We start from the raw sequence: 125,532 nt of genomic DNA on the forward strand, positions 1-125,532 counted from the left end.
CATTTTATTCCCGAGGCTTTATGACGCGGAATTTATTCAATTATAGTTGGATGTTAAGAGAATGTATTTTAACTTTTTTCAAGTAGAATTAATTATCTGGAAATACGATTAAAATAATTACAAAAAGCTAGTGGCTTTTTACAAAAAGTTTCATGAATGAATGATTTCTTAGTCATTAATTGACGTCTTTTTTCATTACTTTACATACTTATTATTTTTATTTAATATAATAATTCAAAATAACATAATACACAGTATATTCGAGTAATATGCATACACACGTATGCATATTACACAAAAATATAATCACAAATCAAGACCAATCTTATTAATAAACTCTCATTATTTTTACTTTCATGTTCAGAATTTTACATATCCATATCAACAACTACAGTCAATATAAAACTACATTCCAGTTTTCAACGGCGTGTATGTACATCTATAGCTACAGAATATCAGGCTGTATTGTACCAATTTGTAAGGTTTTCCGTTCAGCCTTGGTACGCCGCTTGAATTTCAAACCGTTCGGAAACGAAATAAAATAAAATAAATCAACGAACTTTACATCACTCGTAACGTGGAATTTACGTAGTTCTACGTGGTTATAAAAAAAGGTAAATTGAGTATTTGATAATTATTATGTTGCCATAGCAGCGGTAAAGATTTTTTTACTAACTAATACTACGTGATTTCCATCATTTGCGAAGATTGATAAAAAATAGCGTGTGTGTCGAAACCACTTGTCAGAAGTGAAACTTCTGTAGCAAGATTAAGAAAGATACGAAAATCGTCACCTTACTTCATGACGTGACGGTATTGCCATGCCGCGACCTTGAAGTTTTACACTCAACGCACTGAAAAAACTTTCACTTCAAAACAAACATTATTTTGCATCAAATAAATAATTACTCTTAATGATCTTACTTTTTTAAATTTAATTTGTTCATACCTACGAGTTTCATAGCTGTAAGTTGATATTTTCCAGATTAAGTTATTGCCCATGAAAGTATGGACCACAGTACACCAGTGTTCATTCTTTTATTGCGCTTTCACTTTTACCACAAAATAAAAACGTTGTATAACCAATTTATACATTGAAATTGTGGAAAACAGAGCAGTATCGAATGTAAACACGAGTATTGGCAGTTGGTTTAAGGGCTGAAGAATCACTTTACTATGGTGCCAGTACTATAGAGATGCAAACACGCTGTGTGGACGGGGCTTTATGCGGGATTTCTAGCCTTATTGTGTTTTACATAACAATTTGTAGAGATTTTGAATTTTATTATTTTTTGTTATGTTAGAAGAGGGGTTTTTGAAGTGTAAGGCTTGATAGATTTTCATTTGCGAGACAATGATACATAAGCTATCTCGCTAGTGATTAAATTGATTGTGTGAACAAAAATTAAATAAAAAAAATGCATGCGTGTACACACGTAAGAAGTGAAACTTCTTTATGACCTTAAAAATGTCACGAGTATGGCGTAACGCAAAAATGTCACGCGTACGGCGTAACGCAAAAATGTCACGCGTACGGCGTAACGCAAAAATGTCACGCGTACGGCGTAACGCAAAAATGTCACGCGTACGGCGTAACGCAAAAATGTTACACAAAATTTTTGTCCAACCCCGATAAAGAAGTTTCACTTCAATTATATGATAGTAAGCAAACGAGTTACTTTTCGTCACCGATTATGACAATAAAATAACCCTTTAATATGAATCACACATACTGCATATTTTATTATTTAAAACAGAACACACAGAAATTAGCTGCTAGTTCATATTATAACGTCATACAGTTCTTACTTGTTTAAGAACAAATAATTTTAGTAGGAGAGGATACCCATTATATAGATTTTCTATAAAATCCAGTTTAAGCAGTAACTCTTTTTATCTAACAAGTTATTAACAAGCCTCATTAAACAGGGAAGTTGATAAACGAAACTGAAAATTGATACTTAAATTCATTAAGTGTTCATCAAAGTTAAACTTAAATTTGACAAGTGATTGAGCGGTCGACACGGGCTAAGTAATTCCTTAACTTATTGTTGATATAAACTTATAACTTAAACATTGGCAAGGCTTTGACGGTCGTTGATTAGGTGCAGCTGTGTTATGTCAATAATTTATAATTTAAACCTTTATATACATATCAGTACTGTAGTACATATATCACGAAAATATAGTGCAAAAAAATTGGTTGTCTGTAAAATCGGTTTACTGACGATAGTTGAACGTGACAACGGCCGATTGTGCTTCTTTGTCGCTCGTTCCGCGCTCTCGCTTGCACTTCAAGCCTCATTGAATACATTGTTCATTTAATATAGATCTATATGGCCCTTTACACCGTATGATTTAAGTGAATATTTTAGATGATATTACAGATTTAAAAATTGCGGGACGTAGCGTTTGCGGCGGTACCGGCCGGCCGCCCGGCTATATATTAATTTATACCCGTGCGAAGCCGGAGCGGGCCGCTATGTTTTTATATACAACGTTCACAGATTTTCTGTAGTGTATTTAGTATCAGCATTGCACCCGTGCGAAGCCGGGGCGGGTCGCTAGTAGCATTATAAAAAATTTGGAAAATCCAAAAGTGCACGCCTCATAATTTTTTTTTAATAAATATTTATTAATTATTATTTTTGTTTATTTAATAACAATTAAACCACATCGAATCAGACCCTGAAAAATGAAAGGGTTCTATTCCTGAGCATACTCAAGCGTAAGAGAAAAAAAAAGACTCGATTAGTAAAGTATTTCGGTCGCTATCGTGTTAACAAGAAAAAGGATCCGCACATACAGACACACGGACGTCCAAGACAGAACTTTTTTAAACTGTTTTTTAACTAGTTTAAATAACAAAAATGACATCAAAAATATCATGAACGTTAAAAATAGTGTTTGTTCTTAATATGTGTGTGTATGTATTATCTTACAAGTGCAATGTATGATACATAAAGACATTCTAAGTTTGAAAAATCAGATGTTTTGCGCGAAGTGACAGTAGTACCCACTAGGGTGGAGTGAAAAAACTTTTTTCGTGTTATTGTTATGTAATAGCGTGAAAAGGGTGCCTTTAGGGTTTAACATAACACACACGAAATATAATTTGAATTAGTTTATAGCATCTGCCTCCGAAAGGTCAATGAACTTTTGAATAAATTGATTTTTAGACCCATGTTTGACGCTTCATAAATATGTCATCTATAAATATTCATTACCTTTTAATTCTGCTATTCGATAGTTACAATAGTCTATTTTGATTGTCAATCATAAAAATTATATTCTTGCGTTGATTTAGGTACTTAAAATAGGTAGAGCGCGGGGGGCATTTCGTTGCGCGGCGCGTACTTTTCGACACCTGCACAATATCAGTGGACAATTTATTTTATAAATTATTACTCGAATTGAAAGGTCGGTCGTTTGTTTTAAAGCATGGAAAAGACTCGCAGTGCATTTAAGTGTCCCCTTTTGGGTGGTGTCGTGGATATTAAAGATAATTCTCTACCTACTTATGAAGATGTAATGAAGTATTATGAATGGACGAGACATCAGTTCAAATTACAATTAGAAACTGCAAAGGAGCCAACATTTACACAAGTAGCAGATATAGTGGTACCTAGGATTGAAGGTATATGGCAAACAGCTTCTATTCCGACTGTAACACGAACGAGAATCATACAGATGTTAAAAGCATATCACTTAAAATACAAAAATTTACTTAAATCTATTAACACTCTTTCTCCAAAAAACTATGAAAGTTTTCGTGAAAATAGTAAGTTGTTCTTTGATATTGCATCTTGCAAATGTAAAAATCTTCCACATGCAGCTGCCCGACTGATAAAAAGGTCCCCAAACAGGAACAACCGTTTTTAATAGATCAACGAACTTCTCGAAATATGTTTATCGGTAAAATTGACATTACAACAACAAAAAAACTACAAAGGATCCTTAAACGGAAACTAGATCGCGAAAACTCCACAAGTAAAACTTTGAAGAACAGTTTAATATCAGCTGATACAGTTTCCATGACATCACCGACATCCCCGACTTCGGAGCCGAGTAGTAGTGAAGCTGATGAATTCCTAAACACTACGAGCGTTGGCGTTCCTGAAAAAAAGAGAAAAAAGAAAAAGAAGGACTTACAGATTAAATTACCTACGTTATCAAAGACGTGTGACAGATATGAAATCTCTGATAGGGTGGCAGCAGCGATCGCATCATCTGTTTTGCACGATATTGGATCTGATGTTGAAGTTATTGATAGACATAAATTACAAAGGGAGAGATCGAAAAACCGTGAGGTATTATAGTAAAAGAAACAATTCATTCAGAGCTTTCTGCTTTATACTTTGACGGAAAGAAAGATAAAACTTTAAAAATTGTTAAAAAAGGTGATAAATACTATAGAACTACGAGTTGTGAAGAGCATATCTCACTTATTCAGGAGCCGGGTTCTATTTATATGGGGTACGTTGTACCAAGTACAGGTTCAGCGAAGGCAATAAAAACCGCAATTTTGGGCTTTTTGGTCAAGTAAGATATTTCTGTACAGAATCTTATGGCGATTGGTTGCGACGGAACCAATGTTAATACTGGCAAATATGGCGGAATTACACGCCTCCTAGAAAAAAACTTGCAAAGACCTCTCCAGTGGGTAATTTGTTTACTCCACATGAATGAACTTCCTTTGCGACACTTGTACCTACATATCGACGGAGCCACTTCGGGACCCAAGTCTTAACTAATGGAGAAATTGAACTATTGTTTATACGTCTTCCCTGCCATACCCATGCAGTTGAAAGAGCTGTTAAGTTGACGACAGAAGCTGCCACTTCCATGTGTAAGGACTCATCACGATTGGGAGCCATAATAGCTAAATTGGAGTCACGTAAAGATATGCCGAAATTTGAGACAAAAAGGGATTTTAAGGCCGACTGAAAACTTGTTTTTTTATAAATTATATCAAAAAAATGTACTTGTTTTCCATTTAATTAGATTGTTTATATCGTTAATATATAATTTCATTTCATTTATACTCCCTATATACCTCTTATAAACTTAATATTGAACCCTAAAAATACTTCATGAATTCAGAAAATCTTAAAGTTTCAAGGCCCAAGCGGAGGCAGAAGATATTATTTTAACGAACTGAAAAAGAACAGTTATTTTAACTTTAACATAAGGCACTAATCCCCCCCTATTAGAATTCAAAACAAGTAAAAAAAAAATTTTCCATACAACCGCGCTCCACCCTAGTACCCACCTCAACGCTTCGCTTATGAGGCGTGCAATACTTTATTGCACGCCTCATGTATCATACATTGCACTTGTAAGATAATACATACACACACATATTAAGAAAAAACACTATTTTTAACGTTCATGATATTTTTGATGTCATTTTTGTTATTTAAACTAGTTAAAAACAGTTTAAAAAAGTTCTGTCTTGGACGTCCGTGTGTCTGTATGTGCGGATCCTTTTTCTTGTTAACACGATAGCGACCGAAATACTTTACTAATCGATTCTTTTTTTTTCTCTTACGCTTGAGTATGCTCAGGAATAGAACCCTTTCATTTTTCAGGGTCTGATTCAATGTGGTTTAATTGTTATTAAATAAACAAAAATAATAATTAATAAATATTTATTAAAAAAAAATTATGAGGCGTGCACTTTTGGATTTTCCAAATTATTTTTTTCTCTTACGCGTATGCTCAGGAATAGAACCCTTTCATTTTTCAGGGTCTGATTCGATGTGGTTTAATTGTTATTAAATAAACAAAAATAATAATTAATAAATAATTATTAAAAAAAAATTATGAGGCGTGCACTTTTGGACTTTCCAAATTATTCTGTTTATGCTAGCTTATTATATGAGTATTCTATATCGTGTCCTCGTATGGATTCCTAGAAAAGGCTGATAATAACGATGATCCACATTTTTTTTGAAATATGGAACTGAACGACGTCGTCGTCCAATATGTTTGTTTAATTACATATTTTCTACACTTTTATTTAATATATACGTTTAATATATAAAAAAACCGGCCAAGTGCGAGTCGGGCTCGCGCACAAAGGGTTCCGTAGCAGCAAATATAATAAATTACAGTTAAATCAACCTATCTCAAAAACTATAAGAGATACTTTGATCAAACCAAAAATCGTTGAAAGAGTTAATTAGCATGCATCACCTCTATTTTTTTTAGAATTTTATACCCCGTAGTTATAAAAATAGAGGGGGGGGACATACTTTTTACGACTTTGAGAGCTGATATCTCAAAAACCGTTCACTTTAAGAAAAATGTTTTTTAGAAAACTTTATATCATTTTAAAAGACCTTTCCATTGATACCCCACACGGGTATGTACATCGAAAAAAAAAATTTCATCCCTCAGTTACATGTATGGGGGGCCCCACCCCCAATTCTTTTTTTTACTATTTAGTGTCATATTTTTGTAGCGGTTCATACAACACATATTCCCATCAAATTTCATCACTGTAGTACTTATAGTTTCCGAGTAAATCGGCTGTGACAGACGGACAGACGGACAGACGGACAGACGGACATGACGAAACTATAAGGGTTCCGTTTTTGCCATTTTGGCTACGGAACCCTAAAAAGACAGGTTGCACTCCGGGAGTGCCGGCAGAAGTGAAAACTTGATTATTAACGTTGAGCATGTTTGATATCCATCCGTCTTACGCTTTTTCGATCGTCACGTGTCCTGACGCGAGTTTAAGATTTTATACCCAGCGCCGCTAAAGAAGTTTTCACTTCAAAAAATATTTTAATGTAAATAAATAAAATGATCCAACTACTTTACCTTGAATAAAATGTCAATCCTCTGGCATTTAAGAGCGAGCGCGCACGAGCAACTTTGTCTCCGCAACTATTTTGTCTCCGCAACTATTTTGTCTCCGCAACTATTTTGTCTCCGCAACTATTTTGTCTCTCCACCCATGGGCTAGTATGAAAGTGCGCGCAGGTAGCGATGCAACTCCCCATACAAATTGATGGGAGAGACAAAATAGTTGCGGAGACTAAGTTGCTCGTGCGCGCTAGCTCTAAACTTTCAAGGAAATCGGAACGCGAAGGACTTTATAAAAAATAACTAGATTTCCGCCCGCGGCTTCGCCCGCGTTTTCAAAGGAAAACCCGCATAGTTCCCGTTCCCGTGGGATTTCCGGGATAAAAACTATCCTATGTGTTAATCCAAGTTACCCTCTATATGTGTGCTAAATTTCATTGTAATCGGTTCAGTAGTTTTTACGTGAAAGAGTAACAAACATCCATACATCCATACATCCATACAAACTTTCGCCTTTATAATAGTATTAAGAAAGATAATATCGAAGACTAAGCTATGTGTAATTATTATTCGCATGTTACATAAGCATACTTGTACGAGAATCAAAGAACATGGGATTCTTTCCAAGTGGTAATAACAAGGTACGACGTAATTGGAATAAGCCGCTTAGAAAACTATTCAACAAATGGTTTGTATTTTTAACCGACTTTGCAAAATGCCAATGTCTTATGGTACAGGTATGAATGATGATATTTCATAGGCTGGTGACCAATTAAGAGATAAAGAATAATAGTAATGGTTTTTTTTCAAGAGTCTCTATAAATAATATCCGCGTGATTATAGAAAAACACGAGTATAAAAAGGATGATTTGTTTTAAGGAAGTTGCGCTAGAAACAATTCCTGATTATTTTGCATCTTCATTTCTTACTATTGAGACACTCTATGTAGAGTTTACCCTGTACATTTTCATTAAAATTTCATTCAGTAACTTACAAAACAAACTATATTATACTCTCACTATTTAAACGTATGTGTTCATAGTTCATACTATGCAGAGTCTCTAAGGTACTCACCTTTACTACCTTGTTTAACCCCCAAAACATCCAAATGATAATATGATTTGACAAAACGTCTTCATCCTTAGAGCGCTTACAATGCAGGAATGTTTATCGACGGTATTGTAGAAAGGTCGATGTCTCCACAAACACACGGTCTAGTTGGGCTCTATCTAATCCCCTCTAATGGATTCGAATCCGCGTAACCTTGCTTACCCACTGTGTTTGAACTCGATTAAACTATTGCTTCTTGAGAGCTCTTATAGACTAGAAGAACGTAACATTGTATATGTTCTAAATGTTCGCTCCAAAATAATGTGTATTATTTGTTATAAATATTTGTGTGTTAATCAGTAAATTAGATAAATTTAAAATTTCTCTATTATAGAGTACCTACCTAAATAATGCGCGAATCAGTTAATATGCGGTCTATACAATTACATTTAAATGGTAAATTGAAGCAAAAACGTAATAAAAAGTTTGAACAGCATCATTAGAGCACAGTGCGTAATGTACAATACTTGTACGCTATACAAGTGTTCAGGTTTGCATGAAAGGCGGGTTAAGTAGGTGATGATTATTCTTTGTCGAGTGGAAGCGATCTTAAATCTTGGATTTTCGCTTTTATCTTAAGATGGAATACTTAGTGCTTTCGAAGGCTATTAAGATGTGAATGCTCTGAATGTTTTGCTAGACTTAGTTTTTGACGATAAATCTAGGTATTCTTAGTGATAGTAAGGGTTGTTATTTGTATTTGGATAATGGTTTGTCCGTCTTTAGAAGTATAGCGCTTTCGAAGCGATTGCTTTAAACAGAAAATAGAGCTCATTTAAGGATTAGACTAACATGGTATGTTTTTATAGTTATGAATTTATAAAAATAAAAAAATATAATATTTCTTACTGCTAAATAATGTATTTCTATTATTTATTATGGGTCAAACATCTAGGTATCTGTTTAAAAAGTTTTTTTCTAAAACATTTTCTGGGACCTTTGACTTTTGACCCTTCCCGGTCTTAAGAGGCAGATCCTAGATTCCTTGAGAAAACTACTTTTGCTAAAATAAAAGTTTACACGACACTAGGTAGGTATAGGTACTTATTCTTCGATAAAACCTTTTTGACATAGGGCCGATTTTTCAATGCTTGGATAAAACTTATCCGTCCAATAAAGTATTACACGATAATATTAGAATGTCACGTAAACTGTCAAATACGGGCAATTAGAATACGTTTTTAAAATGATAGTTTTATACCACAGTTTAATACATTATTCGACGAATAAGTTTTAACCAAGGATTGAAGCATCAGCCCTTAAACAACTATTAACGAATATTGTACTGAAAAGTATACGTATAAATTTTCATTGTATAATCAGTTCTTTTTATTCACGAGTGAAAAAAAAGAACTGATTATACGAATTGAAGGTTAAAACTTGTTTAGAAACAACTAATAAATAATATCAATTTTCTGAAAAGTTTGAAAAATTAAATAAACGATATATTATTATATGTATAGAATAAATGTTTGAAATATTATAATTATTAAATACAATAGGATTTTCGGAAGTCAACTTGCAGCAAAGTTCGGTGCGGGAAGCGGGTTCGATATCGGATAACAATCGAACAATTCACAGAACTGCATCGCGCCTTTAATTCTGTTATACGAGCTTTTTTATACGCACGATATTTTTTTATTTAATTTTTTGTTAACGATTCGATATGTTAATTATTGAGACATAATTTTGGTAGTGAAGTCTCTATGTTAATTCATATTTTTTGATTAAAACAAAATCCAAGGCTTTAAAAGAACTTTTTTTATATTATTAAAACAATAAAAAATATGGAATGTAAGAATTTACTAGTAGTAAGATTGAGTAATAATAGGAGTAAGATAAATGTATATTCCATGTAGACTGGTCAAATAACTATGTATCTTTTTAATAAAAGAATAATGCACAGCTTTTTGCCGCCCAAAGGCACACAGCACCGCAGCCTGCAGCCCACCGGAGAAATAACACATACACTCCAGACAAAAGATATTATCTAGTGCGTAATTAATACTGAACTAAAGCGAATAAGATGAACTTAAAGGAGTAATACCACGTACACAAACATGTATGTACACAAGGGGAATAGCGATGAGACATACACATACGATACATGTTGCACCGCGCATGAAACTTCGGTAATTATGCAAAGTTCCCAAGTTTGTTAGCTGCATTCACTACTAGTTACTTGCTTTTACTTCGCTCTAATATTATATTTTAATTATATAATTTGGATGATTAGTGACGGCTTGTTAACTACACAATGTATTAATTAAACGTGGAGACGTTAACACAATTTGGATTGTTCTTAATGAGTATCATCGATTTAAGATTCTTAGTATCAGATTGCTTCATTGTGTTATGTATATTTTTGCACAATTTGTATTAAGCCCGCCAATGAAATTACTGAATATACCTACTAGGTATTCAAAAAATCAAACTCTTCTGTGATTTATTTTACTTTAAATTTATTGATTTTATTTCAAAAGTTCTTCAACACTCGATATGTATTATTGTATAAAATTTATTAGGCTATATGTATAGCAATTAATTGCACAGTATAGATTTCCAATCTCAAAAGAAATCCATCAAAAATATCACTCCAAATGAATTTGGTCGCAGCCTATTTAAGCACTACGATAAACCAACAAATGGGATTTTCCAATAGCTAAGAGTCGTGAGAGCTAAATGGCCGTGTCTGCGGATTAAGTTTTAATCGCCTCGCCGTTGCAACGCCAGCCGGAATTCCATTCTATATTTATTAATTTATGTTCATTCTAACTTATAAATTCAATAGTTTAGATTTTGAAATAAAGCACACGATTCACTTTTAATTTCAATTCACTAAAAACTACGTGCTTCGTAACATCATCGTCTGGTAAGGTAAGTGTGGTTTAAAAAAGGAACTAGTGAATCACTTGAATGCACTTGCATTATTTCAAAATCTATAGTACCTATAAAATGCAATTCAATAAGGAGGTAACAATACAAAGTATAAAAATCTTTTTACGTAAAATTTTCTTGGCAAAATGTTAATTACCATGCTCGTCTGAAACGGATAGACCGATTCTCATGAAATTTTGTGTGCCTATTGGGTAGATCTGAGAATTGGCCAACATCTATTTTTAAGAGTAAGGCAAAACATCGTTTGTCGGGACAGCGAGATAAATTATGTAATAAATTTTCCGTATGAATATAGAGCATTAAAAATATTTGATAAAATTTGTTTTGCTCAACAGTTATTGATTTGTGTGTGGGCTAATGGTGAAAATGGTACAATTGAGAAAGTATTTATGGTAATTGGAATGTAGGTGTATTCTACACGCCGTGTATACTAATTAGGAGAAAAACGTAAAGTCATCCATGTTCAATACATTACTAATGATCTAAGTGATTTTTGATGTCATTGTAAAATGATAATGGACTAAAATAGTTATTATTCCAAGCGTTATTGGTATAAGTAGAATGTTCAAAACAAAATAAACATATTTATGTAAAGAAAGCGGAATCTGAAAGTTCAAGACAGGAAAAAACTCATGATTTATTACAGGGCTAGTTGATGATCAGCCTTTACTATTAATATGAATAGAATCTATTAAGTCATCTACATCCATTATTTATAAGAACCGAACGCAGTTAATTCTGCATTTAATATGTACCCTCCTTATAATTTAAATAATGCACACTTATGTAAAAGAATTCCTTTATATGAAAAAACAGTTTCATCAAGAAATAACAATACAAAGTAAATTACTGGAGTTGGTTTCTAGAAGCTTAAAAATGAAGACGTAACAAGTAAAAACTGTAACAAAGTGTTTATTTGGAGTTAGTTTGAACGTAATTAAGGACTGCAGCGAAACTTTTACTGCAATTTCCATTTCATTTCATGTTTTGTGTAAAAATTATTTCAAAGACTTTTATTTATAGATGGAATCATGTTAAATGTAAAAAAACGCATAAACTTAATAATCATAACGATATAAAAACATTGTGTACAAACTTCCAATATAAATAAAAGTTATATTTTAAAAATTCATAACATGTTTCATGGACGTGTGCGTAGTAAAATATTGAATTATAAATCTTTTTTTTAACTAAGACAGCTGAAAATGCGACTTAAATACATTCTGTTATTAAGTTTTTATTTACATATTTTTATGTCAATCCATACTTAAAACAAAGTGATTGATTTGGAAATATCATTCTTTCCGAAAAATACACACAATTCAATGTAATTTTGTACCTTCTCAAGTGGGCTAAGTGAAGCGTAAAATTGACATTATAAATATCGGAGTTACTCAGAAAACAATACAAAACACGTAACACTCAACCCGCCGTCAGCTTTAAGTGTTAATGTTACTGAAGTAAGGCCTTGACTGTCATCTAAGGGTGAGGAGTGAGGACATGAACGTAGCGGATAGCGGAAAACGCTTGAACGTTGTCTACACTCATATTGATATAGAAAACAGATATAGTTTGTGGTGGTCACATTTTAAAACTAAATTACTGATGCTGAAAATTCGTTGAGTAGCACAAAGTAACATTCATCAAAACAAATAGCCAAACAGGTGCTTGCTTTATTTGAATTTAAACTTAAGCCAGAAAATTTTTGCTGGGCAGCGTCGGAGTATCGAATTTGTCAGATTATAGGGTGCTGCATAGCAAAAATCTTAGCGTGAGGATTAGATTGCAATATATAATAATATCTCATTACGCATAACTACGAAATGCAATGTGCAATGAGATAATCACCAAACGAAGCATTGTTTTAATTTATCGTATCAAAAAACTGAATACCAGACAAGTTTTTTTGGGAAATAACAAATCAGTTCTCCCTTATCAGAGATACATGAATGTAAAGATACGGTTGCGCATTAGCATGTAAAAAATCGAGTTTAACATATTTACACACTTCCGCTCCACTCGTGTATGACGTCACAACCTTCGGGATGGAGTCCGTTTTGTCAGATCGATATATTACGCCCCGTTGAGGTGCTCTTCACATTTTTAATGCTTACCAAGCGAAAATATCGAACTACTTCGAAATACTGTTTTCTCAGCGTTTTATTTTACAAATCATTTAAGGTTTCTTTGTAAATTGTTACTATGTACGTAAATGGTTGTGAGGAGCTTTGGTAAATGCTATTGTATTCCTTAGTTTAATCATCTTAAAAGCTTAGAGCATTGAGCTTAAAATTATGCGAACATTACAAAGCTCATTTAATTATTAAAAAATTAAAAAATTTAATTTTATGTTTTACTTATTCTACTTATCTGTTACATTATTTTGTTAAGAAAATGTCTGTATGCTTAGAACATTTTGTAGTATAGTGAATTATTTTAATTTAATCATACGTCATTAATAAAGCTATGGCTCATTTATTCTGTGTAGCTAGATATAAAATTAAATTACTACGTGTAACGTACAATGACCGTAAAGTAAGTTACAAAAATCAATAAACTACATTCATTTAAAAGCGAAAGTATGATTTCATTAAAACATTGATAGATGCGCCGGTAAAAATAAAGCCAGTTTACGAACAGCTGTGCTACGAGGCCACATCGCGTGGGCGGCGTAGACACGCTACGAGCTACGCGCTACGACCGTAGTAGTGAATGTTTTGACGCTATCGCATTATCAACAATAACGAAAACATTATTGTTTGTAGGGAAAATATATATAAAAATATTAATTAAATATAATTATAAAGGTTTTAATTTATTTAGTAAATAATGAACATAATATTTCTTTTGTGTTTGAAATATTCAAGGTCTTTCAAAATATCGAACGCTATTCATTAATATTTTCTATATTTTGAGGCTTTACTTCTAACCTAGACTTGAAATTAGTAAAACAATCAAAAGAGTCCGTACAATTTCAGTGCGGTGGAGAATAGAATTTATAAAATTTGAGCGTAATAGACATTGTTTAAAAGAGCTTATATTCCTTTGCTTCACAAAGAAAAGTAGGTTATAACACAATTAATTCTAATAAATTTTATTAAATTCATATATTTCAAGGTCTCAATGCAAAGAAAGTCAAGACGTTCTACGGTAAAGCCTTGTAAGAAGCTTATAAAACACACGTTTATTTCTCTACGGAGCTTGGAAATAATGCCCTTAACTCAGGGTTAAGTTTCTTTCAATGTTAAAGTATAACATTAATAGTTATTTTTCATTGAAACGTTATTAGTGATTCTTTGTAAGCGTAAACATTTTTTCTTGTGTATTATGATTGTTACTAGGTGGATTATGTGTAGGAAGATCTTTATTTTGACATAGATACTAATGACGGGGTTTTTACTAGAAATGAAATTTGATGTTTTAATACAGATCTACTTCAAAGTGCTTGAAACAAAAACACACTTTATTAATAACTGTTCTCCTTTAATTCACGAGGCTAAGAATGGTATAAAATACAGTATTTATAATTGAACTAAGGAGACTGTGTTACATTAAATTTACATTAAGAGTCATTTTCCCAGTTCAATTTATTGGCAAAGACTTGTAGATTAAAAATTAAATAGAGCTGTGTTTCTAGTAGTTTCTATCATTCGATTATGTTTCAAAAGCAAGATATGTTTCAAGGAAAAACAAACGATAGAGTTAGAAACATGCCAATATTGTATGTTTACGTAGATTTATATGGCTCATATCCTTTCGCTACGCGTCTTGAGTGCCGTAGCCACTCCAGCAGATAGCTTTGTAACTGTGGAATGCTTATAATAATATCGTAACTTCCGCCTTAGACTTATGAATATATCAAAGATGTTCTAAAGAAAAGTATTTTCTGTGTTTTTGTACGTGAGTGTTACATAATTAAAATCAAAATATTAAAGTATTAAAATATGTCTATTACTTGATATGAACGTACTAAAACCGATCAGTCGAGTACGAACCCTTTGACTTAGCAAAGAGCGTGCATTCGCAAGAAGTCTCACAATTAATTAAGCGATGCTGTCTACGCACAGCCGCGAGTCGTAGCACGTCGTAGCACATCGTAGCACATCTGTGTACGGCGGGGCGCGCGGCGGGGCGCGGCCTCAGACGACCGCCTACGCGTTCGGCAGCGGTCGTGTCCGCGCGAGTTGCCAGCCACAGCGGCCGGGCCCGGCGCCCGCCGCGCACGCTTCCCAAGAGAGCCGCGACGCGCGACACGGTACGTACTTTACGCATTACTTCGCTCTTATTCACGGTTATTTTTTCATTTATGTGTGATTTTTGTAAACCAGATATTTTGGTAGGTTTCTGAAGTTTGGAAATTAAATTGTAGAGCATAAAATAAATGTACAGCGTATTTATTTGGGGTATTATATATGTAAATTTAATTGTTATTTCAAAGTACATATTTACAATTATTAAAATCGGTTAATTATATCATGTACAAATACTGTTATAAGACGAGGTAAAAACTATAAACTTTGTTTGAGGTTATGAACAAAATTTACAATATTTTGACTAATATTTCTTAAACGCATTAAAATTACAATTGATTTTTTAATTATCACTGTTTTTTATCTGTACGGTACGATATGGAATTTTTTTATAATATTATAACAATCGTTTAAGTCTTAAACGATTGTTATAATATTATATGCGTGTTATGGCTGCGGTATTCGAAATTTATAAATTAAATATGGAACTAATCTGACTGGTGTTTACAAAAACAAATTATACAAACGTTTATTTATTATTTTTGATATTTAGTAAATTAAGTTTTATTATATAAAGCTCACTGCCGGCTTTTGTCCGAGCAATCAAATCTTAATGGTTTAGTTGGAACCATTTCGCTTCGAAACTAAGTCTTCGGGGTATAACAACACATGTTACATGGTAATTGGTAACACTTTACGAACTTAAGAAGTATAAACTTTAAATCTATTTCACATAAATACCTATGCGTATTAATTTCTTTCCGCCGGCGGCCATAAAAAATTCTTATGTGATTTAATTAAAAAATCGGGAGGTCCCTTAAATACCTTTGTAAATATTTTACGCTACGTCACAAAAGAAGTGTAATTATTCTGTAAATGTTTAGATATTTTTTAAATTAAATTCGTATGAAAGACGAAACATTATTATTTTCATAGAAAGTAATTAAGCGCATAATCAACGTATGAAAATTCTTAAAAATTTCACAATTATTCCCATCGCAGGGTTACAGGTATTTTTAATTATGGGCTTAGGTCGTACCTTTCTGAAAGTATCACTTAATTTATATTTGATAGTCGCATCCCTACTAATATTATAAATTCGAAAGTAACTCTGTCGGTCTGTCTGTTACGCTTTCCCGCCTAAACCTCTCAACCGATTTTGATGAAATTTGGCACAGACAATCTTTAGACCCTGAGAAAGAACATAGGCTACCTTTTATTGCGAAATATGTACCGCGGGTGAAGCCGGGGCGGACCGCTAGTGTAAAATAAAGTTAATTTAAAATCGCGGCTCTACAATGGATACAATAGAGATATTACAGTTGCGCAAGAAGTGACTTGTTTTGATACTAAGTATTCTACGGTTTGAGCAACATTTTACTATCCTTCATAGAAATGACATTTATCCAATAATCACTACTGTTACTGCTACTTTATAACAAACTAGCGACCCGCCCCGGCTTCGCACGGGTGCTAATCTGATACTAAATACACTACAGAAAAACTGTGAACGTTGTATATAAAAACATAGCGGCCCGCTCCGGCTTCGCATGGGTATAAAATATATAGCCGGGCGGCAGGCCGGTGCCGCGGCAAACGCAACGTCCCGCAATTTTTAAATCTGTTATATCTTCGATTTTCGAAGAATTTACTAAAATCATACGGTGTAAAGGGCCATATAGATCTATATTAAATGAACAATGTATTCAAGGTATTTAATTGGTTAAGGATTAATGCTGTATTGGTTAAAATCGCTTCGAAAATTATCCATTATTTGTCGTAAAAGTAAATGATAAAAAAAAAGTTATTATGGGTTATCCATAAAAGATAGACATATACCACCGCGGACTTTTCTGTAGGCGGAAAAAATGTAATTTTTTACGACATCACATTAGAAACCTCAAAAATAACAGTACTTCTCCACTATTTGATGGATGTTATTATACATATAAACCTTCCTCTTGAATCACTCTATCTATTAAAAAAAAAATTGGTTGTCTGTAAAGTCGGTTTACTGACGATAGTTGAACGTGACAACGTCCGATTGTGCTTCTTTGTCGCTCGTTCCGCGCTCTCGCTTGCACTTCAAGCCTTACATGGAACGCCTCAGAGCGAGGTAACGCCGCATGAGTCATGTTTTTTCGTGCGTGCAGCCGGCTATATCGAATTATAAGACGTTGCCACGTCAAAAAACCGCATCAAAATCCGTTGCGTAGTTTCAAAGATTTAAGCGTACAAAGGGACATAGGGACAGAGAAAGCGACTTTGTTTTATACTATGTAGTGATTAAATAATAGAATATTAAATTAACGTACTTGTTTCGGAATGTTCAAGAAAAAGTAGAGCCGTCTCATTTAATTAAAAGCAAAGAGAAAATTATAATAAATAAATATTGCATAGCATGCCTTCAAGCCACACCTCCGCGCCCGTCGGAGTGGGGAGCGTAAGGTTTTTTCGTAACGGAATTTCTCGATTCGGTCCCCGCGCTCAAGGCCCGCGATAGAAGCTATGCAATAGCTTAAATAAAATAAAGAATATAGAAAGAAACGATTGCGCAACATTTAATTTATTGAACTGAGCCTATGACTACTAATTTTGATTTCTGATTTGAATTACTTATTTAAAGGTTTACCTAATGATACATCGTATAAAAAAGTATTTTACCTCCACATAATTCTTTATTTTCAGTGATCGATACGCGAAGCTTTCCATTATTCATTTATATCGTAATTAGTTACCTTGATGAGCATAAATAAATATAAACCTAATTGCTTCTAGAAGTAATATTTTATTCTCGATTGTTTGAAGGTTATTTATACTACACGTGCAAGTCCCTGAGTGTAAATGAGATTATCATATCGTGTTTTAATTATGAAAAAAAATATCAAAGGGTAGGAGATTCTTAAAATAGCGTTGCGAACAAAGCAGCCACAAAAACGGACGTAAAATTCTGAAGTTATGACTCCTAAAAAGTTTTCACTACGTTTTTGATACGTCACTTTCGTGTTGTGGTCACGGTGGTCTGCTTATGACATGTTAAGCGTATTAGAGCGTATACGCACTATGCGGGTAGCCGCATTGCGGGTAGCCGTCCGGCTGACCGCAAGCAGCAATTATGTACGTAATATTCATTTCTATGCGCACTGTGCGGTCTGCGGTAGCCGCATCGCAGTGCGCATAGAAATGAATATTACGTACAAAATTGTGCTTGCGGTCAGCCGGACGGCTACCCGCAATGCGGCTACCCGCATAGTGCGTATACGCTCTTAGACTTTTTCCTTGTTGGAAATTGCACCTTTTCAGTACAATGGTGTTTTAGGTGTCGACGGTAATCTGCCAAATCATTAAACAACTGTATTAATATTTTAATATTTTGTCATTTATAAAAAGTCCTAGGTATAAAAATATTTTTTTTAATGAGTACAGTATAGTATATGCTCATATTTTTCAGTTTCTTGCTAAAAAAAATCCTTCATATACCTACTACCTAGATAAAGTTTCTAAGTTTCAAATTGTGTGTATTGAAATCCATTCCGTCGTTTGAGTGTGATGAAGCAAATATTTGTATTAAATTTTCGAATTGATGCTTTAATTATATTTTATTACGTAGTATCCAACCCGAAATTCAACACGAATAGATTAATTAAATACTAATAATATTTTTTACAAGGTTGTTCAAATAAATAGTAATGATTTAAGTATTTATGTACTTAAATTATTGTATTATTCCATCTTATGAATTTAAAGTAACAATTGAAAAGAATCAATAATAAATACTAAAATAAAAAAATTCCTGAACTTCTTAGACTTACTTAGAAGTTCAGGAATTTTTTTTATCAATTCTAGCCAAAATTTCACCGGTCCATGTGCCAAGATAATATCTCAGCATCTCTCTGTTGCACACACAAAAAATTCATACGTGCGAAAGAGACAGTTATAGACCTCAGCTCCCGCACTAAATAGGTCAAGTTCGAGACATCTGGGGTAGAAATTAATCTGAGTGTCTCAAGTTTGACAATAAATAGTACGTTCGAGTAACCCTCGTGATTTGTTGGTGATTTCGGTAAGAAATGTGATTTATGAGACGGTGCCAATTTGGACCTTTGTTGATTTAATGTAATTACATTTTCATTTTGATTCAGTTTGATTTGGATGAATTGTGTAAATTCGAAGATTGCACAGATAATATGATGTTTAATGGACCTGTTTGTATTTTCTGTTACCAAAATTAATTAACCTCTGAATTTTGATAGATGGTCAGAAAAATGTATGGCGGCTTTTTGTCGAGGTGGAGATTGAAATAAAATTAATTGTAATCACTTCTTCATTTTGGAAAACCATTAAAAAAAAGAAAATGAATACTGAATGAAAATGAATGAGAATACTTTTATCCAATAAATTATACAATAATATTGGATAAAAGTACCTATCTTGCTATTAGATCTACTTTCTAAGACGCAAAGAGTAAGACTTTATTAGGTTCCTGGTATATGCTAATTTACCAATAATACTTGAAGTGCTTTTCTCATTAACATGAAATTAGTTTTAGTGTAGTTGACGATGCTTATAATTTATAACCATTACATTACTTATAGGAGGAAATTATTTTATTAACACGTTTTTCAGGTCAATTTAAAGTATCATTTACTTAAGTTAATTAATAATTGCGATGCCGAGCAGTTCTCAGTCATAAATATTTAGGAGTTAAAAGTCAATGATTTGATAATTTGATGATCTGAACTAAGTAAAGGAAGTTAGTTTTTATTAAATAAAAGCTAATTGAATTTTATTATATCTTTACTTACCTCAGGTACCGCCAATAAACTTTAGTTTTTTTTGTGTTCAGAAATTTAAATAAAAACAGTCTTTTGAAACTATTGAGTTCCTTCTCTAGTCTTTCCAAGTGGTAGTGTAAATACTAATCATTAACACTACTATAACTGTACATAAAAATGTATAAGAAATCATTGAGTTCGAGTTTGTTTTTCTCATCTACATCCCACCTCAATCCTCAATCGATTGAAGGCACCTGAACTGCAAAGTTATGTAAATCCAAAGTCACCGTCATCGCTAAAGTAATTACTGAGAGACAGTTCAGAAACTTCGGGAAAAAATCGTTTTCTTTCCACTAACTTTTATTGTTTTCCAAAGGAGACAAAGTCGGAGCCGAGATCATTATTAATGTTCGCACGGACAGCGGTATTAGCCGGACTTTATTTGAACTTTATTTTTTATAGTTTTCCTTTATAGATAGTATTGTTTTGATGATATTGTTTCACCAAGATGATGTGAAATCAACAAGCATCTGTAAGATTTTTACATTTTGACGTTTTTACGTCAGAATAGCTCAATGGATTTTGATGAGTTTCAGGTTATCCTAAAGCAGTTTTCGTAAATAAATTTTGATACGGAACTAAAACTTATAACGAACGGCACTGGAGCAAATCTGCAGGAAATCTAATTTATAAATTAAGTATTCGTTACTAATACGCTTATTTTAATTTACATTAACGGTACGTTATTGTAAGTCAAGACATTATGCAAAAGTAAGAATACCTCAACCTGGACATAAAAATATAGATAAACAATAATTTAACCATTCACTCACTAAACTGGACTCTAAACGATAAACTCTAAATTCAGAACACTCTATGTTTATTTCACTATTACCTCTAATCTAGACAAAACAAATGCAAATCATGCACACACTCCATTACTACAAAGGGACTCATCAAAAGAAAACAAAACTAACTTATTATTTGGAATTGCCGATATAAACGCAATAAATCATTGTTTACGAGCTTTTGTTTCGAACAATGGCAGGTGCGGTCCGAAAAAATATGGTGGATTTCGATCGACGAATGTTTGTTATCGTTAAATGTTATTTTGATACTTCTACGCACTGCTTTTGTAGTACTGTATGATATAGTTTATTCGGTTAGATAAGATTATGTGGGTAAAACTTAATTTGTGTTTTAGTTCTCCAATTCTATATGCCATGTTGAATTTTAGCAAATAAACTAACATACAAAGATTTTCCCAAATAATTATAATTTTCAAAAAAAAGATTATATACACGCATTTAAAAATAAATAAAATTTGTAAAAAAAAACATACAAAGAGGACAGTTTATTTAGGCGATTTTTAAATCGATCGAAGTCACTGCCATGTAAAAATAAAATCTAAAACCAGAATTCTGCATTTTAATACTATTTATTATTAATGAAAAATAATTCAATATTAGATAAACATCCTTTATGAAGTATCGAAGAAAACATAATATCAATTAATATTTAAACACTAAACGAACACAGTTCAACCCACTCGACAGGCAAGTTACATAATATTACTAGTCCCTGTCCCGAGTTGTGAATTCCGTTAGTAGCCCTTTGTAAGCCCGGTCCGGATATGTCATCCCGGTTTTTAGTGCACACTCGGACTAGTTCTTACTCAGTGGTACTATCTTAAATGCGCCTTATTAAATAGGACTATGCTTTAGGCCTAGGTCAATGTACTAGTTAGTGTTTGTTGGGACGTTGTTTATTTCGAATTATTTATTAAATTAATGCTGTTGCACTTTTTGACTTCTTTTAAACGGAATTCGCAGTGGGAACACAGTGTGGTATACAGAATCTTCGTTTATATTACTATTGTCATAAAATATTATATTTTATGTATATTGTATTTAAGTATTTAACAAACGATAATTTATTATAATATATTATAGTATACTTTCTTTTTAGATATTGTTGTTTGGTAAATCAATGTCCATAATATATAGAGCCAATGCTTTCCCTTTATTCAAATAAAAACAATAAGAATCTTACGATTAAATTATTTTCTACAATACTTTATTCGTCATCAGTAGTTCTATTTCAATCGATGTTAATTATTCAAGATTTGAATCTTAAACCAGACAAATGTATTTATTATCTTTTAACAATATTACCACAATCAAGTGATCGGATTGTCTTCTAATAACTCTCACACTGTCATATACAGTGGGCAAGGGTGAAAAGGGCGTAGGGTCAATTATTTACGGGGTCGTCGTCAATTGAGGACCATCAATATACTTGTACAAAGCTTTATTAGAGAGGGAATCAGACATTATTATTACACACGGCATTTAAAATACATTGAAACGTGCTCAAATATAATAAGTATCTATCTAAATATAAGAAATATAAACATAAATTTTTTCTCGGTAACAAATTTCTATTTACAATATCAAAATGTTTTTAATACACACGCGTTAAAGAGAAAGTTTATCCTTCATAACAATTAAAGATACTTAAAACAACGAGTAACACAGAACACTAAAATTCATTAGATTTTTCTTACACATATAAAAGTGTGATAACTTTTAATGGCGGCGCGTCGGGTCGCAGACCTTTAATTAAAACGCTCTTGCTTCATTAAAAGATTTATGTTCACATCATACGAGTAAATGCTTCCACACTTTTTAAGAACTGAATAATTTTGGGAGATATCTCTTCTAGTTCTCTGTCTGAGTCTCTTCGAGTCCTTTTATTTTTATTTATTCTATTTACTCTTTAATAAACTAAATGCAATTTATAAAAATTAAAGAAAGAAACAGTTTTGTGTATTTGCTGCGTTATAACTTAGTAGAAATCTGTTCCAGGCAACCAGGGCAGAAGGTAATTAGCTCATTCCTTTGTTGAGTTTGAAATGCAAAATATAGATAGTTCCTTTTTATTTTTGGTATCAAGATTAAAATTGTTATTACATACATATTAATTTTCAGCACAACAGCAGTATTAAATTTGAAATATGTTATCGTTGATTATGCAGGAAACTGTACAATGTTTCACGTTTCGGGTTTTATTTTATTTATTTATACTATAAAAGCTGCATGTCAATGTTGATGAAGCCATGACGTTGATGCCTTTAAATTGAATAACGATAGCTAGGTTTTGGAAAATACTGTTTAAAGTATGGACTTTCAATAGTATTTTCCCTCGTTGCTATTGTGCCGGCTAAAATGTAGGTAATACCTATTTAAAATTAGTTATCTCAGTGAACTAACTCGGAAAGAGGGCAATTAGACATATCAGTGTATAGTTTAGGTCTACTTCATAATTCTGCCCTGTAGTACATCTCGCTGCTTTGTAAGTGCAAAATATAAACGAACGCCGTGGTACTAATCGTTGCATTTACATCAAACGAACATAGTGCTATAGTTAGAGCAAGAAAATTCTTTCGTGATCTTTAGTGTAAATGAAAACTCGTATTCAGTGTTGTTCAGTATTAGAACATTGCATAGAATCTTTTCGAACGCACTAAAAGGGCTGAAAGACGTAGGAACTTAAAAATTTCGGTTTTAAAGTTCGCGTACTTACTCGGCTCGACGTCGGTGACACACGTAGAGCTTGGTCAGTAGCTTCTCACGTGTCACCGATATCGGACGTCGCTTTGTCATCAACGGAGGGAATTTTGTGTTATTCAGGAATTATATTATATTATATCCATAAAACTAAAAGCAGAAGTCGAAATCGGCAAAAGTGGGTGAAAAAGTGACTTTCAAAAAAGAGCGTTTATCTCACGTTTTGGTGAAGTAGCTAATACGTGAAGAGAAGGAAGACTTGCATAATTATTTGAGGATGCCTGCGCCGTTATATGATGAACTTTTGCACTTAATAACACCTATTATAGCTAGACAGGCTAGGCTCGCGGCTCGCGGCGGTGACAGACGTGCGAGTGAAGGCGGATTACGAGCAAAATTTCAAACATGTTGGATCGTCAACGAACTTACTCGACGGCTTTTAAGTACACGTACTTGGGGTACACGTACTCGAGCAAAAAAGGTCGTCGAGCCACAAGTTCGCGTACTTACTCGTACGTCTATCAGCCCTTTAAGAACAGCAAAATAATGCTATAAGCCTGTTGAACCTAAAAGAATTTGACATAGTGGGGTTAGAATGAGCATTCGCTTGATGTAAAGGCACCGTACAGTACTCCAAAAGTAAGAGCTAGCGCGCACGAGCAACTTTGTCTCCGCAACTATTTTGTCTTTCCCTTCAATTGTATGGGGAGTTGCGTCGCTACGTACGCGCACTTTCATAATAGCACATGGGTGGAAAGACAAAATAGTTGCGGAGACAAAGTTGCTCGTGCGCGCTAGCTCTAATAATGCGCATAGAAATCTTCGTCACTGTTCGGCAACTGTCATATTCCCGGAGCGTCCGAAGACGATATCTATATAGAGTAGTTAAATGCATTTTCTTCATGTATAATTTAGTCAAATTATGTGTTTTGTGCTAAAAGAGATTAATATTGATTTGTAAGTAACGATTTTATTTCGATAATTCCTTGGGCCTTAGACAAAGTAACAATTACAAAACGATAACGAAGTTAGAAATCGCAAAAATGTATGGGATTGACATTAGATAGACCACGTGATCTAACGCGGCGTATGTCAATCCCATACATTTTTGCGATTTCTAACTTCGTTATCGTTTTGTAATTGTTACTTTGTCTACAGGCCCTTGTTAGTAAATAGCGAGGATAACCCCATGATTGCGAATATATTATCTTTGTTGGATTGATATATGTACCTACTTGGAAAATTTTATAGTACTTTTATAGTGTCTTACTGAAGCTGGTGTAATGATGGAAGAAAAGAAGGTTAAAATAACACAATATTTATATTGTACTAGCTTTCCGCCCGCGGCTTTGCCCGCGTTTTCAGAGAAAATCCCGCATAGTTCCCTTTCCCGTGGGATTTCCGGGATAAAACCTATCCTATCTCTCAAGTTGGATCGAACTGCACATAGTGTGCGAATTTTATTATAATCGGTTAAGTGGTTTAGGAGTCCATTGAGGACAAACATTGTGACACGAGATTTATATATATTAAGATAAAATATTGTTTTCAAACACAGGTTTAAATTTAAACCATATAAATCTAAACATCAAAATCTCAATTTAAAAGTATTTCAAGTACTGATCATTCTTCAATATTATGACATTTACAAATAAATAAAAATAAAAACAATCAAAATCAGGCATTATCTTTATTTCTGACATTAGATACATTGTGTATGACCGTGAATTGACTTCTATTTCTTTTGAACAAGGTGTAAAATGCAAGTGCATTGTTTAGGGCTTTTACGATTCAATAATTCGAGTGTTTTCGGAAATACGACAATTAGCGAAGATTTGCATGCGCATTATTAATTTTGGAGTACTGTACTACGTTGTAATATAATTTATTACGGATAAAATGTAAAAGCGAATAAAATATCAGCGCCGTATCTACAATGACACCCAGATTGAAAAGTGTAAATGGATCGGACATAGCCAATTATTGTCTTGCAAGGTGACCTAAAAGCCCTGGTTTAATCTGTTTTTAAGATAACATTTTATCGACTGTAGAATTATCAGCAGATGATAAAATTTTGTGCTGTAACGTGATGTTGTATTTGATCCTTATAAAGGGACTATCCAACATATTTTTTTCAAATCAAATAATTCAATGCTAGTATGAAAAGCTTTCAATACAACATGTTCCTGAGATTACCTTGTGCATTGTGTGTGCGAGGTCATCTCAGGAACTGCTCGATTAAACAAAATCAGCTTTAAAATATGAATTACATTCCATGAAAATAATATTTGTATTAATAAAATACTGTGTACATAAACTTTTTTGATAAAATATATTTCTCTCGTACATTAACAAATTAAAAATATATTTTTCAAATTGCTTCAAATCTTATATAATAAAAATTTTGTGCACAATATCAAACTTCACTGTTGAATACTGTAGTTACATTTGTGGCACCTTTATAAGCTACGTAAAAATAATAATCTTATATATAAAATTCTCGTGTCACAATGTTAGTCTGCATACTCCTCCGAAACGGGTTAGTCTGAGAATCGGCCAACATCTATTTTTCATATGTACCACGGGCGAAGCCGGGGCGGACCGCTAGTCTTATATATAAAAATGAATCGCAAAATGTGTTGGTAAGCGCATAACTCGAGAACGGCTGAACCGATTTCGATAATTCTTTTTTTAATATATTCCTTGAAGTACGAGGATGGTTCTTATGTAGAGAAAACGTAAACATGTACCACGGGCGAAGCCGGGGCGGACCGCTAGTTAATTATACATATAATTAAGAAAAGATGTACCGCGTAGGTTTGCAAAAACTTTACAAAACTTTTAACCACGCGTCCTTGCAAGCTGCATTTAAAATAATATTTTACATCAAAACGTGTTCACATCATTGGGCCGTAACAAAATTATTTGATACAAAAATCAGTTCGCCACAAAACGGACGGGAGGAAATGAAACGTCGGCCCATTTACACGAATGCCTCGATTCTGTTGAAATCTCATCATATTTCGGTTTGTTTATACTTTTCTTACATTTTATAGCGTCCTTGATAGGTTACCTAGGTACCTATGTGTTATTCAATTTCCCTAAAGATATGAAACTCGTAATATCCTTGAACGTGAAGCCTCCGTCGTGCCTAATATCATTTGATATGTTAATGTATTTGTAAGACCGTATGAAAAGTAGGACGACGTGAATTTTTGGAATTGTAACGTAACGTTTTATATTACGCTTAATATATATCTGTATATAATAAAGAAACGTGAATATTTGGCAATATTTACAACTACGAGCAATTCACTGTCTTCTTTATGAAACCTAGAGCCGTGTCTACCAACTTAAGTTCTAGGTTCAATGCCGGTAGGCTAACAAATATCACACGTAGTAACCAGAATGCGTAGGTAACTGTTTCAAAATATAATAATAAATAAATAAATAGTAATGTAAACAATATAACTAGCCAAGGGCGGGTTGATATTGCTCAGGCCAGTGCATTCAGATTTTTGAGAGATCTATATACCTACTTTCATAATAAAATTAAATTTTCATATAATATAAATTAACAGAAGCAGGTAATTAAAATATCCATGAATAAAATGCCAATCGGTAAGCTTTTTCTACTTAAATGAAAATCATTTAAATGGAATATAATAAACTGTTTGTTTAACGAAACATTTGATAGAATAAAAACCGCAAGTCGAACTTATCTTTGATTTCATTTGTATTGTTTTCAAGTTCTCTTTTGTTATTTAATTTAAGCTCTATTGCTTGTAAAGTTCGTACCTGTTCTGTTATATTGTTGAGGCTTTGTTTTATTTTTCTCTTACTACCACCTTGGCCTTTGAATGTAACAAGTGAGAACCTTTTATTGTACTTTTGTGTACAGAACATTGGACATTGAATATAACTATGGTTTATACATAAACAATGATGATTTATTTCCTCGCAGGTAAACAAGGTCGCTAGTCCACCGCGACTCAAGCTCAACTCGGACCGCCCGCACGTTTTCAATAGATGAGATCTACGGGGCCACGACAAGATGGCATCTTTCAAAGGTAATTAACTATTCTTTGCTCTTTACTCTTTATAGTATTGTCCAGTGGGATAGGGTAAATTAACAGCTATTAAATACATTAACTTTGCCGACAAGCTTAACTTGATGATGACAGATGTCATGCATATCAAAGCTTTCTAGATTTTCAGAAGAACTAACAGGATCGTTCAATTTTTAACAGAAAATAAAGTAAAAAGCAGGTCAAATATTTAGGCGTTTACTATCAAAACAAACACAACATACAGGCGAGGGACTAAGAAGGTATTAGCTAATTAAGAATTGTGTCGAGTTTTGTGACAGGATGATAGCCAGCTTACGGCATCAAGCGGGTATCGTGGAATATTCCCACTGCCTACTTACGGTTGTTTGACCCGTGATGAAATATTACACTAACTTTATCGTAGGCCTTGTGATTGATAACTAAGATGGTCTAAGCTTAGTATACGATTGTAATTCTTGCCGGTTTTTTGTGGGGGAAAAGTTTTTGTGCTGATGCAATAATAATTTAGCGGTGAAGCTGTAACAAATGAACGATATTATCTTTAAGAATTTTTTAAGAATGGAAAAATATCGATAAAGAGGCGGGATTCAAACGTACTACGGCACGCTACGGCTTGGCAATGAAATTTCTTCTACGCTTTCAGTTTTATGTACCTTTTTTATTCTTTAAAAAAAATCTCATTTATAAAGCATCTAAATGCTATGAAACTGAAATGAGATAATTCCTTTAGTTTTACTAGACACCTTCAATGTACTAGGTAATTATAAGATCCAGGACGCGATTTATAAAAGGGAAGTTTCCATTAAGATTGTAATTCAGATTTAGCGCAGATCAACAGACAGTGAACGTTTAAATGATTAAGTTTTTGTTTTGCGATTACTCTGTGCTTCTTTTAATTGCTGTTAATTTGTTATAATGTACGGAAATCTACGGTTTATCAATAAAACGAGGAAATTAAAGACAAATGACTTTACAACAAATTGGTTAATATCAAAGATTGATAATGTTTGAGATCAAATAGCCAAATTAATTTGATTGGACGCCAACGGAGCGATGTAAGACGATTTAAGTAACTTCCCCTGTTAGTTTCGTAACAAAATACACAAGTTTCAAGTCATTAACTTTGATAGATTATATTGATAGGCTCTTGTTTTATACCGATTGAGAGCGGTTAGATTATGATGGAACATTTTCTCGCGATTTACGAATTTTTTTTTTATAATATTACAGTCTATCGTAGTCTATTTTGCTACGTGCATTTTATGACTTGAAACTGTTTAACTTTGACTTATGATACCTAATTATGAAACAACACATAATTTAAATAATTAGTTATTTAATAATAAATTACATTACGTATACATTGCACTAACCTACATACTTTTCAAAAATAACACATAGTACATACTATAAAATAATTTGGAAAATCCAAAAGTGCACGCCTCATAATTTTTTTTTAATAAATATTTTTAATTATTATTTTTGTTTATTTAATAACAATTAAACCACATCGAATCAGACCCTGAAAAATGAAAGGGTTCTATTCCTGAGCATACTCAAGCGTAAGAGAAAAAAAAAGACTCGATTAGTAAAGTATTTCGGTCGCTATCGTGTTAACAAGAAAAAGGATCCGCACATACAGACACACGGACGTCCAAGATAGAACTTTTTTAAACTGTTTTTTAACTAGTTTAAATAATAATAAAACCGGCCAAGTGCGAGTCGGGCTCGCGCACAAAGGGTTCCGTAGCAGCAAATATAATAAATTACAGTTAAATCAACCTATCTCAAAAACTATAAGAGATACTTTGATCAAACCAAAAATCGTTGAAAGAGTTAATTAGCATGCATCACCTCTATTTTTTTTAGAATTTTATACCCCGTAGTTATAAAAATAGAGGGGGGGGGACATACTTTTTACGACTTTGAGAGCTGATATCTCAAAAACCGTTCACTTTAAGAAAAATGTTTTTTAGAAAACTTTATATCATTTTAAAAGACCTTTCCATTGATACCCCACACGGGTATGTACATCGAAAAAAAAAATTTCATCCCTCAGTTACATGTATGGGGGGCCCCACCCCCAATTCTTTTTTTTTACTATTTAGTGTCATATTTTTGTAGCGGTTCATACAACACATATTCCCATCAAATTTCATCACTGTAGTACTTATAGTTTCCGAGTAAATCGGCTGTGACAGACGGACAGACGGACAGACGGACAGACGGACATGACGAAACTATAAGGGTTCCGTTTTTGCCATTTTGGCTACGGAACCCTAATAATAAAACCGGCCAAGTGCGAGTCGGGCTCGCGCACAAAGGGTTCCGTAGCAGCAAATATAATAAATTACAGTTAAATCAACCTATCTCAAAAACTATAAGAGATACTTTGATCAAACCAAAAATCGTTGAAAGAGTTAATTAGCATGCATCACCTCTATTTTTTTTAGAATTTTATACCCCGTAGTTATAAAAATAGAGGGGGGGGGACATACTTTTTACGACTTTGAGAGCTGATATCTCAAAAACCGTTCACTTTAAGAAAAATGTTTTTTAGAAAACTTTATATCATTTTAAAAGACCTTTCCATTGATACCCCACACGGGTATGTACATCGAAAAAAAAAATTTCATCCCTCAGTTACATGTATGGGGGGCCCCACCCCCAATTCTTTTTTTTTACTATTTAGTGTCATATTTTTGTAGCGGTTCATACAACACATATTCCCATCAAATTTCATCACTGTAGTACTTATAGTTTCCGAGTAAATCGGCTGTGACAGACGGACAGACGGACAGACGGACAGACGGACATGACGAAACTATAAGGGTTCCGTTTTTGCCATTTTGGCTACGGAACCCTAAAAATGACATCAAAAATATCATGAACGTTAAAAATAGTGCTTTTTCTTAATATGTGTGTGTATGTATTATCTTACAAGTGCAATGTATGATACATAAAGACATTTTAAGTTTGAAAAATCAGATGTTTTGCGCGAAGCGACAGTAGTACCCACCTCAACGCTTCGCTTATGAGGCGTGCAAAAGGCTTAGTCAGTAGTTTGTGACTAGAATACTCGTAATACATGATACTAAATTTTACACATATCTTGCAGATGCCTACAACTTTTAAACTCCACATATACAAATTATAAGTACCCCGTACTATCTCTATATAGTCTTGTCTTCCACATGGTCTGATATTCAATATCTACATCAGATATTATTCTGGCGCGCCGCCAACCTTGCATCAAGACATGCACTTTTGCTTCACTGTCACGAATCAAGATTTCAGAGGCGAAAATTTCCACATCACCGGTTTCTGATTTGGTCTAATTTAATGGGAATTCTGGTCTTGATTGTGAATATAGATGTAATATGTAGATTACAATAACTGATGAATAATAGGAAATGTTACAGTAAGTATAGAGATTCTGAAGTAGCGATAATGAAAAATATGTTTTAACCAGAACAAATATAATCATATTGACGTGTCTTTTCATGAATATATTCAGAACAAGCTACTCGTAGGTGTAACAGTGCGCTTTAAAAAATTCAGCGGATTTTAAAGTTATTTATGCACTATATTATTTAACCAGCGTTGAACACTTTATAGCGAGCGTGGTCACGGGTAGATTAAGCGTTTGCATGTTTTAATTTTATCCTTATATTTATTATATTTGCCACTTTGCGTTTGATTTTTTTGAGGATTTTGTTAAACGTTTTTCGAACATGTTTTTTGTCTATGACAATTGAGTACACAAGCGTTATGATCAAGAAATCCTGAATTCTGTCCCCGACAAAAACTAATAAAAATGTCTTAAAGGAATATTATCAGATGTTTCTTTACATTATAACTTTCTTTCCTAATCTTTTTCCTGTTGGTTTTCAATTCAATACATTTGTCCAATTAATAATAATAACAAAAACATTCTGAAGTTGGTATGTTTAAAATTACGAGTAAAATTAACAGTACACAGTAAACTAAAATTCAAATTTTACGATTCTTAAATCTATTAAATTTGAATAAAAATATTTAATACCCTAAAACACTGGAATTTGAAAATTGGGCACTTAAATAATTTTCTTCTGTTAAACATTTGAGTGGAATATTCGAGGAGCTTTAAATTTAAGACAGGCCTTGTTTCCCAATTTCAAGTAAGAGTTACACTATAAATATAATTGTTTTACCTCATATTATTCAAAACAATAGAAAGACAGATGAAATTATAATTCCTTAAACTATCTACTGTATAATGTATTTGACTGTTCCTCTGATAAATGATTTCTTATGGTAAGTCCATAAAATGGACTAATAATTATTTTTACTTTAACATGATTCAATGAATATCGTCCATATGAATACTTTTATACGGTAAAAAATAATTTTATTATTAGTATTGATAACAAAGAGTTAGCATTTTATACATACCTTAGAAACGTAGCGAGTTAAAATTAATTTATTCGCCCATTCAATTCCAATTCTATTCCGTTAACAATAAAATCGAAAATCGACCCGCCTCAGCTTACGTAAGTCCCATTTAAATATTTTTATAAGCTCTTTTGATAAGTCCTTTTTGTACGTGTACGTAGCATCGGCACAAAATTGCTTTTAGTAAACATAATGTTGTCGTAAAATAAACTTTAATCCCAATAAATACGAGCGATTGTTGTGAAAACAAAATACTTGATATAAACATAGATGTTTCAAAGTTTCGGGTTGTAGATAATGTGTGATGAATAAAAGAATTTCTCGTTCGTTTAGAAGTTCCAACTAGAACTTTCTGAGTGTATAAATGGATTTATTAAGCTATTGCATAGCTTCTATCGTGAGCCTTGAGCGCGGGGACCGAATCGAGAAATTCCGTAACGAAAAATCTTCACGGTCCCCACTCAGACGGACACGGAGGTGTGGCTTGAAGGCATGCTATGCAATAGCTTTACCGCGGCAGCCCCCGAGTGCCACACGTCTTTTGCACGCCTCATAAGCGAAGCGTTGAGGTGGGTACTACTGTCACTTCGCGCAAAACATCTGATTTTTCAAACTTAAAATGTCTTTATGTATCATACATTGCACTTGTAAGATAATACATACACACACATATTAAGAAAAAACACTATTTTTAACATTCATGATATTTTTGATGTCATTTTTGTTATTTAAACTAGTTAAAAAACAGCTTAAAAAAGTTCTGTCTTGGACGTCCGTGTGTCTGTATGTGCGGATCCTTTTTCTTGTTAACACGATAGCGACCGAAATACTTTACTAATCGAGTCTTTTTTTTTCTCTTACGCTTGAGTATGCTCAGGAATAGAACCCTTTCATTTTTCAGGGTCTGATTCGATGTGGTTTAATTGTTATTAAATAAACAAAAATAATAATTAATAAATAATTATTTAAAAAAATATGAGGCGTGCACTTTTGGATTTTCCAAACTATTTTATATTATAGTGTCTGAATTTAGTTACAAAAGCAGATCTTTAGCTGATAGAACTTTTTTTCAATATTTTACTATAAATATTTCAGCATACACGTAAGAATAATCAATTTATTATTGAACAATTAGTTTCCGTCACAAAATAATAAAATTAAATTCCTAAAGACAAAAATTGACTTATAATAAACTTATTGCTTTATAATAAACGAGCTTTCCGCCCACGGCTTCGCTCGCGTTTTCAAAGAAAAACCCGCATAGCTCTCTTTCCCGTGGGATTTACGGGATAAAACCTACCCTATGTGTTAATCCAAGTTACCTTCTATATGTGTGCTAAATTTCATTGTAATCGGTTCAGTAGTATATGTGTGAAAGAGTAACAAACACACACACATCCTCACAAAATTTCGCATTTATAATATTAGTAGGATTATTATACAACTATATTTTAAACTTTTTGCTTCTTTCCATCTTCCCTCGTCTATGTGTTTAGTTTGTATTTCAGATCTTCAGATGGTAATCATACATAATATGTATATGGAAAGATGCTTTATATCGCCCATGTTTCTAAGGACAAAGGTTACATTTTATTGCGAAAGCAAAAGTGAAAGGGGTGAAGTATGAATCCGAAAATTATGAGCGCAATGACATCGTAGTAATTATGAAGTGCATACGAGTGCAAACTTGAAAAAAACAAAAAGCTTGAAAAAACAGAACAAACATGAGGAACAAAGGAAAGGCACAGCGAACATGTTGAGTCTATATTGTAACTACGTAATAATATATGCAAAGAATTTGAATAATTTAAATAGACCGTTATTAGTAATGTTTATATTCACTTAACACGTCTTTGTACATTGTTAGCAAATTAACAACGCTTTGTTGAACACGCTTCAAACGCGACTGTGTACAGTGCTGGCCGTGTTCATGGTACGAATATTATTTTTCAAATGATATTTAATTTATAGAGTACTAGCTTTCCACCCGCAGCTTCGCCCGCGCAGTCAAAGAAAAACCCGCGTAGTTCCCGTTCCCGTGGGATTTCCGGGATAAAACCTATCCTATTTCCCGGGATAAAAAGTAGCCTATGTCCTTTCTTGGGTATCAAAATATCTCTATACCAAATTTCATGCAAATTGGTTCAATAGTTAAGGCGTGATTGAGTAACAGACAGACAGACAGAGTTACTTTCGCATTTATAATATTAGTATGGATTTTAAGTAACATTTTGCAGTTACATGTAATTAAAAATGCAATCAAATAAACGTAAAGTGTAACTTTAGTACCCGTGTACCACTTCCTAGTAATAGTTTTAAAGCTTGATCCATTTACTATTCGATTTTTAAGTAAATCATTCTACTTGTACTTTGCTACATAGAGATATTTCTTATTCTTCTTCACACACTTTTTAACGTTGCATTTATTACTGATTCAACAATTTCAGTTTAAAATATTTGTTATTCGTAGGTCCTGTTATATTATATCGCCTGTCTGCCTCTATGTCTACTTAGATCTTTAAAACCACGCAACGGAGTTTGGTTTATTTTAGCATATATAATTTAAGCATTCCGCCTACTTGATGTACGTATAATGTCCTCGGAAAGCTGGTCCGTAATAAAGTATTTTTTTAGGAGTACCTATAATATTTTAAGAGCTTTCCCGAATTTTTCGTCCATCCCTCTACACATACGTTCGGGAAGACTACAAGATAATCGCCGTTAATCTCCCGTCAACGCACGCGATTCTCGCCTTTATGTCAAATAATCGCATAACGCTTTTGTATAATTTCGTTTGCGTTTCGCTTCGTAGGCTCCGGAGATGTTATGTAGCTAAAGTTGATTAGAATTTAATTGAATAAAGGGAAAAACGTTTAAAGAGAAAAAAGTTAAGGTAATGAAGGTTCATGTTCGTTTGTGAATAATTTATTTTAAAATTAATTACTATCTAGTATTTGATTACGATTTTAACGTTGGTATATTATTAACCCTTAAATTGTCACCCCTAGATAACTTGTGTTTATAATGTCCAAATTTGGAGGATGTGTTGGAATTAGGATAGAAAAGAGGAAAATGAAAAAAAAAATTAAAAATTTTAATTTTTTCTATTGTTTTCACTATGTCACATAAAACGGACACTGCCAATTATATGTACATGTTCGAACCGTCACATATAACGGACATTGCACATTATTCCTGCAACCGTGGTACATGAATACAATGCACATTTTCAACTCTGTAATTCAAAATGATTATCAAATTATAATTATGGACGATCTAGAATAAGCTTTTCAAACATCTGTCTTAAAATGTTGGTTAAAACTTTAACGATATCGTTAAAAATAATGGATTTTATAAAACGACACTACCAAAAAGCACAGCCTAAGAATATGCTAAGAATTTGAATATAAATAGTATTACATAGCCTGAGAACTTATCTAATACACCAAGAAAGTCCTCTTCCCATTCCTTATATTGTACAGATTGAAATGTGTTTGCTTCATCGTATACAAAGAAGTCGTATACCATGCCTGAAGTACCAAAACAAACAGGAAATTTAAATCGCTTTTTTTTGGATTCTATGGCATATATTATATCCATTTACTGCCAGTTTTTTAATTTGTAAGGTATTATTATTTTAATTTTTCAACATTGGGTAGTATTTCTGGTAAGTAACATGATGCTGTGGCTGAAGAACTACTGAGAAGTAGGGAAGATTCATCTCGCACCGCATGTAATGGCTGTAATTCTGCAGCAATAATATTTTGTTGATGGTAAAAATTCTGACTTTTTGGGTCTTCATTGTGTCTCAAATCAATATGTCGTATAATTCCGAAGGTATGGTGCTGGGGGTAAATGATTGACACTGTTATCATAGTGAAATCACTCCTGTAGGTCTACATTTCCTTCAAAATCGTCATCTCAACTCAACGCCAGACTCTTCAGCTTCCGCCAGAGATAGGTAGGGAATTTTTTATTGATTGCCAAGTCATGCTCCTCTAAAACATATTAAAAATAGAGAAAAATATATCAAAATGATGACGTTGAAAATGGATGGCCTTATTGGCAACGTCCGTTACATAGGACATGTGAAGAATACCCTAGTATATACTCCAAGTTGTCAACGTCCGTTTTATGGGACATCGTATATAAACTAAGATTTGTATTCCAAATATTGTAAAATATGTAAAAATTATGTCAAAATACTATACTTACAATCGTATTCTAACTAATAATATAACATTATAAGCAAAATAGCCAAAATACTTACAGTTATTATCAATTTTATCAGGAGAGTCAAGAGATCCGTTTTTTGCAATTTTCATATGGTCACCATTTGCGACTGTACTTCGCTTTGGTAAAAAAACCTGCATGTACGCGAAGGACATAGCTAGTACCTTCCCAATATACCGATTAGCAAAGCTTAAGTCTGCTATAACAGCGCCAGCATGTGTGTAAATACTATGTCCTTTAAAACGGACGAAATCAATTTAAGGGTTAATGGAAATTTATTTTTGTATTTATTTATATCGATGATTGTAATGGATATTTTTATTTCGATAATATATCTCCTATCTGGATATCTCCGGGCGACGCTGGAGGGTTACACCGTTTACATATTAACTCATCATTAATTAAATGGATTCACAAATGAATACACTTTAAACCTGAAGTTATAATAAATATAATAATTGTATTCATTTGTATAAGAACTGATAAATTACCTCTTGTCGGATATTGGTCGAAATAATAGCTCAACATTTCAATCAAATAACACAATTGCAAGGAAAATAACGTTATAATTTGAGTAAACGCTTCAATTTGCTAAGTAAATACTCAAATCTGTATTTAGCAGTAAGTGCGAACACTGAGTTAAATTGCTCCGTCGATTGCGGGGGAACTTCTGTAAAGTTTCATTGTGTAGAGGGAATATACGCCTGACCAAGAGGAAACCGAACTAGTTGTGACAATGTAGTATTTATCATTTACAAAGATTCATATTGGTCTAGATTATGATTTTGCTATATTTGTTTTAGATTAACTTAAGGTAATTTTTTGGGGTGATGATAATGAATATAGTTCATTTTATGTGTATTCTGATTTCATAATGTAACGGGTTTATCATTATTTTATTTAATAACACATAGAGACAAGAAGAATTGCTGAAAAGAATAAAAATTGAAGACCTCAAGATGAGAAAATTTGTTTTTAAAATGTAAAAGTGTAAAATAAAATCGTTAATTATTTTTCTATACGTTAAACAGTTAAAAAGTTGTAATGCTAAAAAAGCTTGAATAACAGAAAAACTATTAAAATATCAAGAACATTCACGAGGCATTTCAAAGTTTTCCTCGGTCAGCTAGTTGAGCACAGTAAAAGACACTCCGAGTTCAAAAGCAAATAGAAATTGAACGAAAATTATAAAATTATTAGGAAGCATGGTTCAGTAGCTTATCTGCTTAATTATAAACTAAGTTCAACACAAACTGTTATATTAAACTGTAAAGTTATTGTTTAAGTTTGAAGTGTTAATACCGCAACCTTTTACTACCGGCCTCGTTGTAAAAAGTTACATTGTGAGCACCTCTCTTAGTTTGTATGTGTTCAAAACATAATAAAATGAATAGTTTTATTTAACTATTTAGTTTATAAGGGGTTTAGATAGTTTAGTTTATGTGTTCCATCGTTACAATATTGTATTCACTGAAAAGTGCTTCATATTGGTTGAAATGGTTGTTAATCATCTCAATAGATGGCGCGCGGTGTGTCCCTTCAGACACATAAAACTGAAAGAATAGAATAAATTCGATTGCTCTGGCGGGTCACGAGTGGCTGAGTTGGTCAGGCATCCGCCCCGGAATGGCACGAGAGGATGCGGGTTCGAGTCCCGCCTCGTGATCGAATTTTTTCTATTCTTTATAAATTTATAGACATTAAGTTGTAAAAATATAACACATACATAGGCGTACATAAAGTTGCGTATACTCATAAAAAAAACTTCGTTAAAAAAACCGACTTCAAATACGGAAAAGTAAAATATGAAAAGGATTTGACATTATTAATTACTATATATTAGTCCGGGATACATCGCCCATTTTTGCAAGTGATTACTATCAAGCTAATTTTTCGTGAGTAGCTTTATTTTGATGAGATGCCCAATAATTTCATGTACGAAACTCTCGATTGTGGTAGCTTACAGAGGTAACAAGGATAAAAATTTTTGATTTGACGGTTCTCAAATATTTATTACGCGATTTGTAGGACAATATGTCTGTTGAATTATATAAGTATTAAATAAGTGAAAATAAAAAAATCAGCTGGTTAGTAATCATTTATGATGACTTCGTTATCGATACACATTGGAAAGGGGGACTCTTTGATCAAACCATAGATTTTGTAGGACAAATATTTTTTCGAGTAATTTAGATAATTATCTTGAGATTGAACAAAAAAAAAAAACATTCAGTTAGTAATTAATATTTGAGAACCATCAAATCAAAATATTTTATCCTTGTTTTCTCTGGTAGCTACCACAATACAATCGAGAGTTTCGTACATGAAATTATTGGGCATCTCATCAAAATAAAGCTACTCACGAAAAATTAGCTTGATAGTAATCACTTGCAAAAATGGGCGATGTATCCCGGACTATATTATTTAGACGTGCTATTTACATATTAGGTTTGAAGTCGGTGCCTCCCGTTTTTTGAAGTCGAATATAAACATAACAAAATGATTTTACGCGCGGGTTTTGAAAGGTTAGAGGTTAGATCAGCCGCCATAAATCCTCGACATTGTCATTAAACTAAATTAATGTTCCGATTTACGGCAGTATTTATTGCAGGTGAGGAATTTTGGATATTTCTTACTATTCGCTTTTGTTTGGGATTTTCGAGATGATAAACTATGGTTTGACAATAATGTTTACTTTCTCTTGATGAAATAAACTTTTTTATGTATTGGTAACGTTATCTACTTATTCATAATATTATTATGTTATGTAGGATACTAGCGACCCGCTCCGGTTTCGCATAGGTACTATTATGTACTTTATAATATGATACAGCTTCCTTTTGAATATATATATTCTCTCTTCTCTATAAAAAAAACTTTGCATACATAATATGGACAGGTATTGAAAAGCGATTTTGCTTGAATACTATAGAGTAATACTTAAATTAATTTCTATTTTTAACCGACTTCAAAAAAAAGGAGGAGGTTATCAATTCGGCCGGTATGTTTTTTTTTTTTTTTTTTTTTTTTATGTATGTACACCGATTACTCCGTGGTTTCTGAACCGATTTACGTGATTCTTTTTTTGTTCGATGCGGGATGGTGTCGAATTGGTCCCATAAAAATTTTATTCGGATAGGCCCAGTAGTTTTTATTTTATGAGCATTTTTGTCTGTATTTGTAAATGTTGCAAGTGCAAGTTTGAAGTCGGTTGTTTTTAACGCAGTTATTGACTTGTCAATAGTGTGTGTTCATGTATTCTTAAAAATCGCTCTTTTTTCCTTAAAAGTAACAAACGATCATTAAACTCTTGGAGATTCCCTGTGTTAGTAATTTTGGCCACTCTTTGCACTCCTTACCTACTCCATTAACTTCCATTTTCACTTTAAATTCCCACAAAGTACATTTCTTGATGGACTGAACGTGATAAGTCGATTTATATCTATTAAAAACATAATTATTTCGTTCAAAGACAAAGAGGAATTATTTATTTCTACAAAAAGATATAAAATGTTTGACCCACTTAAAATCTTTGAGAGAACTAAGTCTAAAGTGTTTGCAAAGTCTCTTTGATTCGCCGAGTATTCTGTCGAGCAATTCTTACATACCGGTCCTTGTCTACACGTGCCGTTTGATATATCTATCTCGCTTTAAAAGCTGTTTATTTAGGGAGATAGACGCAATGGAGCGCGCAAAAATGTTGTTTGACAACAAATGAGAGATGACCGTTTTTTTTCGATGTTAATGAGTTTGTGTGTGTGTGTTTGATTAAAAAATAAGATTTAAATTGTTCTGTGAACAATAATATCAATCTTTAAAAAATATGAGGAAATTGTCGTTTTATGATAATTTAAAATGAATAATTATGACGACTCTTCTTGCGTTTGCTTGTTTGTTTGTTTGTGGGCAGGAATGAGTACAAGCAAAGTAAAGTATCTAAAATGTGTAAATCAATTTAAATTATGGAAGGACAGTGCACAATACATTAATTAAAATATAAGAGCACTCGAGGTCTAATGTTATTAATTATTGATTATAATATAATATGCAATAGAGCCTTTATAGTGGGCGAACGAGCAATTTCATTAATTATAGCTTAATACTTCCTCTATTATAAAATAACTATCTAATGGTCAAATACAATAATGGCGTTCTACTGTTAAAAATTTATTCACATAATATACAATATATCTTATCTATACTTATAATAAATCTGTAGAGAGGCTAATTCTGTACATGAAATATATTTAAAAAAAAACTATGAAGGGGTGATAAGGGATCGCTACTGATGCCAAAAATGCAATCAGTAAAATTTTTGTCTGTCTGTCTGTCTGTCTGTCTGTCTGTCTGTCTGTATATTCGTTATAGAAACAAAAACTACACGACGGATTTTAACGAAATTTGGCACAATTATTCTTCATACTCCTGGGCAGGTTATAGTAAAAGAATCATGTAAATCGGTGTAGAAACACCAAAGTTATACATGAAATACGCTATAAGTCATCGCGCGTGAATTACATGCCATAAGGATTATTTTTGTGTATCAGTTGCCGCGTTCGACGCGCTTCGCGGCGGGAGCTATAAAAAGGCGGCGGGTCCGCACCCGTTTCGCGTTGTCACGGCATCACGTGTGAACGGCTGAACCGATTTCGATAATTCTTTTCTATTATATTCCTTGAAGTACGAGGATGGTTCTTATGTAGAGAAAACGTAAATATGTACCACGGGCGAAGCCGGGGCGGACCGCTAGTATGTATATAAAATTCTCGTGTCACAATGTTAGTCTGCATACTCCTCCGAAACGGGTGGACCGATTCTCATGAAATTTTCTGTGCATATCGGGTAAGTCTGAGAATCGGCCAACATCTATTTTTCATATGTACCACGGGCGAAGCCGGGGCGGGGCGCTAGTGTATTTATAATATTATATAGTTGAAGGAAATTAATACATTATGCATTAATATTTTAAAGAAATGGAAACATTACATACAAGGAAAAATTCTATTTATTTTATTATTGTGGATATATTTTTTACATTTAAGTATTTTTTAAGCAATTCACATTCTCTTTGTAACCAAATATTCACCCAATATTTTTAAATGACTTTTGAAATAATTTCGTAAAAAGATCCTATACAATATATCTTTAAAACGACAGGCACCTGCAACACCTAGTACAGTGATGAATTAATAATACGTGATCGGAATAATGCTTGTGTTCAGAGTATGTAATTCTTTATATTTTATCATATATTTTCTTACAATGACAACGACCATTAGATTGGATCATTCAGCATCTAAGTCTGACTCTGAAATATGTTTTTTCCCTTTTACAAAAAATCTAGCTCGTTGAGAAGATGTAAAAATGTGTGTGAATAGGTCAATATTAGCTGGCAGTTATGGGTGATTAAACGCGCGCTTTTATCTGCCTAGAAGGGTATACTATGGAAGTATTCATGGCATATTCCATGCAAAATATTTTTATCCACAGTTAAACATTTTTAGCCCTCAAGGGACTTAGCCCTTCAGTCTTATAAAGATTATGATTTGAAAAATAGGCAGAAAGCTGCTTTTGACCTTAAGTCTGATCGCAGCACGCGTTTCCAGGGGCTGGAACTGGGTCAAGGGTACGTAAATGATTATGGGCTTTATTTCATTGAAAATATGATTTATTTTCCGTTATATTCGCATGAGCGGGACGAATTCGTTTTTCTTAGAAGTTTGGAGAGGTAACAATTTTAAGACGTTAACTCTCTCCGGTATATTATGTTTGTTCTTTATTTTCAATGTAATTTCAAACTGAGTCGTCGAAAATTTCCTTTTACGAGCAACATTTTATTTCATGGTAGGCATCGGTAGAGACTTTGTGTATGTAAGGTTTTGCTATGCATTTATTATTACTATCGATTTGTTGATAAAATTCTGTATATATTTGAAATAAATCCCTTTTTTTCATCTGATAGCACACAAAGACTATAGATAGGTTAGAAGGATTGTTGGGCAACGTTAAGTTTATGTCATGACAAGAATTTATTTTTACACTTTACAGGTATTTAATTTTGGCCGTGTAGTTAATTATCTTTCCAAATCTGCGCCGTTGACCAAATACATTGTCCTGCGTGTAACAATAACCATGTAATTACAAAACGAAATGGCATACAAACGCATTAATTTAAACCGCTGACAGTTAAATAATATACGATTTGATAATCGCAAAATGATAACATAAATTCATTAAATCCCGAATATAATTGCTTTTGGTCTACAATAGATGATATTAAATCACAAGCACGTTATTAATTTCAATTATGTTATCTCGAACAACTATTACATCTATTCCGTAATTTGGTAATTTTATTACCGTAATATATTACCAATAATGTAATGATAACATTATATTATGGTATTGGTTTTTGTTAGCCGAGTTGCTTGTTATTCCTTTTTGAAGAGACTAGAAAACATAAAAATGAATTTGTATTATAAATCGGATTAGACATGAATTCTTATTAAAAACATCTTATTTTAATTAGACAGTTATTAACTTGTGCACCTTTAGGTTTAGTGAAAAGATATTACTATCACCATATTGTTAAATAATTGTTAATTGTAATAAAATGTTCTTGTAGCGGAATAGAGCTACGTAGCTTCGGAGCTACGTATGTGCTACGGAGTCTGCTACGAAATTGGCTACGCAACAATCATACATAATATTATGGTTTTTATGTGCAGTGTGATGAATGTCTGTTTGTTACATTTAAACATAGTGATAGATTATTCTCGTTGATAGATTGCCATTATTAGGTCAAAATATTGAGAAAAATATTATTGAGAGAAAATTTTGACTATTAACCAAATACCTATAAGTTTTATCCAAATGAATTCACTATAATATGTGTTTTTACCGATTTAATACTCACATTTAGCATATTAAATTTGAATACATATAGAATGTAGATTCAATTAAATTTATAAAAATATAATTGCTATATATCAAGCTGTGCTCTTCAAAAAATATTTTATTAATACATTGTACATGTATAATTCTAGATATAAAATGTAAAGTACCATTAACATAAGTGAAGGAGCGTTCCCTTTAATAAACTTCGAATACCTGATACATATACACATACCTAGGTATATAGAATTACGTCGTGTATTGGAGTCGAGTCAATTACTGGATCGTCTTATTAAACGTCTCATGTCGAATGTTACAAATTGAAATGTACATATACTTTGAATTTTTATATCATTTGCTTGCAATTTCTTTTAGGGTTTAATATTTGGTATTAAATACGTTAGTATATAATTTATTTCACGGTGATCTATAACTTGGTTTATTTGACTTAATATTAGAGTTCATTGTCATATTATATACTCCTCACAATACTACTAATATAGAAAATTTACAAAATAACTAATTAAAAGGAGTTACATTATTATTATTTATTGATGTTATTTACAGAAAATGTCTTGAACATCCAATAAAAGAAGTTAAAAGTAAGTGGGTGTACCTATATGTATTTTGCGTTATATTAGTTTTATCCCCAGTCTATTTGTTGTATTACCTCTACGTATCTGAAAATATAGTGTGTGTTTCTTATTAAAGTTAATAAAGAATTTTAGAATATATAAAAAGGGCGAAAAGACTGATCGAAAATCCAGATTTAAAGTGTTATGAAAATTATAATTTCATTATATAAAGTTTCTAAATTCTAAAAGCTTTTTCATATTATTTGTACCCACAATGTTATGTTAGCAGAAAAGTTTTAACAACTTATATTGAATAAATGTTTCAACGAAATTTTCAACAGAAAACGACTTGTAAGTGGTATTTATATCATATGGACTTGTATGTATATCATAAAATACTCTTGAAACTGAAACTGTAATAAACAGAAGTTTTAAATGTATTCACAGTTGAACGAAAATGTGTTGTAAAATAATGATTTAACATAAACATGGTACACCTCAAAAGTAGATGACTAAAGCCGGCTACTCACGTACCTGCCGCAGGGGCAATATTGGAATAATCTCTTTTGATCGGAGCAATTTCAGAAGTTCTCTAAAATTCTAAATTGCCCCTGCTTGCCTATACACATAACAATTATGGAGCCAATTAAGGGTGCAATTCCAATATTGCCCCTACTGCAGGTAGGTGAGTAGCCGGTTAATAAAAGATGTGACGTGAAAACAGCAGCCTCCAAGCCTCCAAGCAATCAATGACAACATCCCAAACCAAGATCATTAAACCAAGTACCTATATTAGGTAACTTAATTGATACCAAGTCGATTCAAAGCCCACAAAGCAATACGAATGAATATTGGATTTGAATGGATATGGCAATAAATCACAAGGACATATTTCTCATACGTTTGCGATATAAAGATGGTGCAATTTAGATAATATATACAGTGGTCTACGGCTATTCAACCCTTTACGTGAGGGTCGCTTGTGGTACAAGTTATGGGAGACGCAATTTGTATTGGAAATAAGAAGATTCAATAACGTTAGATTTGTGTTAACCAACGTGGTATGCACTAATATTATAAAGAGGAAATAAATGATTGTTTGTTTATATTGAAAAGGCTCCGAAACTACTGGACCTATTTAAAAAATTCTTTTACCATTAGAATCCTACATTATCCCTGATGAACATAGGCTATATTTTATGATTACATAGATCTGAGTGAAAATATGATATCAATATGAACAATTGAAAAATATAGAAATTATAAACAAATAATTCTTTAAATAAGAAAATTATGGTCACCTCTCATACTGCACGTAAGTTCATGCCATGTACCATACAGATGTAGGCCCGTGATAACATATACCTATTATTCTTGGTCGGGACTGATACGGTGACCATTATTTATGCCAACGTGAGACTGTTCCGGATATTAGGATTTGTAACATGTATTATTGCGTGTACATATGTTGCATAGGCACTAAATGGTTTCAATTGATTATATTCAACCCGCGCAGCGGCCAGGCTCACATGCATTTAGCAGATCTAATTGACAATACAAATTTAGATTAGATTTCGGAAAAACGAAACAGTTCTTTTCACTCAGAAAATTATATAATACAATAATATAATGTTTTGAGAGCATGACCAATAATTCAATCACATCACATTTTTCATTGAATCAATCATTTTAAATGTTTGATTCTTTTTAAGATAAACATTTTATTCATAAAATGTATGAAAATATGGAAGAATAATTTTATTATTACGTTAATCATTGTACTTATAAGTCCTTGGCAAATGAAGCCTTCTTATTTTATTATAAATATGAAAGAAGATCTAATAATTACAGTAATAATCAGATTGAGCAATCTTACAAAAACACACATTAAATTCGACGGAGAAAGAGCTAGAACTTATTATTTGATTTTATCGAAATACCTAAATAAAATATTATTTTATCTTTGACGAAAAGAAACTGGCTTTATATTAAGAAGGACTTAAACAGAATACTGAATAGCTTAGCATGAAACTTTGCTTTTATAAGCTGCTTATGAAGTCTGCGATTAAACACATTCTACAAAGGAATGATTATGATTTTAAACAGGCTGAAAGGAAATTATGTTTTAAAACAATATTAAGATTTATTTTGTTATTAAAACGTTAGGAAATTTATACGACCCCTTATGAATAGGTGCTACATTAAAATTTATGGACATCTATTTATAAATATAGTTATTATTACCTATTTTTGAAAATTACCGTTCTTGAGCACCAAACAACATAATTGAGAACATGGACTATAGAATCACGTAATGGTGGTACGGGCACCTAAGATTTCTGGGGTAGTCATTTTATTTCTGAGGGACTTTAGTAAGCTATTTGAACTAGAAGTAAGACACGCTCAGGCGAGGTTGCGAAAACTACATGAACTACTATTTAGACATACACTGTAATAACATCACGATTAAAATCCCTCACGGATAAAAATTAGAAAACTTTCGTACCGTACTTCCAAAGCCATATCAAAATAACAATCACACGCTCGAACAATTTACATTAAGGCTATTTCCTCATAACTACGGGATCCCAAAAACAAGACAAGTTGCGGCCTGATAAATTAGACACACGCAAAAACTACAGTCACCCGCAGACCCTCGTCAGAACATACGTCAACTTTACATAATTCAATCATACATGTGATGCGTAAATGCTATATTTTTAGTTCCTAAATGTTAATAGAAGTATAGGTAGGTAAACTGTTTAAAGTTTAGATGTCTTAAAAAAGTATTAGTTAATTATGACTTTTTTGCGAACCTCATGCATGCAATTAATTTATTTTAATTGGATTATAATTCGCTAATGCGGAAGTAAAAATGGTCGAATTGATTCAAATACATGTGTTTTGTTAAATTGTGGTAGCCATTTTTAAACTTACTCTTATAAATAATACTATAAACATAGAACACGTATTATAATATTAAATAAATAAAAAATATTATTATGATTCAAACACACGAGCAGTTTTAAAATATATTTCACTCAATAAATACCTACTTTTAAACAATAAAATATTTCCTTAAAAGATTGTCTTATTTTTAATGAGTTAAATAAGGCAATTTTATTCTCTGGCCAATATTAAAATGCGGATGATTTAGGGGTCGTTAACTTTTACTCAATTATGTAAAAAACCGGTGAGATGGTATTTTGAAGAATGGATTAGGCGGAAGGATGGGGTTCTTAATTTTATTTACTTTTGTGCCCTTTACTTATACACAATTGCGTATATTTAGAAGACAAAGGAAATTTGGTTTACATTTTAGAGCTGTATAATTATTGATAACGGAGGAAATACTTTTTCGATACCTACGTTTTATTTATTCAATATCGAAAAACAAAATCACTCTTAGCATAAATTGATGCAGACATAACCTAATAAGATAAACTGTACTTTAACTAAACTTCCTACTAAAAAAATTGACCACAAAATGAAACAATGTCCTGAAAATTATATTATTAAGTGGTCCACAGGAAATTCGACTGTTACATAAATAATGAACGACAAAACAATTTCAAAATTTAGTTTTACGTAACAATTGAAATATAGAAGTTCGTAACTACCATTATTAATTTTCAAATTACGACAAAACAATAGTTACCCTCCTTGGTACAAAACTTTAGCATCGTAATATTTTGTGAGCGACTCAGATAGCGTGACTGGCAATTATTGTAAATGATAACGAGAATATTCAGGTTTCTTTAGGTATTTTCCCGGTTGTCATGGCAACTAAGATGGATGATATGCGATATGGCGGGCCTTGGGACGCGGAGCGAAAGAAAAAGTTTAACAAAACATCTTTATAAAGTTGGGGGTAATATTTTATATTATTTATTTATTCAATATCACAAATGTTATTCGAAGTTTTAATATTTCTTTAGAGATAATGGAATGAAACATCAAACTAGATCCGTACCTTCAGTTTCACGTTGGTTATTTGATTTGATATCTGTTGATACTCTATTTAAGCTCTAATTATTATCTAAGTATTTGTATGCTTTGAGGTGGTCTTAGAGGAAGGGGCGTGGATTTCCTGAAGGATTAAAAATTATTATTAAAATCCCTCTCCTTGGTTTGTTTTGATTGTGATTATATTTACTTACTATTATTATTTAAGTATAAGAAATGCGAATGAAAGAATAAATATAATAGTTAGTGTCCTGGATATTTGTTTTATCTTATCTTCTTATATATAAAATTCTCGTGTCACTATGTTAGTCTGCATACTCCTCCGAAACGGGTGGACCGATTCTCATAAAATTTTCTGTGCATATCGGGTAAGTCTGAGAATCGGCCAACATCTATTTTTCATATGTACCATGGGCGAAGCCGGGGCGGACCGCTAGTAACTTATAATTATTCGTGTGGCATCTTGATTAAACTAATCTATATCATAATCTATCTCTAAGCGAAATATCATGCAGTCTGATCAACCGTTAGCGCTTCACTTTAGAACAGAAACAAAGTCACAAACTTTGTCCTTTTTACTTAGCAAGATTAAAATAAAGCTTACTACTTACTACTTGTGCAGAAATATTTCTCCAGCTTTAACAAATTGCTTATAACTTTAATTTGTACTTGTACTAAATAAATACCCATATATTAACTCCCGGAGACTCAAGTAAAGTACCGTCGAGCCCAGAATTCAGGTGCTGTATCGATTTATACACGTTTCCCAACCTCTTTCTGATCGTTGATTGCGTTAGCCAAAAATTGTAAGGAACACTGGAAACGACGTTATGTAATAATTGTGTGCTATAAAAACTTGTAATGTTGTATTTGAATTGGGAATTGATTTAAATTTATTATTTTGATTTCTTTATTTATTTGACTACCAATGCATTTAAAATTTTAGAAAGATTTTATTTAGTTAAAACGCATCGGCCTTATTTTTATTATTTAAGACCGACAACAATTTCATATGGATTCTTGTGAAGGCTCATGAGCGGTGATGATCGCACGCAACCGTGCGACCTCACAGTTCAATGTCGTTTGCCCGCTTTCTATTTATAAAAAAGGCATTTTCGAAAATTTCCATCTCCAATCTTTTATATAACATAAAAAGTTTAAGTACCTCCAGTTAGACATGGTATAAAGTGTTGAAAAAGAAGAAAAAGAGTTATCACGCTACATTACTCTGTATCTTTGGTTGTCTGGAAGAAATAGCTCTAAAGCGATAAGACCGCCAATTATACTTAGTTTAACCTATCTGTAAGTTAACTGTTTAATTTTTTGTATAGAAAATTATGTAAGTGCAATAAAGAAAAAAAACTTAATTTGTATTGTTGCAGACTGGCTCACAGTAACCTGGGCCCAGAGCGGGATGCAGCTTCAACCAGACGCAGAAGGAGACGACTCGCTCAGGGGACGGTGAGGCTTTCATCTATTTCTTATACTATCTATATGGATGTGAAAATAATGATTTAGCCGTTCTGGATTAATATTTATCCTACCATATTTGCATCTACGATATCATGTTTTTTATGAAATGACCTCCTATTTGTATTAAAAACATTTAATTTTGAGTCTATAAACAAAAATACAAATAGAAACATGGTATTAGAAAAATGCTTTCCTGCGAACTTTCCAAAAATTTTCATTTATGAAAGTTTTGCGAGGAAAAGTACAACAATTTATACACGTTTGTACAGTTTTTAATATGAAATAATAACGAAATTTCGCGTGTTTTAATTACGCCCGTCAGGAATGCAATAAAATATGTCAAGCAAGCAAATACGGACTATGGAACTAATAAAGCGAATGTTTGTTAACGACAGCCCGTTTCCGGGCGAGCGCTTTGCGGGGTTTTTAGAGATCACGATATGGTTACGATACGATTGTCGTGTCCGGTTCTTGATATGTGATTGTAATAATAGGATGCCAACAAGTGTAAACTGGATGTTAGTAGGTTTCTATAAAAATCATCCGCGACATTAAATCCTCAACGTGTTTAATTAATTACACCTCTAACGCTCTACCTCTTGTGTGTGGACAATATAATGTAATTCATAACATCACTTTTCATGGATTCAAATTCCATTTGACTGTATTTTTTGACGTGACAATGTCTTATAATTCGATAGAGCCGGCTGCACGCACGAAAAAACATGACTCATGCGGCGTTACCTCACTCTGAGGCGTTCCATGTAAGGCTTGAAGTGCAAGCGAGAGCGCGGAACGAGTGACAAAGAAGCACAATCGGATGTTGTCACGTTCAACTATCGTCAGTAAACCGACTTTACAGACAACCAATTTTTTAATAACAACACCAGCAATTTATGGGTATTTGGGGAAGGTACTTAACTAGAATTTCCCCCAAAAAGGCATATAATGCGGATGGTTACATAGGACGATCACTTAGATAAATAAAATGTGTCGTAATCGTAATGTGTGAACGACTTTTCCTTTCTAAGGCATAGTTCTCCAACTCGCTGTACTCACATTGAAAGTTGTGAATTTGACTAAGATTAATCGAAAATCAAATGAAATTTATTAGTACTGCTTTTCTAATGGGCTTTACTTTTATTTTAGTTTGTATATTGTTTTACACAATAATGTTATTTACAGACTAGTATGCGGTCCCGGCGTCGTTTGTTTTCACCTAATTCCTTGTTTTCAAAAAAATAAATAATCTCAATTTACGTTCATAATTTAATCTATCTCTTAAAATTTTGAAATTACCATTTTTTTAAAATTACTTTTCTATTTTTAGTGCAACAAACTCAATTTATACCGCTTCGATATTCACCATAGGATTTGAAACAAGAAAATTGTCACAAATTCCACAACAATATATATCTTTATAAAATCGATAGTCTCAAGTATCGCCTAACAAAGTCAATTAGCGCTTAATGAGTCGCTAAGTACGGACCCTTCACAATTATAACCTTCCTAGCCATGCTTCGTTAACTTGGCCGCGAAAAATTCCTCTTTAATCAGTTTAAGTAGCTCCTCATCTTTTTATTTTGTAATCCATACTAATATTATAAATGCGAAAGTAACTCTGTCTGTCTGTCTGTCTGTTACTCAATCACGCCTTAACTACTGAACCAATTTGCATGAAATTTGGTATAGATATATTTTGATACCCGAGAAAGGACATAGGATAGGTTTTATCCCGGAAATCCTACGGGAACGGGTTTTTCTTTGAAAACGCGGGCGAAGCCGCGGGCGGAAAGCTAGTATCCTTATATTTTTAACACGCTTTTATTAACTTCACCTGTATTTATGAAACTGACTCCTTAAGACTCGATTTTGACCAATTTTAAATGGATAGATTTGATTAATAGTTTGTACACTTATCAAGGATCGGTGACAATACAAAAAAAAATAGGAATTTATATTATAATTAAAGTGTGTTTTTTAGTTCTTTTAAATATAATTATTTACGATAAGATGTTCCATCTTTAATACTGCCTCATCTATATTTATTGGATTTAGCTTCATATTTTACTTGGATACTTAATAATATTGTTTGTACATTTATCAGTTTTATGTAATTTTCCATTAGTCAACAACAAAATAGTAGCTCGCTAATAAGATTATTAACTAGTACGAGACAGAGGGATTATTATATAGTTGTAGCAGAAAATAAAATGCTTTACTATACAATATTTATTATTTTTACAAGGGGAACGGGTTTACGCAACTTTATTCTTTGGGCTCGTATTCTTTCTTTTTTTAACCGTTTAACGTTTATGAAACCTTACCCAGCTACTGACCTTATTCAGTAAGATTAATTAATGTTGTCCAATAGCAAAATCGACATTATACCGAAAAGTAAAAGGTAGTTACTTTTTCATTAGAGAATACTTTAGTGCTAACTATTCCTGTTACTTACTAAATTAGTCGAAAAATACATTACATTGCTACTTATGTTTTATTAAATCGTTGATTTTAACTCCTATTATATTGATTAATCTTTAAATTTATAAAAGGATAAACTATTTATATATTTCACTACTATAGTTTCACACATTACGTGTACAATGTAGTACATGACGAATATCTTGTCATACTAATTACTCCTTGTATGGAGTAATTGTTTCATAATGTACTTAAACCTTGATGAACTGTAATATTTAACCGAGTAAGTCTATTTAAAACTTTCAAAGATGATAAAAGTTCCATGGACTGTAACCCAAAGGTAAATAAAAAAATGCTTCCTAATGAGATAGAATAAATTATATAAGGTGCTATAAGAATTAAAAAAAAACCGGCCAAGTGCGAGTCGGGCTCGCGCACAAAGGGTTCCGTAGCAGCAAATATAATAAATTACAGTTAAATCAACCTATCTCAAAAACTATAAGAGATACTTTGATCAAACCAAAAATCGTTGAAAGAGTTAATTAGCATGCATCACCTCTATTTTTTTTAGAATTTTATACCCCGTAGTTATAAAAATAGAGGGGGGGGGACATACTTTTTACGACTTTGAGAGCTGATATCTCAAAAACCGTTCACTTTAAGAAAAATGTTTTTTAGAAAACTTAATATCATTTTAAAAGACCTTTCCATTGATACCCCACACGGGTATGTACATCGAAAAAAAAAATTTCATCCCTCAGTTACATGTATGGGGGGCCCCACCCCCAATTCTTTTTTTTACTATTTAGTGTCATATTTTTGTAGCGGTTCATACAACACATATTCCCATCAAATTTCATCACTGTAGTACTTATAGTTTCCGAGTAAATCGGCTGTGACAGACGGACAGACGGACAGACGGACAGACGGACATGACGAAACTATAAGGGTTCCGTTTTTGCCATTTTGGCTACGGAACCCTAAAAAAATTAATATGAAAAGTTGCTGAAACCAAAAAAAAAGCATACTAAATTACAATTAGTAGTTCCATTTGCGCCATGTATGACCTGTATCGATTTTTATCAAGGTCATCTATAACACTGATCAGCATATTTTACCTTTTTCTTGTAACACAGATTGCCTCGTTGTTATTATTATAGTTATTATAACAAACGAGTAATATCGTGATCAATCAGTCATACAAGCTTTGTAAAACACTAATAAAAAATAATATGTAGTTAAAAAAAACTAAAAAACACGCTTTTTATAGAAAACCGAACTAAAAAATAGAAAATTTTTATCAAATTAGTATATTGTCATCGGTCCTCAATAAATCTACAAAGTTTGAACGAAATCTGGCCGTTTAAAGTGGGTCAAAATCGCGCCCAAAGAAGTCGGTTACAAACAAACAAACATACAGGTGAAGCTAATATAAAGCGTGTAAAAACACAGAAGTATGTTTATTACTAACCGATTTGTTCAAAGGATATATGAAAGATGAAAGATGTATATGAAAGTTTAATGGAACACACAAAACAAAGAATCATAAAATAATTTTACAATGCCAACCAGCTTCAAAATCGACAAAATAATTAATAAAATAATATCATTGTTTGCAGTTTATAGCTTGCCCATCTTTTGGAGATAAAAATATTTAACTAGATTCTATTTCTCCGTAGAAATAGGCAGTATATAATCCATAACCCACTAGACATTACGGTAATTAATTCAACGGGTAATTATAATCCTACCAAATAAAGATGACAAGCGTGATACAGCGCACTACGTAACGTGGGATAATACCGCCCGACGGGAACACACCTGCGCCCGGTTCGATCATACAAAATTAATTATTAATTTATGGATATTAATCTATTGAATTATGCAATGCGGAGAGGATATTTAATTTATTTTAAATAGCGTTAACTTTATGTGAGAAAAAAAATGTTAGTAAAAAAAACTAAAATGTTTAAAACAACTTGAAAATGGCTTGTAAATTGTACGATCGATTACTTCTTAGTAATCCATCATTTTATTGTGCTTGTTACATTCTCTTTAGTGTTCATAATAGTGGGTTTACTATTGCTATAATGAATAAATTATATTTAATATTTAGTAGTCATTTAGTAGGTACCTACACTACGACCCACAAAGGACTGTAATGGTCTTAAGCTTCATATACCATATACCATAGTACCTAGATATAGAATTACCCTTAGAATTTTATCGATGAAATCTTAAATTTATATATGAAGTTGACGAACTGCTTCTATTCTATCATAATGAATTTTGATTATTAAAAACTAGCTTTCCGGCCGCGGCTTCGCCCGCGTTTTCAAAGAAAAACCCGTTCCGTAGGATTTCCGGGATAAAACCTATCCTATGTCCTTTCTCGGGTATCAAAATATCCTTATACCAAATTTCATGCAAATTGGTTCAGTAGTTAAGGCGTGATTGAGTAACAGACAAACAGACAGAGTTACTTTTGCATTTATAATATTAGTATGGATTATTAAATTATTATTTATACTAGGTTTCCGCCCGCGGCTTCGCCCGCGCAGTCAAAGAAAGACCCGCATAGTTCCCGTTCCCGTGGGATTTCCGGGATTACATAATTTTCCCGGGATAAAAATTAGCCTATGTCCTTTCTCGGGTATCAAAATATCTCCATACCAAATTACATGAAAATTGGTTCAGTAGTTTAGGCGTGATTGAGTAACAGACAGACAGACAGAGTTACTTTCGCATTTATAATATTAGTATGGATTTGCATGATTAAATTAACAACAATCCAACCGCAAACGTCAACGCGGTTTTGGAGTGGAAATAAAAGGTCGACTTATTTCATGAATTAAGGTCTACCACAAACATTATTCGATAAATAAATGTGCATAAATAAATTAATATTTTCAACTAGCGGTCCGCCCCGGCTTCGCCCGTGGTACATGTTTACGTTTTCTCTACATAAGAACCATCCTCGTACTTCAAGGAATATAATAAAAAAAGAATTATCGAAATCGGTTCAGCCGTTCTCGAGTTATGCGCTTACCAACACATTTTGCGATTCATTTTTATATATAAGACTAGCGGTCCGCCCCGGCTTCGCCCGTGGTACATATTTACGTTTTCTCTACATAAAAACCATCCTCGTACTTCAAGGAATATAATAAAATAAAACCGGCCAAGTGCGAGTCGGGCTCGCGCACAAAGGGTTCCGTAGCAGCAAATATAATAAATTACAGTTAAATCAACCTATCTCAAAAACTATAAGAGATACTTTGATCAAACCAAAAATCGTTGAAAGAGTTAATTAGCATGCATCACCTCTATTTTTTTTAGAATTTTATACCCCGTAGTTATAAAAATAGAGGGGGGGGGACATACTTTTTACGACTTTGAGAGCTGATATCTCAAAAACCGTTCACTTTAAGAAAAATGTTTTTTAGAAAACTTTATATCATTTTAAAAGACCTTTCCATTGATACCCCACACGGGTATGTACATCGAAAAAAAAAATTTCATCCCTCAGTTACATGTATGGGGGGCCCCACCCCCAATTCTTTTTTTTACTATTTAGTGTCATATTTTTGTAGCGGTTCATACAACACATATTCCCATCAAATTTCATCACTGTAGTACTTATAGTTTCCGAGTAAATCGGCTGTGACAGACGGACAGACGGACAGACGGACAGACGGACATGACGAAACTATAAGGGTTCCGTTTTTGCCATTTTGGCTACGGAACCCTAAAAAGAATTATCGAAATCGGTTCAGCCGTTCTCGAGTTATGCGCTTACCAACACATTTTGCGATTCATTTTTATATATAACTAGCGGTCCGCCCCGGCTTCACCCGTGGTACATGTTTACGTTTTCTCTACATAAAAACCATCCTCGTACTTCAAGGAATATAATAAAAAAAGAATTATCGAAATCGGTTCAGCCGTTCTCGAGTTATGCGCTTACCAACACATTTTGCGATTCATTTTTAGGGTTCCGTAGCCAAAATGGCAAAAACGGAACCCTTATAGTTTCGTCATGTCCGTCTGTCCGTCTGTCCGTCTGTCCGTCTGTCACAGCCGATTTACTCGGAAACTATAAGTACTACAGTGATGAAATTTGATGGGAATATGTGTTGTATGAACCGCTACAAAAATATGACACTAAATAGTAAAAAAAAGAATTGGGGGTGGGGCCCCCCATACATGTAACTGAGGGATGAAATTTTTTTTTTCGATGTACATACCCGTGTGGGGTATCAATGGAAAGGTCTTTTAAAATGATATAAAGTTTTCTAAAAAACATTTTTCTTAAAGTGAACGGTTTTTGAGATATCAGCTCTCAAAGTCGTAAAAAGTATGTCCCCCCCCCTCTATTTTTATAACTACGGGGTATAAAATTCTAAAAAAAATAGAGGTGATGCATGCTAATTAACTCTTTCAACGATTTTTGGTTTGATCAAAGTATCTCTTATAGTTTTTGAGATAGGTTGATTTAACTGTAATTTATTATATTTGCTGCTACGGAACCCTTTGTGCGCGAGCCCGACTCGCACTTGGCCGGTTTTATTATATATAAGAAGAAGATAAGAAGATGTGTTTATTTTAAAAATGCTTATTGAAAACATTTGAATGTAGGAAAAATACCTGGTCAGATTTAGAGTTAAGGTGCAATAAAACATAAATAAGAGCTTTTAGAAGCAAGGGTCTTCAGGAATCTTTAGTACTAAACATTCAGATTTTATTCCACCAGGCACACGAAACCATCACGATATCATGTAGAACCAATAACTAAAAAGACACTAAAGAAAAGAAATACGTGTCTTTATCCTAATTGAACTGCACTGGAGCTGACAGAGCATATTCTTTAATTAAAAAGCGTTAAAAGAATCTGCCTTTTGCCGCGTTTAATCCGCTTATAATAAGAAGTTAAAGGAGGGAAAATATTAAGCCTGTGTTCGCGAACACGTCCGCTCAAATTTTCTGCATAAAGTTACCTAATTTGAAAACCTTTCTTTATTGCGTTCATATTTTATACGTTGTTTTATTTTGGTCTTACACTTGAGCAAATAAATTTATATCCCACTTACGTTTGAGCTGTGTAATATACATATTATAATAAATTTATAATGTATTGTAAAAGTAATTGCTTTATGTACCGTATTAATTCCTGTAATTTAACTAATAATTAGAATTTATTTAGAGCGCTACATTAATTTAATACATTAAGAAATTATTTGTCTTTTGTAGAGATGCTTTTATCTTCAGTTCACTTTTCTTGAGTTAAAAAAAATATTTATAAACGCATGTTCAACACCTCATTCCGTATTTCTGTGAGGGATTTTATCTTCAGAGCGATACAATTAATAATATTCAATTTCAAGCGAGGTCAGGTTAAACAGTAGTATAATATCAGCAAAGATCCGATTCACTCGATTAAAGCAATTTGGTCAACAGAAATCGGGCCCACTAGCTGCTCAATCGCCTCCGATTAAATGCAAAGAATTTATTTTTTATTTTTCCAAAGTCCCACCCGTTCGGAAACTGTACGGAAACCGAAAAAGAAACAAAAATCTATTTCGTTCCATTTAATCTGTTGCAATTTTTACTGGTTTTAACGACTGAAATTTCGTAGTTCTCTCTTTGGCTACATTTTTGGGTACCTACATTTCATTTTGTGACAAGAATATGATGCCAAATGTATAAATTATTGATAGGTTATGAGTCGCTTTATTTTTAACCGACTTCAAAAAAAAGGAGGAGGTTATCAATTCGGCCGGTATGTTTTTTTTAATACGTCTACACAATACTTTATAAAATATATTTTCGTAAAACTCCATGTTCACTATACTTATTGATAATTTTATATTTATGAAAATAATTAGAATTAGCTGGAACATGTTAATTTATTCTACTCGTTTTTAATCACTAAAAATGTTTCAACGCATAGTTTCCTACAATTTTTGTAAAGTTATATTATGGTATTTAGTATGTACGATTACCTAATCGTACAGACAATAGGTACATGTTCCCGGAATGCAATGCGTCGATGGTGCATATTTTATTATATTGTATTAATTATTATTTTAAGTTTTAACACACAGTTCAGTTCGCCATCGGATTCCGCACCGGGCGGAGTGGAGCTCCGCCCGGTGCGTCATAAAACCCCATCCCAATCTCATCCCATTAAAGTTAAAATAAATATATCTCTTTATCCCAATCTCATATCTTATCTTTTACCCCAAAACATCCCCTTACATTGGTCCTTCGAGCAAACGGTGAATTGCGGCGGGACAAAAAGTGTGCATAAAGTTTGTGCTGTGTTTGTGTGCGTGGTTCTGGTTTCCGTGATCACATCGCGACCTCGGTGCTTTTGGAAGGCACCACACATATCTCCACATCTCTACCCTGGTGTCTTGGGGGGACACCACACCTCGACCTCGGTGCTTTTGGAAGGCACCACACATATCTCCACATCTCTACCCTGGTGTCTTGGGGGGACACCACACCTCGACCTCGGTGCTTTTGGAAGGCACCACACATATCTCCACATCTCTACCCTGGTGTCTTGGGGGGATACCACACCTCGACCTCGGTGCTTTTGGAAGGCACCACACATATCTCCACATCTCTACCCTGGTGTCTTGGGGGGACACCACACCTCAACCTCGGTGCTTTAGGAAGGCACCACACATCTTCATATCTCAACATTGGTGCCCTGGAAAGGCATCGCAACTCTACACATCGACGGAATAATTCACATCTCGGCGCGGCGTAAGCGTAACTTGAAGCTAGCCAAGTAAGGTTTTGTTATTTTATCTCTTATTTTCAAACATGTCGATGGAGGATATTTTAGCTACCCAAGAGCAATTAATAGATGCATTGGATAAGCTACACATAAACTTTAAAAAGGATGGAGCGGAGCGAAAGACTCCCGATTATATACGACGAAGACTAGAAACGCTAGAACAATATTTTGTAGACTTCCACAACAACCACATGATACTTCTATCTTTTATTCAATATCAGTCGTATCAACATATTAAGTAAACGGATTCATGATGTTACATATGAGAGCATTAATGCAATTGAAAACCTTGGAATTAACGTATCATCTTGGGACCCTTTTCTTGTTTGTATATTATCTCAGAAGTTAGACCCAGAGACATACAATGATTATATGCAATCCTTAAAGTCGCCCAGAGAAATAGTATTGCAAGACTTTTTACAGTATTTAGAAACTAAGTTTATGACTCTAGAGACCTCACGAAAAAAGCATGAAAGCTACACTACAAAAGCATTTAATCAACCATCAAATCAGCATACACATTTAAGAAACTATAATAATCAATCATCCTTTTCTAAAAATTATAATAATAAATTAAAACAAAGTTACAATAATCCAAATTGTACAAATCAAGCTATTTCGCAACGAACGTATTCCAGTAATATTATAACAAATGTAAAACGCAAGCGGTGTCCGATGTGCAATTCTAGCGAACATCGCCTTTATACATGTCCGACGTTATTACAAATGCATCCTTATGAGCGAAGAAAAACGGTTGAAAACATGAAACTTTGCCTCAACTGCCTACATTACCACAAAGGAATGAAATGCTTTTCACAGATATTGTGTAAGCAATGTAATAAAAATCATAATACCCTTTTACATGAATGTTTCACGTCACAAAATATGACACCGGAAGCGTCACGTTCGAGGTTCCACGTGCCTCGTTCGAAACCTTTACGCCAGCAACAAGAAAATATGAACACATTAGTATCCCTTCCATGTGACCCCAGCGAAATACCTATTACTAGCTACTGCAATTATCAAGGTTCAAGCAGCAGATGGATCTCACCTTAACATGAGAGCGCTTCTAAAAATGAATATATCAATGTAATCTTAATTTAAATAGCAACATCCAGCAGTTATGGGAAATGTAGGATGTACCTTACTCTAAATCTTACTTTAAATCTATCTCAGGAAGACCTTTAAAAGAAAATTTAGAAGAAAAATTGGGTGCGTCAAAATCTTAAATGTATCGCCTAATTTATGCAATTAGAAAACTAATTAATAAAATAACGTCAATTAGCACGCGATAATAAGCTATTCATATCGGAATACAAAGAACTCAGACATATGATACCCTGTATGTCGCACACCGACTTAAGGCCCAGTGGCCACCTACCGCGCCTTACGCGCGGAGTCATCAACTACAGCCTTGCGAATTATGTTCGAAGCATCCTCGAAAACCTTAAATGAATTAACTCTTAATGATCTCATGTACTGAGAGCCTAATCTGCAACATGACCTTCAAATCCTTATTTTTAGAGGGCGTTTAAGTACGGGTTTACGGCGGAATTGATCTCAAATCCTACAAAGCGACAATTTTTGTCCGAAATATCGAAAATCTTTGATCCCTTTACAAGATGAGATTACATTATAAAATAATGTGATGATTATAAATATCTTACTATCTTACTATGAAACGATATATTGTTAAGCTATCACTGTTACCTTCGTAAATTACTATAATATAAATACTATTAATGAATCTACCGACTATGATAAGAAGAAATTAAAACAAAGAATTCATATCTCGAAACAATATGTCCCATGATAAGAGAACATTTAAACACAATGCGAAGCTACATATAATATTACAGCGTGCGCACGAGTTCGGCGAAATGAAATATTATAATAACATTTTATTTATGAGTGATTCGTTTGATATGGGAGCTGTATGAGTATATTTTAATTGGAATGCTGGTTGTTGTGGTTGTTTGTGGAAATAATAACGTTTTGGAAACAATTGCTTCGTCGACGAGCTTCAGCAGAGCCGGCGGTGGAGGCTGCGACCAGTGTCGCGGTCCCCGCCCGGCCACCTCCAACCCCAGTGAAAAGTGATTATGTGATAAGTGATAGTGAAATAGTGAGTGTGATGTGCGCGTAAATAAACATGACCAAATCTTTCGAGTGTTTTCGCTTCCCAACTTAAGTGAATCTCTGTAACGCTATTATAAAAACAATTGTAACATAATCTTGTAACCCATCGTAAAGAACAAATGTATCTTAATCTTATAATTATTGTATCTTCATCTTGTAATCATAACTAACACAATCATTTAGTAAATAGACACAAAATTGTAATATCACCTTGTTAGTTTTAAGTTCATCTTTCATCAAGTTACTAACCTTCACCTTTTTCTCCCCCGGGAACATGTACGATTACCTAATCGTACAGACAATAGGTACATGTTCCCGGAATGCAATGCGTCGATGGTGCATATTTTATTATATTGTATTAATTATTATTTTAAGTTTTAACACACAGTTCAGTTCGCCATCGGATTCCGCACCGGGCGGAGTGGAGCTCCGCCCGGTGCGTCATAAAACCCCATCCCAATCTCATCCCATTAAAGTTAAAATAAATATATCTCTTTATCCCAATCTCATATCTTATCTTTTACCCCAAAACATCCCCTTACATTGGTCCTATATCGGTGCTCTAACCTACTGAGCTAACGAGCTAACGTATAAATATAATGGACTAAATCGTAAAGTGAGAACAAAGAAGGCAATATGGAATAAATGACTATTGATTATTTTATCAAAGGAACTCCGACTCGGTAATTATAGTTAATATCTTTTCACGAACAGTATCTTTCCATTAGGTTTAGTTAATTAAACATCTGTAACAGAAAAATACTAAATTAAACGACAGATTATAGGATGAAAATATTAAAATATACTAGATTTCCGCCCTCGGCTTCGTCCGCGTTTTAAAAAAAAACTCGCATAATTCCCGTTCCCGTGGGATTTCCGGGATAAAACCTATGTGTTAATCCAAGTTACCCTCTATATGTGTGCTAAATTTCATTGTAATCGGTTCAGTAGTATTTGCGTGAAAGAGTAACAAACACATACATACATCCTCACAAACTTTCGCATTTATAATATTTGTAGGACGTTACTTCTGAGAAACATGATATAATGGATATATTTTTCTCGTAGAATACATTACTTATAAGAATTGCATTTGATATGTTTCATGCAATTTGTTCAGTGTTAGTCCTATTGTGCTAGTCGGAAGGTCAATTTGCATTGCGAGATTGGAGAAGAGCTCAATTTACCTATGATCTTTCTAATCGTTAAAATATTACGTAACTAAATTAAATAGATAATAACATTAAAAATTATACATTCAAATTAAGAAACATCTTAATGGTTAGGGAGCCAGGTGCAAATTTGGTTAACTATTTCCTCTCAAGAGATAATTCGTCAGACGCATGAGAGTATAGTATTATAAAGCCTCGTGAACGTCAGCTGGCGCTCGGTTGGGGGGTGAGCCTCCCACGCACATAGGAAAAAAAATACATTCATTCATTCATTTCCTCTCAGCTAAAAATTTGTCAAATTGTAGCTAACCCAATATCTCAACGAAAAAAAATAGTCAGCTGGTTACAACATGGTGTATTATACGTCAGCTGGTGTCTCGAACATGAAAGTTAAATTTAAAGAAAAATTTATTTTCCGTTATTTCCTCTCAAACAAAAATTTACCTGATGATAGCTTATATGTAACTGTGGATAAATATATATGTCAGCTGGCTGTATCTTGGTGGAAAAACCGTCAGCTGATACGGGAGGCTACAACCGCTCTTCCCCCCAACCGAGCTCCAGCTGACGTTCACGAGGCTTCATAATACTATACTTTGATGCATTTTACTAATTACCGCTTGAGAGGAACTTGGTCATAAAATCTGCTGCTGGCTCCCGGACCAAATATATATAAATCTCGTGTCACAATTGTTTGTCCTCAATGGATTTACCAACCACTTAACCGATTATAATAAAATTCGCACACCATGTGCAGTTCGATCCAACTTGAGAGATAGGATAGGTTTTATCCCGGAAATCCCTCGGGAACGGGAACTATGCGGGTTTTTCTTTGAAAACGCGGGCGAAACCGCGGGCGGAAAGCTAGTAATATTATATGGACTCATACTGCCTTTCAAGGCAGTCCAAAAAATAAACTGATTTCTCCATTGAGCGCTTTATTTTCAAACAAATCTTTTTACAGCAATTGGAGCAAGAACTTAAAATAACTGTCAGAGGTCAAAATTTTATTCTAGGCCTATATTTTCGTAGCAACAATTTGTTTTGGAATATCTTGACGTCAACTTACTCATTATAATTGAGAAATATGTTTGTCTTAACGCGCCGCTCCTCTGTCTCCGTAATGTCATATGCTGACAGTTTATTAATTTTCCTTCCCTCAGGATCCGAGGCATTTTGTATAATGTGTTCTTAAACTTGATGAGATTTTTATTTGAACCGTTTTGAACGGTCTTTGGAAAATATGATCTAATTTCTTAGGATCAAGGTCGATAATATTTCTGTGTTATTTACGAACACGTGCCAGTATTTCATTGTGTTATGGATTATCTATTACGAGGATTCGATTGTAAACGATTTAATATATTCGACATGAACATATTATTAGCATTTAAAATATTACTAGCACACCCGGAGTGAATGATAAATACGTTTTATAAGTACTGTAATCAAAATTATGTTTATCCTCTATTACCTAAAAGTTTTTCATAATTTTTCAATGCAAGATGACATCACATGGCGCCTAGTATTGACAGTTTAATTTTTGTGAAAATAAGAAAATATATCAAGTGCTACTACTGTAGAGTCATCTCTATAAACTGTTTACCCCTTCATTATAATGGATGTTTGTTCTTGCTCTTTGAATTAAGTTTGTTAGCTGTATCTCAATCAACACATTATAGTTTCCTTTTCTACTAGTGATTTATTCAGGGCACATTGTAACAAAACGCATCCATCATTGAAACTTCCATTGAACACCAGATGGCAGTACTTGAAAGCGGGAACCGATGTTGCTAATCAAACCCCGGTAATTACTTGTCAACGTAATGAATAGGCCCTGAGCAGTACCTAATTGTACCGGGAACACAATGATGGAATTATTTTAATTTATTTAGTATCGTGACGGTGTGGTTTGAGAATTGTTTCGGGTGAGCGAAATGATGGGAAACGAATTTGCAAGTAATTTCTCGATTTAATTATGCTTGTTAAAAACTTTACTATAAAGACTAATGCCCTTATTGAATATATAGATTTGTTAATGATGATTTGTTTAATGATAACAAAGAAAAAAATAAATCTCCTCTAATTTTATATTAATATTAATAACAGGCATACCTACTAGTCCCTACCACTATAGTTAAAAAAACCATCCACGATAAAACCATCAACAATATTTAAACTATAACATTGTCGTAGGTACGGTCGCGCCGGCAGCCTAGCGGCGACCCCTGGTGAGAAGCTGATGGAACTGCTTCGTCCGAGTGTGGGCACCCCTCGGCGGCACTCCACGGCGGCCTGCGCGTCTGCTCAGCCACGGCCCTCGGGCTTCGTCTACTGCCCGTCGGATGCGCTGCCCTACTGCCCGCCCTCGCGGCTCGTGCCTCCTAGACCTGTTAAGGTATGCAATAAGGTAATTGAACCTTAAGAGATCTTTCGGTTGGTTGAACGATAGTCTCATGATCTTCATCATCATCACTAGTATAAAATAAGTAGAAGAAGGTGATGAAACTTATGTGTTAAAATTAGCATTGGTTGTACGCGCTAATCTTTAAGAAATACTAGATTAAATTATAAAATAATTGTAGTATTGAACAGTTCCTTCATTATGGGGCATTTCTCGGCTATAAAATATTGCGCTACAAATAAAAATAATTTGGAAAATCCAAAAGTGCACGCCTCATAATTTTTTTTTAATAAATATTTATTAATTATTATTTTTGTTTATTTAATAACAATTAAACCACATCGAATCAGACCCTGAAAAATGAAAGGGTTCTATTCCTGAGCATACTCAAGCGTAAGAGAAAAAAAAAGACTCGATTAGTAAAGTATTTCGGTCGCTATCGTGTTAACAAGAAAAAGGATCCGCACATACAGACACACGGACGTCCAAGACAGAACTTTTTTAAACTGTTTTTAACTAGTTTAAATAACAAAAATGACATCAAAAATATCATGAACGTTAAAAATAGTGTTTTTTCTTAATATGTGTGTGTATGTATTATCTTACAAGTGCAATGTATGATACATAAAGACATTTTAAGTTTGAAAAATCAGATGTTTTGCGCGAAGTGACAGTAGTACCCACCTCAACGCTTCGCTTATGAGGCGTGCAATATACATAGTATGAATGTAGAATCGCACCAAGCCGAAATAGCGGGTGGCTTCTACTACATTAGGGAAAATTACGTTAACACAAATTCGATGTTCAGAAATAGTGAGCAGCAAAAACAATGCACCACGTACCTTTGAGATGCTGCAGCTCTCGATGAATTTACGTCAATTATCCGATTGCGATACACGTGTTTCCAATGGCCGCCGCGCGCGCACAGCAGATGAGCGGCCCGATCGGAGGCGGAAGTACAAGTGTCGACTGTCGTGGTGCATGACAGTTGCAAAATAATTTGACAACCTTTGTTTCCATACTCTATGCCAAACATCGATAATAGACACCACGAACAATTACACGGTAACGAAACAATGAAAGTGTAACAAACGAGGTGGGAAGATCCGCGTGTAATCAACTCCCATACATTTCTAGAGGAAGCACTTTTGCATTGCCTTTAGAACTATTTAAGGACTTAGAAAAATGGGCATACATTTCATGTACCTAGTATTGGAAATTTCTATTGACTTATTCAGACATGGAAATAATAATTTCTATGTTTAAAATTAAGTTTCTCGTGTAAGTGACTTCATGTCTTAATGAGAATAAATGTCTTTAAACCTTATAATTATGAGTTTTGCAAAGGCTTGGCTTAATTCGTCAATATGAAATACTTTGTATATTGATAATCGCATATTATAAGAATAAACTTTGTATACAAAAAAGGATGTCAATGCCTTATCAAAACAGTTACAACTACAATCACAACATTTACCTAGCTACATCGCTAGTAAATTCAAAGAAATATTTGAATGGCTTGCCGATAATACTATTATGAACGAAATACTTTTTCTGATTTGGCCCTTAGTTTATGTGGTTTGTATACTCGGAAGTTAAATTGAGGTTATCTAAAAGAGCCACGTACAAAAACTTTTCACACGTGCCCTGCGTCATCAATACCGTAGGATCCTCCGCTTTTTACGAGATTTACAATATGAACACATTATACGAAAGTTTCTTCGTAATACGGCATGCGTGTACTTAATATCTTTCTTTGTTCGCCTCGTTATAAACAAAAAATTCTTAGCAAAACTTCACAAATCGATACTTCGACGAATAATTATTACTGAGGAATAAACCATTGTTGTCGGACAATGTTTACTTGAGATTTATTATAACTACCTATTAATTACCAATAAAATACACATTCTATATTTTCGAATAATTAAATTTTCGTAACATTAACCAACTAATTTATGCCTTAGATTTATACAGCCTTTCTTTATGACTTCATTTAATACTTCAAGAGCTTTTATTTCATTATCATCTGCATTTCGATATACTGCATCAACCGCTTAAATTTACGTCAATATCTAATTAGTATGTAACAATCGAATTAATTACGCACGTAGAGAGCCGATACATCGAGTTCCTAACGCAATTAATTCCCTCAAGTTAGTCAATTTCCCTTGTTACAGTTACCGCCGCCGATCCAGCCCGTGCCGCCGCCGCAGCCGCCGCCGGTGCCGCAGCGGACCGCGCCGGTGGTGACGCCGCTGCCGGTACCGCCCGCGCCGCCCCGTAGGTCCTCACCTCAACCGCCGAAGCGTGTCCCTCCACCTACACCACCACGGCCGATATCAAATGAAACAACCGGGATCCGAAGGAACCCGCCTCCCCGAATTGACTGCAGCCGCAACCCACCACCACCACAGCAAGCGCAACCGCCGCTGCCCAGAAGACCGCCGCAAAAAATGCCAGACAACCCGCTACCGCCACCGCAGCAAAACCAACAAATAAAGCGGTCCCCGAGCTCCGGGTCTAACATAAGCGTGCGGCAAGACTCGAACGTGTCGTCGGACTCTTTCAGTCAGACTTCCTCCCCATCGTATACGACGAAAACGATGGAAGCACCATTGCTTCCTCAGCAGCATTTGAATAAAAGCCTAAACGCGAAGATAGCGCGTGGCCTCTTGTTGAAGGAACAACAGGAGAAGGAGAATGCAAATTCGTCCATTACCAAGAGCATGTCGACGCCGGCCTCGCTACAGACTATTGTGAGATTTCAAAATGGCAGCAACATGTCACTGCATCATCGGGTAAGTTTACACTTTAATAATTTTTAATGGTAAAGTTGTGCATTGTGTTTATGTGTGTATTTTAAATACTACTACTTAAACGTATCATTATTCTTAGTTATAATTATATTGGAAATCAACTGCATATTACCGAAGCGTATGCTCTCAAGTAGTTAAGATTAAACTGAAACAGACTACGAATTTCTTCCACTTATAAATTAAAAACTTATGCAAAAACGAAACTTTTAATATGTGTGTTAATAACAAGTTATAATTGAGGCACTAACTCACGGGCACGCAATTCGGTACATTAAACCGAACTTTTAACGTGGTGCGAAAGTTTCACATGCCGTACAGATCTGGTACATACAGCCGTGCCCGGATATGACACAATGGATTTATATTCTCTACGTAAATCCAACTTTTATGAACGGCGAGAATTCACGGAAGTTCACGAATGTGGAAGGTGTTTTTGTATAACTGAATGCTTACTTTATTTTCGAAATGAGGTAATTAAATGTATTTGGAGGTATGTGGCAATGATTACAGGATTTTTTATGTAACTTTCGATCATCTTGATTGATTTTGCAAAGTAAATGTATTTTTAAAAAATCATAAAATTTTCATTAGGAAGTATGAATTTCATTTCGTAGTACGATGATAGTTTAAATAGTTATGTCAAAAAATTCTGTTCTGATAATTTTTGTTATAATAGTTGCCTGGCTCCACCCGTACGAGTTATTATTCTGTGACCCGGGTAAAAACAAGGTATTATCCTGTTGTTCGGTGACACATGGTCACAAGTAGCTTTCAAATACAAAAATAATCTAAAAACTTTAAAAAGTACAAAACGTAGTTAGTTTTTCATTTAAAAATAACGTTCCTTCTTTAACTATCATTCTATATAATATTGAAGTTCTGGAAGTATTAATGAGATTCGCTAGGATATTAATTTCTATTCCTTTTCCATTCGATTCCTAGGAACCGTCTTTAATAGAACCATAATAATTTTGTTATATCAACCCCAGGTTTATATTATTTGATTTTTGTTTCTTAATTTATTTATTTAATTGAAAAACGAAACATTTTTTGCTCGCGGTATGCTTTAAAATTTTGTCTATATTCAATTGTTTTCAATATCGCTTCATCTTTTCCAAAGCTTTTTTAAAGATTTTTCGACCAGTAGAAGAAAGACCAAAATAATCCTAATACATACTATTAATAAAGGCGAAAGTTTGTATGTATGGATGTTTGTTACTCTTTCACGCAAATACTACTGAACCGATTACAATGAAATTAAGCACACATATAGAGGGTAACTTGGATTAACACATAGGATAGGTTTTATCCCGGAAATCCCACGGGAACGGGTTTTTCTTTGACAACGCGGTCGAAGCCGCGGGCGGAAAGCTAGTAAAGAATATAACTTAAGGCTAATATTTTAGTATTTCCACATTCTTATAGTCTATTTATTACGTTACCATATACGTTAACTAACGTTGTTAGTGCGACGATATCACAACAGAGAATCACGAATCATTTTGTATTTTGCAGTATTTCATAGAAAAATAAGTAACGGCTTCATAGGATAGAAAGCTCATACTCCGCTTGCAAAAAAAAAAAAAACGCACGTAAATTTCATTTTCACTTCCTCATAGAGCCATGGTGCATATTCCAATGTTTATTTACAGAAAGTGCACATTCATCATTGATAGTAATCCTAAAACAAATACAAAGTCACGACCACGGACCAACAAGTTAAAACTCAATATAAACAAGTTATAATCGAGAATGTGGAAAAGGAAATATTTAGAAAAACAAATAATTTGGAAAATCCAAAAGTGCACGCCTCATAATTTTTTTTTAATAAATATTTATTAATTATTATTTTTGTTTATTTAATAACAATTAAACCACATCGAATCAGACCCTGAAAAATGAAAGGGTTCTATTCCTGAGCATACTCAAGCGTAAGAGAAAAAAAAAGACTCGATTAGTAAAGTATTTCGGTCGCTATCGTGTTAACAAGAAAAAGGATCCGCACATACAGACACACGGACGTCCAAGACAGAACTTTTTTAAACTGTTTTTTAACTAGTTTAAATAACAAAAATGACATCAAAAATATCATGAACGTTAAAAATAGTGTTTTTTCTTAATATGTGTGTGTATGTATTATCTTACAAGTGCAATGTATGATACATAAAGACATTTTAAGTTTGAAAAATCAGATGTTTTGCGCGAAGTGACAGTAGTACCCACCTCAACGCTTCGCTTATGAGGCGTGCAATAAACGTAGCCAACGTTTAACGTAAACCGTGGAGTAAAATAAAATGTCACACGCAGCGCGCTCGCTGTGCAATTAAAATAAAGTGTAGTATTACTAACACGTGGCGCTGACCATGCAGCGGAAGGCATAAGCGACAGCGGGTATAATAGTGGTATGAGTTATGAGCGGTAGCGGGGCTTAGATAGTAATTAGTACTGTTGTAAGCTTCAACAGCTTAAATTGTTTTTATAGTGTCTGAAAAAGGTTGCACTATTTAGTATGTTATATTCCTCCTTATGTCCAAAATTTTTCCGTCCAAATTTAGCCTAAAAAGAACGTTCACAATCGATTATTTTGTGGATGACTAATGTATAAATTACACCACACACCAATCCTATTTCGTTTCAACAGTCGCTAGTATCTCACAACTCGTCAAAGAACATATTTTTATTTCACACTTGAAATGTACCGTAGATTGCAGTTCATTTGATCTCGGGCCACGATCGCAAACCGAATCAAATTGAAAATGCGGACTCATTCAATTAGAACATCGGATTTGTCGGTAAACGGCCGGAGATGGCCTCTGTTCGGGATTTACTTTAATTGTTAAACATTCAATTTATATCGGCGATTGCACGTGGAACGCATTATGATGTGGACGCTGATATGACATAGTTTAGAAGTTATATTGTAGGCTGTTAGATGGATTGTTTGGTTGATGTATGAAATTGAACTCAAACTTTTGAATCGTAATAAAGTTTTACTATTTGGTATCGGTTCGGAAAGCAGTTTTTAGAGAAGAGCTGGCAAGAAACTTAGTTACGATATTCAGCCTAAATCAAGTTCAAACGTAGTATTAAGTACAAAAGTAATACTATTAGTGAAATTATTATCATAACTTGAACTTTTTTGTTAATTTTATTGAATTGTTGGTTAATAAAAAATAAAAACATACACTTTTGCAATAAAATTAATATACATTGATACGTATATAAAGTTTTGCTAACAAATATTTAATATAATTTATCTACCTACCAACTTAATCTTTGGAGATTATATCTCTCAGTTGGATAAATTATTAGTTACCAGAAAACTATAACGATAAAGAGAACCTAGGCCACTACTAGGGCTTCTTATATAGATTAACTCAATAATTATTATCATTGTAAGACATCTTAATCCTAAAATGATAATTAAAGGATTACATTTAGCAATTTCTTGCTCAATGGGGAAAAAGAAACGGCAAATAACGAGAGCACAGAGCATGTACTTACACTGATTACAAACATGACTATTTAGTATAGTTAGTTTTGCTTGGATATTCTTTTCATAGATTTATCTTTTATTTAATTTTTGAATTTCGGTTATATATTTTAACGACTGAGCGGGGATTTTACGTGCTATTATTACATTATATGTATTAAACACAGTTTTTTCTTATTTGTTGTTTCGTCTCTTAGTTAGTTTTTATTGCAATGTAGATTTGTCAAATTATTTTATCGTGATACCTGCCATGAAATTTGAAAAAACTATGCGAAACTAGTATTTTAAATCAGAATTCTCTTAGCTTTTCCTTATGAATGAACTCGTGCCTCATTCCTAGACAATTTCTCAGATTTTAAGATTCCGGCAGGCAAACTTATTAAGCAAGTAAAACAATAATTATAATTATTATTTATTTATAATTATATAGAATAATTAATTTAGACTTAAGAAAACATAGAGCTAAACGATTATAGAGTTTGAAATCCAAACAGACAAACTCAATTTAATATCTCCTAAACATGGCGTAGGTATAATATAAATACTTGAGCATCAAGCACGTTGTATTAATTATAGTGACAAAGGAAGGCTTCGAGACGGGAGTTTCACGAGAATTAAATGGATGATAAAAATATTTTACAGATAGTTAACGTTTAAGATCCTTGAATAGGCATGACGACAGTATCCATAAATGATCGTATTAGTGTTTTTAAGGGAAAATGTATAATAAATAAATTAAATATAGTGACTTAAAAACATTAAGATTAATGAGATTATCAATAAAATAAAACATTGAAATTCTGCAGTTGGCCATTTTGACTAAAACACGCGTGACGTCACGCTTAAGTAAACAACTCACGTCAGATGTGTTTTGTTGTTATGAATATGTAAAATAAATAAAAATGCGTATTCTCAATACGCATTTTTATTTATTTTCTATTGTTTCACGTATGCTTTATCGACTCAGAACAGAAATATAATTGCGAATTCACGAATACATGGTTCGGGGTTCTCCGCGCCAACTTTATACAATCATTTCTTATTATTTTCTCGCTTGAAATAATTACTAACACATTTTTGAGCATTATTTTCACACTGAAATACTGCACACCACATATAAACTTTGAAATTCGTTTCTATAACACACATTAAATAAATATTTTTTTTAATTTTCTTCGCAATGCGTACAAATAATTACGTATTTACTAAAGAGTGACGTCACGCCTACGCCATGACACCTGCGAACTGTTTTGGCACAGTTAATAAATATTTTTTGAAAAATGGCTTTTATCTTCGTTAAATTTAAGTATATTACCGAAATATAGGGTTTTTCTTGTATAGTAAACGTATACACACATTATGGAAGAGGATTTCAAAATCTTTCGTCATGCCTATTGAAGGAATTACTTGCTTATACTTGAATTTAATTTACTGTAAAGAGTTACAAATAAACAGAGGTTTATTTATGCTTTATTAAGTTTTTTGATAAGTAAATAATATAAACTACGGTGTAGTAGGTAGGACAGGCTACGTTTTCCTGGAAAATATAAGACTTAAAAGGTGAAACAGAAAATACATTGAATGGTCAAAGTATATCGCGCGTAAAGGTGGAAAGTATTCTAGTAAACCAAGGATAAATACTTCCTTGAAAAATAAAATACATTTAAGTACACTTATCGTTTGAATATAACTCGATAAAATGATTATGAAGAATTCCTTTCCTATTTTGCTTCCAATAACAGTTTAGTTGTTTTTTCTCAAAATATATTATTAAGTTCTAACAGTTAAAGCTTAGTTCTTTGACTTTTTTATTGGGACAGGTTATTAGTTACAGACAATTGTCTGGAAGCCTGAATTGACCAAGTGATTATTGAAATTGCAATTCAGCGCTCAGGCACAGATTAGATAATAGCTCAGGGTCCTCGGCTTTAGCAGTTGTCTTTCTGACTAATGTCCTTGCGACTTTAATTTTTACATTCCATAGATATTTCTAATCTGTTTGATCTTACAAAATAAACACAACCCGTTAGGAATTCATAGCGAGAAGAAAAGGATTTCTATAGCAAAGCAAACAGTGGTAATAGATAATATTATATCGCTCGCACGTGTCGAGCGGAGCAACGAACCGCACTGGAGTAAATAGCAATATGCGATGGAACGGGGCCGGGAAATGAAATTTTCTTCACTTTTCTTAGCTACCGTACCTAGTTTCGAAATTTAATACACGTTATTGCATTTTAATTTTAGTCACCGTTTTGTGTATGGAATGTTTGTAGTTGTTTGTCAAATGAATCAACAAAAGGAGGTTTTGTTTGTTGCCCCAGAACGGATGAACCAATTTTTATGATATTTTTTTTATTTGAAAATGGTGTCTCCCGTGTGTTCCAATTTAAATTTTGTTTAGTTCTGAAAATTAGGTACAAGTTTGAGTTTTTTGTTAAAAATAATTATCAGAACTGATCTTAACGTTCGATCGTCGTTGTTGGACCAATTTTCGACGACTGCCTGTTGTATGTAGTTATTTATAAAAATAAAATAATATAGGTTCTGCATTATTCAAAACAAAACAAGTCTCAGCGCCACTTGATTCCTAAATGTTCTAAAAACTATAACGAAAACTTGCTAGCTCACACTAACACACCTCCAGCGCTTGATCGCTGCACAATGTTGCACTAGCGCACCTGAACCACTTTTAGAAAGCGCTTTTTAGCTTTCAAAAAGGCGCTTTCCTTACAATCCTTTGAATGCTTAGTGGTCTCTTCAAGGAACGTCGCTTGAAGTTTCCACGTGGATATAGTAACAATGGATTTTAAGGAACTTTTCAAAACTGTAAGGTAATTTTTGTACAAGCCAGTTTTAGTGTCCACTAGCTTTCCACCCGCAGCTTCGCCCGCGCAGTCAAAGAAAAACCCGCATAGTTCCCTTTCCCGTGGGATTTCCGGGATAAAACCTATCCTATTCCCCGGGGTAAAAAGTAGCCTATGTCCTTTCTCGGGTATCAAAATATCTCTATACCAAATTTCATGCAAATTGGTTCAGTAGTTAAGGCGTGATTGAGTAACAGACAGACAGAGTTACTTTCGCATTTATAATATTAGTATGGATTATATACCCTATATGTAGGGTTATCAAAGAAAATAATATTATTTTTAACTACAATAAAACAAAATATTCCAACAGTATTAACACTAGTTATATTTTATTTAACATAAATAAAATCCATAGCTCAAAACCTTCTGTGTTTTAATTTTAAAATTTTTATTCTTAAAGACGCGCAAAGCTGGCCAGCGATAAAAAAACATAATTGAAAAAAAAAGGAAAATTCGAAATTAGAATGTGATTTGGCGCTAACATGATAATTTTGTTCTAATAGAAGAAACGTGATCTTGTGATTTTGTTGTGTCGTGTGTTTTTATTTCAATTTAAAAATGATAAGTGTTACGTACTTTGAAAAAGTGCTAATTAAATAAAATACCATCGTTGAAAAAAAAATGGTCAACGGCGTATCTTCAAATAGGTACGCAAAAAACTTCACTAAGATTGTAAGTAATTCATTACAGGAAAGCTTTTTAAGGAAAAAAAATACAATTTAAAGGAAAGTAATTAATAGCAGAAAAATATTAGAAAAATTTTCAAAATTGTATCCATTCTGTACCGTGGGCCCTGTTAGAATAAATATTGAATTATGTCCTTCAATGCATAATATCATCGACCGTCGCGAGAATAAGTGGATGGTTTTGGGCTGTTTAAGTTAATTAATTGTTAAAAATTCTCCTTTCTTCTAATAATAGATATTATAAATGCGAAAGTTTGTGAGGTTGGATGTATGTGTATGTATGTTTGTTACTCTTTCACGCAAATACTACTGAACCGATTACATTGAACTTTAGCAAACTTCGATAGGTTTTATCCCGGAATTTCCACGGAAACAGGAAGTATGCAGGTTTTTCTTTGAAAACGCAGAAGCCGCGGACGGAAAGCTAGTTCTTTATGATTATTGACATTAGAATAAAACTTTTGGTTAACTATGTTCAATTTATTTTAATATCCATAGTTATCGCTAGTATGAACTATAACGATAGAGTCGTAAATATTATAAATTGCTCAGAGTGAATACCTTCGTGACGAAATAACGACTTAACTACTGTGTTAAGCTATTTTGCATATTTACATACTAGCGACCCGCCCCGGCTTCGCACGGGTGCAATGCTGATACTAAATACACTACAGAAAAACTGTGAACGTTGTATATAAAAACATAGCGGCCCGCTCCGGCTTCGCACGGGTATAAAATAGATTGCTGGCCTGTAGCGCTGCAAACGCTACGTCCCGCAATTTTTAAATCTGTAATATCTTCGAAAATATTCACTTAAATCATACGGTGTAAAGGGCCACATAGATCTATATTAAATGAACAATGTATTCAAGGTCTTTAAGGATTAATGCTGTATTGGTTAAAATCGCATCGAAAATTAGCCATTATTTGTCGTAAAAAGTAAATGACAAAAAAAAGTTATTGTGGGTTATCCATAAGAGATAGACATATATACCATCGCGGACTTTTCTGTAGACCTTTTCAGTGTGTATAATACTTAGTACATTATTTTGATAAGACTCGTAGGGTTCAGCCTGCGTTTGCAATTTAAGCGGAAAAAATGTAATTTTTTACGACATCACATTAGAAACCTCAAAAATAACAGTACTTCTCCACTATTTAATGGATGTTATTATACATATAAACCTTCCTCTTGAATCACTCTATCCATAAAATCCGTTGCGTAGTTTCAAAGATTTAAGCGTACAAAGGGACATAGGGACAGGGAAAGCGACTTTGTTTTATACTATGTAGTGATTACTTACTTGATTGAACGCTTTGTTTTATGTGTTTTTTAAAGTTGAAATGTATGAAAGGCCACGATATAGAAATATATTAAATTTACTACAAACTGCTATTTATGAATGATATTTAAGAAATATTATTTATTAACTCTTGTTATGAATTACCAACTAAAAAGTACATTTTATTTTATACATTAGAAGATGAAATTGTTTCGTAATGTTTTATATTATTTTAATCAATACGTACCTAAAGAATAAAATATAATGATCATTGAAGAACCTAGTTTTTAGCGAATGAAAATTTTCAACATAAAAAAATAATGTTTAGGTACTTTTCCAAAATCAAAGGCTTTTCCTAAATTTGCTTTTCCTTGTAACAGTAACGAGTGCGAATCAAATATCAAAACTATTTGTATTCTCTCGTTGTTTCTGATGCAGCATTAAATAATTTGATGTTTTATTGAAGTAGGTAAACCTAGTTAAGATCCAAAATACTTTACATTAAAATTTCCTACTTTTTAAATTAAAATTAGGAGTATTAAAAAAAGTCACAGTATATTATATTTTATATCAAAAATACGAATGTACTATGTGTCGTGTGTAGCTGCGATAAATTGATTTTTCCCTTCGAAATGCATATTTGTCGATTGTTAACTATCGTCCACGATTCGATCGCCATCGATTGTTCCACATAAATACCATAAATTCAAAAATACATATCTACTCATATTGAAAACGATGGTACCTACATCTTTGAAGATGAGATCACCTGACACACATCATATTGTCTTCAAAATACAATTATCTATCCTATCTATCCGCAGTGAAAACTATTTTAATTACAGCATTGTCATTCAAAAAGCAAGCCATTGAATACGCAACAACGTAAACCGTATAAATGGAAAACACGTTACCAAAACAAAATACAGAACGCAATCAAAACGCATACAATAGGAATGAATGAACAATGAATGAATATTGTCTAGCGCTTGCAGCTATTATTACCCTTTTGTTAATGAAGATTATTCCCGGAACAGCTCGAGCGGTAAAGATATTTCTGCATTAATCCAGAATAGTTTGCACAAAGCGAAGGAGCTTATCATTCACTCGAAAACATGCATTGTTTGTTGTTCCTTCATCTAGTATTCTCAAGTAGGTACCTATTCTAAACGTTTCGTAATACGCTGTATAGTTATGAACTAATGCCTATAAACTACTGAACATAGCTCCTTGTTTGTTCAGATTATAAAATTAACATCAAAACAATACTATCTCATTATGGTTTTAAAACTTTGTTCACTGCTACCTTATTACATTTTCCGACTCTTAGTCAAGATTCATCATAAACCTGCAGACAAAAAGAAACTCTTGCCCGCTATTTAATTTATAAAAAAATCGTACGCGTTAGTAGTTAGAATGAACACTGTCTGGCGTATTAGGACTTAATAGCTAACCCTTCTAACCGTTAGATCTGCCGTTGTTTTTCATGTAACGCAAGTCCCAGACCCATCACGACTTCAGCTAATAATTAAAGGTTGTAATCAGATGTTCGGGTGATTGTAATTGTTATTAATTCCTACATTCGGTATGCGAGTATACATAACAAATTAACTAAGGAAAAATCACAAATGGTTAATACGTTTTTACTGAGAGAAGAAACTCTGAATACTGATTTAGAAATCAAATTACAATAATAGCTGGTACAAACTTATAAAACAGCGATATATGAGCAAGATTATTAGTTATTCATAAAAGTAAAGTTCCTATTATTTTTTTCTATACGTATAAAGTATGTATGTATATTACATTAATAATATTTAATTAAGGACGATTAACCCTCATACAAATTGATTTAGAATCGGTACGTAAAAGTATAACATATACAGTAGATATATTATAAAATGAATTTATTTTATAATTATTATACAATACAAAACTCTACAAATATTATGACGATTCTAAAGTGCTTTTATAAGAAGTCTAAATAAATAAATGTTTGAGTTTGAGTTTTGAGCTTACAATATGCTACGAAACAAACTCTACACAATGCAACAACCTGTATCACAATTGACACGCATCCCTTGACAACATCCCTTATGGATTAAAGTAATCGGTTTAGCCTCGTTATAGTATGAGCAAAGAAACATCAAACGTTATGTCAAGGAAATTAAGCTAATGGTACGGTTTGAGAGCTCAGCTGCTTGTGATTGGATCTTTAAATTCAGATTAAGTGAAACCGTCGACAATTCGCTTTGAAAAATAAGATGGCTATATTATAATGAGTTGTTTTATTAGGGGATTGAATGAATAGTTGATATATAGAATTATATGAATACACTCGCTGTTCTTCGATAAATGGGCTATCTACAACCGAAAGAATTTTCCAAATCGGCCCAGTAGTTCCCGAGATCAGCGCGTTCAAACAAACAAACAAATAAAACAAACAAACTCTTCAGCTTTATAATACCTATATATAGTATAGATTGAATTTTTAGATGGATAGGAATTAATAATATAGTTAATTAATAATATAATAATATAGTTAAAAACGTAAAAATATGTTTTAAAACGATTGTATTTTTTTAGTTTATTAGTAACAAAAAAAAACCGAGCGTCTGCCGACACGTGTCGGAAGTGAAAGCAAGATTTAAAGATTCCAAAATCGTATAGTCTTGACGCGACCTTGAAATTTTACTCTCAACACGCCTAAAGAAGCTTCACTTCAAAATCCTTTTCTTTAAAATATAATATGAATAAAAATAAAAACGAGGTTGAGTAGTATTTGCTCTTATCCATGACAAACATAATCCTAACTCATCAAACTTAATGTAGTAAAAACACTTAACGCAAAGATTACAGTAGTATTAAATTCCAGATGCTTCGCGACATGAGAGGGCCGAGCACAGAGAGTTCAGCCCACAGATTCAGAATGATGCAGCTAGCACTCAACGCAGTAGCCTTACTGGCTATCACTGGTGCCCTCTTCGCTTACTTCCGAGCGAACCCGGCTGTACAGGTAATGGTAAGGTATAACATGTTATTACGTAGCACATGTAGATGTAGAATAGCTATCCTATAGTTATCTGCGCTTAGGCTACGTTTCCACGAGAGATGTGCCATCGAAATATAATATCGTGCAAAGAATTGTGGCTGTGTTGTGAAAATGTATGGAGGTTTCCACCAAAGCTGTGTGAAGAGTGAAATATCTTCTTTTGGTCAAAATTATAGAACTTATAATGGATGGAAAGGAATGGACAGATGGGAAAGCAATGTCTTGAGACATTGGGTCAAAATCCATGTTTCAAGCAGGTTGTAAATGGGAATAAGATTGTTTTTAATATTAAATAGAATTATTATACTAACATAGTTTTTTAAGGCCATTTTACTAACTGTGGCCAACACACAATATTTCAGTGTATGTATTTTATCATACGCATCTACACGCACCCCACACTAACAACTATATGGATATTAAATTTATCTGAAATAAATGAAATAAATGAATAAAAATAAATAAATAAAACATTCCTCGCACAAATTTTTATTGTATGCGCAAAAACCTAGCACCGCTGATCCGTTTCCATCAGAGCTGTGCTGAGCGAGACGAGTTAAATGAAACGATACTATTGGTTCTTTACAAACGCATCCTCGCATATCTCTAGTGGAAAAGCAGCCTAAAACTGCAACGTCGATAAAGGCAAGTTATGACATTTTTCACTCGTCGTCGCTATGTCGTATTTGAATTTTGTTGTGCATAAATATTTTGCTACATTTTTAATGTAGCAAAATATTTATGCACAATACACAATACACACATATACACATAAATATTTGTTGGAATTCATAATACAAATTTGCATAATGATAATAGCAACAGACTTCTTAATGTAAAAATTACGGTTCAAGTATATCTTACAATGTTTTACGATATCTAAGCTCTGAGCTTTAGATGTAATTTTAATCTTTATGAAAAATTTTCAAACATTTTTAATAAAGTAGGATTGTAATATGAAGTAGAATAAATATATCACATTTCATTTCTTTTTAATAACAAGAACAAATATTAACCACGGATAAGCATAATTGTTTCGATTCTTCTTGTCTATTATTTGTGATAAGAATTTTAACAATTCCTATAACTAAGACTTCTGTTGCTTGAAGAAACGTAGACATATACGTATAACATAGACCTATCCATAATGATATAATTTCGTAGTACATACATTTTAAAATTTTGGTGGTATTACCAAAGTGATAACCAAGAGCAAACTATCTAAAAATATTCTTATTTTCAATCAATTCTATGTTACAAACCAAGTAATTTAAATACACAAAGACCCTTACCAATATGTGGAAATGCCTTAACTCTCGGGCTTCATCTATTTACGTGTGCAATGTAAGTCCAATGTCGAACTAAACTTGAACGAACATATTTGTAACTAGCTGCTCCGCGCGGTTTCACCCCCGTGGCTCCACCCCTGTTGGTTGTAGCGCAATGATATATAGCCTATAACCTTCCTCGATAAATGGGCTATCTAACACCGAAAGAATTTTTCAAATCGGACCAGTAGTTCCCGAGATTAGCGCGTTCAAACAAACAAACAAACTCTTCAGCTTTATAATATTATTAGTATAGATTGTTCTTGTACATTAAAATAATCTATTGTTTTAACTGAAGAAAAACAGTTGCTTAAATGCAGAACAAAAGAATAGTGACTTTTCCATTTTGAAACCTTAAAAAATTCCTCTTTACCGCGCAGCAAAGAAAAATGGCAGTATACGCGTCAGTTTAACAGATGCAACGAGAATTTTAATTTAGAACGGCCGCCATTTATAATGGTTTGTCTTCTGGACGATTGTGACGGACTTTTGTAGGTAAGAATGAAGTGTTTAAAGAAAACGTATTTTAAGAAGAAGCCTGCGAAGAAATGGTATCGCCTATTCGACGCCTTAAAATTCAGTACATAAAATTAAGGTACCTAGTAGTATACACTTTGCATAATACCATCCTTAGGTACACATCGAACTAAACGAGGAAAATTTATCCTTTGTTTAAACAGCCTCGTGTAAACGCAAATACAGAAATAATTTGGAAAATCCAAAAGTGCACGCCTCATAATTTTTTTTTAATAAATATTTATTAATTATTATTTTTGTTTATTTAATAACAATTAAACCACATCGATTCAGACCCTGAAAAATGAAAGGGTTCTATTCCTGAGCATACTCAAGCGTAAGAGAAAAAAAAAGACTCGATTAGTAAAGTATTTCGGTCGCTATCGTGTTAACAAGAATAAAACCGGCCAAGTGCGAGTCGGGCTCGCGCACAAAGGGTTCCGTAGCAGCAAATATAATAAATTACAGTTAAATCAACCTATCTCAAAAACTATAAGAGATACTTTGATCAAACCAAAAATCGTTGAAAGAGTTAATTAGCATGCATCACCTCTATTTTTTTTAGAATTTTATACCCCGTAGTTATAAAAATAGAGGGGGGGGGACATACTTTTTACGACTTTGAGAGCTGATATCTCAAAAACCGTTCACTTTAAGAAAAATGTTTTTTAGAAAACTTTATATCATTTTAAAAGACCTTTCCATTGATACCCCACACGGGTATGTACATCGAAAAAAAAAATTTCATCCCTCAGTTACATGTATGGGGGGCCCCACCCCCAATTCTTTTTTTTACTATTTAGTGTCATATTTTTGTAGCGGTTCATACAACACATATTCCCATCAAATTTCATCACTGTAGTACTTATAGTTTCCGAGTAAATCGGCTGTGACAGACGGACAGACGGACAGACGGACAGACGGACATGACGAAACTATAAGGGTTCCGTTTTTGCCATTTTGGCTACGGAACCCTAAAAAGGATCCGCACATACAGACACACGGACGTCCAAGACAGAACTTTTTTAAACTGTTTTTTAACTAGTTTAAATAACAAAAATGACATCAAAAATATCATGAACGTTAAAAATAGTGTTTTTTCTTAATATGTGTGTGTATGTATTATCTTACAAGTGCAATGTATGATACATAAAGACATTTTAAGTTTGAAAAATCAGATGTTTTGCGCGAAGTGACAGTAGTACCCACCTCAACGCTTCGCTTATGAGGCGTGCAATATGGCCCACTGCTAATATAATTGTATGGTCATAACTTTTATATTTTCGAGTTGTTATATCGAATGAATACACAACAATGTAGCGCTCTACTTTCGGCCTGTTTAAAAGTAATTGTAACATTAAAATATAATGAAGCCTAAGACGGTAATTGTCGTATTCTCCACAATAGTGGAGGCCCTGGAGGCTTTCCACACGTTATTCAATGTTTTGTTTTCTATTTCATTCCAACTTCACAAAGAACACAACGTTATGGATGTTGTTTCGCGAAGCTTTGTTTTATACGTCAATGAAATACTTTGGGGCATTTTCCCTTGAAGCCTTTTGTTTTTTTGAATATTATGTACGCATTGGATTTCGCCGCTTTGTTAACGTTGTTGCTCTTCGGCGTAGAAACTGAACCGGTCGGTGGTACCTATGCCATATAGAGCCATGTAACAGGACTATTCTAAAGCGCTTTAAAATACATCAATGTGCTTATTAACTTATAACAGGGGATTATTCATTTAAATTTATTCAATATACATTACTGACACGCCAATTGATATTATTGGTACTACATAGATGATTTTTTTTATTTAGCGTCATTATTACCTAATTATTATCATCCCAAAAGGATTAATAAGGAAACATAGCTATTTTTTATCATTTGACCCGTTTAAAATATACCCAAATTTATAAAGTTCAGCCAACGGGATCAGAGGACAATTTTAAAGATGCCAATCTGTACGAAATTAAAATGAAAAGGTAATCCCTTCGGGTGTTCTTGGAAGTGGGATTAAAAGCTGACTTCGTAATTTGGGTCTACGTTTGCAGGTCTGACTCAATTATAAGGTTACCAGAACTTATCAAAGGCTACTTTGTATAGGAGATACGTTACTTACTTTTGTGGGACTTTGATTACAATATGCTGTAAGCGTATATATTCTGTTGATTAACTTGTTTTAGATACTGTTGTATACTGGTTTATTGGAATTATTTCTTGGATAATCTTAATAAATTTTACACATGTGTTTCTTGACAGTATTTATCAACGAAATAAATTACAAACTGCTTTGTTGAAGTTATGTATTGTAATCTTAATATATTTAAATCTCGTGTCACAATGTTTGTCCTCAATGGACTCCTAAACCACTTAACCGATTATAATAAAATTCGCAAACCATGTGCAGTTCGATCCAACTTGAGAGATAGGATAGGTTTTATCCCGAAAATCCCACGGGAAAGGGAACTTTGCGGGGTTTTCTCTGAAAACGCGGGCGAAGTCGCGGGCGGAAAGCTAGTATAACTGTATATTTTAATAATATATGTTATAAATATAAAATACATATTATTAAATTCAAATCGCTAACATAAACCATGTTACGACAAAACATACAAAAGTACTGAAAACGTCCTTTTGAAAGGACGACCAAAAATAGCAACTCGGAGGCAGTAATTATATTGACAAATATTCATTGTATGAGAAAATATATCGTGTAAACATCATTAAAGCAACCAAATTATATTCGATCCCGTCTATTTGTGTACCTTCATAGATTATTTATATAAACTAATCATGCTAAACGAATTAACACGGATATGTAATTATGTATGGTTGTAACTAGTATGTTTGAATACACAAATTATGCATGTCGGATTTAATTCAATGTAAAAAGTCGATTTACACTGTTTCTCTGTTTTGGTTTAGGTTTTTACAATTTTTTAATAAGTTGTGCAAGAGGAAAGTGTATATACATAATTGCAATCGCTAGTAATTAATACAATTTTAACTACAGTGAATGAATTTTAATTAAAATTTGTCGATCAGTGTTTAAAACCGTTCAATAGAGCATATTTTGTCATAAATATTTGTGAACGAGTTCTTTTTTTCATTTTTAAGCATGCAAAAAAATAAAGCAATTATATTTTTATGGTGAACCTATTTTCAATTCAAAACAAGGATTAGCGTCGTATCAAACAAGGATAGGCCGTATGGCGCGATTACTCAATACGCAAGGAACGTCAGATTCACTTATTCAATCGATCCACAGGCAGGTTTTCAAAATTAACCATCAAAGACTACCCAGTTTCATTATTCTTAAAATATTACATCGCTATTTGGAGCTCACAGAGGCAAGGTTAGGCAAAATTAAGTTTCCCCTCACGTGGCCACAGCGACCGATGAGACCGCAATTAATCTCGCCTTTTGCGAAACTACCCGTTAATTAACATATTTCCACCGCCCAGCATCACGCCGGAATGGGGCTTCATTATAAATGTTTATTGACGAAACAAATGTGATATTAATTTTGAGAATATAAATGAAAAGAAGCTTTGTTTATTACAATGTCTCTATCAAAATAGATTTTCAAGTCTAAATCTAATCTATCATTAAACTTATCTCATACAGTTAGTGCAGACGTCTAAGCTCCTCTATTATGTGACTATGTCTATTATATTATCAACTATAGAGCAGAAGTGACTAAGAAATTAAATAATTTAATTAATTTCCCCAAATCCGCATTCTAAGACAAAAAAAAGCAAAAATGCATGCATTCTCCATTATCTGCACAATAGTGCACTTCTCTTAAGACGATAATAATAATCATGAAACGTCTATATTAGTATACCAGCTTTTTGCTCGCGACTTCGCCCGCATAGTTCCCATTCCCGTGAGATTTCCGAGATAAAGCCTATTCTTTCTCAGGAGTCAGGTCTTAAGCATCTCGTTACCAAAGGTACAGGGAATATTATTAAATAAAACACAATATAAATAATAAATACTGCGCCATAATTGCGGAGTAAAATAAATAGAGAAAACTCAATTATTTGTACGGTTTATAATTAAATTACATGCATTGTCATGTTTACTTCGTTTGTTTATTTTCAATTTTAGCTTTAAATAACATTCGTAATTACGTGTAATTTATAGTGAATATTGAATTGTTGAATTTTTATTAATAAGTTAGTTAGTAGTTAGTAAATGAATTTTTTATTTGCTATTTTATTAAGGAAAGAAAAATAGATATTATGTGGTAATTGGAGCATTTGATGCAACTATCATCAAAGTATTCATATCGTCAGTGGTGCAAAGGAACGAATTTTTACGTGTCTCAATGTCGTCATGCTATCTAATGATTAAACAAATACTTTTACGTGCTCTCGCTTCTACCAACGAATATTTTTACCACTAAACCACCTGTGTTCTACAGTACGTATCCCAAGTGGTGAACCGTTCCACCGTGGTGACCTGGCCGGCGCCGACCGAGCCGCCCGGCGCGCGCAACCCGGCGCCTGGCGTGTGCCTCCCTGTGATCGTCAGCTTCTGCCACCAGCATCGGATATCGTATAACTTCACGGTGTTCCCGAACTATATTGGACACTTCGGGCAAAGGGATGCTCAGCAGGTTGGATTTTATTTTTTTATTTTTCTAGCATTAAATATTATCAAAAAAATTAAGACTACAAAAAAAAAAACGTTCGTCAGGTGGTTCTGAATCGGTCTTTCGCAAAAAAAAGACGGATTGCACTCCGGGAGTGCCGGCAGAAGTGAAACTTGATTATTAACGTTGAACATGTTTGATATTTTGGGATGGTATCCGTCTTACGCTTTTTCGATCAGGTCACGTGTCTTGACGCGAGTTTAAGATTTTATACTCATTACAGAAAAAGTGCTCAACGCCGCTAAAGAAGTTTTCACTTCAAAAATGTTTGCAGAGAATTTAACGTGTTAACACAGAGATTATGTTTTGTTTTTATAAAATTGGGGGAAAAAAATTTAAGGAACTTGTAAAATAGCTCTCTTGCTTTTGATTACCTCGTTGATTTTTACTAACAATGATTTCTAGCATTTTTCAAACAATTTTTAAATCACTATTCATCCTAAAAATTCACTAATCAACTATATTTTTATTGTATAACATGTATATGTACTAGATAGGCATTAGTGTCCAGTAATATCAGATGTGGTACATGAGAAGCATGTACTATTGCTTGTATACACAAGTGTTATCACAGATTACTCGTGAGATGAGGCTTCATGGCTAGTTGCACTTTATCATCGATGTAACAGCCTAACCCACTAAGTCTATAGATGGGTGACTGCTCTTTGGTATTTCAGCTCCTATGCCTATATTTCATCTAGCGATAGTCATTTTCATAGATACTTTTGTAGCATTAAGTCATACTTGAAGCCAGGCAACGAACTCAATATTGTAAACAGTTTGACTTAAATAAATATAATAAATCAAGGACTTATCGTACACATGCATCCACGTTTAGAACAAGGTACAATCCAATCCTTCAATGACCTGCAGCTGTAATAAGCATTACAGATTAAATCTGCCTAATTAAGGTAATTCCCAGGAAATACGGGCTTGCGTTCAGTAATTGTATCCATTTCTAACTATTATTATTAAGTGGATATTCATTAATATCTCATAAGCTTAATGAAGCATTCTCGAGACGGCATAATAACTTGTTTACGGTGTAATTAAAAGCAGAACTTGACGGAATAAATCTGAGCACTTTTATTGCAATCATGCCTTAAATATTAATGATCCGTATTATTCGCTAAGTTATTTATGGTGAAATTTTAGCTCGAGTATTTTTTAGGGTTCCGTAGCCAAAATGGCAAAAACGGAACCCTTATAGTTTCGTCATGTCCGTCTGTCCGTCTGTCCGTCTGTCCGTCTGTCACAGCCGATTTACTCGGAAACTATAAGTACTACAGTGATGAAATTTGATGGGAATATGTGTTGTATGAACCGCTACAAAAATATGACACTAAATAGTAAAAAAAAGAATTGGGGGTGGGGCCCCCCATACATGTAACTGAGGGATGAAATTTTTTTTTTCGATGTACATACCCGTGTGGGGTATCAATGGAAAGGTCTTTTAAAATGATATAAAGTTTTCTAAAAAACATTTTTCTTAAAGTGAACGGTTTTTGAGATATCAGCTCTCAAAGTCGTAAAAAGTATGTCCCCCCCCCTCTATTTTTATAACTACGGGGTATAAAATTCTAAAAAAAATAGAGGTGATGCATGCTAATTAACTCTTTCAACGATTTTTGGTTTGATCAAAGTATCTCTTATAGTTTTTGAGATAGGTTGATTTAACTGTAATTTATTATATTTGCTGCTACGGAACCCTTTGTGCGCGAGCCCGACTCGCACTTGGCCGGTTTTATTTTATTTACGGTTTGATAAATTTCTCCTCTTGTAATAAGTATTTTATGGATTAGATTTTCAAAGGAAACGCCTTTGTAATGTTAATTATTTAGAGTGTTTGATGTCAACGTTTCTATGGGATTTTTTTAAGGAGATTTGGGTCAATTAACTTGCACATCAATATGATTGAGAAATGTCGTTATTTCTGCTTTGAAATCAATCGGATGGGGGAAATTAATTTTCAAGAAGCTGTATCTAATTAAAATAAAACACGCAAAGTGGTTTTTGGACTTTTATTTATTACTTCGACTTTGAAACTTTTCAAAATATTGTCCAGTAATAACTTACCTTTATATGAAAAACGAGAAAGTAGCCTTCAGCCGAAGGGTTTCCCTAATTATTGTACGGCGTACGTGAGGCGACACCGCGGCCGCCGATTAGCAGGCCGTGGAGGGGGGTATATATACACAAATTAATTGGTCCTGAAGCCATTTGCCTTCGATCCGCTTAGCTGACTCGTCAATTATCTACACGTCGAGGTCAGATGTCAGCGATCATTATGTTTTTATGGCTTCCCTTGAAGTTAAATATCGTTTACACTTTGATGGTTAAGTGACTTCCGAGGAGGTTCTGACTTGACCGCGTTCGGTGGGACACTAAATATGATTGAAACTTGCTGTTATGTATTCTTGTATGAAATGATTCTAGGTTTTGCTATAACTACAAACATCAAAATTAATAATAACAATTAAAAATTGTAAAACATCGGAAAACTTAAATTAACGCGTATAATAGTTAGCGCAAAGACAGGTCTTACTGACAAATACCTAAAAATAACACACAGCGTTTATCGTTTATCGTTTATCGTATGTGTATTTGTGTGGCCATTAATCATTCAATTCCATCTAGTTGTTTCAGCATTTACATACACATAATAGCGTGATAATCGAATACAATTAACTATGTAACAGACTACAACAATATCTAACTAATACAGCGAAAGCTCGCAGGAATTCAGACTATGTTTTCGGCACTAGAATCTATCTAGATACCTTATCTACCGCAAACCGGCTGTAATGCCGACGTTCCTACAGCTATAGTATTGTTCTATTGTCTGATATTTAAGAGCTTATGTGCGGTATGTACGATAATATTACAAATGATGAAAGACGAAGCTATTATTTTCATATTGAACTAAATATAATAATAATAATAATAATAAGGGCGTAGGGATGTGACGACCCCATCGCCCACGGTTGGAATATCTATTGTCTACGTGACAATAGATATTCCACCCGTGCAATCAGTCAACCCGCAGGACACCTTGTGGCGGGGTGTCGGGGAGTAGCGACCCCGCGGGAACCGAGTGCTCCCGGGGGAGGCCCCTGTCTTCATCTCCGGCTCGCCTTCACCGGCCGGTCGGAGTGAAGCCTGACGAGGACAGGACCCCCACCTCTGGCTTGCCTTAACCGGCCGGCCAGAGTGGAGTCGCGAGAGCTTTTAGCTCGAAGGGTGGATGCGAAGCGTAAGTGGCGAGTGGGCACGTGATGCTGGACCCTCAGGGAGCGCGTGATCGTAGTTTAAAGTCCAGGGACGCCTCTCCACCCTTAGCTGCTCACAATATGTTGCCCCCTTGTCGCACTATTGCAGCGACTTATTTCGGGGGCCCATACAGTGAGAGGGCGAGTCACCACCTGCCAACAATTTTTTGCTATATCTTAGTAGAAAGGCAGGTGCCATAGTCTTCCATAGTCCTTAATTCCGGTCCATTAACATCCCATTCCATAGCCCAGTTTATTTTATTCCCTTATCTTGCAATAGTCCTACATCGGCCGCGGACTGCCTAGGGCTGTATCTCTATAGTGCAGTCATGGGCAGGCTGCGGCTGGTGTCCCACAACACATTAAAATTCTCGAAAGGGCCTCTGCGTGTTGGATCCGTGTCCCCACGTAAGCCTTCCAAAGATCCGGGTACCGTCCTTCTGGTGGTACCCGAGTATTATGGAACAGAGAAACATAATAATAATAATAATAAACACATTTATTGTCAGAATCACATCATGATTACAAATTGATTTACAAAGGAAAAACAAATAAAAGAAAAATAATAAGAATAAGAAGAAGATTATTCCTAAGAAACAGTAGGTAATGTGGCAGTGAGTGACCTGACAAATGGAGCCAACTCAGTTTATGATGGCAAGGTGATTAATACCTTACCACCACTGATTTTCAGTGACCCCAAGTGACTATTGGAGTTTCAGTCTAGAATTACATGTAATGAAAATTTAACATGAGTATATATTACAGGTTGTTGTGTGATGTTTTAAATGATTAGACTTACAAAATATATAGACAGAATCGATTCAGTCGTAATGATAGTTGTATGAGTAAATGTAAATGTTCAAAAGTTTGATATCTATTGTTTAAACGTATTAAATTATAAAACATTTTATAACCCTTTCACTACCAATAATTATCTGATATCGTATACCAATTGTTTTCTCACAAAACGTCACAAAACACAGAAAGAATAGCGTCGTCTGTCCCGAAATTATTTCTTCATTATCCATCGATTTACCCCTAACAATGGAATAATGATTAATCTATTAAGCTAGCAATTAAGGCGGTTTACTCACGAGCAACTAGCACGCTATTATAGAAGTCAAAGGTTGATAAGTTATGGAACATTTATTATTATACGGGATATACAAATTATAAATAATTAATTTATTCAAAAATGTAACGCTCTACATATTTTGTTAGTAATTACTGTGATATTTTATTTTCCTTATTAATGGTAATAATAAATTGCTAAAAATGTGATATAAAATTATAATTCTGCACCCTACTATAGATATACGCTGCATCTTTTATAATTTAAAACTAGCTGTGCCCGCGACTTCGTCCGCGTGGAATAGTGACTGTATAGTAGTTACTACTTAATTTTTGAAGTGAAAACTTCTTTAGCGGCGTTGAGCACTTTTTCTGTAATGGGTATAAAATCTTAAACTCGCGTCAGGACACGTGACCTGATCGAAAAAGCGTAAGACGAATACCATTCCAAAATATCAAACATGCTCAACGTTAATAATCAAGTATTCACTTCTGCCGGCACTCCCGGAGTGCAACCCGACTTTTTTATTGAATTGAAAGGAAAAACACGTAGGTACTACCATAAATAATACAAAGAACTGTTAGTAAAATTTATTACTAAACTGAGCTAAAAAATAAAAAAAATAAATACCTAACTAATTAATTTTCTACGTAAACTTTATTTTTAGGCACCAGAGGGGAAGGGAGCAAATTTATTTTTCTTCCTTCCTTGTATGGATGTTTCTGCTAATAAATCGTGAAGCAACTGAGCGCCGAGACAAACGTCAAAACGCAAAGGAATAGAATCCGCTATCGATACTAATAATTGACATAAGCGTATGATGTTTTGCTAAGGATTTGTTCACCCTACCAACGACGACGACGACCACGAACAAAATTTTCATCCAGTCGCAATTTAACAAAATAGTGCTAAACACAATTAGAATAAATTATTAAAATTTCCTGTCGTTCTGGTGGTTGGAATTTTTTTTTTGAGATCAATGAATGAAGAAATAGATTTTTCGTAGAAACGGTAGCTCCTAGAAAATCGAAAAAAATCTATTTTTTATTAATTGACCTCAAAATTTTTTTCTTCCGAGTACCAGTGTGACGGGAAATTTTAATATTTTATTTTTAACGAATTTGGTCTGGATGAGAATTTTGGTCGTTGTCGTCGTCGTAATTTTGGTAGTGTGACCGAACCATTACTAAAATGTGATGAGCTTATTAGAGCAGGCTCCAAGGAGATGTTCGTTTGCAAAAATAGCGGACCTAAATCTGACTTCTGATATATATTGTATAGATCCCAGACATCCTATAGACAGATGTTGCCAACCAGTTTTGTGGTCCCACTGCCCGCACCCCGGTAATTAAATTTGGCATACAAAGAAAAAAATAAAAATTTCCAAAACATGCCGTGTGGGGTATCAAATGAAAGAGCTTATTGAGTAGATCACGAATATAAAATAAATAATAATAATAATTAATAGCATACTATAACATTTCTTACACTTTCTCTAAGATTTTTTTAGAAAATTTACGAAAATGCTCCATTTTTGAGTTAACTTTAAACCATTATAGATTGAAAACTCATGAATATATTTTTTAAATTATTATTTTAAATAATTAACAATAGTCCATTGTTTACCGTGCACAAATTGTAATGGACCACAGTGACAAAAGAAGTGGTATCTTTAGGAAAAAAAATTGCCAAGGGCCAGGCCTATGTGGCTTTGAGTAGAGTTCAAAATTTCCAGTGTGTGGCTATCCTCTCGCTCCCATATCCCCCTCTTCTTTAATAGACTTTCAACCCATTCCCTTTCCACCCCTAGTAAATGATTTGATGTAAACCATATTATCTAATTGTACCTATATGTACACGTCATATCCTGACGTTTGATGCTCCATTTGGTTTATTTATCTAACCACTGTCACCCCTAAAGTGCCCTATATGTAATAAACGGATGAACCGATTTCGATAAAACATTATTAATTGTAATAGTATAGGTATTATTTGACAACATTCCATTATTGTTCATTCCCACTTTTACCGCTGTAATCTAATAGAAGCTGTAATGGATAAACCGAATTGGATAAAAATATAACTAATATTTTTTCCCACATTCCCACTTTTACCCCCATAAAGGTATAATAAATGGATGAACCGATTTTGATACACTTTATCTAAGAACCAGCGTCGGAAAATATGCTGCCTAACATCAAAACCGCATCTAATTCGGATTACACACACAAACACACACACACATAGCGGTCAAACACTTATCACCCATCTTTTTGCGTCGGGGGTTAAAAATATAATAGGACATAATTTGAAGGACATTTTATGTAGAAAATTTACCTAGAAGTAAGCATAATTCTAATTTGACCCCTCCCCCTACTACCGTAGCTTAAGTTAAATTTTTAACTACAGTTTTGGGTTTGGGATCGATTTAATAATTTAACCCCTGCTAATTTTTTCACATATTTTCATTGTACAGACATCACTTTTCTAGAATTTTATTATATGTATTGATGATTGATGATTGACCACGCGCAAGGTTACTAATATCCACTACATCCTCACGCAAATCGTCAATTTTTATTAACATTGAATCTGTTAATAAAAAAAAATCAAAAGATAACTGTACCTTATTTTATTAAAAAGCTACTAACAAATAAAGTTTTATCAAGAACTAAAGTGACCTTCTTTGGGCGTTTAATATAGTCTTGTAAAAGTTATACCTACATAAAAATAAAATTTCATCATTTTCTTATTTTGTCATACTTAACTTTAACTAATTAAAAACATAAGTCTAACTATATAATTATAAAGAATAAATACAAAAGCTACAACTTATATTTTGTGGGAACGCAAGAAGGCGAAAATTAAAAAAAAAAGCCGAAGATTTATAACAATGTAACGAATGAACACAATCACTGTTATCTACTATTATTATATTAACTGTAATGGTGTCTTGTTTGACATCAAATAATAAACATCTACCCTCACTTATAAAAATTTAGTACATATATTCACATGAAATATAAGCGCACCTGAAATGGACTCTGGGAAGATATGAATTATTTATTTTACTTAAAATTTATATTTATATTGTATTTTACTAAAAAAAACAACCTCACCAACATCATAATATTTAAATTATGAATTTCCAAGAAGCGTTAATATTATGTAAATTGATTTGATTTTAATGAAATCTCATAGATGGCGCTGTTTTAAATTTGTCTTTATACTACTAAGATTCATTATACTGTTTCTCTGCCAAAATTACTTAAATGACGTAGTTTTTATAGTTTAAAGGTAGACAATAGCATGGCTTACTCAAAAACAACATTTAAACATGAGTCTTTAGATTGTACGCTATCGTAGTACATAGAATACGTAAGAAAAATAAAGGTTCACAGCTCCTCCCCCGCAGGTGATAGCTTGATAATATGTAGCCTATAGCCTGACCCGACCTGTTAGTAATATTCATGCAAAATTTGAAGTCAATCTATGCAGTACTTTTCGAGATTAGCCCGGTCAAACATACAGACAAACAGACAAACAGACAAACCGACAAACAGACAAACAGACAAAAATTCTAAAAACTATGTTTTTGGCTTCTATATCGATTATAGATCATGGATTATGTATTCTTTTAAAAAAATATTCAATGTACAGTTTTGACTTTCCTACGATTTTATTATATGTATAGATATTATTACTTTAACTCTCATTTGTAGATTTAGTAACAGATCATATTAGTAAACATAAAATATTGAGAGCTCTATCTCTATACTAGAACCTTCTACAACTACAGCGTTAAGTTTTACTCAACTCTCGAGCATTTAACAAAACTTAACCCGAACGCTGCACTACACACCGCCTAAGTCACCAAGGCGGAATCAATCTTAGTCACATAACAATAGACTTCACCGCGACACCGTGTCGTCTACAACAATACGTTATTTATGACTTGCATGCTTTAATTGAACGATAATTCACTTGAGAAACGAGCTTGTACTAGCCTGATTGTTTGAATCAAATCAAATTGGATCATTAATTTTGCGAAAGGAGTGGTTAAATGTTATAAAACCGATAAAATAGAGTTTAATCGTATTTTAAATTGAACCCTCTACATAATAGAATCGATAATTTTGTTTTATTGATTTATTGTACAGATTTGTAGATTGTATGTATCATCGTAATGCGTGGGATTCGGGAACATGAAAATAACAATTTTAAGCGTGGGACATGGAAGGTCCGCGAACATGTTGATAGTGTTCGTGAATCGTGATAAAAATTGCAGATATAGGTATTTTCTCAGGCAATGACAAACATTAGATGTCATAATAAATACCGGAATATTAATTAACAACAATCTTTTAATTACTGTCACATTACGCTAATTCTGTGTAAACATAATTTTGATTTTACGTAAAATAAATATTCCCGTAGTTAAATAATTTCCTTCTTTAAAAGCCTTAATATCTCGTATAGGATTTAGAGATCTACGATGCAGTGGTGGACGTGCGCTGCTACGAGCTGACAGCGCTGTTCCTCTGTTCCCTGTTCGTCCCCAAATGTGGGCCCTTAGGCCACATGGTGCGGCCCTGCAGGAGCTTGTGTCAAGGTATTGGACTTAATTGTAATGTCAATAAATTGAATATTACTTATTAGGTATTTAAAATGTTCGCCTTTCGATACTTTAGTTAAAGTAATAAACCAGGAATACCTGGATGGTTAATTTTTCATCAATTTGTGAAAGTGAAATTTTATAATATAAATGGCTTACCTTAATTGTTTATTTAAAAAAGTTATAAAATAGGGTGAAACATGCATTTATTAATACACATTAGTTTTTGAATTAAAATACAAATGTCGATAATTCGAACCAAATGTATATTTTTGTGAAAAATCACGACTGTTAATTAAACGTATATTTTTATTGTCTTAAAAAATAACCAGTTTAGTTCTAACAACAGCAATAAAATATTGTTGACTACCAAAACATTCAGCATTGGTTGAAATAATTTCAACCGTAGTAACTCATAAACTTCCCCTCACAAGCCCCAACGTTTTCCCATTAATTGTTACCTGTTACCAGTTTCCCAACTTGAGGAAATTAATTTTCCCATTACTTGAACCACAAGTGTACAAACACTTAAGCGTAAAATGTCTGAATTGTGAAAAATTAACAAACATACTCATTTTCAAAATACAAATAGGATTCTTTTTTTTCAATAAAATTCGTTCAGTGTATTTTTCTTCACAAAAAAAACAAGGTTCTAGTGGATACGAAGAACTGTTTGACAAGAAAATTTTAATCATTCTTAGCTGCGCTCAATTGCGACATTTATTTTTATAAAAAAGTGTGTACCTAATATGTAGAACCTTCATCCAGCAATAAAAGCAAGCTATCTAATGGTAAAACAACGTATGAATTTGGTCTAGCAGTTACAAACAATCAAAACTTTCGTCCCTACGATAACAGTAACTACAAACTACACATTCCTATTATGGTTTACTGTAAATTTGTACAGAAACAATGCGCCGCTGCGGCTTCTTCCTGGAAGTGTTCGGTCTGTCGATGCCGGACTACCTCCAGTGCGATATCTTCCCGGAGTCGACTGACACCGATGTGTGTCTGGGGAACAAGGAGGTGAAAGACGCTAAGGTTCGAGCTGCTAAACCAGGTGTGTGTAATGAGCTTTATGACTGTTAAAACATGTAGATAGATTCACGTGGAAACTTCTGGTATCAGGTTTTTGTACTGAATTGTTACTTTCGATTGAAAGCAAAACCAATGTTAGGTTTTCATTTTTACATTATATTAAGATTGCCTATAAAATTTTGTACATTTTTAACAAATAGAAAAAATCGATCAGGATACGAATTTATCTCTATGAAATGTACCAACTAAAATTTCAGTATTGTCTCATTATTATATTTTCTGGACTTCACGGTTCGATGACCTCACATCTTGAGTCAGCAGTTTCCAAGAAACCTATCAACTTAGGGTAGATAGCTCGCAATCAGTTTATAATTTTTATAATAATTGTTCTATAACCGATTATAGATGCCGAGATAATAATATTATGTAATTGTTTATTGCTTGTTTCAATGTTGCATAAACATTTCACATACTTTCACAAAAACCTAACAAATGTAACCCTGTATTGTATAAATGGATATTTTTCGAGATAACACCTATCAGGAGCAATTAATCACGCTCGAAAATCTCACATATTACATTATCTTCATCCACGTCAAGACTAACAGTCTCTTTCTATATTTATTTTTTTGATGTTATCCCGTAACAATATAATATTATGTTATAGATTTTTACTTGATATTATTCTTTGTGTTGAAAGTTCTGGAATTGATTATTGTTTATATTGTGTCCCCTAATTATAATTTACCTTCCACCCCGTTAACAAAACCGCTTTTCCCAGTCTGCCAATCTGGCTTCCAATGCGACACGAACCGCTGTATCCCGCACGACTGGCGCTGCGACGGGCACGTCGACTGCGCGGACAGGTCCGACGAGCTGAACTGCCGCGTGTGCAAGCGCTCTGGCGACGTACACTGCGGCAACCAGCGGTGCATCTCGCAGGCGCATCTGTGTGATGGCAAAGTGGACTGTCCGTGGGGGCAGGATGAGCGGAATTGCTGTGAGTGTATTTTGTAAACTGTTCACGTAATTTGATGATTATATGATAAAGGTTAATGTTGTGGGAGAAGTTGTAATAAATGAATATAAGATGTACAATTTAGCTATCGCGTGAGTAAAAATAAAACATATTGGAGTCGTGTTAGTATCCTAAATATGTAAATCTATTTGGACTATAAATAGAATAAGTGGTTGTTATGTTGAAAATCTAATATATGTACAGATCTCTATATGTACAGATCTTTATATGTACAGATCTCTAATCTAAGCTTCTGAATTTACGTTCTGTTTTGATTCGTGGGGTCAAGAGGGAAACAAGAAAATACTTTTGATTGGAACATATTATGGAACTTTTGTTATTATTAATGTACTATGTATTTATTAAAAATTTATTAAAAAATTATTAAAATACCTTTTCGCCATAATCGGTAATGGCATTATCGTTTTGGAAGTTCGTACAATTGTTTTTGCACAAAGATATTACATTAAAAGGTACACGCCATCCACATTTTTTTTACTAAGCCGTGCAATTCCTACAGTACGGCTAAGCGAGTCAAACGGAGATGTAGGCGCCGGCGAAGTACAAGTATACCGCGCGGCGAACCAGTCCTGGTTCCCCGCGTGCCTCGCCGCCGCGCCCCTGGACAGAGACACCGCTGCAGAGATCTGTTCCATGCTTGGATACACGTATGTGACATACCTTCCACAATACATCATTGCTGTCAGTTAGCTAACTGCCTTAGGCCAATAGAAAACTTAAAAACACGAACACAAATAATAAACATAACAGTTGACATCCGTATTGCCAAATGTTAGAAAGCTATCGAATAAGGGCTACGGAGCTACGCCGTAGATGTTTCTACGAACCTACGAACTGAGGACTGAATACAGTAGTAATAACGTGTAATCAGTCGTTCTAGTTAGTACGTTCGTAGTAACGTCTACGGCGTAGCATTCATTTGCTAATATGCTATGCTACGAACGAACGAACGGTTACGAACCACGAATAATTTCGTATATTGACTTGGATTAACCTATCTCAATCGCTGCTGCTTAAAAATATTGGTAATATAAGATAATTTCACTTATATATATACTATAGGACTACCACCATTGGTAATCCTATGAGTATTACCAATGAGAATACATCTAATTAAAATATTGACGATTAATATTTAAGGGCAGATTTATTCATTGAATTTAAATAAAAAAGAGGTTTTTATTTATATAAGATTCAATTAAAAAGTTACATTTATAAGATAGATAAGGATGATTTTATTTTGACAAGGATCGTCAACAAGAGCAGAGTAATAGGCGGAGCAGCCAGAGCTGGTCGCACGCACGCTCTCACACCGAGCGGCGCGCAGGCGGCGGGGCCGGCGCTCGTCCACGGCGTGGCGCAGTCCTACAGAGCCTTCCAGAGGAGCGAGGGCGGCTTGCTGCGCGAGCTCAAGGATTGCAGGCACGATTCTAAGAAGATACACCTAATTTGTAATAATTATGGTAAGTTTTTTTAGTTTATTTTGAATTATGTATGTATTTGCGCTGTATTTTCTTGAGTTTTGAATTATTTTACGTAAACTGTATTAACAATTTATCTTAACTCCTAATTAGATTACGATCAAATCTTGTACAAACATATGTGTTAAATCTTTACCGAGTCATATCTTCTAAAATTGTTATGCTTTATAAAACTTTACAATAAAACCATACCGTATTAGATTAATATGCGCGAAGCAGAATGCATGGTCCAAAGTACCATACAAATTACAATATCGTAAAATCAAATATATTCAGAGGAATCTCATCTTAAAGCGCATTAAAATAAAGGCGCGTCCAATCACACGCAAGAGTGGCCTGATCCCCGGATCAGATGTTATTACGGGTTCGGCTTTATGCAAATTGCGGCTTCTTATTATAAACTACTTTTATATATTTTTAACGATTTCCAATTATAATATATTCTTTAATAACTGGCAGTGGTTAGTTTAGTGGTCTACAGAGACGTTGAAAGTTGTCTGTAAAGAGTAAAATGTATATTCTACTTTCAATAATTTTATAAAAAGGTAATGGCATAAGTAAGGTTCTCTGCTTATGTTTATATTTTTTCAAATTAAAATCCGTTTTTATATGCTTGGAACGTAATAATATGATAAAGAACAGTACCTATTGAAATAATAAGAAACTTGAAGCCAAATATTAAAGAGAAAAGTCGTGTAAGCATAAAATTTCCAACTGTTTAGGGCTGTCAAATTATTGTTCTATGTTTAGAAAATAAATTTACAGTGCCTACTATAAAAAATGAAATAGGTAACTCAAAGTACATAAATAAAAAGATTCGGAAATCCCGTTTTTTACAATTTAAGTTTTTAATTACTAGAAATTCCATTATAATATTTCGATAGAGTACATGAAGATATTTATTCTAATTTGTTTGCTAATTAAAACAAAGCAAGTATTATGTCGTTAACTAAAATGTTAGTGGAAACCTTAAAACTTACCCGTGGCAGCCCTAAAGGTGAGTGACCGCAAGGGCGTGTTTTATTAAGCAGACTTGGAATGCTATACAGTTCAAATTATGTAGGAACTCGCCGGCTTACACATGTTTTTTCAAATAGCTGGCATTCTTTGCTTTGCCCAGAACAATCTCGGACTGAAATGAAAAGCTTTGTGGCTTTTATTCCACAGGGATTGAGATGTTTTAATAATTACATTGCGGTTTTAGAAGCAATTATTATTATACAGGTGAAAATCCTCGACTTTGTTGCTGTGTTTTATAAAATTTAACAGTCTATCTTCTTTAAGATCTATCTTTGACATGTTGCCCCTTTATGACTATTTAGAGGTAGCTGTGCAAAGTTTCTAAACGCTTATAAACACATATAAAGCAATGCTTTACCAGAAAATAATAAATATTCTATTCGTTCTTTGCTTCTCCATAAGCCGATAAGAGTCCCAGAGTCAGAGCGAATGCGACGCGCCGTGTCGAATTCCGACAGCGCTGTCAATATGAATATTTTCAACGTTTCACCTTTTCATCCCGTGAGCATTAAAACATAAAGGAAGATCTATTCCTGTACTTTCTTCGGAAGAAGTACGCCCACGCGAGCATCTTATTGTATTACTTTTTAACTACCTAGTGAAAGCCGTGGGGCGGTATCTCTCTGCCTTTGAAAGTTGACGGCTTTGCGATTTTAATGTGTCTTTTTGTAGAATATTGAATGGATTAATTTTGTTATTTTTAATGGTACAAGGACTTTGTTTATTTTGATCTTGGTGACGTATTTTATTTAATACTAGCGACCCACCCCGGCTTCGCACGGGTGCAATGCTGATACTAAATACACTACAGAAAAACTGTGAACGTTGTATATAAAAACATAGCGGCCCGCTCCGGCTTCGCATGGGTATCAAATATATTATAGCCGGGCGGCCGGCCGGTACCGCCGCAAACGCTACGTCCCGCAATTTTTAAATCTGTAATATCTTCGAAAATATTCACTTAAATCATACGGTGTAAAGGACCATATAGATCTATATTAAATGAACAATGTATTCAAGGTATTTAATTGGTTAAGGATTAATGCTGTATTGGTTGAAATCGCATCGAAAAATAGCCATTATTTGTCGTAAAAAGTAAATGACAAAAAAAAGTTATTGTGGGTTATCCATAAGAGATAGACATATACCATCGCGGACTTTTCTGTAGACCTTTTCAATGTGTATAATACTTAGTACATTATTTTGATAAAACTCGTAGGGTTCAGCCTGCGTTTGCAATGTAAGCGGAATAAATGTAATTTTTTACGACATCACATTAGAAACCTCAAAAATAACAGTACTTCTCCACTACTTAATGGATCTTATTATACATATAAACCTTCCTCTTGAATCACTCTATCTATTAAAAAAAACCGCATCAAAATCCGTTGCGTAGTTTCAAAGATTTAAGCGTACAAAGGGACATAGGGACAGGGAAAGCGACTTTGTTTTATACTATGTAGTGAAACTTCCTGCATTAAGTGATATTTTAGTAGCCTTTCAACATAACAAAACAATGAAATATATTTCTTATATCATCATATTATTACACATAGGTATTATATCACATTACTTATTAACTTGTACCGTGTACCTACAACAGATTTGATAACGTTACATGCGTATTCAAGTTATTGTTCCTAACCTTATCATAAAGATTAATCCTTTATGCAATAGCCAGGAAACTTATTATGAACTTATAGAAATTCTGAATATTGTAATCAAAGAAAACGTCCGTCACTTACAACTGTCGGCCGACGAAATGAAAATTTTAACTTTCCTAATTAGGAATATTGTTGTCCTCGCCGGCGTCGTAAATCAAATCTCGAGTTATTGTAACGGGATTTATTAGACGTATGAAGCATTGATAATATTAATGTTTCAAAGTCTTTTAATAGTATCATTGTAAAAGTTTATTAATTACGTGGAATTTCGCTGGATTTGGATTTGATTTTGTATATAATACCTATTCAGAGTCATGCAAATACTCTCGTTATAGATATCCTCGAGAATTAAGGACTAGGGAATATAAGTGACCCAAGAGCCATATTTTTCTGGATTAAACCGCAAGAAGACTGCCCAGCAAAATCTCCGCGGTAACAAACTATGTACATATTATTATCCTTCAATCCGCTTTTAAAACATTTTTAAAATCGGGCTGACACACAAATACACATATTTTTTCCTCCGTTTTTTTAATAGGAGCCTAAATAATCTTATATATTGTACCTATGTAATATATTACATAAAATATTTGTGTATTATAAACATATAAAACTGATGTCATGAATACAAAAGGATGATTCTTGCTATTCGGGTTGAATTTAGTTTATTTCCGTCGAACATCATTGTATAAATTCAATAAGATTTATATTCTCAGAAATACAATGCTTGCTTTGCAAAAATATGCCTTATTTCATAATTGAAAAACCCTAATTAACCATTAAAGCAGCTTACAGCTTTCTTTAGTACCCATAAATATTTAATATGAAGCAGCAAATAAAAAGCGGCTTTACCGTCCACACAATAAGTGCGATATTCGGTTACGACACCTGTAACGAGGGCCATTACACGCGGCGATTTAGTTGTCGTATCGGTCACGTCTCTTTGTGTTCTTTACGAGTTCAAATAAAAATGTCGCAAGAATGTTTTTCGTGATGCGACGAGGTGGGGACGGGAGGAATCGGTTCTGATTTATGAGGTCGATCACGAGAATGAAAACTTTCTTAACTGAAAATATTTGTTTTAACGATTCTTAATATTTTTCGGGTAGATTATTCTTTGCTCCCATAAAACGTTTCGTGTGGGAACATTTTAATTCATATTATTTCACTATATTAATTGAGACAGCATATTAAAGAATTAATTCACTAACGAACCTAAAATTCATGCATAGTCCAAGATATTATGTTCCAAGAATTATGTAAGCTTGCAATTGACAACCAAGACCTTAATTTAATTTCTACAGGGCAGCGAAAGGCTGCTGTAAATGCTAGTGCTATGTAAATGTTAAATAATATATTGTCCTAGGCCCATACAGTATCTCCATATACTTACTGTGCATCGTAGTTTTGGCGGAGTCTATTCTTTTTTCCACATAAAACTTACAGACGAAATAAGTAAAATATTGTGATAATCAACTCAGTATTCTCGTATCAATTTCACACATCTCCATAAGAATATTAGCAGGATAAATTAACCTGTCATTCATATAACCAGCTAACTTTGCTAGAAGTTAAAATTTCAAACTAATACCACCTAATACTCAACCGTACGGGGAGAATGTGAATTAATGTCGATTTTTATTAAATTCTCCGGAGGGTTTTGACAGGCTGTATAAATTACGGCACCTCGAATATCGTACAACTCGTTACGGGTCCCTTTACATAGTACGACGCGATAGTAATCGTATGCGATTACCTGTGGCTACAAGGGTAGAATAGGGTTTGAATTTAACGGTAGATTATATAGACTGTAATTTATTGTATTTGACAGGGTCAAAAATTTGTTAAATAAATGACTTAAGTTGGGTAGGGGCAAAATATTATGTATACTTATAAATAATTTGGAAAATCCAAAAGTGCACGCCTCATAATTTTTTTTTAATAAATATTTATTAATTATTATTTTTGTTTATTTAATAACAATTAAACCACATCGAATCAGACCCTGAAAAATGAAAGGGTTCTATTCCTGAGCATACTCAAGCGTAAGAGAAAAAAAAAGACTCGATTAGTAAAGTATTTCGGTCGCTATCGTGTTAACAAGAAAAAGGATCCGCACATACAGACACACGGACGTCCAAGACAGAACTTTTTTAAACTGTTTTTTAACTAGTTTAAATAACAAAAATGACATCAAAAATATCATGAACGTTATAAATAGTGTTTTTTCTTAATATGTGTGTGTATGTATTATCTTACAAGTGCAATGTATGATACATAAGGACATTTTAAGTTTGAAAAATCAGATGTTTTGCGCGAAGTGACAGTAGTACCCACCTCAACGCTTCGCTTATGAGGCGTGCAAAAATGTGCCTCGGTATAATCATATAATTTCTTAATTTATTATTTAATTCTTAAGTTTTTGTTTAATCCACCTCAAAAACAAAGTGAAATAATTTGTTATAAACCAACACTTAAATAGACCGAGAAAATTTAGACAAGAAGCAACCAACACGCTTGCTGAAGACACCTTCTAAATACTAAAATGATTTACTTAAAACAGCAACAACTAAAAACCAAACATTTACTATCATACAGAATATCGTACAGAAAAATGTCGTGCACGTGTCCTATAAAGGCGCTCAAATATATTACGTCAGTATTGTGCTCAAGTAATCTTTCATTGTCCACCTGAGAAGGTCGCTTTGTTATCTCGTACAGTGGCTACACGTTCTGTGGAACTTAAAAACGACTAATGGTGGGTAGTTTGATAAAGAGCTGAGATTTCTATGCTGGGGATTTTACTTGAAATAAAGACTGTTCGTCCTTATGTGTCTTCTTTTGTCGCGTGGTATGTTAGAGAAGATAGTGCTAAGGCTTTTATAACGTGGAAAATAATATTACTCAAACCTTTAAGTTTAGGTTAATCATTTATGCATAACTCGTTTTATTCAGATTGATTCTTATTTATTTTATTTTACGTTTTTGTATAGGCTGTTTTTGGAAGTGATTTCCTTCAATAAGAGAAAAAGGCCAAACCAAAACAGAAAATTCTAGGCAAGAAAACCTACTCAAGCGGACCCAGGAAAATCGCTTGTCGTTTTCTAAATTGCGCCGCACAATAAACATAACGCAAAGACAAAGAATCTACGTCGTAATCTGTTTTTCTTAATTGTTAGCCCGCTGAGAGGCGGGCGGCAAAAAACTTTAATTATCTCTTATAATGGTACGGCTTTCGGGCGTGGGTGCGGTACGCGTGACTGGCGGTAAACAATTATTTTGTTTACTCCATCAATATTAGATGAAATGGCCGTAGATTCGATAGTTATGCTCTCGAAAGATTAGTACTACTTGGAATGGAAAATTCAAAGGATTGTATCTATGAGAGTGAGTTGTTTTCCATATTGTACAAATTTCATTGATCGGGTTTTGCTACCAAATTAGGTAAGATCTGGCGTTAATTAAAAATGCTATATTGACGTGAGACGTGTGATAGATTTTTCAGAAAGTTTTTCACATAAATATAACCAAAAGCGGTTTATTTATATAGAAGCTGATAGACAAATCGATACAAATATAGTGTACATACCTACATGTCAATCTTATTAGATACCTGATTAACGTCGTGGGTAAAAATCTCATAAACTATACGAGCACACAGTAATCGCCTTACCCTCATATCTTAAAGCGCTTTGTTTACTCTGTCCCAAAAAGGAGTTTTGCTTAAATTTCAATTCAGAAACCGCAGGACGTCAAGGTGAGGCAGACAAAGGTTATTCCGAGGGTGATTTTAAATTCTCCAACAATTGTGCTGAGTCATCTTGTAAACGAGCGAATAACTCGGATTTATAACATTGTTTCTCACTAATTGTTATCTGGAATAATTACTGGGAACCTCTAGTTTTGTAAACCCTTACCGCTGTTTTGATTACACTGGCATATTCTGATTCACTGTGGTGGTGGAAAAAGGTAATAATTGTTGTATCTATATATAAATACAAATAAATACAACATAAGATATAAAATTGTATATAATTTAATTTTGTTTAAAATTATGAACAGTTTAAATCAAAACTTACTTTAACAGTGTAAATTCAGTATATATATCGTCCCAGGCAAGCAGTGATTCACGTGCATAATTTAGTTGAAATATTATTATTGTTGGATTTTAGACGGAAAATTTAAGCCAGGTATAAGAAGAAGAGATTTGTGAATTATGAGATAGATTGCTTGGGATATATACTTATAATTATACAAGTTCCATTTTTGTTTCCAAGATCCATTCTGTAAAAAAGAACTGAAAATTTTTACTCTTAATAATTAACATTATTTAAATCTTAATACACATTATTGATATTCTGCATATAACCTGAATTAATTAAAATAGCACTTTAAAGTGCTCCAATTATTATACTAAATACTAATGTTTACAGTAATACACAGAATCAATTGAACACTTTGTAATCTAACATTTTCATTACATCGTTCATAAATAGATCTGTTTGTCATTAATACATTTTCCAACAGAATGCGGCAAGCGTAGAACCATAGCATCAGCGACGAAACGTATAGTGGGGGGTGTGGAAGCGTCTCCCGGAGACTGGCCGTTCCTCGCGGCGATCCTCGGCGGGCCGGAGGAGGTGTTCTACTGCGCGGGAGTGCTCGTGGCCGACCAGTGGGTGCTCACAGCTTCGCATTGTGTTGGCAAGTGAGTGGAATACAAACCTGTTATATTGAATGAATGACTGAATGAATGAATGAAATAATACATTTATTTCTGAAATAAGGTACACACTTGAGTAGAAAAAACAAAATTGCGGAAGAGGAAAGTAAAATACATAAAATTATACATTATGTTTCCTGAGAAATTCGTATCGTGTGTGCACAGCATTTTAAGAAAATTGACTTGACTCAGCTTTCTGCTATAGCCTAGAATTATAATAGAACATTGAGGTGGTGTATGGCTTGATGATCAACTGTTTTGTAGGGGAGTACCTTAGTCGTGGTGATTTGCACCGTTGTGGTTGGTGTCTGATTGAGATTCTCAATTGTGTGGTCAGATGCAGGTGTAGTTAATGATGTCGATGATACTGGGACTGATTTGTTATTTTGAAATAAAAAATGGCTTTAAAAATAACCAATCAATAAATAAATAGGGACACATTTTATTTGGAGTTCAAGGATTGAGGAAAACTAAGTTAATGTAAAGCTGACCTACAAACAAGTATGAAAGTGAAACAATTTTCACTCCATTCATAAAATTTTACGTCGCAATAACAACTTGATAAATATAATTATTGGAAAATCTGGAAAAATCCCTAGTACATTTCACGGTAAAATATATCGATTATCGATCGTGTTTTGCTTTGTGTACAATCGTGGGAATTTTACTCAATGGTTACATTTATGCGTCTTTCATTTGGTTTCTAATAAACATGTACGCTAAATAAACTAGACGTGACATTTTAGGATACAATATAATTTCACATATGTTGTTTGTTTGTACCATTGGTTGTTTTTTTTTTTTGGTTGACAGCGTTTCCAATATATTATCTATTTAGAACATCTTAAAAAAACTAATTTATCTGAAAATAAGGCTATACATAAATCGTAAGGTCGTCAGACAGCATTTTATGAAAAACTAGCAGTCCGCCCCGGCTTCGCCCGTGGTACATATTTACGTTTTCTCTACGTAAGAACCATCCTCGTACTTCAAGGAATATAATAAAAAAAGAATTAACGAAATCGGTTCAGCCGTTCTCAAGTTATGCGCTTACCAACACATTTTGGGATTCATTTTTATATTATAGACTAGCGGTCCGCCCCGGCTTCGCCCGTGGTATATATTTACGTTTTCTCTACATAAAAACTATCCTCGTACTTCAAGGAATATAATAAAAAAAGAATTATCGAAATCGGTTCAGCCGTTCTCGAGTTATGCGCTTACCAACACATTTTGCTATTCATTTTTATATACAGGGTGTCCCAGCAACGGTATACTTAGCCCCAAGGAGGTTATAATTTTGCATACGCTGATTACGTAAAAAATACTTATAAAATTCCAGACGAATTTTTTTGACAAATAGATGGATTCTTAAAACTATATGTGTAAACTCTAACAAGCAACCCACTCACCCGCACGTGAGCTATCGTTTAAGATTATGTTTTCATAGACAAAATGCTCACATTAGCGAAGCGGTATATGCCGCTGCGCGAAGCTAGAGACGAAAACATGGATTTTAAGGAAAAATTAAGCAAAATTTTTTTGGCGTAATTTTGTTGTTTAAGTATTTTTTACGTGATCAGTGTATGCAAAACTACAAGTCCCTTCGCGCTTAGTATACTAATAGTGGAACTCCGTTTCACCACCAGAGACACCTTTTCTTTGCTATAAACCTCACGGAGCCCGAGACCTTTCCAACGAATGAAAAACCGTGGAAATCGGTTGGTACATTCTGGAGTTTCGGAGTTTCAGAGAATCGAAAACCCGACTTATTTTTATATAGTAGATAATATTAAAGCTCAAATCTCTATTTTATTCATCTTAATAGATTTGTTATGTTGTTAATAAATTATCAGGATAAGTGAAGAAAATATATCTCTAAAACAAAATCTACTTCCGCTTAATCCTTTAGACTTTTTTCTACATTCAATTCCATCTTAAAATATGTATTTATATTAAAACGAGAGTTCAAAATGCTAGAGCCTTTGTGAAGGTCAGCTATTAAAATAATAATAAAAACGTGTGGCACTCTGCCGCGGTAAAGCTATTGCATAGCATGTCTTTAAGCCACACCTCCGTGTCCGTCGGAGTGGGGAGCGTGAGGTTTTTTCGTTACGGAATTTCTCGTTTTGGTCCCCGCGCTCAAGGCCCGCGATAGAAGCTATACAATAGCTTAAAACCATTTTATTTCCTAGTCACTCAGATGTAAATGGCTGGACCATACAACTGGGGATCACGCGTCGGCGATCGCACGCGTACTACGGCCAGAAGGTGAAAGTGAGGAGAGTGGTCCCCCATCCGCTGTACAACGTGGGAGTCGCTCATGATAATGATATAGCACTGTTTCAGGTAACATTGACAGGATTTTCCTTTGTAATAATTTAGTCTTTAGGTTTTACAGAAGTTACCTTTTTAGTTTTATTTGGTACTAGTGTTGTGTTCATAAAATATGATTTTCTGTCTATTTTGGTAAAATGTTTATCCAAAAAAGTTCCGACCTGATTACGCTGATTTTAAGGCAATCAATTCAAAATCAGTTTCTGGTTATTATAGCTATGACTTGCAAGTCATAGTTGCATCATCTTTCATCTACTTTTCAATAGCATCGTTAAGTATGCTTCCATTTTTATCATTGCAAATAAATTCCTATATGACTTGAAAATGAAATTATTCCTATAGCTGGCAGTGCGAGTCCGCTACCACGAACACCTATCGCCCGTGTGCTTACCCCCTGCGCGGCGAGCGCTACAACCTGGCACATTATGTACCGTCATCGGTTGGGGCAAGCGGACTGATAAGGACAGTGAGTATACTTACAATATCTGGAAGTAAATAAAATGTAGATGGAAATTCATTGTCACTCATGTGTGGTTGTGGCTACTTGTATTCGTACGTATTGCGAACTAGCTGCGCTCCGCGGTTTCACTGGCGTGGATTCGCTTCTGTTGGTCTTAGCGTAATGATATACATATATATATAGCCTTCGATAAATGGGCTATCCAACACCGAAAGAATTTTTCAAATCGGACCAGTATTTCCTGAAATTAGCGCATTCAAACGAACAAACTCTTCAGCTTTATAATTTATGTATAGATTTAGAATAAATTACAAACATAAAACTGAATGAAATGGTCGAATTATTCTTATTCTTGAATCTAATAAAGACAGAGCTCTTCTTTGAGTAGTTCATTAACTACTAGACTCAGCGCTTTGATGAAGCCGATATTGTCTCAACAGATGAATACATGAGTTCTAACCTTATATTTGACGACTTACGGGTTCCATGAAGTTCCATTCACTGTTGAGATTCTAATTGGTTTTGATGCTATGAAAATAACTTCAGTACTAAAGTGAATAAGTATAGAATTGCCTGTTAATAAGAACGTATTCAGAACTATGAGTGTTGTAAGTAGCATGTTTTTAAATTGATTGTCCCGAAAACAATTCGTCTAAAATTATCTGCATCGTTCTACGATAGATCATACAAAGGATTATATTTCAATTCCATATATTTTTTAATCTTGTTGTTATATCCCAGCTAGACAAAACAAAATTTCCGAGTACGACGACCGGAATTCTAAAATTGATGTGTACTTTTTGTATAAAACATAAAACAACGTGGATCTAAACTGCATTGAATCTTTACAGTGGCTGTGATATTAACTAGGTTAAAAAAAACAGATTATTTTTATAACGGAGAAAATTATGTATTTTAGTTGCAAATTAATATTTTATTTTAATTTTCTTGAGTGTCTACTAAAATACTTCTGTACCTACTTAAAAGATTAGTTTTCATTGTGGTTTTCATTACTAAGTCTCCCTGTTCGGTATATTATAGAGAACATATGTCATTTGATTGAAATCTTCATCAAGCATTCAAAGTCTACACAGTGCACGTCAATTAAGCTTACCAATTACTATGTACAAAGTTGTTCTGATTTCAATTTAACTAGAGTAAATAATTTGTTCTCCTTTGAATCTTCATCAAATAGCTTTTTTCTTTTTCAGAATGAACCAATCTATCCTTTTTTTTGTGAATGATTGAGATTTATTATAATTTGAATAGGGACTAGCCCTAAGGCAAGAAGTTGTTGGTATTGGTACATAATATTACAGACGAGCATTCCTTTGAAGACGCCCAAGTCCTACGTCTGATCTATTTCTGCTTTCACCCTCTATCCTATCATAGTCCTGAAAGGCTGCATTGCTTGCGAATAAAAGCGTTATATTCCTATTCAGTTTAATAATTTCTATCGAATTTACTCTGCAAATACGGGCAAACTATCGGCAGAATAGCTCACTGTTTCCATAATGCCGTTTTCAGCGATAAACTATCACAAATCAACTGTCGAGCTGGCAACGATACGTCCTGTGGCCTGTAATGTGCTTACGGGTCATTTGAGACGCAGTTAGTCACTTGAGCGACGCTAACGAGTTGAAAACTTACGATTTTATTGCACATTAAACTGTCTAGCGCTGCCCTTGATTTATTCTTGCGAAGGGACCAATTGATTTTGTATCAGATGATATTTGCGGTTTCGCTAGTTAATGCCTTTGGGAATTGATCTAGTCGCCAAGTCTGAAAGTGAAGAAATAACTGTTAGTTTTAGTGAATTTAGCACCATGTAGGTAGAGTTATTTTCCTATTATTTTAACTACAGTAGAAATTGAATTTGTCAAATAAAAATAAGTTTAAGTTTTATATAACTACTATTTTTAACAGAAAACTTTACACAATTTTAAATTCACGTCATGTTACCCAGTGTCAGAATACGAACCAGCAGTAAATGAAGTAGAGGTTCCCGTTCTGAATCGGGACCTTTGTAACCAGTGGCTGGAGCACCGCGACCTCAACGTCACAGAGGGGATGATCTGCGCGGGCTACCCGGAGGGCGGCAAGGACGCTTGTCAGGTAAGACGATGTTTTTTTTAATGTCAGAGCAAGCAAATTGGCAGGTGGGCCACCTGAGTGGTCACCACCGCCCATAAACACTTGTAACACTGGAAGTGTTACAGGTGCTTTGCCGGCCTTTTATGGACAAATAAGCTCTTTTCTTGAAGGCCCCAATGTCGTAGTTGTTCGGGAACACCGCAGGTGGTAAATCGTCACCGTACAAAGTTTTACCGTACGCGGAAGGAAGTATTGTTTCTCTTTTTTCTTTCCTACTTGACTAGGCGTGTACCTACTCTGGGACGCTTTTGGTACATAAAATGGTATATGCGTAAATGTTGGATAGGTGTAATACGTTATCTATACTAATATTATAAAGAGGAAAAGTTTGTATGTATGTAAGTATGTATGTATGTATGGTTTTCACGCATAAACTACTGGACCGATTTTGATGAAATTTGGCACAGATAATCTTTAGACCCTGACAAAAGAACATAGGCTACCTTTTATTGCGAAATATGTACCACGGGCGAAGCCGGGGCGGACCGCTAGTACGTTATACGTATACGTTGGATTTGTACGGCGTTTGATTGATAACTTACAGTTTACTGCGTAAATCTTCATCATGAAATATTTCAATGTTTATACGTTCGATAACGTGAAGACGTGGAGAATGTAGGAATAGCAGGAAAATTTAAGTTGTAACTTTCCGAATACTAGGCCCGTACATTATTCTGGGTTTATAGTTTATCCATTTTTCTGCAGTCTATCTAACTTAAAAATAAAAGTAATAACATATAATGTGAGTTTATGATCAATTTAAGTATCACTGATTAGTTTCCCCATCTTGCTTTTATTGAGTAATTTTCCTCATAATATAATAATAAGAAGTAAAAATATATTATTCGTTTTGTTAGTTGTTCAAATACGATACTCATCCCAATATGAAATCAAATAAATTTGTTATGCCTGAATTTGCGAGAGGCCGACTTTATTTACTTTTTTCCTTCATAAACTTTTATTTATTTAAGAAAATTGTATTGACTTGGAGATTCCCATCTTTAATGAAATTTCTGATAGCCAAGATGCTACAATATTATAGTATTGTGTACCTTACATTTTAAGATTAAATTGTCGGATTTCTTTTGTATAAAATGTTTAACAATATTTTTCATTTACTGAAGCCATAGCGAATACAGTTAGTAATATGTAGTTAATTAATTGTATTCTTTAACAAATTTCAGTTACATTGTGACTTAAAGTTCAATGTACAACTACAAAATTCGAATAAATTTTCCATGAAATCTAAATGTTTGTTTACTGACTTCAAACGAATTTCGGCGATATTCTGAATTATTAAAGTTATTTAATTTTTAATTGTTTTAAATAATAGCTTACTTTAGTATAATATTATTTAGTTTTGAAAGCAACGAAGAAACAGAAGGCTACAATTAATATCAAGTATGTTAACACATACCTCTGCAAATAAATAAAACAAACTATATTGTTTCGAACGCATCTGCTTGAAAATTTTAAGCTTTAAGTTAGCTTTAATAGCTCGAAGCTTTATTTTGGCAATGATAAATCATGGATAATATTATAACTTATTACATAACTTAACATTATATTATATTACTCGAACAAATTTTGCTATAACCATTATCAACGTCTGAGCTTTATGCAATAAAGCTAATTTCTTTTCAGTTTAACTTCACTGCCGATAAAATGGGCAAAAATGGACGCAACGTCCGTTCTAGGTCTTAGTAATATTAGCCCGCTTGTTACGCCTGAGTACTGCCGCAAACATGAAGAAAAGATATTGGCTTCAGCTCTGACTCGCTATTTATTGCACCAAGCTTAATACTCCGCTGCATTTTATTGCTTATCTGTTGAGAATGTATTTTGTTTTCTTAAGCAAGTCCTTGAAGATTTAAATTGTGTTTCGACTTTCTTTTCTCTGGATTTTATAAAGAATTGTTTACATTGTTTTATTGTTTACTACTAGCTAAAAAACCCGGCTTCGCCCGGGAGTTGATATGAGATGACGTGGTAGAGTCGAAATAAAAAAATAAACTATGACGTAAAAAGTAAAAAAAAAGTTTATTGAAAACGTTTTCTCATTATTTATAATACTTGTTTATAAACAACATTTTTCATTTTATTGTCCGGAGTATATATATACATAAATTTTTCGGATTTCCTACTCTTGAGCAAGCTACATATAGCTGACCGTGAGAGAAGCAGGATTCTTTGAGGTTAATGCCACAATATTTTAAAGTTTATCCTTGCGCTTTGTTAATTGTAAAACTAAAGGCTAATTTTATTGGAAACTACAGTCTTTTAAATTGAAATGGCAATTCCGAAGAGATCAGTGGTATTCTAGGTATAAATACTGTCTGTCCTTTGGTCTTTCCAGAAATAAGTTCAGCTTCAATGATATTATTCGATAGCTGTTTTACGATCATTCTAGTTCCATTACATAATTTTGGGGAGTTGAGATTTCTGAGTAGTATGATTGGAGTTCCAATTTTCAGACGAAGGCCTAGTGTAATGGCATTCCTGGTACTTGTAAAGAGTTTAGAAATTCAGTGGGGAAGTTGACACTTTCTTCAATAGATACCATCGTGTCGATCGATTTATATATTTTCTCTTCACCAGGTATTTTCTTCAGAATATTAAAATTGATATCGTCAACGATATTATTTTTAGTGGCCAAAATTGCTCTTTGAAATAACCACTCTGCATTAGTATAGTTCTGAATAATATTTGGATAAATTTTGTCGAGTAGTTCGTCTTCAGTAGTGGCTATATTACAGAAATCACTATTAAGTTCAATGAGGCCGGTCGTTTGGTCAGTAGGATATGTACCTTCGCCGATTTGTAAAAGTATTTTAGCAAATTGTGCTGTTGTTTCATCTCTTGATAATTCAACTCTCATGTTTTTTGTTAATTGCAGTATTTGGACTTGTGGCCAGAGATGTGATTTTTTCAAGCATGCATTGATCTCGTCTGCTGATGTTGTCTTGGGAATAACTGGAAGTGTTTGTCGAAAATCACCTGAGAGTATGAGTAGAGCTCCTCCCATTATTTCAGAGTTTTTTCGCAATTCTTGTAATGTTTTGTCCATGGCTTCTATAAATTTTTTATGGGCCATGGTGCATTCATCCCAGATGAAAATTTTAGCTTGTCTTAGAATTTGACCACGTCCAGATTTTCCTGAAATTTTACATACCGGGAATTGTTGTTCGGCTATATTCAATGGTATTTGTAAGGCAGAATGGGCAGATCGTCCTCCTTCCATAAGTGTGGCTGCAATGCCAGATGATGCTAGTGCCAGTGCGATGAGTTTTTTAGCACGTATTTCCGCCAGTATTAGATTTTAAATGAGAAACGTTTTACCGGTGCCTCCTGGTGCGTCCAAGTAAATAATTCCACCAATATTGTTATTTATCCGGCTCATTATAACGTCGTAAACTTTTTTTTTATTGTCATTGAGAGTTGTGAGCAATGTATTCAAGTAGTTCATTGATGTTGTAACTTTTTTCCTTCATAATTTCGTAGTTTAGCACACTAAAAGCATTTCTTTGTGGTGCTGGCATTCCAAGTTCTACTTAGGCTTGATTATTTATTGCTAAACATTTATCTTCTAAGCGAATGAGTGTTTCATTGAAGATCTCGTCATTGAATTCTATAGTCAGTTCAGGATTAGCTTGTCGGACTTGGTACAATATATCATCACTCATACTCCTTTTGAAAGAGTCCCATAGCTGTTTTGGGTTTGATGGGTTACATGTTGTTAATATTATAGGGAAATTTCACGAAAAAAACCCACAAATAACTTATTTCTATTTCGTTTCAAAATCGAGAGTTAATTAAACACACTATTAAAAATACTCACACGTGATACTTCTAAATAAAGGCTCACAGATAACTTCTCTTCTTTTCGTTTTGAAATCGCTCGTTTCGCTGTTCAAATTAAACTAACTCTGGTGAGCGACACCGGGCTCTTATATATTCAGAGAGCCTAGGCTCTAGAATATTCGAGAAAAGTTGAAAATATTTTCCCTCTCACACCTTCTAGAGTATTCTGGTCACTATCGTCCGCCATAATAAAAGGTTCTATAGCGGTAGCATTTGTAGTTAAAGCGCGAAATTTAAAAACCTAAATTTTTTAATGTTTTGAGAACTAATTTGGATAACTAAAATTATGTCGCTTTAACTCCAAAATATACGTTAAATAATGACGTCTAAATACACAAAAATTAAATTTAAGATTTTATTTAAATTGGAATTTTAAATTTCGCGCCACTACTACACATGCTGCAATGGCTCACAAATAAGGAGACTACTTATAATACACTATGACTATTGTGTATAGTCTCCGAAGTTCAAATATTCGATAACAGATGGCGCCACTGCACTTAATTTCCAAGTTGAATGGTCGGAAAGTCCCTTATATCTTTAAAAACATGCCCTTTAGATTAAAACAGGAACTTTCTTGTTCGAGGGGGGATAAAGGGCTATCACACCACATAAGTCCCTTTATCGTGTCGGGACTCCTTTTTAAGTTTTATCGGCACGCACATTTTATCGACTTAGTTTTATTATATATATAGATATAGATTGAATGTTGATTAATATTGTATAATGAAAAAGTTACCCGAAAATTCATTAGGAGTAGAAAATAACAAAAAATAATCACTGTATTTCATAGTAGGTATCATCTTGTTGGTTATATAAAATTCACTTTGATATAATAACGTGTTAATCTCTAAATTGAGCAATTTGATTGCAAATTGTTTGCTGCCGTTCATTTCCAAACCCTTTTTATAAGAAAATTTTCTCTCTTTCACACTTTAGCTTACATCATAGCTTACGGGTCAGCTTTTACAGCGAAATCACTTTTCCTATTGATACTTCGACATATAACATAAACCCAATTAAATTCTCCAGGGTGACTCGGGCGGCCCTCTGCTCTGCAAGGACCCGGACGACCAGTCGCGGTGGTACGTCGGCGGCATCGTGTCGTGGGGTATAAAGTGCGCCCACCCGCGCCTGCCCGGCGTGTACGCGTACGTGCCCAAGTACATCCCGTGGATACAGAAGCAAATCAACTTGTATAACGACGAAAATGCCCCATCAGAACCTGATATCTGAGGCAACCACGGATAGACGAATATACGCAACTCTGCTAACAAACTTGAAGTGAAGACAAAAATTGTAAGACCTTGTGGGAGAAAATGATCGATATATTTCAAGTTATTTGGAGATTTTATTTATTTTATACTAAGATATATTTATACACGTAAACTTTTAATTATACAGAATTTTATGAGAAGATGAAGTATAAAGGCAAATTCATTTGTTATGTGGTAAATATGTATGATAAGAAAACGACGGCTTGTAGAGCAATTTTTTAAGTGTTAATCAAGTGAAAAATATTATATCAGTATTATTTGATAGGATATAGTATATTTTGAAATGTGGTCTATTCAGGAAAGATTTATTAACAGAGTTGCGAATTGAAAGAAAATTGAGACAATAAAACTCGAATTGCGACAATAAAAATGTATTAAAGATAATGTTAATGTATGACAATAATTTATACTATGACAATAAACTTAATATTAATGACAATGATTCTTCTAATGAATATGACATATTAATATTTTAATGTCTGTCGTATGATAAGGCTGTGGTCACACTGGGCAATAAAGGGAATTTTAAATGTTCAATAATATAAGTATCTACTACTTCAATTATTATTATTAAAAAATAATCCTTTAGATCTTGCAGGCAAGATTCTCAGATTGCAACATAGTCCGATTCAATGAACGAATTCTTAATTTCAAAATTGAACATTTTATTAATCCACGATAAATGTTAACATATACAATATGTATTTTAAATTAAATTCTTTTTACATATTAATATCTATTCGGGATAACTACAATTTGTAAGTGATACCAAAAACAGCTCTTCCGTCATCAAATCTTCCGAAGACGACTTTTATGAGAATATACGGATAGACGAATATGCGCGTACCTATATACATATATACGTATTGTGGCATTGTATATACATGACATGACTCTGCTTGTTCACCCAGTGCAACCGCAGCCTAATTCCGATGCTGTGATACTGCGGAACTCTTATTATGAAGAAGGTTTACCGTAACGTGTCAAAAACTTTTTTTAGAAATCTTTAAAGTATTTATTTCTCTCGATACTTTTATCGATCTAGAGTCGTATTTACATTAAGGCGCTTATGATAAGAAGTAGGGTCCTGAAGCTTTAGCCTTGAATAAGATTTTATATGCATCCTCATTTCTTCGTGCTCAATGTGTTTATTTGGTGTTTGGTGTGTAGGATTAGTGGGAAGTGCTTCGGAAATTTGTTTTGGATGTACATTGTCGTAGCCATCGTATATTACTTATGACTTGCGCTGATAAATTAACGAATTGAAAACAGAATGATCGCAAGTCTCACTTGCACACGCGCTGTCTACAACGCAACGTGCTGTCGCGATCTAACTCACATTTTAAGATTCGTTCCAATATTGGCGCAGACTAATTTCATAATGCTCGAGTGTTCTTTCGACAATAACTCGTACTTTACATTTTTTAGAACATGTTTAAGTGAATTTAGGATTTGCTTTAGTCTTGAGTGTTTATATGGAAAATATATTATAAAAGATGCGGTGACCGTGTCATAGTAAAATAGCTTTAATAGACAATAAGACTAGCTACAGATAACGTAAATTAGTGGTGTGTAGATGTGTCTATATAGAATAAATGTATCTATTAGTCTCATTTTCAAAAAAAAATCTTACCAGATGTATTATTTTATTTAATTCTCGTTTTGTAAATTGAAATTGAAATCTTTATTTTTCTACTCTATAAATGTTAACTGTGTTCAAACTTACTGTAATAGGTATTGCATTTGAACATAAAAATATATATTATGTAATGACGTTTTTATGTACAGACGGCAACTGTTATAGAAATCAATTATAAATAAAGTAGAGGAAACGAGACAATAATGAGTCAGAGCGAAAGATATTATCTTATATACAATGAGGAATTTAGTTCCGAAGGATGTGGAGCTAGTATATTATATTATAAATTATAGAATAAGTGTTGCCGTGTGTACGCTGAAGGTTGTCGACTACTAAGTCCCTTTCTATATAACTCGAGCTTTGTATTAGTGTTAAAGGGTTGAAATTTTTATATTGTACTTGATAAATGTTTTCTACTTAACTATTGGACAGATCTACGTTGGTAGACTTCTTTAGACAGTATCTCTGAGCGTTCTTTCTCTCTGAGGCGTAGTGACTGAATTAGAATATAAATGGCAATCGATTTATGTATTGAATACATTGAATATTTATTAATAAGTTATCTTCGTGTACGTTCTATATCAAAAACAAACTTTACGTTATAATATTCATATTCTATCGTTTATTTCATAGTCATTTTGAGTTCATTAAAGTTTAACATACCTATAGGCTATATTGAAATGCCGTCAAAAGTCAAAAGGAGAAATAGGTAGTTCCCTTTTATTTTACATATGACGATTGCCATTAAAATAATATATCTTATATAAATATTGTTAAGGAAACATTAGTATAATTAGATATATGCTATAGTGTCCTCTAATCTATTGAAATCTTCATTTATGTTCGTATAAATGTTATTTTTAAATATTCAGATTTATATTTACATAATATTGTTCTTAAAATTATTATTTATTTATTTGTTATCTTCTACTTCAATGCAGTGAAATGTAATTTATCAGCATAAGGAAATACTTAGATATGTACTAGTGAATAGAATATTACTTTATACAAATTATAACAATGCCTTCCAAAATAATAGATTACTTATGTAGTTGCTACAGCCAAAAATGTTTAATGATGAAATTATTTATTTAAATAGGTATGTAATATTTTCGTGCATATTTCGGCATGTTTTGAGTAAAAACCAAAACTAAATAGTGCCTTCTAATGGGCTAATTTTCACGAGACAGGAAACAAGGCAATCGTTTATGCTCTCAAACAAAATGTAAGGTTGATTACATTTCACTGTAGGAACCTCTTCTCCCTTCTAGTCGCTTCTAGTGACAGGTTAGTGCAAGCACTAAATACATAAATTTTATAAATAAAACGAGAAATGCATTGGTATTTGGCTTTATATTGAACATTACATGTTCGTCACTAAATGTTTATATATACGATGGTAGAATTATGTCGTATTTGTACCGTATATATTGTGTAGGTATTGCTGTTACACCACTGCACACTGTAGTGACACGTGTTCAGGCTAACTCTTTGGGTCAGCTGGTATGACTCTAATCTAATATAGCTAGATTTAATAAATGTTATCTATTAGTGACAATAAATATTTTGATATATTGAAATTAAATTCTAAATAGATTGTATTAGGATCTTCTTGATATTGTTTTGCGTTAATATTATAGATTATACGTTCCTGAAGCTTTGCTTTGAATTCGATGAGTTTGTTTCGCCTTGTTATGGAGTATTTATTATATGGGCTATGATAATGGTTGTGTTATAGATGTTTACAGTTTAGTGTAACGTAGGAGGTTTGGTGTCGGAGTTAGTAAATGGTAATTGTTGTAAGTACTTTATCACAGAGCGCATATCTTTTACAAATTGAACGGTGTCGTCATGGCGAACGATGCTAGAAGATACTGTTCGCTTTTATTTATGCACCTTCTTTATTTTTCTAAACCACATCAAATATAAAATAACACGGAGGATCATTTTTCATGATGTGAATAAGAAAAGAAAATCGATTAGTGTACCTACCATAATACTGTGTATTTTTTAGTGCATCTAACTATTCCCTTAAAGTTCTATATTTTCGATTTTTATGACTTTAAATTCCTAAATCGTTTCTGAAGATTTATCAAAAAATACCTTCTCTACATTTTACTCTAGCATCGTTCGTTACGCGACACATCCAAATCATCCGTATATCAAATAGTCAATTCTGTCAACGATGTCGTACTTAGTTCATTTTATCAATTAGGAACTGGCTTTAAAATCTTTTTACACGTATCGTATATTACTTACAAATGTAGATAATGCGACAATAACAAAATTATAATATACATACTCAATATATCTATACTATAAAGTGATAATATAACAAATTTTGTATTTTTTCATCGACTAGGCTTGTAAACCTTTGTAGACTAGCTTTTAAGTCTAAGACCACGTAATAATTGTGGGTGAAAATGATACTTATGATAGCTGTGAAATTTATATTAAATGTTAGACCTTTTCCGAGAAATTGGTTGAAAAATTAAGGCTCTATAAATGTTAACTAAAATAACGTTAAATATCAGTTTGTAAATAAGTCCATTTAATTATTATTTGGTCTTATGAAATTTAAGAATTCCTTAAGTAGACGGTACTAGACACGCACAAAATACTTATCTATACTTATATAACAGACGTTTAGACTTCTGTTTATATTTTAGAGCAACACATTGTAAAAGTCGATAGTAACGAAACCTGTGAACGAAACGAATGTCAATATCGGTACCTAATGTGATATTGATTGCCAGTTATAATGTGACTCGTCGAATTTCCCGAAAATGTTTCTTCATTTACCTACTTATTTTCCACATCCAAAATATTATACCCACCCATCTGATGTGTTGCTCTAAGATTTACCTATACAGAGTGTTCCACAATGCGTGCCTAAATCAAAGTGATAGAAATATCTTGAGAAATTTAATTTTTTACTTCCATAGTTGCGATTTTATTTATTTTCCACTTAATATTTATTTATTAGCTATATTTAGACACAACATTATAAACATCTTATAAAACTATCATAAACTTATACAGTCAATTAAAGTTAATTTACTTTTAAAGTTCTGATAATTTTCAAATTAAAGTCTAGTACTTAGTTAGTTTTAGTAGAAAGAAGAGGACTTTTGATATTTATTATAAGGTATTCAGATTAATTGCGGAACATTCTGTACATTTATACCATTATAGTATTAACATATTATTATAAACTCGATATCATGTAATTTTAATGCCAAATTGTTTTATACAGAAACCCAATTCTTCTAGAAGCAAGGGTCGTATTCGAAAAAATATAATTAGACAAATATTGAAATATTACCTATTTATGTTAAATCATAATATTATAATATAGTCTATAAGCTCCATTTTATTTGAAAATATGTTTAAATAATAAAATAATAATAAAATATTGTGCGTATTAACGAGAGCTTTATGAGTGTTGGTTCATTCTTGAACGTTGAATATCAAGAGCTAGGGATGCTCTAAATATTTTCGTCTGTCTCTGTTCAACACATAGTATAAAAAAGATGAAGATTAGTAAATGAAGACGATACAGTACGTACTCAAAGTTATTTACCATCTCTCTCTTGGATATTTAAAGTAAAACATAGCTATGAAAAATAAACATAGTTAAGAATTATTTTTATTGATTGTTAAATTAAAAACACGTTTTTGTTAATGCGCTCAATAAAAATCGTCTGAACTAATCAGAAATCGAGACAATAATTTTATTAGGAAAAATAAAATAAAATTTTATAACTGTTTAAAATAAAAATATTCTATGAATCATATTTATATCAATATACTAAGTTAATAGATATTGACATCTAGTCAGTTGAGTTAATAAATAGTTTTAGTAATCTTCTGCCTTACTGAGATCTGATTTCGTCTACAAAAGAAACTGTTAATAAAAGTAACCGTTGAACATGACATTTTGAACGATATAATAAAAATAACAGCCCTACTAATTAATATTAATAAATACATTGATTCATTTGTGGAGGAAATTGGGTCTATAATAAAGCCACATAATTATTATATAAACAGAAGTTTCCAACATGTATACCTACTTACCCTTATAAGAGATTACCATTTTATGATTCCTTTCTGTATTTTGTATAACAATGATATTGTTTTTGTATTCAGTAATCACTATATATCAATCGAAACAACAATTTGTTTATACCTATTAGATATTTTTAAGCTTTTGCATAGCTTTTATCTTAGACTTTGAGCGCGGCGACCGAATGTAAAAATTCCGTAACGAAAAAACCTAACACCCCCTACTCCAACCAGCACAGCGATGCGATGCTATGCAATAGCTTTACCGCGGCAGTCCTCGAGTGCCACACGTATTTTTTTGTCATACTCACGTTAAATTTATTTCAAACCAATGTTAGGTAATGTATAAGCAGTGGTAGTACGTAGGTACTAATCTGTTACATTTTATACTGATTAGTGATTGGATGTAAAATTAAGGCCAAGCTATACACTCGTTTTAAAATTATTCTGTGACTAATTGTTATCATTGACAAGGCGAAATAGAGAACGTGTAGAAGTAATTATGACCTTAGTTTTTACACCTAAAAGTTGTGGATAAATGGGATGTGGCTTTTGACCCTTACCTGTGAGTTTGAAGTATTGTAACATGTAACTAAATGCTCTTAATTTATCATAAGTCCAGCGTTTTAATGTTCTTCGGCTTTCGTTCGTATTTACTTTAGTATAAGTTATTTAAGTCGATGTTTTGGTGTTAGCGCGGCGTGTGAATGTCGCTTGGTAGGTTATATTGTGTAGCTGTCTTTTTTCCACGCTTCGATTAAACGGTACAGTAACATAGTTCTTTTATTTATTCCCTGTATAATCTCTCCCTTTAAGAAAAAAGACGACATGTACTTTGGAATATCAAGGTAATGTAAGATATGGCACTTTTAGTCCATATACTTAAATCTTGAAAAAATATACTTATCAGACAGTATACACTATCACACTCGACGACTAGCTTTTAGCAATATACAAGGGTTATGTTTGAGGGTGAAAAATGAAAGACATGTATCGGATTTACAATTTTACTAATGGATACAATTCAGTTACATAATCAACAGTTATAAATAACTAGTTATCAACCGCTAACTAATATTATTGTAGTTAGGTATACATTCAACTCGTCGCTACAACACACGGAAACAACAAATATCCATTCTACTTCAATTCGTTCACAAATTAGGCTACTGTATTGGAAAATTATTTAATTGAAACTACAAGAGAATAATATGAGAAAGTATTAAAAGTTAAAGAGTTGGGTAGAATTATTTATGAGCATCAAAAAATTAAGAATGACTTTGTACAGATTTGTTTGTAATGTTTTTCCTGAACAATGTTTTGTCTCTTTCGCTCTGATAGCAGATTGCAGACCAAATATTGTTCAACGTAATCTAATTATGGATGGGGTTTTATTTTCTTATGAAATGCTTTTACACTATGACAAGATAGAAAAAGATTTCATTTATCCGCATTGTATTTCACTTTGTTTGGACAAAATGTATTTGACAATACACATCGTTAAATTAATCTAAGTTTGAGACTTACTGGTTTAAAATTTGTTTTAATAGAACATACAGTATTCGTTGATTCTTTAGAATAAAACGTAAACCGTAAATAAAAGGCATAAGTAATAATACAATGCGAAAAAATCAATAAATTCTACCTATAACAGACACTTGTACTATTTTTAAACAATTTGAATTATCTACTAGATGCTTTTACTTGCAATATATTTGGTCATTCATTTTCCATAGCTTACCTACAACACCAACAAACGGTCAACTCGAATACAAAAAAACATACAATAGCTTATACCGACACCTATTACATTTCTGAATATACATCGATAATTGGACGAACAAATCTTGATCTATGGCTACTTACTTTGATCATTAATGACAATTAGATACACAATCAGTCAAAAAATCCACTCAGGGGTTTAATATTGTGTAAATCGGGCTTTATGTCATCCCAATAAGGTTGAATTTACTTTGGTGCATATGAACCAGCTAGTTTACGTTTTTTGTACGTCTGTAAGGTGTATTCACTCCTGAAAGTAACGTTAGTAAGATGGATTCTGTTGTAACCATTGTTACATTTGAGAACATTTTGAATTTTTGAAGTGAAAACTTCTTTAGCGGCGTTGAGCACTTTTTCTGTAATGGGTATAAAATCTTAAACTCGCGTCAGGACACGTGATCTGATCGAAAAAGCGTAAGACGTAATATCAAACATGATCAAGTTTTCACTTCTGCCGGCACTCCCGGAGTGCAACCCGTCTTTTTTTTGTGTATGATTGTGTATCTATTTGTTTTAAATGATCTAGGCTACCTATTATGGATATATCGCGTATTTACACGGAACTAAAGTTCAAAATCACACATGGGGGTCACAACACGGGTTGATTATTTAGAGGGAGTAGCTTATACATAATTAGAAGTAAACATGTCATCATTGAGTCGATGTTGAAATATTATTCAATTTTACGTTGTTTTGTAGTAACTTAGATATGCAGACTGTTACATACAATATTTTTCTATTGTCCGTTTCTATATTGAACCTTAATAAAATACTCAACTTTTTGACCATTTTTTTTTGTTCTAGAGTACTTGTAGTACAAAAATCGATTTAACATAAAAACGGGCATGAACAACAGGTTTTTGCTGTTACCTACGAGTCAAAAAAACTCAAAATTTCCAAACAAAACAAATATAATAAGTTTTAGAGTAAACAATTTAACACCCAATTAATAATATTCGATTAAGTTTTTAATAATACGTTGATTAACAATGAAACGTTTTAAAATATGTTTTATGTAGACGACCTAGAGTACATTTTTCATTAACACAAAAACGCCTAATTCAGTCTTGAGTACAACTCTTAAATTGACTAAATACGGCCGTCCGTCAACTTATAACGTATTTACAACGCTAAATATTATTATATTCCACTATGAGTATTATGTAACGAATCTTATATTAATATTTTCATGCAACTACGATATAACAACACGAGTTTAATATGAGCTTTTTATAAATATAAGGGAATCTGAAACGTCTGCACACTAGATAAGGTTCATTTTTGCTTAATAGAATTCGTTAGTATTTCGTTAATAACACGCAAAAATGGGTTTTAGAATAAATACAGATGCAGATTTCCTTAGCAAGATAATTGTAAATAATTGCCCTGAAATTGACAAAGGACAATCATTATTTATATTACAACGATTTGTTTGCATAGGTATAACTAAATAAAAATTATAGCTTGTCGTTGATTTCTAAGTGTAGATTACTTGTCTGCAACTGTATAATATATTAGAATGTATAACATTAGCAGCAATGTATTGCAAGTTAGTTAAAGTCACTATTCAGAAGTTTTTATTCAGTAAGTGTTTGTGCTTATATCGGGAAAGTGTGATGTGTCGAATTATAGAATATCCTAAAAAGTGTTTTAAAGTTCACAATTCGACTTGTAAGTATAGCGTCTTACTAATAATTACCTGTGATGATGTTATATATAATGAAATTACGTTAATAATTTTATTAAGCTTTTGGGTGTAGAGATATAATACAAATTATGAATGTATGTATCGGGAGCATGTAACGTAATTATGAATATTTTATATTTATATTCATATTATATATTATACTATAGTACAATATTATATTTATTATGCTATATTTAATTTTGAAAATTACACACAATTTTTAGCCAGAAGTACAAGTAAATATTATTTAAAAATGTAAGAAATATAGGCCGTTTAATTGATTTTATTTTAGCAAAATATTTCTAGTTTGAAAACTTCGTGGGAAAATATTTTGTGGATCTACCTAAGCTATTGAAATTGGCTTTTCTAAAATTTACTGTAAAAACGCTGACAAAAATAATTAATTTGATTAATTGTGAAAAGTGCAAATAGCTTCTCCTAATTGACATTACAATAATTCTGTTGTAAATATAGTTTTAGAATTGACACCTATATAAAAGCACAGAGAAAATGATAGCTATTACTATATACAATATCTAATAAAACTTATTATAGCCTCTTGAATGTAAAGTCTACAAACTTATAAAGCTATTTAAAAAATATCGTATCGCATCTTGAAACAGAAATTAAATACTTTTTTTATTACATTGCATTTATTATAAAAAAGTGTGTTTATTTGTGTAATTGGAGAAAACAACTCTAAACTCCTATAATTTAACTATTTTTAATATTAGTGATATTTCTATTTTATTGGATTTTAAATCTTTCGTTTTCGTAGGTACTTACGTAAAACGTATTTTCACAAAAAAAAAATAAAAAACTAAGTAACTTTAATTTATCACGAAAACATAAAATCAAGAACAAAAGAGAATGTTTCTTATATACATTTTCAATATGCGACACACCTCAGCCAATATAGAATATGAAAATTTCTCCAACAAATCTACGAAATAAATATATCGAAACGATATAGCTCTATGATTCCAAAATATATATTTGCCTAATTTTAATGATATGATGAAAGCGCAAACGTTAAACCTACTTGGGGCTAATTATATTTTTTATAAACGTCTGTCGATTTAGCGAATAAAATAATTTTTATCGAAGTTTTGCATAATGTCTAAAAATATGTTACGGTGTATTTAGACTAAACGAACATGGAGCTAGAGCGAAAACTCGTATTCAGTGTTGTTCAGTATTAGAACATTGCATCGAATCTTTTCGAACGCACTAAGAACAACGAAAGAATGCTCTACGCCTGTTTACACTAAAATAATTTGACATACTGGAGTTGGAATAAACATTCGCTCGTTTGATGTAAATGCACCGTTATACGAACGCGCCAATAGTTTTATATGATCAGTGATATTATTCTTTTATCTTTATCTATGTATTTGTTTTGGAGGCTCTTGCAATAAATTCTGAATGATTTTAAGACAAGATTTTTTTTGACTTAATGGCGCCATTAATAAAAGAGACTAGCCTATTAATTGAAAGGCTGATTAAGGTAATTGGCTGTGACATAAACATATAATGTTTGACCTACCATGCCTAGATAGTTATTATTATGTTATCTTATATTATGTTTCTTAATATTATGTAATGTATGAGTATATCGAATAGTTTTTC

General features: G+C 33.3%; 1 protein-coding gene across 1 annotated transcript; it reads left to right on the top strand.

Annotated features, from left to right (window-relative positions):
- The first annotated feature begins 48,977 nt into the window (after positions 1 to 48,977).
- On the top strand, positions 48,978 to 114,686 carry Corin (corin serine peptidase). The gene is made up of 15 exons (XM_090103478.1): positions 48,978 to 49,051; positions 63,803 to 64,004; positions 66,191 to 66,811; positions 78,037 to 78,177; positions 84,487 to 84,681; positions 93,538 to 93,670; positions 94,581 to 94,733; positions 95,493 to 95,711; positions 96,250 to 96,397; positions 96,999 to 97,213; positions 104,443 to 104,623; positions 106,834 to 106,987; positions 107,318 to 107,441; positions 109,402 to 109,550; positions 114,483 to 114,686. Exons 1-15 carry the CDS (start codon positions 49,005 to 49,007, stop codon positions 114,684 to 114,686), a joined length of 2,886 nt encoding a protein of 961 aa, XP_089959604.1. The 5' UTR covers positions 48,978 to 49,004.
- Positions 114,687 to 125,532: the final 10,846 nt, after the last annotated feature.

The sequence above is a fragment of the Colias eurytheme genome, chromosome 6 (assembly GCF_061535395.1).
Source record: "Colias eurytheme isolate Ceu_HAF_F1 chromosome 6, ilColEury1 Martin Lab GWU primary, whole genome shotgun sequence".
Lineage (NCBI taxonomy): Eukaryota > Metazoa > Arthropoda > Insecta > Lepidoptera > Pieridae > Colias > Colias eurytheme.

Coding starts and splice junctions, on each gene's coding strand:
- Corin (XM_090103478.1), top strand. CDS start 49,005: ATGCAGCTTCAACCAGACGCAGAAGGAGACGACTCGCTCAGGGGACG. Junction 78,178..84,486: donor GAGCGAACCCGGCTGTACAG/GTAATGGTAAGG, acceptor TGTGTTCTACAG/TACGTATCCCAAGTGGTGAA. Junction 93,671..94,580: donor CTGCAGGAGCTTGTGTCAAG/GTATTGGACTTA, acceptor AAATTTGTACAG/AAACAATGCGCCGCTGCGGC.